This window comes from Adiantum capillus-veneris, chromosome 5 (genome assembly GCF_014529385.1).
Source record: "Adiantum capillus-veneris isolate H3 chromosome 5, ASM1452938v2, whole genome shotgun sequence".
Taxonomy (NCBI): domain Eukaryota; kingdom Viridiplantae; phylum Streptophyta; class Polypodiopsida; order Polypodiales; family Pteridaceae; genus Adiantum; species Adiantum capillus-veneris.
Genome location: NC_140935.1, coordinates 21,743,942 through 21,860,423, shown reverse-complemented (window position 1 = coordinate 21,860,423; position 116,482 = coordinate 21,743,942). Strand labels below are relative to the sequence as shown.

Sequence of the window (116,482 nt, the reverse complement as noted above, 5' to 3'; positions counted from 1 at the left end):
AACTCGGTGGTCCCCATGGCTCTCTAAAGAAGGAAGCATCCTTTTGAATCCATTTTGGAGAGAAATTGTCAGAAAGATCAACAACAAAGGACTCGGACAACTGCCCAATTTTGGGATTGCAACAGCAAGAGGTGGAAAGGAACACACCAACTAGCTACCTAGTTCTACCTCATTGGGACTGAAAGACTACTAGTCAATAGAGTTGTTGAAGAGCTTGACAACTAATGTATGTGTGTGTGTGAGTCCAAGTTCGAGAGGAAAGCCTTGGGATGTGTTGGGGTATAAAGCCCAATGTGGTCGCCCAGGTAAGTGGGCGGGCCGCCAGGTATGTACACATGTTCTTTTGTAAAAACCTAATAAGAAATCACTATGCTCTACACATTACAGTAGAGCGAGTTCACCATATCGTCGTGCTCTTCTTCTCGCACTCTCTCTCGCGTCGCACTTTCGCTCGTACTCCTTCAACTGGTATCAGAGCTCAGATCGAGGCTCAGGGCAGCACTGCAGGAGGCTAGAGTCACCAGTTCATATTGGAGTGAAATTCGACAGGCGAAGACACGGCCCCAAATCCTGTGGGGAAGCTCGAAGGGCTTGGTGTTCTCAGAATTTCATTCTGAGGTCATCTCGGCCACCGTTCGGCTTCGACAAAGGTCTGCGCAGGCCATTTTCGACTACGTGGCCTCGACGGGTGCATATCCGACTCTGCAAATTTGGGGTTTTTCGGCCTACGACTGTATGTGCTGAGGATATCGACACTCCCAGAGTGTTGATTTGTGGCTGTCTACACATCGAAGGACGGCTCACAGTTCTTGGAGGCGTATCACATACGACACGGACGCATCTACACACAGACTGTAGGCGACATCCACTAGTTCATCAGGTAGCTTGTGTTTGCTGCTTGATATTCCAGATTTCATCCTGACATTGCAGGTACTTCCACATGGGATGTATTGTCAGAGATGATGTATGTCTGTTGAGGGTTTGCTGGCTGTGAGTCACGCAGCAAACAACCGCCGCAGCGGTTACAGCATATAGTGGGAAATTTGTGGATGTATTACTTTGTGGGAAGTCTATGTACTGTCAGATTTACTGCAGCCTTTGTTGAGGATCGAGTGAGGTTTTATTGAGCTGGGGGATTCTCGAATGTTGAGATCCTTTCGGTGATACAGGTCTTGGAGCGATCCCTCAAGCACCCTTAGATAGGCAGCTAGGATGTATTGAAGATGAGTTAGACAATTGGATTGCATCTTTGCTTTACAGTCGTTGAGGCATTGTCGCAGTCTATGCTTACAGGATAGTGACAGGACAGTCAGAGACAGTACAGGTGCAGGACAGGTTTACCCGCAGCTTACAGTGTCACAGAGACAGTGTTTTTTGGTCTGTTTTTAGTACACCAGAGCCATTTTACAAAGGAGACTCTGCCAAAATTTCTGCAAAATCTGAAGCTTTTTTGGTTCATTTGACAGGTTGATATTGGTTCAGAGGTCAGTTTACAGGGGAAACTCTGCCGAATTTTTCCCAGAAAAGTAAACTACTGTGAAGCGTAGCTATGGCTGGATCACAGGACACTGCTCTTTACAATATCAAGAAGCTGGATGGAACCAATTTCCCATTGTGGAAGAAGCAGATTTGGCACGTGTTGGTACAAAAGAAGCAGATAAAACCTATAAAGCTCAAGGGGATAAAACCACAAGATATGGACGAAGATGAATGGAGCGAAATGGATGAATTGAAACTTTCTACCATTATGCTGACTTTGGCAGAAGCGTTTACTTCAATGTAGCAAACGAGATGTCGGCTTATCAAGCATGGTTAAATCTGAGTGATCTTTATGAGAAGCAGAGTGCAGCTTCACAGGTATACTGGCTTAAGAAGCTTGTTGACTTGAAGATGAAAGAAGGGACACCTATGTCCAATCATCTGAATGAATTCAACACAATCTATAGTCAGTTGTCAGCTCAAGGTGTCAAGTTTGATGAACCTGTTAGAGCTATGTTCTTGTTGATCACATTGCCGAAAAGTTGGGACACTTTTCGCACAACTTTGAGTAATTCTGCACCTCCAGATGGTTTGAACATAGCAGGTGTAGAAGGAAGTCTGCTTACTGAAGAAACCAATAGAAAGACAATGGACAAAGGCAAAGGAACAGCCTTAGTTGTCAGGGGAAGGACCAAAGAAAATTACAAAGGTGGAAAGAGGAATCAGTCTCGTAGCAAGTCCTGCAGTGCTAAAGGCAAGAGTGACATAGAATGCTACCATTGTGGCAAGAAGGGTCACATGAAAAGAGACTGCAGAGAATGGAAAGCAGAAAAAGGCAAAGAGAAAGTTGAAGACCATAGTGAGAAGAACAAGTCCTCAGTGAAGATTCAAGAAATAAATGTGACAAACATTGTTGCAGAGGATGACAGTCTAGTGTCAGGAGACATCTACTTCTTGAAGAATACAATGGACTCAGCTCTTCTTACAGCATCTGATGGAAATGCACCGAGTGACTGGATTATAGACTCAGGGGCATCACTTCATGTGTCTCCAAAGAAGGAGTGGTTTACCTCTTATGTGACCACTAAAGATCATGTTCGGCTAGGCAATGGGCAGACATGTGAGATCTTAGGTGTTGGAGATGTTCAATTGAAGTTTCAGAATGGCTCTTCTTTCACGCTGAAGAATGTGAGACATGTTCCCGCAATTACAAAGAGCTTGATCAGCACAGGTTTACTTGATGATGTTGGCTACGTCACCACTTTTGGACAGAATATGTGGAAGATATCCAAGGGTTCTATGACAGTAGCACATGGGGTAAAGTCTGGAGGACTTTACATGATTTATGTATCAAATGTATCTAAAAATGTAATCAATGTAACCGAGCAGTCGAACGTTTCTTTGTGGCATAGCCGGTTAGGACATATGTCCAAGAAGGGAATGGAAATCTTGTCTTGTTCTGGTTATTTGCCTGGCTTTTCATTTAATGATTTTGAATTCTGTGAACATTGTCTGTATGGTAAGCAAACACAGCAGCCACATAAGCATAGAAGCAGTAGAAGAGATACACAGTTGGCACTTGTTCATAGTGATTTGTGTGGACCTATGCCTAACCTATATCTACGGGGAGTTTCTTACTTTATGACATTTATAGATGATTACGCGAGGAAAGTATGGGTTTAATTTCTCAAGCACAAGGTTGAAGCGTTTAGTATTTTCAAAACGTTTGTGACACTTGTGGAGAATCAGAGTGGCAAGAAGCTTAAATGCTTACGCACTGACAATGGTGGAGAGTATGTTTCAAAGGCCTTTCAGGACTTTTGTGAGTCAAAAGGTATAAAACGTGAACTTACTGCTCCTTACAATCCTCCTCAAAATGGTGTTGCTGAGAGGATGAATAGGACCATACAAGAGAAGGTCAGAAAAATGTTGTCTAATGCACAGCTGCCAAATGGGTTTTGGGCTGAAGCTGTATCAACAGTTGTTCATCTTGTAAATAGATCTCCTAGCAAGGTTTTGCAGAAGGATTCAGTGCCACAGATGGTATGGTCAGGCAAAATGCCCTCATACAAACATCTCAGAGTCTTTGGCTGTGAGGCATATACTCACGTTCCAAAGGAATTTAGGAACAAACTTGAGCCAAAGAGTAGAAAGTGCATCTTTCTAGGCTATGGTAATTCTGGTGAGATGGGGTACAGACTTTGGGATCCCGAATCCAGAAAGGTTGTCCGCAGCAATGATGTTCACTTTAATGAATCCAAATATCATTCTAAACCAGAGAGGTTTGAGGAGATTAAAAGAGTTGTCTTCCAAGAAGATGGACATGCACTTGCAAGACAAAATGTCAGGGCTCAAGAGGAGCAAGGACAGGATAGAGTGGAACCACAGGTTGTGGCTGAGCCTGAGCCACCTATTGTGCGTAGATCTGGACGTGTCACGGGACCTCCTGATAGGTTTCTTCCATCTATGAACTATGTCATGTTGACTGATTGCAATGAGCCTTCATGTTACAAGGAAGCAGTGCAAATGAAGGACTCCAGGAATTGGCAATTGGCCATGCAGTCAGAGATGACAGCTCTGCATAAAAACCAGACATGGAAGCTAGTTAAATTACCACGGGGCAAAAAGGCTCTACCTTGTAAATGGGTTTACAGGTATAAGATCACCGCTCATGATAGTCAGCCAAAGTACAAAGCAAGGCTTGTTGCCAAGGGCTTTAAGCAAGAATAAGGCATTGACTTTGATGAAGTCTTCTCTCCGGTGGTCAAGATGACTACATTGAGATGCTTTCTTGCATTGGTTGCCATATTAGATTTGGTGTTGCACCAAATGGATGTCAAGACAGCGTTCTTGCATGGTGATTTAGATGTGGAAATTTACATGCAGCGGCCAAAAGGGTTTGTTGAGAAAGGCAAGGAAGATTGGGTATGCCAGTTGTTAAAGAGTCTTTATGGCTTAAAACAATCACCGAGGGCATGGTACCATAAATTCCACAAGTTTATGCTTTCTCAAGGCTACAAACGTAGTGAGTTCGATCACTGTCTATATACAAAGAAGGCTCAGGATGGCAGTTGGCTGATCCTTATTTTGTATGTGGATGACATGTTGATTGCTGGCAAGCACTTGGAAGAAATTTCAGCTTTGAAGTCAAAGATGGCAAAATCGTTTGACATGATCAAAGACATGGGTGAGGCAAGTCATATACTTGGTATGCGCATTGAGAGAGACAGATCAAAGAAGTTGATTTGGTTATCTCAAACAGAGTATATTGACAAGATTTTGCAACGTTTCAATATGGAGAAGGGAAAGGCATTGAGTGTTCCATTGCCACCATATGTGAAACTTAGCAAACAAGATTGTCCTGTGTCTAAGGAAGAACAGGCTGAAATGGATAAGATTCCATATTCTTCTGCAGTGGGTAGTTTGATGTATGCAATGATTGCTACTCGCCCAGACATTCCATTGCCACCATATGTGAAACTTAGCAAACAAGATTGTCCTGTGTCTGAGGAAGAACAGGCTGAAATGGATAAGATTCCATATGCGTCTGCAGTGGGTAGTTTGATGTATGCAATGATTGCTACTCGCCCAGACATTGCATTTGCAGTGGGAGTAGTAAGTCGATACATGTCAAACCCAGGCAAAAAACATTGGGAGGCAGTGAAAGGAATATTGAGATACCTGAAAGCTACAAAGAGTATGCGTATATGCTATGGGAGTCAGGAGCTAAGTGTAAAGGGTTTTACAGACTCAGATTATGCAGGTGACTTAGACAACCGAAGGTCTACGTCAGGGTATGTCTTTACATTGGCTGGTGGAGCAGTATCATGGCGTTCTAGATTACAAGATTGTGTTACTCAGTGTACTACAGAGGCTGAATATGTTGCAGCATCAGAGGCATGCAAAGAATCAATTTGGCTTAATCGACTAGTAACAGATTTGGGAATCAAAGAAGAGATGCCTGTGTTATATTGTGATAGTCAAAGTGCTATACAATTGGCTCGCAATCCAGTTTATCACTGAAAGACAAAGCATGTGGATGTGAAGTATCATTTCATCAGGGAAATGCTCGAGGATAATCAACTTCAGCTTGTCAAAGTTCACACCACAGAAAATCCTGCTGATCTACTTACAAAAGGACTTCCCTCAGAGAGCTTTGAGCACTTTCGCAAGCAGTTAGGAGTAGGGTAGTACATCACTTCTCTACATCTCTTGTATATTAGCTTGTATAGTAGCTTCTCTCACACTTAAAGTACCACATTGGACTTTAAGTGGGAGGTTGTTGGGGTATAAAGCCCAATGTGGTCGCCCAGGTAAGTGGGCGGGCCGCCAGGTATGTACACATGTTCTTTTGTAAAAACCTAATAAGAACTCACTATGCTCTACACATTACAGTAGAGCAAGTTCACCATATCGTCGTGCTCTTCTTCTCGCACTCTCTCTCGCGTCGCACTTCCGCTCCTACTCCTTCAGGATGCCCCAAGAGCAACCACTTCTCGAAACCGCAAAGCAAGGATGTCTACCATACTTTAATGATCTCGATTGATTAGTCTCCCCCCTTAACAAACAATGGGGAAGGAAATGGCACTGACCAGAGTAAAGGTGGGTGGCAATAGCAAATTACATCTAGAATCCACGATGACTGTAATGGAATTATCCTTTTAACTTGAGTTGGAGCGGAAAGTAAATAACATATTGAGCATTTCCTTGAGTATTCTTTAGTGTGTAGATGTATAGTGATAAAGAAAGTGCTTGGATAGAGAGAGAGCAACACTTAACACGTTACTTCATTAACATGGCATGATCAATACTTGTAAAAGAGAGTGAGAGTTTAGAGAAATTGACACCAATAGAGGACCGGATTAGTTGGAGCCGGTCCCCCCTCCAATAGGCATTTGTATTATAGATTCTTCCATGATGGAAGACTTATTTACAATACAACTATTTGTGTTCCTTGAGACCTTCTTGACGAGATGAAGATGGTAAGCTTCACTCACCAAGCATTAGCATAACTACAACAATAAACCTGATTAGCATGAACTTGAAAAATACCCAGCCTCAATCCCAAGACCTCAAACACCATGAAAGGTGGGTGAGGAGAGCTAGCAGGGAGTGAGGAAGAAGAGAGAAGTAGAAGTAGCTCTGCTAGAAAGAAATAACCCCTTGCACATAATCACTCATAGCTCTTGTAGCATAGCTTAGCATAGAGTTAATGGAGATTAGAGAGATTGATAAGCAAGCATAAGCATTCTCTTATGTGGATTTTCATCTATAGCCAAGAGCTTGTGGTAGTAGGCACTCAACTTCTCAAGCTTGGAGAAGGAGGTGGAATCCTTGCTTCACAAGAGTGTGTGAAGGGAAGAATGAAGGAGAGAGAGCTCGTGGGAGGCTCAAATGAGAGAGAGAGAGAGAGAGAGAGAGAGAGAGAGCTAGCTAGGTCGACCCCCTTTCCTAGAGTTCCTTTGAAGTTGATTGGGCCATGTAGCCCTCTAGCCAATGAGAGCTGGTCTCCCTTTGGGGCAAGGTGTGTAGCCTCTTGACAAGTGTCCTTCTTTCCCTTTGTGAGGCTAAGCTAGCACCCCCCTTACTTAAGCACAGCCCCTGCTTAAGCACAACCCCTACTTGCTTGAGTAGTGTGTCTCTACACTTGACAAGTGGCCCCTTTCCTTTCATAAGGGTATGGGTCCTTGGTGAGGTGATCACTTACTATCTACCTCCCCCCTTTGTAGGGCTCGCCCCCTCTTTAGTAGCAAGTACTTTGAACTTGGTAAGCAGGCAGCCCCCCTGCTTAAGCACAGCCCTAGCTTAAGCAGGCTACCCCCTTGCCTGCTTGGACTTTAGTGACTAAAGTGTAAAATTTTAAAGACTATGTTTTAAAGCTTTTAACACTTACCTTTGGAGGCTTTAATGAAGACAACCCTAAGGTCTTTTGCTCCATTAGTTAACCTTTCTCTTTGATAGACCTTTTCTCATATGGGCCCCTTTACCATTGGCCCCGTGCTTAAATAGATCTATAAGAACATCTATATCTTAACCCTTGTTCCCGTTTATTCTCCCACATTAAATGATCAGTTTAATATGAGAAAATCATTTGGGTTGGTCAGATATTAGATTTTATGACATTACCTCTCTCTTGAAATCATAGTCGTCCAGGACTATGAGGTAGAAGAGATAAATCCTTAGTCATTAGTCAATTTTACTTAGCGGGTAGAGGATCCTTTTTTACCCTACGACATCTTTCCAAGATGGATGACTAATCCATTTGGTACTTGGGAGACGTAGCTGCCGCAAGCATGTCTGCTCTTTAGTCCATTTCATTCTCCCAAAGTAGAGTGACAAATTCTACTTGGTGTTTGAGAGACGTCGTCATCACAAACATGATTCTAAGCATGCATACTAATTAAATTTGTGCACAATTAAAAATAGGACTAGTCTTATAAGACAAAAACATGAGTCATTTAAAAGAAATTTGTACATTTGCTTACTCTAATGTAGCATTGTAAGCATTGACAAGGTTCATACTATCCTTAAGTTGTACTCCTTGCATCCATCTAGCATCTTCAAAAGGATAATTTTTGAACTTAATAAGATACCGTCGGATAATCTTACCATGTCGTAGTACCTTGTCTTCATGCCGAAGGACAACTTCGGGTCGTAGCACCTCTTCTTGGTCTTCAACTTCGGGAGGGTCTTCAATGATTGGTTCAGTTGGTGGCTCTCCTTTGTAGGGCTTAAGTAGGCTTACATGAAAGGCATTGTGTATGAGCCAATGGTTGGGCAATTTGAGTTGATAAGCCGTCTCATTGATGGGCTTCAAGATTTGGAAAGGACCATAGTATCTTTTTTCTAGTTTAGCATAATACTTTTGATGGCCTGTAGGATTTTTGCCCGTCGTTTGCCTTAATCGAGCCTTAGGAAACTTGAGTAAGACCCAATATTTTTTTTGAACATTAAGAATCTTATGTGCTTATCAGCAACAGCTTTTTGCCTTTGTTGAGAGATGGAGATAGCCTCCCTAATCTTTTGAAAAGATTCTTGTAGGTCGCGGCTATACTCATCGGCGGCGAAGATCTTCCCATGTACTTTGAGTAGCAAGGGACTTTTAGGTCTTCCCTCAATGATCTCAAAAGGTGCTTTTCTCGTAGAAGTATGTACAGTATTATTGTAAGCATACTCTACAAGAGGTAAGTACTTTTTCCATTGTGAGCGTTGATCTACTTCGGTAACATAAGTTTTGAGTAGATCGAGTATCGTAAGATTGGCTATCTCACTTTGGCCATCCGTTTGTGGGTAATTGGCCGAAGAGAAATTCAATCTTGTTCCTAGATTTTCAAAGAGACCTTTCCAGAAATTACTGGTCATTCTAGGATCTCTATCTGAGACGATGGATGTGGGTAATCCATGGTGCTTGAAAATTTGAGATATGAAGAGAGTTTCCATTTGATGTCCCTTAATAGTCTTTTTGACAGGAATAAAATGTGCTTGCTTGCTAAACTTGTCGACTATTGTCCATATTCCGGTATTCCCATGGATAGACTTGGGTAATCCAAAGATGAAATCCATGGATATACTCTCCCATGGTGAATTTGGAATAGGCAATGGCTAGAGTAATCCAGGTTGCTTCCCTCTATCATACTTGGTCTTTTGGCATACTACACATTTTGATACATACTCTTGTATGTCCACTTTCATGGTAGGCCAATAGAAGTACGTCTCTACTCCTCGGAGAGTAGGTTGAATACCTCTATGCCCCGCATATGGAGGAGCATGGGATTCATACATAACTTTCTCACGAAGGGAATGGGTAACACATAGCCTATTGCGTGGAGAAGATAACCATCCTGCAAGGTGAATGGTTCCTCTTTCTTCCCCAAAGCAAGGGCTGACATTATGTCTCTAAAGTCAGGGTCAGTAGCATACTCATCTATCATAGAGGATAGATCATTGTGAGTAGCTATAGACACCGCATTAACTTTGGGTCGTCGTGAAAGTGCATCGGCCACTTGATTGTGCTTACCAGCTATGTGAGCAATATGGAAATTAAATTGCGAAAGAAAATTTTCCCACCTCATTTGTTTGTCGGAAAGCTTGGTTTGCGTCATGAAATACTTGAGACTTTGGTGGTCGGTTCGTAGGATAAATGGAGTCCCCAATAGATAGTGCTTCCATGTGTCTAGGGCATGTAGAACTACTAAAAGCTCTTTCTCATAAATGCCCAAGACTCGTTCATCAGTATTGAGTCTTCGGCTCTCATATGCTATGGTATGCCCTTCTTGAAGCAAAACTGCTCCAAGGCAATCTCCACAAGCATCACATTGGACCTCAAATGGCTTTGAGAGATCCGGAAGCACGAGGACTGGTTGGGAAGTAAGCTTCTCTTTGAGATTTTCAAAAGCATTTTGCTCCTTAGCAGTCCATACAAACTTAACGTTCTTCTTAGTTAAGTCGTGTAGTGGTCCTGCTACTTGAGAGAATTTTGCTATGAAGAGTCTATAGTATGCGCACATACCAACAAAGCTTCTTAGCTCATGTAGATATCTTAGGTTAGGCCATGCTTTTATTACCTCTAACTTTGATGGATCCATTTGGATACCATCTTTAGAGATAATATGACCTAGGTATTGAATCTCTTGAAGGAAGAATTCGCTTTTCTTTTGGTTGAGAAAAAGCTTGTTCTCCCTCAATGCTTGAAAAATCACTTGGAGATGTTGCTTATGTTCCTCCAAAGACTTGGAGTAGATGATAATATCATCAAAGAACACTCCAATGAATTTGCGGTATGGTCTAAAAATTTTCTCCATCAAACGATTGAACGTAGCTAGTGCATTAGTCAAGCCAAAAGGCATGACTAGATATTCATAAAGACCAAACGTTGTGTGAAACGCGGTCTTTAAGATATCTTCATCCATTATCCTTATTTGATGATAGCCACTCTTAAGGTCAATCCTACTGAAGTAGGTAGAGCCTTGTAGCTTATCAAATAGATCTTCTATCCGAGGTACGGAAAATCTGTTTTTGATAGTGATATGGTTTAGTGCTTGATAGTCCACACACATACGGTATGTACCATCTTTCTTTTGCACTAAAGGACTTGAGAACAAAAGGGAGAGGAACTAGGCCTCACCATCCGTTTGTCTACCAGCTCTTGTACTTGCCTCATGATCTCCTCTTGTTGAGCTTGTGAGACTCGATAAGGAGGCTTGTTAGGTGGTGAGCTTCCAGGAAGGAGCTCAATACGATGGTCATCATCCCCTCGTTTTGGAGGTAAGTCCATAGGGATATCATCGATGAACACATCTTGGAATCCTTTTAGAAAATTAGACAAGTCTAACTCTTCTTGATTCCTACCATTTACATTTGATGAAACATTAGTATCTTTTAGAGACTCTTTGACAAAAATCATGTACGCAAAAACTGAGCTCTTCATTGACTTATCAAAAGCAAGAGTATTTACAAGTGGGGAATAGTGCGACCACGCTCACTAGCATCTATATACATGGTCTTTCCCCTGTAGGTGAAGTAGATTTTCCTTTCAGGGAACTTCATGTTGGCAGCCATGCGATCAAACCATGGTGCCCCTAGGATAACATCCTCATGTTGGAGAGGAGAGATGAAGAAGTCTTCTTTGTTGACATAGCTTTGGACACGAAGCCTCAACTTCCCAATCAAGGGAGTAACGGAGGCTTGTTGTCCCTTGAAAGCTGCATCAGTCACTACTATATCTCCCATCTCAAAAGCTTGAATGCCCAACTTGGTGGCCAACTCTATTGATATGAAGTTGAGAGTAGAGCCAAGGTCAAACAAGATAAAGACATCATGCTCTCTTACCTTTCCCCAAGCATAGGAAAGTGATGATCCTTTACAATGAGCGTCCTCTTTTGGAGCTTCGATGGTAGAAGACCTAGGAGTTTCATTGCGAGCATTCTTCTTGGGGCAAGAAAGATAGCCATGTCCTTGCTCCCCACACTTGAAACACTTATGGTCCTTGCAAAAAGCTTCAAGCTCTTCAGGAGAGAGTTTGTTTTTACCTTTGTAAACTCCCTTCTCCTTGGACCGATTGTTGTTGTTGTTGTTGGAATTGACTTGGGAAGTATTTTGAACATTGGTTTTCCCCTTTGCATCATTTTTGTCTTTGTTTTCCATGGGCTTGACATTACATCTAGCCCCTTGATGGAAATTGATACGTGAAGCAACCATGGTGTGATGGATTACTTTGCTAATGGTACCAGGCCGTTGAGAGTTGATGTATTCGGCCATCTCTTCAGGTAATCCCGCAAAGAATTGCTGCCTTTGCTCGACAACGTCTATCTTTTGAAAGACAGTAGCCTTGAGATGTAAATCCCAAAACTTGTCTACATATTTGTGGATAGACTCATGGGAGAGGAGCTTCAAGCTGCGCCATTCGGTAAGCACTTTGTCCTTTGCATCGCTTGCAAGGAATTGCTTCATGATGGAAACTCGTAGAGTTTTCCATGTCTTTGGGGCTTCACCATTTCCACGAAGGCTAGCCCACCATTGACGAGCTGATTTTTGGAAGTGCATAGCTACATGGCGTAGCTTGGAGGACTCTGTGAAGCCCTCATCTCCAAAGGCCGCATCAAATTGCTGGATGAAGGCCAACACTTTGTCGGTAGCATCGAAGGTTCCATCATAGGTGAGAAAAGAGATACTCTTTCCTCCCTCCTTGAACTTCTTTAGCTTTTGTGACCTTCTCCATGCAGGAAATGATTTGCGATGTCCTCCCCTCTTGTATTCTCTAGGAGAATAGCCATAACTTTCATCGGAAGAGAAGGAAGGTGAAGAAGAAGAAGAAGAGGATGACCTCTTCCTAACATAGCAGAGTTGCCAAGGGCTAGCTCCTTTCGGACTTCTTATGGCTCAATAATGGTAAAGCCGTAGGCAAGTCTAAAAAGACTCCATTATTAAGTCCAAAGCTCCCGAGGTGTGCACCATCCCCCACATAGTGGGCTCAACAAAACCGATAATAGATCCCAGTTCCACTTACCCTATTATAATTAACAACATCAACCATTTATAGGCTACTTAAGGACCTCTCTTGAAAAATGCTTAGCCTCAATCCCAAGACCTCGAACACCATGAAAGGTGAGGAGAGCTAGCAGGGAGTGAGGAAGAAGAGAGAAGTAGAAGTAGCTCTACTAGAAAGAAATAACCCCTTGCACATAATCACTCATAGCTCTTATAGCATAGCTTAGCATAGAGTTAATGGAGATTAGAGAGATTGATAAGCAAGCATAAGCATTCTCTTGTGTGGATTTGCATCCATAGCCAAGAGCTTGTGGTAGTAGGCACTCAACTTCTCAAGCTTGGAGAAGGAGGTGGAATCCTTGCTTCACAAGAGTGTGTGAAGGGAAGAATGAAGGAGAGAGAGCTCGTGGGAGGCTCAAATGAGAGAGAGAGAGAGAGAGAGAGAGAGCTAGGTCGACCCCCTTTCCTAGAGTTCCTTTGAAGTTGATTGGGCCATGTAGCCCTCTAGCCAATGAGAGCTGGGCTCCCTTTGGGGCAAGGTGTGTAGCCTCTTGACAAGTGTCCTTCTTTCCCTTTGTGAGGCTAAGCTAGCACCCCCCTTACTTAAGCACAGCCCCTGTTTAAGCACAACCCCTACTTGCTTGAGTAGTGTGTCTCTACACTTGACAAGTGGCCCCTTTCCTTTCATAAGGGTATGGGTCCTTGGTGAGGTGATCACTTACTATCTACCTCCCCCCTTTGTAGGGCTCGCCCCCTCTTTAGTAGCAAGTACTTTGAACTTGGTAAGCAGGCAGCCCCCCTGCTTAAGCACAGCCCTAGCTTAAGCAGGCTACCCCCTTGCCTGCTTGGACTTTAGTGACTAAAGTGTAAAATTTTAAAGACTATGTCTTAAAGCTTTTAACACTTACCTTTGGAGGCTTTAATGAAGACAACCCTAAGGTCTTTTGCTCCATTAGTGAACCTTTCTCTTTGATAGACCTTTTCTCATATGGGCCCCTTTACCATTGGCCCCGTGCTTAAATAGATCTATAAGAACATCTATATCTTAACCCTTGTTCCCATTTATTCTCCCACATTAAATGATCAGTTTAATATGAGAAAATCATTTGGGTTGGTCAGATATTAGATTTTATGACAATGACATCGGCCATGAAGATCTTTTGTGGAAGGTATTATGGGGAGCTTTTTCGACAGGAGTAAAGATTCAAGCCAAAGGTATTGTCTTTGATAGTTGTTTGGGATGCAAAATGGCTACTAAGGGCACCTCCCTCACTTGTGGGCCAAAGCATGTATAGGTGATACCAAAAAGGGGTGTCTTGGACAGTCCTTTGGTAGCACTTTATAGGCCACATCTTCATGTGTTATATGTAAAATAAACTAGCATGTTATATATCAATGGATAGATTTTTTCATGTAAAATCTAAATCTATAAAGTCCGACAAGTTTTGATTTTATTTTATTTTTTGAAAATTTTACCGGTCCCCACCTTTTTAAAAGGGTACCACCAAAAAGTGCAAAAAGTGGTACCATCAATACATGCTTTTATCCTTGTTCAAGGAGTGACCAACTACAGGTGGTGTGGCAGAGAAGATCTACAAATGGGGGTAGACACACAAGGTCACAAACCTCCCCTTTAACACAATAGTATGGTATGGAACACAAACTATCCCCCAGTCCACAAGGTGGGATTCACAAATCCTCCCCTACATGCAAATGAGAGTGGGTCGCACAGATTTGAGTCCATATGAGGAAATTATGGCCAAAAATGCATTTTTTGGGCTAAAATACGGACATGCAAAAACCTATTTCTGCTATATTTCCACATTGTGGGTTGAATAACCATAGAAAAATGGTCCCAAATCTTAGCAAAATCAGCTCCTAAATGAGCTAACACAAGCTAAATATCTCAGCTCTACAATCCAATACATGCCTGCAAATTTCTAGCTCCAATTCATGTGGTAAGCACGCACCAATGCACTCCAATGTGTGTGCAATCAAAGGACAACACTCTGGCTGAATAATCTTCTCTCTGAACACTCGATTGCTCCAGTGAAACACAGCTAGTGTTGTTAGATTTTATATAGATAGAGCCAGAGCAGGTCTTATCCTTAGAGGCACACGCATAGATGATAGACCACACAATACATAGATGTCTCTAGGATTTGCATCATGCAGGCTCTAGCATGGATTTGCATGGTTTTTCTATCACTAGATCCAATATGGTTGCATGTAGATCGAGTGAGTGAGCTAGTGGACATAGGGTGAGAAAGTCTCTCACCTATTTCTTGTACATACTAGTACTATTTAGCTACTTATCGGCACATTTTCCTCTAAGTGTGAGTATGTTAGGGTAAGGGCAATGTGTGTATTGCCTCGAGGAAAAACGTCCCCAATGCTTGGCCACCCACTGACTTACTAACCACTAATCTTATTCTTTCTACATAAAAGAATAAGGGGTCTCACTTATTGAGTAGTGAGTACTCCACCCACACAAAATCTATCACTCTACACTCATTGCACGTGCATGTGCACCTACACCACATAGCTTCCACATTGGCATGCTCTTTAGATACAAGAGAGAGGGGATAGGAATGAGGAGTGTGCACAAACAAGGGGTGGGTAAGGTCTAGGGGAGGGTGGGGGTGAGGAAAAGGTAGGGTCCAGGGGAAGAGAGTAAGGGCAAGGGAGGGGTGGTACTTCCTGCAATGGTCCTTCCATAGCTTCATGCATGGTAGTACTTCCTTGAGCAATGGCACTTCCATAGCTTTCTGCATGGTAGTGCTTCCGTGAGCAATGGCCTACGATTATTCTTGGATACTACATTGTGAGATGGAAACTAGATCTAGATGATATGATTTGAATTTCCATCCTATATTACTCTATGTCTCTTCTCCTATCTTGTCCAATGTTCTCAAAAAATAGAATTGGTGTCCCTCCGCATATTCAACCCCACATACAAATTTGAGAGACAAAAACGTAATTCACACCCTCACAAGTTTAGATTCAAAAAGAGAGTCATGATTACACTACATTCTCATTGAGCAACCATGAAGTTAATACTTAGAAGGGGGAAATTTTCCTAGCCATAAATAAGCCACCCCCTGGCTTTCATACATGGCCAATTATCTAATGTGCCAAATTTATGCATATTCCCTCAAAATAGGCTATTCTTGGCCATTTTAATGCCCTTGTTGGTTAAAAAATGATTTTCTTTTAGTATAAAAGAGCCAAACAACATGGAAAAACTCCCAATTTTTGTGGAAAGTTTCCACTTCTAAATTGAGAAAACATGCAACGGTTCCATATTGAGGGCCAATACTCCCCATATATGTACGTGACAACAACCCTAATAGCTGCTTTCACACATATCACACTATGTACATTGTAGCTTTTATTCCATGCATCAAAAAATATAAAAAGTGAGGTGATTATTTTATTTCCCATTGTGTGCATGCCAATTCATCACAATAGCACGACACAAGATTGTTCATGAGTTACCCTCTGAGTGTACATGCCAGGACATGACATCGTTCTTGAACTACCCTCTTGGTGTACAAGTCACGACATGACACCATTCATGAGATACCCTCTAGATCACTTCATGAGAAGTATAGGGATTTTCTAGCAGACGTAAATCCTGCAACACTCACTCATGCAGCAGTTGTAAGGACCATGCACTACTACAATTTGGTTAAGGATGTCAACGTTGGTGAGATGTTAGTACCCTAGAGAGTCCCCAACCCATTCTCCTTACCACATGGTTACAAAAAAAATCAATACTTTTTTATCAAGGAAACTTATATAGCAACTACCTAAATCAAATTATGGGACGTGCTTTGATCCAAATGTAAGACAAATGTTTCACGCGTTTGCAAAGTCTATGCAGCAACACTAAGATGCAATCGGGAGGGAAGTATCTACCACAATTGCTTTGCATTCAATAGTGAAAAAATGGATCAACAAAAGGGAAATATTTCTCTATGTACTTGTGGCATTTATGTAAAGGAAATGGAGCTAAATAGGTGCCTACATCTAACATGCTAGCTAGTTTTGAGCTTGTTGTGGTTCCAAAAATTAGAGAACATGTAATGGAGATAAGGAGGGACTATGGGAAAGATTGGGAATCATTTTCAAACTTTTCAAAGTGAATGCTTCATGAAAGATTTCACATACATTAAAAAGAGGAATGGGTTACTCACCCGAAAGAAGGATTCTCTCTAATAGAGTTACCTAGGGAGTTTGAGCAGCAATATGCTCCATTTAAATTATCAATTCATTAGCAAAAACAAAACATGGTACCTTGAATGCTGATAAGGCTAAACTATTTTTATCAACCACAGGTAAAGACCATCAATAGAAGTTGGAGTTACTTTTGAAATATTTTTATAAGCTACGAGTAAAGACCTTCAAGATAATTGGAGCTACTTTTGGAAGACAAGAACATGGAACAAGGTCATTATGAAGAAAGGATCAAAGCTTGTCGAATATATTTTGATGAGGTTGATGGGTTGTGACCCTATGTAGTGGCATCAAGCGGGAAAGGAAAGGTGACTAAAGAACTACTACATCAAGCTAGCCATTATGTACACCACACAATAGGATGGGATGATCCAGTGGACTCCTTGTCTGTGTGTGCACATCTTGCCAAATGTCAAAATAATGAAGCAATTGTAGGAGAGAAGCATTAGCATAAAAATGGGATGAAGGACCCCCAAAGAGGGTTACTAGAACTGGGATCCAGGACCCTTTCTTGAGGCTTCACCGTAGATGCCTCCTCCTCCTGAGTTTCCTATAGAGGAAGCATCTACAAAAGAGGAGAAAGACCTGGCCAAGGAAAAATCAAAAGGCCCTACTTACATGTTACAATCCAACATTGAAGTTGATACAAACTTAAAGAAGGTATTGGACGAAAGGATTTTGAGCAGTAAGGTCAAGTTTACTTTGGGTAAACTTCTTAGCATAGTTAAGCAAGAGTTCCATGAGAAGACCATAGTTATCATAGAAAGAAAGAGGTAAACTCTAGTAGAGTCTCTTCCTCCACAATCACAAGGTAAAGGGAAAACATTAAAGACACAAGGGATACGTGTAGAAAAGAATGAATATGATGGCAGTGTGGTAGGATGCTACTAATCTTGGAAGAGAAAAGCATGTTAGATTTGTTGATGATGATGAAGAAGATGATGCGGCACACAAAAACCACAAATCTAAGAGCTATAGCTAAAAGTTTGGAGCCATATGTGGTATTGATAGATCTTGGCTCTGAAATCAATCTTATGTCCAAAAGTCTTTACATGAAGGGGAAGTGGCCACATAAAGGAAAGTTTGAGGTCTCTTTTTTTCATTTTAACATTTAGAGAGAGATTGCTCCAAGCCAATGAGGGAAGGGCTTCCATTATAGAATCTACTTTTTGGAAATTGCTTTTGATTAATTAAAATGAATTTTCTTTGAGCCACAATTTGAGGTAACTTTTAAGTACATGGTCCTTTTACCTTAACAAGGTCTCTTTCACTGACCCAAAAGATTTTTTGAATCTTCTCATAACCTTCTTTTCCCTCCTTTCCCACCCTCTTCATCTCACCTCCTCTTTCCTCCTCTTCTTATTGTCCTCTCTACACATCCATCTGCTTTGCATCCTATTCATTCAAGCAATGGAGTCCACCCGATCTTAACACCCTAGCACATCCATTGAAACCATTACCACTTATGCCACATTAAGTGAGCACAATCAATGGATCCCAATATCCATAACCAAGGGTAGTTGTATTATAATGCAACAGAGCAAGAGAAGAAAAGCCTCATCCAAAAACCCATTCTTATCATGTTGAAAAGGAAGAGTGAAAGACTTCCAGCTTAATGGAGCCAAGAAGACAGTGCAAGAAGTTTTGGTGAAGCATGTTTACATGCATATGGAGCTTCACCTTCAACCCAAAAGCTCAAATCTTCATCTGCACAAAACTAACTGTAAGTGGTTCATATGTACACACTTCTCTTCTTGTTTATGGTTCTCTTCTTGTTTATTGTACTATGCCACATAGCTAAGTATAAGTGGAATGTAGATTATTTCCACTTCGCTTTGGTTGATTTCTATAATTTTTGAGCTTTTTATATACTATGCTCATTACATACTTGTACCCCCCAAGCATAGAGGAATGGCAACTAGTGGAGTGTGTCATAGATTTTTTAGATGTATGGAATGGATCCATTGGTGAAGAGCTTTGAAAAGGGAGAACTCGTGTGTCTCTAGTAGAAAAAGGGATATTTTTTTATGATCATTTTTATGTCCCACCAAAATCTATGAAGGATTGGTACATTGCTACCAAGATTGACCTGCTTAGTTTTAGAAGTGGAAAGTGGCCACTACCAAGCTCAGTAACAAGTGAAAGCTCTAGGTGCAAGATCCTTTATGAGATCCAAAAATGTCTAGAGGCCAATATTGCAAGAAAGTAGAGCAGAGTTTCAATTTTTATGCCTATCTTGTATTTGTGGATTTCTTTGCGAAGATTAACGTGAAAGTGTCTAGAACAATGATGTCAATTAAGTGCTTAGATAATGAAGAAGTATTAGAATTTGTGGATGAAAGTTAGAGTCAAAAAATAGTGAATAGGGTCCTTTGCAGAGTGCAATATGGCTCCATTACCTATAAATACATGTTCCATACCCAAAACTTCTTCGTTTGATTTTTTCTTAGTTGATGGTATCATGTTGGGGGGAGGGGGGGGGAGGGGCGGGGGACTTGGTCCCTAAAACATGGATGATTATAATGAGAACCCCATTCATGACATTGATGTATAGATCAACAATGAACACTTGACAACATTGAAGATAAAAACCAAGTGCACATTGTACCAAGTGAGGCAAGACTTACACAATGAGGAGATATATTTACCTACAACTTCTGCTTTTTCCATAGCTGGAAAGAAGGTATGTAGATAATAGTTTCTTTTTTTATGGAAATATTTGTTTGAGACATATTCTTACTTTTCCTATTTTTCAATATGGATTGCAGGTTCGAAGGAGGATTGAGAAGAAATTTATATGCCAAGAAGTGACAGAAGGGATAGTACATCTTCACTGATGATATTGTGTTGATTTCTGACTTCCAAGAGAGGATGCAGTATCATTTAGATGCTTTGTACACGTTTGCTCATGATAGTAGATTGTTTATTAACCTAGGGAAAACCAAGGTTATGGTGTTTAACACCACACCACAGTGGATCAAGAGGTCAACACCCACATTTACATATGGCCAGGAGATGATCAAGTATACAGATGCATACACCTATCTTGGGGTAGTCTTCAGTGGACCGGTGTTTTCATTGAGGAGAGCAGCAAAGACTAGACAAACGAGAGCTTATGCAGCCTTGGGAGGGTTGGAGAGGATGTGTTCACATGTGCAATTTTAAAACCTCAAATAAAGCTCTGGCTTTTTAATACTCTAGTGGCTTCAACTATGCTTTACGGAGCTTAGATATGGGAGCCCTCAGTGGACTACCCGGTGGCACATCTAGTAGCATTGATGGATGGAGATGTATGGAGAGGCCTTTAGTCTCTATGATTTCTCGGATGATTCGAACTAAGGCCTTAGTGCCACATGATATTATTCGAGCTGAGCTATTTGCTCCCCCTCTCATGGTTGAGGCACTTACTAGATCAGTATCCTTCATGCACAGTTTATGGGATCTCCCCAAAGATGGATATGCTCGGCTAGCCCTTGAGTCCCCCCGACAGCTAGCGCTAGAAGGGATACAACATGTCGATATGGGTAGATGACATCATGGTTTCAACATGGATAGACTGCCTCCCTTCTAGTACTCCTTGGATGCACCTTTAATATCTCTCACATATGGACAGAGATCACTACACTCATACGTCAGGATCTGATTCAACTATATACCAGGAGCACATGGATACAACCAACACAGGAGTTGGGCACCAAGATGGCTTTCTATAGAGAGTATCTTCTCCAACGCACTGAGGATGGATATGTGATCATACCTACATATATGAACACTCATTTATCCCATGGGATACAATGTTCTATTGGTCAGATGTGCACATCATCACATCAATTAGAGATGAGATTGGAAAATTTAGGAGAGTAGCAGCAGAGGCCAAGATTTTCCAGTTGTGTCCTATAGAGCCAGAGATAGAGTTACATCACATATGTGATTGTTCGATATTCTATGAGATATGAGGCTACTTTCATTGTCTATTCAAAGAGGGCTTTGATCCACTGGCTAGAGTCATGAGAGATTAGGATCAGAGATGCCTCGGTTTGTTTTTGCTAGAGCTGCGCAGACACAAGGAGAGTCTCTTGAGGAGATCAAGCAATGGGAGACATTCACAGAGGGAGATCACTCGCTTCTTTAGAGCAAAGACTTGGCAGTCAGATGAGCAAGCTCCACACCAAACTTTACAACCCACGTATACCAAAGGTATATTAGTTGACAGAGCCATTGAGCTCCAGAGAGCTAGATGCCCACATCTATGTGGGCGACCATGACATCAATGGAGGATCCATCATAGGATCAGGACTATCCTAGCATGCCATGGGACGACTATTTACAAAGGTGGACATTAATGATGCTCTTCAATGACCGATGCAATACATTCTCGGACAACGCCGGATGTCGGGCATACTCGAACATTGATGATGATTTTATTTTTTACTTCATTTTTTTGTACCCAGACATTGTATTAGATCGAGAAGATTGTATTAGCTTGGTCTCATATGTCATTTTGGCCTTTTGAAGACGTTTGATATTTTATTCTCTCTCTCTCTCTCTCTCTCTCTCTCTCTCTCTCTCTCTCTCTCTCTCTCTCTCTCTCTCTCTCTCTCTCTCTCTCTCTCTCTCTCTCCCTCCCTCTCTCTCTCTCTCTCTCTCCCCATTGGGTGATTCGTTCTGGATACACTTTTACTTTGGAGACTGATTATGTCTACATATATGGTATATACATACGATTATGCACAGAGGATCTGTGGAGACCTCTATAGGAGCTCACTTGTATATTGACAAAGGCACTAAAGGATGCAACAGCATAGGCATACCCACACACTGAGCTTGGGTAGCGACGACATTCTAGGAGCATACCCCAGAATAGCTCGTATGAAAAGGAATGCAAAGAGACGAGAGCCCGACTTCAAGGAGAGGTGTTTCTAGGAGTCATCACTCACAGGCACTCACATATTGCTTCTTAGCGCTTACTGCACACAAAAGAAGAGGGTGTTTCTAGCTCAATTAGAGCAGGATGTATACTAGCTATTTTTGAGCTAGGACTCAGGCGAGGCATGGTGACTCTTCCATGGGCATTCTCCCCCACCAGCCATCACTTTTACGGAGGTATGGGATCCGTATGCATCATCTCTCTACACAACCTCGGGGCAGCCATCTCTTTCGGATCCACAAGAGCCATGCCCACACATGTGATTTTTTACCGCGTTGAGATGGCAAAGAAGTCCAATGATAGGATGAATACCAAGATAGCATATGATCACGATGGGCTAGTAGCATAGCATTTTATACATGCCAAAGATCTGCTTGCAAAGCTTCTAACAGTGATGTTCAACCTTGCCATGTGTGAGGGCCTACTTGATACTTGGAGTTTCTCTACTATCGTACCTATCTTCAAGTTGGGGGACCGTTACGAACTACCACACTATCATGATTGGACACACATTAACACGGTTGTACGCATCCATCCTTGAGCAGCAGTTGAGTAGATAGGCAGAGAGAGGGTATACGGGCAATAGGACAGGCGGGTTTCGGGGGAGGTTTCTCTACTCTTGATCATATTCTAACACTCAAAACCATTATTGAGGAGGGGGGATCACATGGGAGACGGCTCTATTGTTGCTTTGTGGATTTTCGCAAAGCCTTCGATACAGTACCCAGAGCTAAATTGATGCGCAGACTCCAAGAGATGGGGGTACTCAGAGAGTTGATTTGGGGGATCAAGGATCTATATAGGTCACTGGTGGGGCATGTACGCACTCAAGAGGGGATTTTTAATTTGGTTCACTCCACTATCAAGGTGAAACAAGGCTGCCCGTTGTCTCCTACACTATTCGATATGTATGTAGATGAGGTTTTTGACATTGAGAGAGAAGGTGATAGAGGAGCATAGTTGGCAAGGACATGGATCCCACTATTGTTAGATGCTTATGATATTGTGTTGATTTCTAACTCCCGAGAGGGAATACAGCGTCATAGTTGGCAAGGACATGGATCCCACTATTGTTAGATGCTTATGATATTGTGTTGATTTCTAACTCCCGAGAGGGAATACAGCGTCACGTAGATGCTTTGTACACATTTGCTCATGATAGTGGATTGTCTGTCAACCTGGGGAAAACCAAGGTTATGGTGTTTAACACCATGCCACAATGGGTCACGAGGTCAGCACCAACATTTACATATGGCCAGAAGACTCTGGAGTATACAAATGCATACACCTACATAGGGTAGTTTTCAATGAACTGATGTTTTCTTTGAGGAGAGCAGCAAAGACTAGACTGACGAGAGCTTACGCACTTGGGAGGATTGGAGAGGATATGTTCGCAGATTTATTATCAGGAACCTCAAACAAAGCTCTAGCCTTTTGACACTCTAGTGGCTTCAGCTATGCTTTACAGAGTTCAAATTTGGGGATCCTCAGTGAACCATCATGGCAGATCTGGTAGCACTGTGGATGGAGATGTATGGAGAGACCTTTAGTCTCCATGATCTCTCGGATGATTGAGCTAAGGCCTCAGTGCCACATGAGATTATTCGAGCCGAGATAGCTGCCCCCTCTCGTGGTAGAGGCACTTACTAGGTCAATATCCTTCATGCACACTTTATGGGACCCCCCCAAAGATAGATATGCTCGGCTAGCCCTTGAGTCATCCCGACAGCTAGCACTATAGGGGGGATACATGGTGGTATGGGGCAAATGACATCATGTTTTAGTTACATGTTTTCACCATGGATAGAATGCCTCCATTTTCACCCTCCCTATCTCTCACACAAACAAAGATCACTAGACTTGTACGTCAGGATCTGATTCAGCTAGATACCAAGAGCACATGGATACAACCGACAAAGGAGTTGGACACGAAGATGGCTTTCTATAGTAAGCACCTTCTCCAACTCACAGAAGACAAATATGTGATCAAACCTACCTATATGGACACTCATTATCCCATGGGATACGATGTGCTATTGGTCATATGTGCACATCACCACATCAATTAGAGATTGAGACTGGCAGATTCATGAGGGTACCAACAGAGGCTAGGATTTTCCAGTTGTCACATAGAGCCAGAGACAATTACATCACAGTTGTCATTGTCCGGTGTTGTCTATTCAGAGAGAGCTTTGGACTGTTGGCTAGAGTCATGAGATATCAGGATATCAGAGATGCCTGGGTTGTTTTTGCTAGAGCTACACAGACACAAGGAGTCTCTTGAGGAGATCAAGCAATGGGAGACATTCACAAAGGGAGATCACTGACTTCTTTAGAGCAAGGATTCAGCAATCAAATGAGCAAGCTTCACAATAGACCTTAGTGCCCACATATACCAAAGGTATATTAGTTGACAGAGGCACTAGCTTGGGAGAGCTAGACGCCCACATCTACGAGAACGACCACATCATCGACAGAGGCTCCATCAATGGGTCGAGATTATTCTAGCACGACATTGAAGGCGTCCAGTACAACTATTTACAAAGGCAGACATTGACGCTCTTCAGTGACCAATGCATTACTCTCTCGGATAGCACCCGATGTCGGGCATTGATGATGATGATTATAATGTTTCACTTTATCTCACTTCATTTTATTTTGTACCCAGACACTATTAAATCCAACCAGATTGTATCAGTTTGGTCTCATTGCTCATTTTGGCCGGTTGGAGATGTTTAATATAACATTTCATTTCATTTTCTCTCTCTCTCTCTCTCTCTCTCTCTCTCTCTCTCTCTCTCTCTCTCTCTCTCTCACACACACACACACACACACACACACACACAGAGCACTAGACATTTGGCATTCTTGAGTCACTCTACTCAAGCTTAGCAATTTTAGCTAGCATTGAGCAATCATGCAAATCGCCTTCTAGTCACTAGAGTCCAAAGTCATGCGAGGTGCAAAGCCTTTTCAATTGTTTTATTTTATTGATAGTTAATTTGACCCCCTACAGTTTAAATCGGAGATAAATGCATGTACCACCAAGCTGATGCGTCAAATTTTGAACTAAAAGTGAAGAGTTATAAAACTGAGGGGTTCCCAAAGTCTATCGCACAATTGGCCTCCTTACCCTAGTGTCTAGATTGGCTAACTTAGGAGGCCAACTAGGAAGTAAAAGAGAATTGAAGTCAATAGGTATATATTACATTTTCACTACTTTGTTGATTACTAATCTTAGCAAATTGAAGTTAAAGCTACAAAGTAAGTTACAACTTGTGTACAAAGATATTTGCTATAAACTTGGCACATCTTTGAAGGTACTTTTTAATTCAAGTGTAACCTTCAAGAACATGAGAAAGCTATTTGTAATGCAATGGATTAAATGGGAGATTCAATGAACTTATTAGATGCCAAAGATGACTGAAAGCACTGTCAAGTCTTGGAATTGGAGATACAATGTGCTTGATGGGCTTATAAGACTACATTCAAGTCAAATATTGGTTTCTATGTCACTTGGTTTTTGGCAAAGAGGCTTTGCTTCCATTTTAAAAAGGGAAGTACTAGTCATGATACTCTACTGCTAGTGCATGAAGAAGAGTGTCAAGATACACTCGAAGGCTTTTGTATCTGTCCACAATTCGATAGAGTGCACACCCTTCAACATCATGAGCAAGGATAGTAAAGATCAAAGAGATGATATAGTTCTATTATGATAACAAGCTTGATAATACTTATGAAAAGAAGTTGGAACTAAATGGCATGGATTCCAACTAGTACTTTATCAGTACTTGATAAAGCACATGTGAATGGCTACAAGTCGATTAAGTATTTTACAAGAATGATGACTATGATTGAAGAAATCTAAGATGTAGTTGGCCATGAAGAAATGAAAATTCTTCAATCTGGTTTATAGTTTCTCCTTCCTATTGTTATCGAGAATGACCTAGCAAGCCTTGTTTGTACTAAACTATGCTAAGCGTATTTTAGACAACCTTGTGTTGGTAAAGTTGTAGACATGTACAATGCTGTGGACTCCACAAAAGTGTGTTTTTTCGGCAATGTTATGGTAGAAACTACTTACGAGCAATAACATTTAAGGAAGATCAAGGGAACTTGAAAATAAATTCAAATAGATGTGCTATTAAATTGTGGATTTCGAAAGGTGATTTGTGAAGGAACCTCCCTTGATTATAAGTGCATTGGTTGGCATGAGCCGTAGATTAATGCCATCGGATCAGGGGGCGAAGGATCACAGCCATCAAAATAGCTACATTAGAATATCTGCGTGCAGCCAACTAAATGCCACCACCTCAATCCACAACATATCCTTGCACCTCAGCCCATGGAATATATTTGCACTACTTTCCAACCACTGAATGCCATCTCAGCTCTTGTTAGGTATCCACCAACACATTGCAACCAACCAACCTCCCCCATGTCACAGTATGAAAGGCCTCCAGCAATCACAACCAACCAACCTCCCCCATGTCACAGTAAGAAAAGGCCTCCAGCAATCACAACCCTCCAACTCAGCACTCGATAACCGCTGCAAAGCGCACTGGCTGGCCCCCTTCTCCCACATCTGCATCAGACGGGAATGGCCATGTAGTGACCCCTCATTTGCGTGTCCATTGCAGTGGCATTACAATGCAGAAATTTAACCTGCAGGTAACTGATAGCAGCCACAACAGCTGCTGCTAGAATCCTTACCTTGGGAGGGGCCGTAAGCATGCAAAACCTCAGCAGACAATATACCCTCAGCCTGTGACACATCAGCACCAGGAAAGAAAAACTACCCGTGTCAGCAGCCATAAACTTGCAAGCCGACTGTCATACGTCCACCAGCCGCCACAGCAGCAGCTGTAATGCTGCAACCTTACAGTCATGCAGCCAGAATGAGCCACCTAAGCACTTGTAAAACTGCAGTAGTGCATTATACTGTCACCCTCATGAACGCAGTCACTGTTGCCTTCCCTCCGACTCTTTTGACGGGAGAGAATGGTCCTACATGGACCACCACCTGGAATGCAGCTCACGCAAGGGTCCCAGCTGTGCCAGTCACCATGTGATTGCTGCATTACAACCATTTCCTAGCCCGTAAAATGGGCTCCCAGATTGGCTCCATGGTCCCAAACTGGTAGCCCATTTTACAGGAAAGGTCACTGCATGACCGCCTACTCCATCATGCAAAGCTTCCATTTCCACACCATCACCTTAAAGTGGATTTGCGCAAAAGACAAACATTACTTTGAGGATCCAACATGCATATCGGTCAACTGAGGCACTCTAGAAACTGTCAAAATATGCCCCTGGTCAGTGACTCCTGCCTCGCTGTCAGTCTGTCCTGTCCAAAAGGTGAGAGTCGTTGACTGCAAACAATAGCCCTATCAAATTCCACATTGGGAGTGGTGACTCCCTACGTCCCACGATTGCACTTGATAGGTGTACTTTTATACACACTGCAACCTTTCAAATAGCAAAAATATGGCATGCCTTTTCTTTTGCAAGGATATCAATGGCTTGTAGATGCTTTCACAACGTCCCTGCACCACCTAATACCCTCGTGAGATTGTGTCTTGTAGCAAGGTTTTATGTCCCAAACGTGGCATCAATGGACAATCCCCAAAAATGTGTTTTTGCATGCATGATTGCATCAAGAGAAAACTTGTGGCAGCTTCTTGTATGAAGATGAAGCGAAACATGCCTTTCCTTTTGCAAGGATATCAATGGCTTGTAGATGCTTTCACAACGTCCCTGCACCACCTAATACCCTCGTGAGATTGTGTCTTGTAGCAACGTTTTATGTCCCAAACGTGGCATCAATGGACAATCCCCAAAAATGTGTTTTTGCATTCATGATTGCATCAAGAGAAAACTTGTGGCAGCTTCTTGTATGAAGATGAAGCGAAACATGCCTTTCCTTTTGCAAGGATATCAATGGCTTGTAGATGCTTTCACAACGTCCCTGCACCACCTAATACCCTCGTGAGATTGTGTCTTGTAGCAACGTTTTATGTCCCAAACGTGGCATCAATGGACAATCCCCAAAAATGTGTTTTTGCATGCATGATTGCATCAAGAGAAAACTTGTGGCAGCTTCTTGTATGAAGATGAAGCGAAACATGCTTTTCCTTTTGCAAGGATATCAATGGCTTGTAGATGCTTTCACAACGTCCCTGCACCACCTAATACCCTCGTGAGATTGTGTCTTGTAGCAACGTTTTATGTCCCACACGTGGCATCAATGGCATCAGTGGCAGCTTCTTGTATGAAGATGAAGCGAAACGTGTACACGAACTTCTTGTTTCTCATACACCAACCCTCCAGAACATTAAAGACATAATTTTAATTTGGCATCTTAAGCTGTTAAGAAGCTTCTTGTTTCTCCAGCAGATTATCTCCTTGTGCAACTCCCAACATTATTTTTGACAATGTCTCCAGTTTTGCATCCTTCGTAAGCTTTGCAGCTTTAAGAGATGCTTCAAACTCTTTGATTGCCTCCTCATACCTATAGCATGATCAAGGTAGGTAGTTGTCTTAGTCTCATCCATAACCATCAAAATATACGTTATTTGTAGGTTCTCTCCCAGACCATAGACTCATTACTACATAAATATACGGCCACAAACATATTCACAGGAATATAACAAGTGTTCACTAAAACAAAAGGAAGTTTGTTCTGTTCTATGTGTATGTGCTGCATTCATATGAGAAGAAAAGTTACAATGGTTTAGTGCACGTCTAGGAAAGAGCACCAGAACTTCTATTCTCAAGTTTCTTACCATTTTCGTTGAGAAGCAATACTCCCAAGAATATAATGGGCCCTTCCTTGCCCATGAACATCTTTTAAAGCATTACAAATTTGTAAATATCTGCAGATTTTTAAACAGAGCACAAGCACTTTATATAGTCACACATGTCCAAATGCACATGCCTGCACTCAACTACTTACCTATACACGATTGTAAAGCAATGTGCATAATACGCATTGCATATAGTGCAAAGATATACGCGTACACGTTTACAACTGCATGTACTAGAGTATTCATCCATGATTACTTATCCCATGAAAGATTGCATACGTGTGCATGCATGATTGCCACAATCGACCATCGCTAGAGTAGATGACATATCTGCATGTGCACACACTATGGTATCACGAACGATCACTCATTCGCTACGTATTCATGCATGCTCATAATTGCATGTGCCTGCAAGACTGCACAAAAACATAATTACAGGCATAATATTGCATGCATGATCAGCAAATATGCAACAGTGTTATCCAAACACCCAATGTGTCCGCATGCAGACAAGCACAAAGCAAATGATCTCAAAATACGATCAAACGATTTGCTTGCTTATGCATGACATTTTGTTTAATGAAGGTGACCTAACACATCTGAAAAATGTGAGAATACTTACTTGACAATGCAAGCCTTCGCAGTAACCCATTCCTTCTGTCTAAAAAGAGTAAATCCTAAATTTCCAACAGACACTCCTTGACGATCTGGTCTCTCCGTGAGGGTTGCATACTTTAATGCATTCTAATGATTCAGATAAAAGAAATCATTCAGACTTTGTTACAATGGAATTCATAACTAGTAAAAATCATTGAATGAGAAGCTTAGACTACTCTGATCGCGTTTTTAGGATAATATTTTCTAGACTGACAAGCCTTCAAATTTGTCAACAAAAGCAAAAGTGTCAATAGTGAAAATTGCACCAATCACGGACATGGTCCTATTCTACAACTCAAAAACAAACCAAAAAAATCAAACCAAACAAACAAAAAGCATTAATCTGGAAATAAACGCTGTCCAATAATTGAATCTGAAAAGTAAAGATGTAGGTGAGATATGATTCTTAATACTACCAGTGTCCATGATGTGAACCAAAGGTACCCAAAAGAATCCCTCGTAACTAAAGTCTGTATGTACGTTAACACACTACTTGTTTTTTTAGAAACCCATCATTATGTAACCACATAGGGTACCATGTTCCCTTAGTAAGATGAATTTTACACGCAGATGTACAGAGTCATATTTATGTCCAAAATAAGTTTAAGCTCGATTCTCAAATTTGTGTCAAATTCCTTCTGGTGATAATCTATTTTTTTATGAGTTCTATAACAAGAATAGGCAGGGAAAAACTGATCATGACCACTAAAAACTTGGATAATGTCATCTATTTCAAAGAATCCACATTGTATGAAGTTGCAGAGAAAAGCTCTATTCTGCAAGCGATTTTCAGAGTCTCGTATGTAATACATGTAACAATTTCTTACACACAAAACGGTAGAGTACAAACCTGGTGTGAGATAGCAGCATCTGTCCACTTCCCCATGTTAGCATACAATAAGCCAAGGTTTGTATGAGCTACAAATTTTCCATCATAGTTGGCGATCTCTGCATGCAGCTTGTGATACTCCTCTGCCTTCTCATACTACACAAAAGCTCAAACCCTATGTTAGATGATGATTTTCTTTTGCGTTGAAACGTTTCACTAATAGCAGAACCCATACTAATACTAAATCTAAATTAAAATGAATCCCAGGTGCTTTTCTGGAAATTTATCCTTGGTCATTTCAGATAGAAAAAGATAAAATCAGTATTTGCTAATTTCCCCAATCAATTCCCAAACAGTGCCTCTGAAATGGTTGAAGCGGTTCAAAATCCAGCCTTGCTGCAACTCACATAAACACCTTCAGAGCACAATGGAGGTGAAGGGGGATAAAAGGCAGAAGACCAAAAGAGATGCAATAGCAAGAGCTTTTTCTCTCAGATTTAAATTTGTCCGTGACTGGTTGACATACATGTCTAACTACCTAGATAAATCCAGGAAAAGACCCAATTTCATTGATAATTGAAGTGTAAGTTATAGTCTGATGGTATCCCCAAGACAGTGAAACTACCCACATTTTTTTATTAACACAACTATCCTGCCATTAGTCAAAGAAAAACACCAATATGTTACACACATCCTACCTTCTACATTTGCAACTTTAATTGAACCAATGACAGCTTGCACACCTGGATTTCTGCCTCGCTTGATATTTCTAGAGTGTCTGCAAGCTTGAGATCCTGTTCTTCTTGAAGGGAGCATGCTATGAAATTATATGCAATTGCTTCCCCTTCTTTGTCCCCATTTTTTATACAAAGTATGAGATACTCCTTGTAGCTCTCAATAGCCTTTGTGAACTCCTACAAAAATAACACAATGTCATAGTTTGATCAAAAATTTTACGTAGATGATGAGTTTTGTACATCTTAGCATGCCGAACCAGCCGTGCCTTGCATTCCTTGACATCACACATGCACAATTTCTTCTTTGGTATTACTTTTATTACTCACACAAGCACGCGCACACTTTTGCTTTCTTAGATGGAACTAAGCTTATAATGATTACAATATCGAGCAAGATGTAGCCACCCAAAATGGGACACACACTCAAGTATGCACTCGCACACACAAGCATACATTATACAACAGCCTGCGTACAGAGTTTCTGCCATGGCTATGGAGAAGGAAGACAGACTCAGCAATAAGGAAGCCTGCATTGAAAAACTGCCATAGAACTGCTATGGAGCTGCTGCTCTTTTTTCTTTATGCAAATGTAACAAGTGTCATTTGTAAATAACAGCATTAATAGCACTAACTAGACAAACATTATCATGCATGCCTTAGTTATTTTCTGAACCTGAGCATTATCATGGATGATTCCCTTACAAAGTAGCATCCTTGCCTCCTCCTTATCTAAGCGAGCATCCTTCTGCCTTCTCAGTGACTCCACAAGCATACTGTAGTCTGCAAGCTTGCCCCTCGTTGAGCCTGCCTGATCAAAATTGGCACAAGAATTATGTCTTTTTTACTACTTGAGCTTTTAATGCAAGCTCTCTTGACGTATGAAATTTTCAAAAACTTGCAACGTCCAATTGAATATAAGAAGAGTGGTTGTCTTGATTGCAAGAATTTTTTTACAAAATATCTTTTATTATTCTCATGGACTCCCTACCATGGCCACCTTTTTCTATATCCTTTTGCTGATCCTCTGGAGAGATCCTTGGAGAAGCACGGACATCATAGGGCAAGGCTACCCTCAAAAGATGGCAAATGGGCTTACATACTTCCTTCTCTGTTGAATTATCCAAAAACATCTGTAAGTTAAGTATGCCAAAACATAAAAAATTTCTACTTGACCTTGTGTGGATTAATAGCTTGAAAACATTCAAAATTAGTAAATCGATTATCTATAAAAGATTCCATTAAGTCTTTTACATCCCTAGTCATTTGAAACAAAACTGCATGATTCCTCCTTGAAGGGAATCTGTCAAAAAGAGTGTGTTCGTGAGTATGAGCATGGGCCTCGGGTATTTGTGCGCGCGAGCGCATCACCTGGTTGGGACCGTCTCACTATGGAGTTTTTCATGGATGTTGGGATGATCTCAAGGTTCCTTTGCTTGAGTCGTTAATCAATATTCTCCAATCACGTAGCCTCCCATAATTGCTTTTTGGGCAGCAATTTCAATAAACCTTCTTCTCAAGAATTATGAAGCTTTCTATTTTGCCAACATTGATTAATGAATGAATTCTTTTGTGGGGTTTGATTTTCAAGATTAAGTCTTTGAGATGTCTTATCCTTGTTAGTTTAAAGTTGAGTACTGCTTTAACTTTATTGCTTATGCATTTTCTAAAAGCGTTTTTTAGTGAATAATAGTTTGTTTTATCTAGTTTTGTTTAGTTGCAAATAAAGAGATTTAGTTCCCCCCCTTGTTTTCTTACGTCCCTTGCTTTTGTATTTTTGTGAGTGTTTTATCCCCTCTTTTAATTCATGTTCAGACTATTCTGACCTTACAAAGGTCCTATTTCGCTTGTGCGAGTTGTTTACAAATTGGTGACAAAAATATTAGTTAATCGACTTAAAGATCACCTTCATTCAAGTTTTCATTTTGCTCAATATGGTTTTGTACCTAGATGTCAGATTTTGGACAATATTGCAAATGTGTACATGGGGATTGAATATGCAAAATACGTTAGGCAAGATCTGTTGATCATGGGAGTTGGCATTGCTAAGGCCTTCGATACTATCCATTGGGACTTTATTGCGCCTACCATGACAAGGCTAGGTTTTAAACTTAGTGATGTTATCTTTTGGGTTTTATGAAGGTGGAACAACGCAATGCATTCATAGTTTGGAACTTTCAAAGTCTTTGAGCTTGGGATGCTCAATGCATCATGGTTGCCCGCTTAGTGCATTGCTTTATGCCATTGCAACACATCCTATGTTGTTATACATGGATAAACCCTTCAGACACTACTATGTACAAAAACAACAAAATTAGGTACCCTACACAACTATCATGCATGCGTACAGACATCTGGCACACACCACTTCAATATACACCGCTTTTGTATACTTTTTACAAGCATGCTTTATTTACATCCATGAGGTCCAAAAGCATTAAAAAACATCCATGAAAACATGTCACAACGTGGCAATTGTACGGCTATTGATGTGGCTTGCTTTTCAAAGAAGAGACTAGGCGTCAATCATAGCTACTACTTTTGGTTATGTAAGGTGCAACGGAAGTGATTGTTGATAGTGCTCATCATGAGTGCTCCGAACTGTGCTCAAGGGTTCCTTTTACTTACGAAAGGGAGAGCCTTCCGTTCTTCTTAGAGAGAGAATGCAAGTGCAATGATCACAAACAAAGTGGATGCTACTGTAAATGAGAGTGTTGAGAATGAGAGAGAGAGAGAGAGAGAGAAAGAAAGAAAGAAAGATTTTTAACGTCTATGTCAAGCCGAAATCGGCCTATGAGACAAATCAAATGTACATGGTGTGTATCCGTCTATCGGAAAGACAAATGAAACAAAACTGATACAAAACTGAACTGAATGTAGGTAGTGGAGTATCTGAGGAGGGATGGAGCTCTATCTCTAGGGGTATATGCATGTCTATATGCTCAAGGTAGTATAATCATGAGAATGCATCAAGCTATCTAGCTCCATCCTGTACTAATGGGGGGATGTAAGATGTGGTACATGGGCGGGTCTGGTGCCAAGGCTACCCGGATGAAAGCTGTCGGGTCGGCCCTCATCTGAGCCACTCGCTCCTCAGTGGCACGGCGAGAGAGAGAGAGAGAGAGAGAGAGAGAGAGAGAGAGAGAGAGAAATGAAATAAAATGAAATGTTATATTAACATCTTCAAAAGGCCAGAATGACCTATGAGACCAAACTGATACAAAAGTGGTGAATCTGTTACAATGTCTGGGTACCTTAGTACTAAAGTACTAAGTGTGAGTGTAAAAATACATGTGAAAAACTAAATACAAAGTATTAAATAAACTTCTTAGGAGTATTCTGGGTGTCTGGCTAGAATGCTTCTAATCCTTTGTTGTAGTCTCCTCCGGTAAAGTGTGCTTCTGCATCTTGGTCGTGGTCGTCTCGATTTCCTAAGCTCAATCGCTCTGTCAATTAGGGTGCCTTTGGTATGAATGTGGGTACTCCTTTGTGCTGGCTGCTGGCCTCTTGCTTCTCCTTCCACTCCTGCTTCTCTCGATCCGAAGAAATCTGTGATCTGCCTCTGAGGCTGTAGTGCTCTTTGTCTTCTCATTAGATTATCCCTGTGCCGATGTAGTTCCAATAGGTACAGGCCTAAGCATCTTTGATCTTGGTATTGCATGATTCTATCTAGAGGTCCAAAGCCTTCTTTAAATAGGCAATGGAAACGCCCACGTATCTCATAGTATAGTGTGCAGTGGCATATGTAGTGCAATTCTGTCTCCGGCTCCATTCCGCATAACTTGCAAATTCTGCTCTCAGGTGGGATTCCCCTAAATCTGCCAAATTCAATTTCCAACTGGTGTGAGGATGTAGGAATCTGACCAATAGCACATCTCAAACCATGAGACACGTGGGTATCCATGTAGCTCAGGCGAATCACAAATCCATCTTCAGATAGTTGTAGGAAGTTTTCTTTGTAGTCGGCCATCTTCGTGCCCAATTCTTGTGTAGGGTCTACCCATGTCCTCTTAGTATCCAACTGTATAAGATCCTGTCGGATAATTTTATTAATCTCCGTTCGTGTAATTGCCAGTGATGGAGCCTCAAGAGAGTATTGGAAGGGGGGTAATCTTTCCATACTGAACCCGTGTCTCTGAAACCACGAGGACAGTTGCGCATACCAGCATGATGTATCCCCTTTCATTGCTAATTGTCAAGAGGATTCGAGGGCCAGTCTAGTATATCGGCAATTATTTGTATCCCACAAACCATGTATAAAGGACACTGATCTGGTAAGAGCTTCAATTTCTATCGGAGGGGCAGCTAGTTCCGCTCGGGTAATTGCGTGTGGTACGGAGGCCTTGGCTCTAATCATTTGGGAAATCATAGATACCAAAGGTCTCTCCATTGACTTCCAGTTATCCTGATCCACAGATGGTCCCCAAATCTGGACCCCATAAAGCATAGCCGAAGCCACCACAGTATCAAAGAGCCAAAGTTTTGTTCGTGGTTCCTAAAACTGCACTTGTGAACACATCCTCTCCAACCCTCCCAAGGCCGCAGAGGCTCTGGATAATCTAGCATCCGCTGCTTTCTTGAGAGTAAACTTCAGTCCTGCAAATACCACACCAAGGTATGTGTCTGCATTTGTGTACTCTACTGTATCCTGGCCATATACAAATGTAGGTGCCGATCTCCTAACCCACTGCGGTGTGGTGTTAAACACCATAACTTTGGTTTTACCCAAGTTTACCGACAGTCCACTGTCCTCCGCGAATTTATGTAATGCATCTAGCTGCCTCTGCATTCCAGCTGGTGATTCTGCTATCAATACAATATCATCTGCATACAACAACAAAGGGATCCATGACCCTGCAAGCTGAGCACCTCTGTCTATCAATGTAATCTGATACCTCATCTATGTACATACCAAATAAAGTAGGGGACAGTGGGCATCCCTGCTTTACTCCAACGGTGGAATGAACAATGTCGGAATCCCCTTCTGGAGTATGTACATAACCAGTTATTACTGACCCGTATAAGGCCATGATCCCCCCAATAATCTCTTTGGGGACCCCTAACTCTTGCATCCTGCACATCAATCTGGCCCTTGGTACTGTATCAAAAGCTTTCCAAAAATCCACAAAGCAACAATACATCCTTCTCCCGTTTACTCTTCCTTCCTCAATAATGGCTCTGAGCGTAAGAACATGATCTAAAGTGGAATAACCCCTTTTGAATCCAACTTGTCCTGTTGCCCTTATGCCCTCATTCTCTACCCATCTACTCAATTTTTGTTCAAGAATGGATGCGTACAGTCGGGTCAATGTGTGACCTACCATAATGGTACGGTAGTTCTCGGGTATCATAGGATCCCCTTACTTGAAAATAGGTACGATAGTAGATAATTTCCAAGATTCAGGTAATCCTTTTCACATGACCTGATTAAACAGACGAGCAAGGATTTCTGAAAGTAGGTCCCTGGCATGGATCAGATGTTCTGCTAGTAAACCATCATGATCATATGCTCTTCTTGTCTTCATCTTATCAATGGCTTTTTTCACCATTTCTGTAGTAAAGAAAGTACTAGTAGCAGGGCATGGCTCTAGCTGATCTGGTAATGGAGGCTGTCCAGATACCATATATAATGATGTTACATATTGACCCCAAATCTCAGGAGAAGTAATCGTCGGAGGCGGTGAGTGCTGTGAAATAAGCGCCAGGCCTCATGTGAGTCCCGACTCAAGAAGAGCTGATATAAATCCTTCTCCAATTTGGCTAAAAATGCCCTTTTCTTGCTAAGAGAGAGAGAGAGAGAGAGAAAGAAAGAAAGATTTTTAACGTCTATGTCAGGCCGAAATCGGCCTATGAGACAAATCAAATGTACATGGTGTGTATGTCATCCGTCTATCGGAAAGACAAATGAAACAAAACTGATACAAAACTGAACTGAATGTAGGTAGTGGAGTATCTGAGGAGGGATGGAGCTCTATCTCTAGGGGTATATGCATGTCTATATGCTCAAGGTAGTACAATCATGAGAATGCATCAAGCTATCTAGCTCCATCCTGTACTAATGGGGGGATGTAAGATGTGGTACATGGGCGGGTCTGGTGCCAAGGCTACCCGGATGAAAGCTGTCGGGTCGGCCCTCATCTGAGCCACTCGCTCCTCAGTGGCACGGCGCTCCCGGGCTCGGATCTCCTCGATCTGTCGGTGGTGGGAGCTCGCGCCCCTGTAGCCTGTGACTCGTGGTCGTCGTCTAGCTCGGCTCACCTCCGCCTGTGGGAGTGTCACTCCCCTCTGAGTGTCTGGTGAGGGAGGGGCGGCAATCCTCTGAAAGAAGTCTGTGAGCTGCGACTGTCTCCCCTCTGTCTGTGTAGCTGTGTGTGGCTGTAGTAGTGTGTCCCGATGGCTCTGTATCTCTAGTAAGAAACGTCCGAGCTGTCTCTGATCTCGAGAGTCCATGATCTCTCGGAGAGTGGGCTGTCCTCTGAATAAGGCATCATACCTGCCTCTGATCTCACTGTATGCTCTGCATCTACATACAAAGTGCTCCTCACTCTCCACCTCCTCTGTGCAGGCTCTGCAGACTCGCTCCTCCCTGGGAACACCAGTATGTCTCCCGATCTCAATCTCTAACCTGTGTGAAGCCACTCTCAACTGACCAATCGCCACCCGTGAGCTATGTGGCATATATGTGTCCATGTAGCGTGGTCTCTGTATGAACCCCCCAGACAATATGGTGAGAAACTGGTCTCTGTAATCTCACATCCTCGTCCCCAAGCCAGGTGACTCCCAGACTCTCCTAGTGTATAGCTGCCACAGATCCTGTCTCAATACCAAGTTCCTCTCACTGCGAGAGAGGTGAACATATGGTGAGTGGGGGTCGTACTGGAATGGTGGTAGGCTCTCCATGTCAAGACCGTGTCCCTCAAACCATGCTCTGACCTGTGAGTACCATGCTCTCTCATGCCCACTCTCTGATAGCTGTATAGCTGCCTCAAATGCTCTACGAGTAAGTCTGTCAGGAGGTAGCTCTCTCATCCTCTAGATGAAGCAGACTGTCTGGAATAGTGCCTCTACAACCATAGGTGGTGTGGCGAGCTCCGCTCTAATAATGTCATGTGGCACTGTCTTCTTGCTGCGGAGCAAGCGTGAGATCATACATACCTGTGGCCTCTCAAGCTGTGTCCACTGGTCAACTGTCAATCCTGGTGCCCATACTGCCGCCGAGTACATCAAGGCCGGGGTGACTTAAGGAGTCGAAAAGCCACCCCTTCGTGCAGGGCTCCTGAAAGTGTGCCTGGTGGCATCTCCGCTCTAGCATGGCCAGATCTGCATATCCTCGGGTGAGCCTGTCAGCAGCAGCCTGCCTCATAGTGAAGGGTCCTGGTAGGCTGGTGAATGTGATGCCAAGGTAGACATAGGAGGTGACTACATCAACCTGTCCTCCTGCTGCTGTGAAGGTGGCAACGCTCCTCACTGCACTGGATGTGTGAAAGATCATAACCTTGGTTTTGCCAAGGTTCACAGTCAACCCCCTGTGTGTGCTGAATTCGTCCAAGGCCTCAAGATGGCGTTGCAAGCCCTCGGGTGACTCTGAAATCAACACAATATCATCAGCATATAACATGATGTGGACCGGAGTACCTGCCAAGTCGCTCCCCTCTCCTCCTGCTCGCAGTATGTAGTCGGAGATCTCGTCGATGTAGAGCCCAAAGAGTGTCGGGGAGAGTGGGCATCCTTGCTTAACACCAATGGTGCTAGCAATGGTCTCTGAAAAACCGCCTGGGCAACGAACTCGACCCGTCACCCTCTCGTAGAGAGCATATATGGCCCAAATCATCTCTGTTGGTACCCCAATGCTGTGAAGGCGCTGGAAGAGTCTCTCGCGTGGGACTGTGTCAAAGGCCTTGCGGAAATCCACAAAGCAGCAGTAAAGCCTCTTCTTCCGCGCCTTTGCCCCATCAATGAGGCAGCGCAGAACGAAGATGTGATCAGTGGTGGAGAAAGCTCGTCTGAAACCTGCCTGGCCTGGAGCTCGTAAACCCTCGATCTCTGCGTAGCAGCTGAGCTGTGCCTCAAGTACTGCTCCATATAGGTCCCCCTCTCTATGGCGAGAGAGGTCTATGCTATAGATTGCACAAATCTGGTACAAAGGTCTAGATGTTGTGGTACTTGATGATGACTATGTCGACGACGATGGAGACTATGACGATGACGACGATGGTGTCATCATCAAGTCCGAGATCTGCGACGATGGCGACGAAGGTGTTGTCGTCAAGATAGGGATCTACGATGATGATGATGAAGGTGTCATCGTCAAGATAGGGACTACGATGTCGACGACGACGATGGTGTCGATGATGACGGCATCAAGGCTGAAAACTGAGAACGCTAGATGCTCTGCTATTGATCTGCTACTGTGGCGGCATTGCGGGGCTGATCTGCAACCCCCTTGTCGTGCAAGGGCTGAAATGCAAAAACGCTAGGCTGATCTGGCTGAACTCTGAAAACGCTAGGCTGGTTTGGTGCTAGATGGGGAATCTGGCGAGGATCTGCAACCAGGTGGAAGCGGGTTCTCGCGAGGCTAAGGCTGAGAATCGTAACGCTGGTGGTAATGGCTGAAAACGCTGATCTTCTTCTTCTTGCGATGTCGACGACGACGATGGTGTCGATGATGACGGCGTCGAGGCTGAAAACTGAGAATACTAAATGCTCTGCTATGGATCTACTACTATGGCCGCACTGTGGGGCCGATCTGCAACCGCTGTGTCGTGCAAGGGCTGAAATGCAAAAACGCTAGGCTGATTTGGCTGAACTCTGAAAACGCTAGGCTGGTCTAGTGCTAGATGGGGAATCTAGCAAGGATCTGTAACCAGGTGGAAGCGGGTACTCGCGAGGCTGAAAACTGAAACGCTGGTGGTAATGGCTGAAAACGCTGATCTTCTTCTTCTTGAGAAAACACTAGGGCTCCTGCTGAGGTGTTGCCTGACTATTGGGTGCCTGCATCCTTGTGTCCCTGCTTCTTTTTCTTCTACTGAGTGCCCAATGGGTTTCATTTATAGGAATTATATGCTGGGTAGGGCAAGCTTCCCAACAAACTTACAAAAAAGAATTCCAAAAGTCACTTTTAATAAGACTTATAAGAGGTGGTTCACGCAGTAAAATGCCTACATGATGAAATGATTGTTCTTGTGCAAGAGAGGGTATGCAAGTGTGACTGACCTGGACATGCACGTCCTGCTAGAGGCTCACAAAGTGCCAGGCTCAGTCCTACACTAAGACTGATGCTAGACTATGGCAGAAGCATGTCCACATGGCGCAAGTGAAGTGCGCACGTGACACGTTAGCGCCAACTTTTTGAATCAATTGCTTTTCAAACCAATGCCTCAACGGTTGTACTTTGTGATTTATTAAATAAAAAGGACGCCAGAATTTGGGGCAAGTGCTTCAAGGAGAGTGGAATTCCGCCACTTCGTGTCGCAACTACTATTTGTTTTCAAGTTGAGGTGCTAAAAATTTTAGTTGTGTTTGTGTGTTGTTGTGTCAGTGCCAAGCCGGTTACAATAATCATAGATCTTCAATCAATTCTTCTTCTACAGAGTATCCAACACGATATTATGCAACACACTCCATGGATTCTGCTAGAGAATCTGATCAAGAACAATATTTTGTCCCTCCTACAATTTTGTGGGATGAAGAACCCAACGGCATGCAACCACATGAGGATAAAAGAGGAAAATACAATTTCTACCTAAAACCTAAGATATTCAAATGGAAAACTGTTGTTGCGGTCTACCAAAGGGAATCCACCGATACTCTCCAAATCAAAAATCTGTTAGCATTGAGCAACTTATGAATCATGCTATGGACAATTTCTCTATGATATCGCGATCTTTGACTTATGCTAGGCAACAAGCCAATGTCCAAAGGTGCAAAGAAAGACGCTTCAAAAGGAAACAAGAAAGCCAAGAAGTTCGTGTAGAAAAAGAAATCCACAACCCCTCTCAAGCAAAAGGCAAAATATCAAAAGCAAGGAAAGTGCTTCGGGTGTGGTGAAGTGGGGCATGTCTTCACAAAGTGCGCTAAGAAAGAGGCTCATGCCGATTGTTTCTCAGAGCCTAGCAAGTTACCGCCTGAAAGACCAAAGGATCACACCATAGCACCGATCCCTAGCAATGCTCCTCAAACTGACCCCTCTAAGAGTGAGGTGAGTTCAACAGGAAGAAATCGTGAGCCAGTACACGACCTCTTGAAGAAGAGTTTGATCCAACACAATACCCCAACTTCTTTGGATGTGCACGAATATTTGGTGATGGCTTTTGGCCTCACAAGAGCTCTTGCGATGTTCAACAGGATGATGGATAGGATCTTTCGAGACCATAGATAATTTGTAATCCCTTTCAGCGAAGGATAGAACGGAAACACAAAGAGAATTGCAATCTATACACTTGGCAATGCTTTTAGTACTTCATAACAACTTGACTAACTCTGTGTGTGTGTGTGTGTGTGTGTGTGTGTGTGTGTGTGTGTGTGTGTGTGTGTGTGTGTGTGTGTGTGTGTGTGTGTGTGTGTGTGAGAGAGAAATGAAATGAAATGATATATTAACGTCTACAAAAGGCCAAAATGACCTATGAGACCAAACCGATTACAATGGTGAGTCTAGTACCAAGTCTGGGTACAAACAAAGAAAACTACAAACTAGAAACTGAGATAGGAGTGCTACCCACTCCTATGTGTGGCTGGTAAGCTGAGCAATGAAATAATGCCACAAGGGTACAAAGTGGGGATAAGTGTCACCATGATACAATATAGCAGTAACATGAAGCCTATCCTGATCGACACTCTGGGTGTCGTGCTAGAATCCTGTGGATCCTCTACCGCAATCTCCGTCGGTGCTGCGTGGCTCCCCTCCTCAACTGTGGTCGTCTCGATCTCCCCAAATCTATAGCTCGATCAATGAGAGTACCATTGGTGTGTGTATGGGTGGGAGCCGAGCCCTGTGGGGGTGGTGGTCCCTCTGCCTCTGTGGTGCTCGGATTGAAGAAATCTGAGATGCGTCTTTGGGACTGTCTCTGCCTATGTCCTCTCAATAGAGAGTCTCTATGTCTCTGTATCTCAAGTAGAAATAATCTGAGACATCTCTGATCCTGATATCTCATGACTCTATCTAACGAGTCAAAACCATCTCTGAATAAATAGTGAAAGCGTCCCCGTATCTCATAGCAGACTGTGCAATGACATATGTAGTGAAACTCTGTATCTGGCTCTACGTGGCATAACTGACATATCCTACTGTCTGCCGGTATGCCTCTGAATCTACCTGTCTCAATCCCAAGCTGGTGTGAATATGTGCGTATCTGGCCAATGGCACATCGTAACCTATGAGATAGATGTGTGTCCATGTAGCTAGGCCATGTGACAAATCCGTCTGTCGTGAGTTGGAGAAGATGCTCTCCATAGAAAGCCCTCTTCGTACCCAACTCCGGTGATCGCTCTATCCATGTCCTCCTAGTATCAAGCTGGATAAGATCCTGCCGAATGAGTCTAGTAATCTCCATCCGTGTAAGAGCCAAAGATGGTGCATCAAGAGAATACTGGAAAGGGGGCAGTATGTCCATGCTGAAACCATGCCTCTGAAACCATGAGCTCATTTGTGCATACCAACATGAAGTATCTCCCTGTAATGCCAGTTGTCTGGAGAGAGAGAGAGAGAGAGAGAGAGAGAGAGAGAGAGAGAATCCACGTGAGAGACAAATAGTGGCAAAGTTTCACCCCCAAACAACAATTGCCCCAAAAGACTTGCGTCCCTTTCGCACTTAAAAACATCCAACTTTTTTCAAAAAATCTCCTCAAAACCCATCTATATTCTTGTGTTTGCATCTTTACACGTATTCCTTTTTCCAATTTGGATTTCCTCCTAAACCAATGGAATATTCCATATCCGATGCTCCCATTACCCAACATGTGGCGCATCAGGAATAGCCACTTCCCGATCTCTTCCACCGAACTAACAGTACAACTCCTTCGTGATGCTTAATGTCACCCATCGTATGTCACATCAAAGTTGTCTGTTCTTGATGGCCTCTATCAATTCTAGTAAATCTACAGTTCCTAACTTTTACAATTCAAGTGTACACATTTAAATATCCTAATTTCAATAAATAGAAATTACTCAAAAAATAAAGAAAATAGTCCATTTAGCAACATCCCTCTGGCTTCTAAACAGTTGTCCTCAACTGTAGTACTTTTACTTATCCTTCCAGAATCTCGAGATTAGATGCTAATTCCTGCTTGGTCATCCACTGAGCGTTTATAGTTTTACCAAATACTTTCATGTAATCTTTCCGGACTTTAGTGGCCGCTCCAAATGATGAATGATCCGCTCTCGTTAAAGTGTTTCTTCCATTTCCTCAACCTCAAAAGGTTCCTCAGCAATAGGCTGACTTGGAGGCGGTCCCACATATGGCCTGAGTAAACTAACATGGAAAGCATTATGGATCCTCCAATTAGGCAGTAGCTCTAATTGGAATGTCACATCATTCACTTTGTCAATTATTTTATATCCACTTCCCATACAACTCCTTCGCGATGCTAAGTGTCACCCATCATATGACACATCAGAGTTGTCTATTCATGATGGCTAACTATCAATTCCAGTAGATCTACAGTTCCTAACTTTTATAGTTCAAATGTACACATTTAAATATCCTAACTTCAATAAATAGAAATTACTCAAAAAATATATAAATAGTCCATTTAGCAATTGAATGAAGGGCTGAAAACGCAGATGATAATAGGGCCGATGATGGACAGCAATGGGAGCACTCGATGCGGCAAGGGAATAGCCAAGAAGAGGCTCAATGGGCTACTAAAGTACCAAACCGTGTCTGGATGGTTGGTGCTTGCAGATCTTGTGCACCTCCGATGAGAAAGGGGCTAAAAACTGAAAATGCTGGCTGATCTGCTGCCAAAAACGCTAGGGCTGATCTTGGAGCAAAAACGCCAAGGCTGGTCTCCATCTAACGCTCCTCAATCTGCTGCAAGTGCTGGTCTGTTGCTCCCTTTATAGGGGGCTTTTTAAACTTCTTAAGACTTAGGTAAGGCAAAACCTCTGTCAAATTCTTATAAAATAAATCAATAAAATGATTTATTAATAAGTTTGACCAAGGTTCAGTTTCACGATGAAATTGCACATCTACCCACCCAAGAATCCGATTGACAAGGGGGATGGCATGTTGGATTTCTCTAACTAAAACTACATGCACATCATGCCAAATGCCCACCGTAGTGTAACAACATCTATCAAAACGCTTGTACAATCCATTTATGCAAGAGGGTTCCAAAACTGGAAAACCTAATCTAATGGACTCGTCCAGACATGTCGGTCCTTCGAATAGGCTCACAAAATTGCCGGTACTAATCCTCCCAGGATTCTAGACACTCCTATCTAAATTGGCTCTGGAAGTCAATGAAGTAGGTCCACATGACACACAAAGCCATGTGCACGTGACAGGTATAGAGCGAGGAGACAGTTTCAAGGTACTTTGTCACAAACTAATGACGTGGCAGTATGGACAACTGATGACGTGGCAATTCGGACAATATTTAAAGGATCCCCAGTACGCAATATTTTTGACCCGGCACCTGATTGATGAGATGCATTCCCGATGGCGTACGGCCATCAATTCACCATTAAAGTCCGCATTGAAGAAACCACCTTCCCCACGGATGTACACTGAAGATGAACTTGATGATGTGATCGAATGACGAGTCAACCAAATATTGAAGACCATAAAGCATTCAAAGAAACGTAGCAAGGGAACACATTACCCTGATTATTTGGGTCGACCGTCTTTTTTTGCAAATGCATGAAAAGCAAAGAAGCGTGTACGCTTCGAGGGTGTGTCCAGTTCATCCTCATCCTCTTCTAACAGTTGCACAGCTCTTCCTTTTATGATTCCAATGATGAGAACAGAAATGGCAAGAAACGACGAAAGAAGCAGAGACATGGAAAGGACAAGAAGAAGGTTAAGAAAAGCAGATCTCACCAAAGATCTCAGTAATTTTCTGACAGTTCTGAGGAGGACTCATCCTACTCATCCTCTTCTGAGAGTTCGGACTCTGATGACCAGATGTTTTATTCTAAGAGGAAGCACTTTTATAGAGTCAATCAATACAACTTTTCTCGAAGATAAGAGCGAGAAGACCAAAGAATTCAAGGAAGGTGGACAAGCAATAAAATTTGATACCTTTTCAAATTTTCGAGATGCGGACAAGGCTCTCACTTTTATTCAACAGTTTGACATAGTTTTTCAGGTTTTTGAAATGTGGACAAGGCTCTCGCTTTTATTCAACAGTTTGACATAGCTTTTTCTGGAGGATGCTATTCAGAGCACTCCAAGATTAGAAGGGCAGCATCCTATTTGAAAAGAAACGCACAGACATGGTGGTCCACTCTTCTGTTACGAAAAGAAACACCGACATGTGGCTAAAGTTCAAGAGACTTTTTAATTTCTTGTGGCTCACTGAGCAGTACGAACGTGATGTGATCACTGCTTGGAATCATCTTCGGATGACCAAGGGAGATACTTTGGATCTTTATTGTGAGACATTTTAAGATGTTTTTCTCCCTGTCTCATCTTCTAAAAAGATCAGTTTTAAGCAGCAAATCGAGCGATTTTGCTGTGGACTTCCCAAAGAGATTTAAGATTACTGCTTATTACAAAAATCTGAGTCCATACAGCAACTGATGGGACATGCTAAGTAAGGGTTGCTATGCATTCAGGTAACTTGACTTATCCAACAGAACAACTTTCGACGAATGATAACAAAAGAAGAGGAAAGAAAGATGCACGTCCCCGACTGACAGAGGAACAGAAAGACGAATACCTCAAAACGGGGAAGTGCTTTGATTGTGGCGAACAAGGACATATATCTGCGCAGTGCCCCAAAAAGGCACAAGAATGAGAACGAGCGACAGACTGAAATAGAACTAGGCAAGGAGATACTCACTCCAAAACAGATACTGGATAAGAAAAATGAAAGAGATACTAATGTGCTAACGATATTCTGCTTTATGACTTTATGAATGAACAATTTTGAAATAGGAATTTTCGAAGATAACTCTGATTTATGTATGAAATTGATGTTTTTGGAGGTCTGGTTATTTGTGTACGGATAACAGGTGAAATCGAGAATGAGATCATGACGAATTTACATATGGATGCAATTGAGAGCAATGACAACTCAAGAATGAACCCAATCATGATTCAAGACAAGAATTATACATTTTGAATGATTATGATGACTAATGATGAATGATTGAATGAGATGATTGGATATTGTGGTAAGCGCATCAAGAGTTCTTGAGGGATGAGATGACTACACGGCGATAAAATGATTAGACTGAATGATTGAAACACTCTGTTCAGTATGAATTCAACGTGTGATTGATAAACTGGAATTCTCGGAAATGAATCTGCTTTTGAACACACTCATGAGATTGTGTTTGAGTGCACGATTGAAAGACGAAATGACTGCAACATTTTGGTCTTGAGTCTATGGACATGATCGCAAGAAGAATTAGTTAATCCGACATCAGTGAGGTTTGGGTTCGATGTTAATCTAGATGCGATTGCTAAACATGTTGCCAAGAATCATGGTCCTAGATCTGGATAGATTTTTATGTGATATGATCTAAATGTGATGTGAACATTCAGTGACTATCGTCTTTGTGCAAGTGCTAGATTTGTGTAGTCTAGTGCGCCGGTACTTAGAGCCAGTGTCTACTGAACTGGTTTATGGCTTATGTCTGATTTTATAGGCCTAATCGAGGGCAATTACAGTTCTTTCAAGAGGGGGGTATGTCACAAACTAATGACGTGGTAGTACAGACAAACCCGAAAATTGTGTTGACATGTTGACGTGGACTGCCATACGAATTTTCAAATTTCAGTTAAAAGCGCTGGCATATTGATGTGGCAGCCATACGCATTTCCGCAATTCATGCTAGTTGCTTTTGGGCCAAGGAGCTTTTGAGTTTGCAACTTTTCATGTAATAGCTTTTGAGTTCGAAGACCGAGGGCCTATAAATATAAACCCAAGGCCACTTAATCTCTCAAACCGGTGACGAGCAACTAAGCAGAAAGGACCCTCGGTCTTTGTAATTTGATCAATCATTAATCATTAATATAAAAATAAATACCGAAAAGGGCACCAAATTTTGGGGCCAATACATGTGGGCATGGAACTACGTCGAGCTATGTCGACTCTGTTTTAAGTTGTGATAAAATTTGTGGGTGTTTCTCGTGTGTTGGCCAGATTTCCAACCTGGGGTGTCCAAGTAAAATTTGTTAAGTGTCATGTGTCGTTCCAAATTTCCGACTTGGGATGTCCAAGTCTGTAACATACTCTCAAACAAGGCTTTTTTATGCCAAAGACAATGTTGTGTGTGACGCGTGGTCCAAGGCGTAATATGTTGACGGAGTGTCACAATCCTCCTTCCGTTGGGCACACAAGCATAGAGCCGACACTTAAGGGTGTTGAGAGATATGTCTATTGGCCCAACTCAAGTAGGATGTGAATGAGTTTGTGCGTACTTGTTTAGTATGTCAAAAAGTGAAGTATGATAAGCACAAAGTGATAGGACTCCAACAACCTTTACCGATAGGCTTATGGTCATTCTCATGACGGTTTGTGGGCTTCCCCATTTTCTCCAGACGTTTTGACTACATACACCTCAGATCCTATCGGGCAGGACACTTGCAGGCCTATTGGCCCTCCTTTCACGACAAGGAGTTGTTTTTTACACTCAGTTTGGGACCTTCATGCAGTATTTTAACCCTGTATTGGCGGAGTACAACAGTTTGCTACACTGCTCATGACGGCACTTTACCATGGAGATCTCTCAGAGGTTGGGACACCCCACACTGTTGCTACACTCATGGGATATCTTTCAGTGGACATCGCAACAGACATCTTCATCCTTTGCCTCACATCTTCGGCTTCATGCAGTTTGTTCAGCATCATGTGCTCAGAGAGGGTGTTAGATTTACACCACTTTGCTGCTTCACATAGGTCTACGGCATACTTGTACGGCTAATATGTCTCCGGGCTGGCCATCATGCATAGGTTGCACCTTTTGTCCGGCCACCCAAGTTTGGGGTGGCCGTTCACCTTTGGCACTCATATATATGGGGCCAGGGGGTACCCATCTTGTATCATCTGGCATTTGTATCCCACGTTGGCTCTCTCTGATAGAGTAGCCTTTTTTCTGCTATAGGTCAATGGGGTGCTGATCGCCCACTTTCCCACACAGGTGTTGTGTCAGGTGTTGTGTTCTCTCTCTCTCTCTCTCTCTCTCTCTCTCTCTCTCTCTCTCTCTCTCTCCCCCCCCCCCCTAGATGATGACATTTGGGAGTTTTCTAGGGATGGTGATATCATTCTCCTAGGGGACTTCAATGCCCGAACGGGGAACTCGCAGACAATCTTCTACGACACTTCAGATGAGATGCTTAGAGAGCTGAATGTGGGTGAATTGGGGCTTGACAGATGCTCAGATGACAGAGAAAAAACGGAGTATGGGAGATACCTCATGGAAATGACGACTACACATGGATTAGCCATACTTAATGGCTTTCGGCGACTTCCTGGAGTAGCCGGTTTCACATGCTTTCCACATAGACATGGGGCCAGTACAGTGGATCATGTTATGACACAACCGAGCTTTATCCCCTGCATTCAAGATTTCACAATGGGAGCCAGGCCAGTGGGCATAGCACTAGACCATGCTCTCTTGACACTATCCGTTAAATTTCAGTATAGTACAACCAAGACATCAGGAGGCAAGTCACACACCCGCTATACATTTACTCCAGAGACTGATTTCGTTTATTCAGAGGAGATCTCGCACCGTCTATTGGAAGGCACAGCTGGCACAAATGGTACAAGCCTCTCAGTGGAGGAGTGCACCACGCTACTGACTGAGACATTGCACGGGGCTGCATCAGTGGCATACCCACACTCAGCCGGGCAAGAGACGACATTCTAGGAGCATGCCCCAGAATAGTTGGTATGATGAAGAATGCAAAGAGATGAGAGACCAGCTTCAAAGGGATCTTCTATTAGGAGTCATCACTTACAGACAGTCTCGGATTGCTTTCCGACGCCTCGTGCGACGGAAGAAGCGAGCTTACCTAGCCCAAATGGAGCGAGACTTGTATCAGATGTTCTTGAGTAGGGACTCAGGAGAGGCATGGCGTCTCTTCCATGAGCACTCCCCTCCCCCAATGATTACTTCACCTGAGGTGTGGGGCCAATATGCGGCATCATTATATACGGTTCCTGGACAGGAACCCCTTCCAGACCCTACCAAGCCTTGCCCAGCTACGAGCACTTTCTTTACACCTGAGATGGTACAAAGGGCCATTGACAGAATGAAGACCGGGAAGGCATATGATCATGACGGTCTAGTATCGGAGCACTTTATACATGCCAGGGATATGCTGATGGAGGTTCTCGCAGTGTTGTTCAATCGTGCCATGTGTGAGGGATTACCTGAGACTTGGAGATTGTCTAATATTGTGCCCATCTTCAAGGCTGGTGACCCTACAGAGCCCGGGAACTACCGCACTATCATGGTTGGACACACATTGGCGCGGTTGTATGCATCCATCCTGGAGCAACACTTGAGTAATTGGGCAGAGGGCGAGGGGGTACGAGCAAAGGGTCAAGCCGGCTTCATGAGGGGTTTCTCCACTCTTGATCATATTCTGACACTCAGGGCCATCATTGAGGAGGGCAGAGCACATGGGAGACGAATATATTGTAGCTTTGTGGACTTTCGTAAAGCATTTGACATGGTACCAAGAGCTCGATTGATGCGCAGACTACAAGAGATGGGGGTGCCCATAGAGGTGATTTGGGAGATTATGGCCTTGTACAGATCAGTGATGGGACGGGTACGCACCCCGGAAGGGGTATCTGATTTAGTTCACTCTACCATTGGAGTGAAACAGGGCTGCCCATTGTCTCCTACTCTATTTGGTATGTATGTTGATGAGGTGTCTGATTACATCGATAGAGAGGGTGACAGAGGTGCACAGCTAGCAAGGACGTGGATCCCATTGTTGCTATATGCTGATGATATTGTGCTGATATCTGACTCACCAGAAGGTATGCAACGACAGTTGGATGCACTACGCAATTTTGCAGAGGATAGTGGATTGTGTGTTAACCTAGGTAAAACCAAGGTTATGGTGTTTAACACCACACCGCAATGGGTCAGGAGATCAGTACCCACTTTCAAGTATGGTCAAGAGATTGTGGAGTATACAGATGCATACACTTACCTGGGGGTAGTCTTTACTAGGCCGAGATTTTCCTTGAGAAGAGCAGCAGAGACTAGACTAACTAGAGCTGGTGCGGCTCTGGGAGGAATGGAGAGGATGTGTTCACAGGTTCAGTTCCAGGAACCTAGGACAAAGTTATGGCTCTTTGATACTTTGGTTGCCTCTACTATGTTATATGGGGTGCAAGTTTGGGGACCTTCTATAGGCCAGGATGGGTGGAGGCGTATAGAGAAGCCCCTAGTATCTATGATCTCTCGGCTGATTAGAGCCAAGGTTTCTGTACCGCATGATATCATTCGAGCGGAATTAGCTGCCCCCCCTATGGAGATTGAGGCGCTCACAAGATCAGTCTCCTTTGTACATAGTCTGTGGGATACTACCAGAGACAGATATGCCAGGGTGGCTCTAGAGTCTTCCAGACAATTAGCTCTTAACAGGGATACATCATGCTGGTATGCTCAGATGACATCATGGTTTCAGACACATGGTTTCACCATGGACAGGTTGCCTCCTTTTCAATACTCTCTTCAGGCACCCTTGAGGTCTCTGACACGGGTAGAGATTAATAGACTCATCCGTCAGGATTTGATCCAGTTGGACACGAGGAGGACATGGATAGAGTCGTTACAAGAGTTGGGCACAAAGATGGCTTTCTATAGAGAGCATCTTCTCCACCTCACGGGGGATGGGTTTGTAATCGACCTAGCTATATGGACACGCATCTTTCGCATGGTTTGCGTTGTGCCATTGGCCAGATACGCACGTCCTCACATCAGCTCGAGATTGAGACTGGCAGATTCAGAGGGACACCAGCAAATAACAGAATATGCCGCTTATGCCATCTAGAGCCAGAGACAAAAGTACATTACATATGTCATTGCACAGTGTACTATGAGATACGAGGCCGTTTTCACTGTCTATTTAGAGAAGGTTTTGGGCCTCTATCTAGGGTCATGAGTTATGAGGATCAAAGATGTCTTTGGCTTTATCTACTTGAGTTACACAAGCATAGAGAAACCTTACTGAGGAGAGGTGAAGAGAGACATCCCCAGAGACAGATCACAGATTTCTTTACACTAGATACTGTACACCCAGAAGAACAGACAAAGGAGCAACCAGCCACGGTGGAGAGGTCTACCCGCACTACTGGCATTCTCATAGACCGAGCATTGGAGCTAGGGAGATCTAGACGACCCCGAGGGAGGAGAGGAGCTACACAATTTCGACGGAGGCTATGGCAAAAGATTCAAGCCATACTCTTTCGTCGTCCAGAGTGCAGATGAAGATGGATCTCTACTCCCCTCCCATATTGTCTTCACATTGTATTGCTTAGTTTAGGATCCCGCAGTATTTATATTTTGTTATCCTAGTTTAATTTATTTTGTTAATCTGACTTTGTATCAGATACACCGCATTGTAACTTTCTGGTCTCATGGGTCACGTTGGCCTTTTGAAGACGTTAATATAACATTTCATTTCTCTCTCTCTCTCTCTCTCTCTCTCTCTCTCTCTCTCTCTCTCTCTCTCTCTCTCTCTCTCTCTCTCTCTCTCTCTCTCTGTGGAAGGGGTATCTAATTTAGTTCACTCTCTATTGGGGTGAAACAGGGCTGCCCATTGTCTCCTACTCTATTTGGTATGTATGTTGATGAGGTGTCTGATTACATTGACAGAGAGGGTGACAGAGGTGCCCAGTTGGCAGGGACGTGGATCCCATTGTTGTTATATGTTGATGATATTGTGTTGATATCTGACTCACCAGAGGGTATGCAGCGACATTTGGATGCACTACACAGTTTTTCAGAGGATAGTGGATTGTGTGTAAACCTTGGTAAAACCAAGGTTATGGTGTTTTAACACCACACCACAGTGGATCAGGAAATCAGCACCTACTTTCACATATGGTCAGGAGATTGTGGAATATACAGATGCGTACACTTACCTGGGGGCAATCTTCATTGGGCCGAGATTTTCTTTGAGAAGAGCAGCAGAGACTAGACTGACTAGAGCTTATGCGGCTTTGGGAGGACTAGAGAGGATGTGTTTGAAGGTTCAGTTTCAGGAACCTAGGACAAAGCTATGGCTCTTTGATACTTTGGTTGCATCTACTATGCTATATGGGGTGCAGGTTTGGGGACCTTCTGTAGGCCAGGATGGCTGGAGACGTATGGAGAGGCCCTTGGTATCTATGATCTCTCGGCTGATTAGAGCCAAGGCGTCTGTACCACATGATATCATTCGAGCGGAGTTAGCTTCCCTCTCTATGGAGATTGAGGCGCTTACCAGACCAGTCTCCTTTGTACACAGCCTATGGGATACTACTAGAGACAGATATGCCAGGCTGGCCCTAGAGTCCTCCAGACAGCTAGCTCTACAGGGGGATACATCATGCTGGTATGCACAGATGACATCATGGTTCCAGACACATGGCTTCACCATGGACAAGCTGCCTCCTTTTCAATACTCTCTACAAGCACCCTTGATGTCTCTGACACGGGTGGAGATTACTAGAGTCATTCGTCAGGATCTGATCCAGCTGGACACGAGGAGGACATGGATAGAGCCGGTACAGGAGTTGGGCACGAAGATGGCTTTCTATAGAGAGCATCTTCTCCACCTCACGGGGGATGGGTTTGTGATTCGACCTAGCTATATGGACACGCATCTTTGTCATGGTTTGCATTGTGCCATTGGCCAGATACGCACGTCCTCACATCAGCTCGAGATTGAGACTGGCAAATCCAGAGGGACACCAGCAGATAGCAGGATATGCCGCTTATGCCATCTAGAGCCAGAGACAGAGGTACATTACTTATGTCATTGCACAGTGTACTATGAGATACGAGGCCGTTCTCATTGTTTATTCAGAGAAGGTTTTGGGCCTCTAGCTGGGGTCATGAGTTATGAGGATCAGAGATGTCTTTGGGCTATATCTACTTGAGTTACATAGGCATAGAGAAACTTTACTGAGGAGAGCTAAAGAGAGACAACCCCAAAGACAAATCACAGATTTCTTTACACTTACACCCAGAAGAACAGACAGAGGAGCAGCCAACAGTGCAGAGGTCTGTCCGCACTACTGGCATTCTCATAGACCGAGCATTGAGCTAGGGAGATCTAGACGACCCCGATGGAGAAGAGGAGCTACACAGTTTCGAAGGAGGCTACAGCAAAGGATTCGAGCCATACTTTTTCATCGTCCAGAGTGCAAATGAAGATGAATCTCTATGAAGATGGATCTCTACTTCCCTCCCATATTGTCTACACATTGTATTGCTTAGTTCACACATTTCACGCTTTCACCTTTCACACCTATCAGCTTAGTTTAGGATTCTGCAGTATTTATATTTGGTTATCCTAGTTTAATTTATTTTGTTATCTGACTTTGTATCAGATACACCGCATTGTAACTTTCTGGTCTCATAGGTCACTTTGGGCTTTTGAAGACGTTAATATAATATAACATATATAACATTCTCTCTCTCTCTCTCTCTCTCTCTCTCTCTCTCTCTCTCTCTCTCTCTCTCTCTCTCTCTCTCTCTCTCTCTCTCTCTCTCTCTCTCTCACACACACACACTAGAGAAGGTAAAAGTGTTCAAAGTAGACCCACCATCCTTTTGGACGTCTTAGGTTGAGGTGGGGGGCTGCTGTTTTGATAATAAGGATGATAGCCATAGTTGTGCTAGTATGGGTAATTTGGCAGTGATGGAGGTGGATCCACTAGTAAAGGCGGTGCAAGTGTAGGTCATGCAACCATCTAGAAAAACACGCCTAAGTGGAATAGAGGTGGATTCTCTTGAATTATAAGTTGAAGGTTTATAATTGTTGGAATTGTTACATGAGTGGAGGAATCATGGAAATTCTTGAAAATTTTGTAAATGTTGGTAAATTGCCTCATGGGTGCTTGAAAAGCAATCCTTGTAATTCGTTGACGAGGAACTTTGTGTATACTTTTGATTTCATTTTTGTCTAGTTGTAAATCTATAGAAGAGATAGGATTGGTTTGCTTGGTGAAAAAGCAAACCGCTGAGCTCCGATACCACTATAACCGGCGGGCACCATGTGCCGATAGGAAAATCACCCAAACATATTGTATACAAACGGAAATAGACAGAATTACTTCACACTCAAACACTAGAAGATGACACTGAAGAGATGAAGTTCCGCATGGCCCTCAGACATGTGTCCCTCATAATTCATTAGATTTATACCACTCTGTTGCTTCACACAGGTCTAGGTCACTTCCTTGCACGGCTAGTGTCTCCGGGCTGGCCACCCATAGCATAGGTTGTACCCTGTCCGGCCGCCCGATTTTGGGGCCGCCCGCCCACTTGAGTTGGGTGCCACGAGTCTTCATGCTCTGGTAGTCATGGGGGGTTGATAGCCCCCTTTCCCCATCTCTGGTGTTTGTGTCACATGACACATCCAACCCTATGTGTCCGTGGACAAGCTACAGCATGACAAGGGTTCAGTCAATCCAGTCAGTCTAGCTTAGGAAGTGTTCTGGCGCTTTTGCGAGTCTGTTCGCACACCGTGCATGCCCAAGCACTTAGAGTAGATGCATATCCTCTGGTTGCACACCGCATGATCATCAGCATTACCATCGGAATCCAACAGAATCCATCAAGAGCATTTTCCAGTGCATTAAACCTATTTTTCCTATTTTTGACATTTTTCACTTATTATTTTGAGTGACTTTTGTTGGGAACTGAGTAGGGCAAATTGGGTAAGATAATATATAAGCAAACCCTAGGCTAGCACTATTTGGCAGAAGAGCAAGGAGAACACAGGCCACAGGCAGCACGTTCCCCCTCTCTCTCTCAAGCAAGACCTTTCCCCCTTGGTGGCGATTTCCTCCAAGCAAGACCACCATCTCCTTGGCGTTTTTCAGCAAAGCCTCATGGCCATAAGCTCCAGCACCCTAGCGTTTTCCGCGTCAGCCTCATCGCCAGCACAATAGCGTTTTCAGCATCCAACCATCATCGCCACAGATTCAGCATGCTAGCGTTTTTCAGCCTGCATATTCAGCCCTAAACCAGCGTTTTGGACAGCCGTTTTCAGCCTAAACCCAGCGTTTTGAAGGAGCCTAAAACCAGCTTTTCCAGCGTTTTTGGGACAGCAGATTTCAGCCTTCTAGCGTTTTTGGACAGCAGAGCAAGCCCATCAGTTTTCAGCCACCGAGTCGGTCTCGTCATCCACGTCATCGACATCGACATAGCCCTAGACTTGCATCAGTTCTCATACATCCACTTTGTACTAGTTTGTGCAATCAATAGTAGACTACTCTCACCAACGAGAGTGGGGCCTTCGGAGGAGGGTTTTACAACGTCTCTGGTGTCGTATTCTCTTCTCTCTCTATCTCTCAGTCTCATACACTTTCATGCATAGTGTCCATTCACTTTTGTTATGTTCATTGCACTCTCTCATTAAGAAAGGAAGGCTCTCCCTTCCATAAGAAAAAGGAACCTTGAGCACAGTTCGGAGCACTCATCTTGAGCAAAGTTCATCATTCATTCCGCTGCACCTTACAGTTTGTATCTACTCTCTCTCTCTCTCTCTCTCTCTCTCTCTCTCTCTCTCTCTCTCTCTCTCTCGTACACGCGCACTCACATCCCTAATTGTATTTGTTTATTATATTTGCAAACAATCAAGTTGCAATTGTTATGTGTGTGAGACAACTTACATGATTTGATGACAATTGATCTTGTTGGCCATTATTTAATAAGCGCTAGGCCCAAAAGCAGCTTACAATTTATTTGCTATATAGAACTGGTGCTAAAAAGCATCCTTTTAAAAATAATGCTAACTAGATGCATTTACTGAATTAATTGACGCCTCCCCAAAAAGCAATCCTAACGTAGAAACATGTCATGTCAGCAGATTTAGTACGGAATGCCACATCATCATTTGTCTATACCAACGCGCAATTTCTACAGCGTTTCCTACCGAATTGTGACGTAGACTACGAGAGTCCATATTGTAGAGAGGGTGATAGTCTTTTGCTTGGACACATCGGCTCTACCCTACTCCTATCTGCCATGACTATGCCACGTCGTCCTTTTATGACAGACAACTCTTATGACATGCCAATTGTACCAGCTTTGTAGGGTAGCCTTTCAAGAGCTTCTTTTTTTCCATTCTAGCTAGGGATTTTGATAGGATGCTAATTTATTATGCGGCACTTTTGAGATGAGATATCACCATCCGTTGTACCTTGTTTGGGTTCACTGGCCATGTTGGCAGTTAAGAGACATAAACATGTCTTTCTAAGAGCCTAGTAGGAGGATGTTCAAAGCATCTTTTTGGTGCGGCTCTCAAGGAAAGAAAATGTACCTTGATCAAGGCCTCACATTTGCATGGTTGGAACACGAGAAGACTGACATGCCAAAGGTATAGAGGGAGGGGAAATATGCGCATACATATATGGTAGGTCGGTCATTACAGAGCCTCGACCATGACGACAGTACACTGCTTATGAGACACACTGAATGTTAGTATCATTTTGGATGCTGGGTATTTGAGGATGGCCTTTGGTATGCCTGACACAATAGACGTAGGCACACCATGGATTCGAAAGATGTGTGAGACAAACAACTTTGCCAAATGATCGGCCTTGATTGTCTTTTTCACTGGTACAAAATGAGCTTGAGTGTTGAATCTATCCACAATAGTCCACATACCATCTGATGCTTGGGAAGATCATGGATGAAGTTCATTGCTATACTCTCCTATGGTCGATCTAAAATCAATGCATGAACCTGCAACCCAGTGTGGCCAAGTGGCTAATGAAAAATTTCATGAAGGCCAGATGTAGCAATCTACGCATTCTCCGAAACAAGGAAAGCCAGACTAAGCGATCTGCATTGTAGAAGCTACCGTAAGCTATAGCAATCACCAATAGACCACATGGACCACCACCGAATGGTGTCCTGTCAGTAGGTAGGGTAATCCAAGATGAGGGGAAAGCCAGACTCAACAAACTGCACTGTGAAGGGCCTCTAAGAAGAGGTGTGGTCAAACCGAGCTGTCTGCATCGTGATCATCCTGTATAAAGAAGGGAAGTCAGACTGAGCAATCTGTGCTGTGAAGAATCTCTGAGAAGAGGAAAGGCAAGACCAATTTGTTTGCGCCGTCTTGCTTGTATCTCCTGCCTCGAATCCTCCGGTGTCAACCAAAAGAAAGTCCGCGCCAACAACGCCACCAAACCGAATACCACCCCCCATAAATAACCACAAGGGTCCGGGCCATGAGTAAAAACAACACTTTTCAATCATTCAATACTCCCCCCGCAAATAACCACAGCCATGAGTATGAACAAGCATTCTCAAACATCATTTCTCACTACTCCACCCGGGAGTAAAATCACGAATCATTGAAACTAGTATTAAAACCAGAGTCAAACAATTCAAATCGGCACCAAAACAGGTTCAAAACAGATACCATCCATTTCAGACAAATTCCAACAAGATCACCAAACAAGTTCTCAAACAGATTTCAAACTTAAAAAGCAACCTCAACATCAGTCGAGCTCGAAAAGTCGATTGACTTTCCATCCTGAAACCTGCACCAAAAAATTAGGGTTAGGTTCACTCCATAAGGTCGTAGCCGAGCACAGCATGGTTCATCAACTCTTGGACAGACAGTGTTCTTCGGCAACGATGGTAGTCCCAAGATAGCAATCGCATTGGACCTCCAAGGTCATATGCTCGTGAAGAGACACCTACTGAGAGATGTCGAAAAATTTCGAGTTATAATCTGCTAGGGTTTCCCTGGCAAGCATTTCAGGACACCCCACTCTGCCACAAGTTGCACTCCGAAGGAAGATGTCAGAAACCATATAACTTCGGGCAAAAAAATTCTATAAAGCTTGCCAAGTCCTTGGAGTGAGCGGCTTGGTAGCTATATAGACTTCCACCATTGCATGACACTACATCTGAGAAAAACAGTAGCTCGAAACAAATCTTGGATCCTTCTCTTGCAAGTGATCTTTATGGCTTATGCCATGTAAGACATGAGCGATGAAGACGGTACACGATGAAGTAAGGGTGGAAGTGGCTAATAAGTCCGGGGTCGGAGCACGAAACTAAAATTTCCAACGAACTTTGGAAGTGCGATCTTGCTCTGTCTGCTCTTTGGTAGGACCGGTATGCTTTCAGAAAAGCACACGCCTGATGCTCTAATACCACTGTCACAAGACGGGGACCACGGGCCAATAGAAAAGAACAGACTGAACAGACTTTTAGCACTTCAATAACAATTGAATTGAAAGAGAGAGACGACACGCGACACGGAGTGGCGGAATTCCATCCCAGAGAGTATTGACCCCAAACCTCGACGCCCCTTTCGGTATTTCTTTATATTGCATCAACTCAGTAAGAGCCGGTACTCTAGACTCTGCACCTTCTCCAGGAAGCATGCCAGAGAATGAGCCCATGGCCTCATATTTAAAGGCCCTAGGCCCCAAAAGCAGTTTTACATAAAAAGCCTTCAAACTCAAAAGCTTCTGGTCCAAAAGCAATGCCCAAAAGCTGCCAGAGTAATTTATGGAATCCGTATAGCCTGCCACGTTAGCATGTCAGGGCAAAACGGAGAAATCTGTACGGCCTGCCGCGTCAACACTGTCAGCGTGATTTCCAGAGCGTCCGTACTACTGCCACATCATCAACTATGTGTGTGTGGGTGGGTTCTGCTTTATTTTAATTCCTTCATTGGGCCCCATCGGACGGGGTCCCCATAAGTTGGTAGGACTTCTTCTTCTGTTACTTGTTCTTCTTAGGGTTTAGGCCCCTCGGCCAGGATCTACAAGTTGGTTCCATTCTTCAGGGCTTTGACACGTCAACAGTTTGTGACAATAACCGTGCTGACTAGAGCAGAGTAGGACAGAGAAGAAGACTACCACCCTAACCACAGTATGGACTCCCATAATCTGCACTGCAACTTACAGCGCAGCAGGTGGAAATTGCAGACTGGTACAGACAGATGATGCCGTGGCATTCCATATCAAATCTGCTGATGTTTGGATTTTTCTGCGCTAGGATTGCTTTTTGGAAAGGCTTCGGTTACTTTGAGAGAAGCTTTCTGTCACCTAACACATCCAACCCGATGTGTCCGTGGACAAGCTACAGCATGATCAAGGTTCAATCAGTCCAGTCAGTCTAGATTAGAAGTGATCTGGCACTTTTGTGAGTCTATTCGTAGACCGTGCATGCCCAATCACTTAGGGTAGATGCATATCCTCTGGTTGCACACAGCATGATCATAAGCATTCCCATCAGAACCCTTCAGGGGAATTTTCCAATGCATTTAACCTATTTTCCCTATTATTGACATTTTTCACTTATTATTTTTAAGTGACTTTTGTTGGAAAGTAGGTAGGGCAAATTGAGTAAGTTTGTATATAAGCAAACCTAGACTAGCACTAAATGGCAGAAGAGGCAGTAGGAGCTCCACGCTCAACAGGCAACTTCTCAGCAGAACCCATCAGAAGGCCTAATGTTTTGCAGATTGCAGGACCTAGTGTTTTTCCCATCAAGATCAGCCAACGATTTGCTTTGCAGATTCCGGCGACAGCAAGACCACGAGCCTAGCGTTTTGATCCCATAATTTCACCGCCAGAAGCTCCAGCACCTAGCGTTTTTGGAGACCTAGCACCTAGCATTTTCTCTCAGCTAGCGTTTTTGCAACAAGTAGTCACCGCAGCAAAGCTGCAACACATCAGCGTTTTCAGCCATTGCCATCGCCACAAAACCCCCATGCCTAGCGTTTTTGGTCATAGCAGATTCAGCCCCTAAAGAGTAGCAGATTCAGCCCCAAGAAGCCTCAGTTTTCAGCCCTAAAACCTGCAGATTTTCAGCGACAAGGATCATCAGGAAACAGCCCCAAAATCAGCGTTTTTGGACTTGCAACAGATTTCAGCCCATAGCGTTTTTGGACAGCAGATAAAAGGTTGCAGATTTCAGCCCTTAGGTCGGTCTCGCCATCACCGTCGTTATCGCCGACATAGCCTAGACTTGCATCAATCACATGCATTCAGTTTGTACCGGTTTGTGCAATCATAAGTAGACCACTCTCGCCGACGAGAGTGGGGCCTTCGGAGGAGGGTTCTACGTCTCTGGTGTCGTATCTCTCTTCTCTCTCTATCTCTCAGTCTCATACACTTGCACGCACAGTGTCCATTCACTTTGTTGTGATCATAGCATTCTCTCATTAAGAACAGAAGGCTGTACCTTCCATAAGAACAAAAAAAGGAACCTTGAGCACAGTTCGGGGCACTCATCTTGAGCAAAGCGCAAACATTCATTCTGCTGCACCTAACACTTTCAATTGGCATTAATATAAGAGATGCTCCTTAGCACCAGTTGTATGTAGCAAATAATCATTAAGTTCCTTTTGGGCCTAATAATACTAGTGCCTATAAAACAATGGCCCAGGGCCTCAGTAATCGATTGGTCTCGCATACACAAGAACTGTAACACGACAGTTCGTAAATATAATCTAGAAATACCGTCAGGAGCGACTATTCGGGGCCAACACTCTTTGAGGGAACTCCACCTCTTCCATGTCGTCTTCAAGTGTTGGTGTGTGAAGGAACTATATATGTTTTCTTTTTGTATACAGTAGGTTTCGGTGAACGTGGTGCCAGCCGGTTACATGTCTCTGGCCAGCCAGGTATCTCCATCAGTGGGTGCCTTGATAGATGGAGGCCGCCTTGATAGATGGAGGCCACTAAGTTGCTGTGCATAGCTCCTCCAATGGCGGACAGTGACGGCTCAAATCTGCTGATGGTGAGGAAGCTGTAAATGCGGTCCTTGTGGTCACATACATCTCACTCTGCAAATGGTAATGGCCCTTTTCAAAATTACTCCTCTAGAGGGGTGTCGATCACAGGCTAGATCCACGTCCGGAGAAGTTGAGGCTGCTGAAACTGCAGCACTGAAATGTCTGTGAGGATTCTCTGCGCTTTGGACTCTCCTGTCTATCAAGAGTCTTTCTCTATGACACCTAAGCTTAAGTTAAAAGAAATAAAGCACCTCTGGTCCTCAAGATTGAAGAGCCTCATTTCGTTAGTCTCTTTCGAATTATGCCGGAAGTTCGTGTCATGACAAAAGAATACCTGAAGCTGCAACTTTTCTCTCAGCTGCATCCTCCATTGTCCTTGTGCGAATGCCAGAAACTAAGTTATGTAACAGAATTGGTTTTGCAGATCTTCCGCCAGCATGGCTGAATTCTTCATGCCTGTGTAATAAACATAACGACTTTACCCCCTTCTTCCGAAATTTTGCAAGGCAAATATCTTCGAGCATGGTCATTGAGGTGCATACTTCTATAATGGTTATAGCACTACCCTGTGTTACCTCTGTTCAAATTTCTCAAGTGCTTTCAGAAAAAAATTATGTGTTACCTCTGTTACCTCATTCCCCTAATCCAAATTGAAATTTACCAACCATTGTTGTCAAAAATGTCTTACAACAGTACCAACAAAATGCATTTTGACCTTTAAAATTTAGCAAGGCTTTTTACAATTTAAAAAATGTGATATGTATTCAAAAACCAAATCATCTGAACAAAATTTGTAATGTTTTCCTTTTGAGATGTGTACAAGATGGAATCAAGCATTTTACATTCTGCAGGTCAGCATCAATGAAGTTACCAAGAGGGTGAAGAGGAAATAAAAGCAGTTGATACCCAAGCAACAGATATGTCCATGTTCATGAAACAGAAATGGGGTGAGAAACACCACCTCACAAGTGTGCTTTTGGATGTAGAGGGAGCTTAGTAGAGGAAAAAAGAGAGAGACTGCCTCTATATTATTTACATAAAGAGGGCCCAACTTTTGATAGTTGTGTACTCTTTATTTGTATGTTCGTGCACTTTTTGACTATTTATCTTAAGCAACTAACCTTAGAAGCTTAGATATAGAGGCCCCAGACACCGACCTATCCTCAATTTGCTAGCGTTAAACTCTGTTTCTGGAAATCGAATGCTCTGTATTATAAAGTACAATATGTTTCTGGAGCTGCCAAAAAGCGAGGCCCAAGAGACTGAAGAATTGCTGACCAGGTGAAGATGGACACCTCACCTCACAGTAAAATGAAGGCCAACCATCACTCCGACACTCCAAACTCTTCTTCTTATACGGCTGTGAGCTGCAGAGAAGAGCCTAAGGAGTTGAGCTGTACGCATACCACACAATGTGTGAATAAGTTCAAAGCACGCACTGCATGAAAGGGGAGGGAGGCCTGACGGGGGAACGAAGCCATAGGAGGCCAGTTGAGGATATGAACAGTGGTAGCAAAGGCCTTGGCCAACGAAGACTTGGGCAGATCCCGATGCTCAAGCACCATGGTCCTATTTTTCCGCTCCACTGCTGAGGGTGATCCAGTATTCGCGGTCCGAGCGATACTATACAAAAGCGTTGGAGGTAAACCACCCTCCACCCTTGTCTGCCTGAATAGTGCATACTTGTTTGCTTAACTTGCACACCTCGTGCACGGACATAAGATAAATACCCAACTGTGGAACATTAAGTACGTTGGAGGAATGCATCGCCCCCTCTGCCATCTGGGATCAGCTCCGTAGTGCCCTCGCTCCGTAAATAGGAATCACCACTTTGTCGCCAATAAAGACGGAACCACGGTGTCACTGCTTGTTGCAAAAGAGATCCTTCGAAGGCCCCATGTGTAGTGAACAAAGATCCAATCTCAAGAGTCTCTAAGTGCAAGAACAATCTCAACCTCTGATGTCGCAAGAGAATCGTCTCCAGATGCACAAAGGCTGGGGCCTTGGCTACATGGTTGCAGCCATTCCACCAAAATTATTGAAATGATGCTCAGCTTTCAAAGCTTCCGTCGTCTTCTTCGTCTTCTTCCTTTTATTCTTTGCCTTCTACTTCCCTTTGGAAGAGAAACCTGTCCTGGCTTTGGAGCCCGCCTGACTTCCTCCCAGCATTGAAAGGCTCCTCCTAGTCCAATATTATTAGGACTATATCCTCCCAAGTAATGGTGTTCAATGGCAATAAGAGAAGAATAGAATCCGTTTAACAAAGAGCTATTGAGCCAAAAGATAAATAGCCATGTCCCTTGAAGTGAACATCTTTCCCATGTGAAGTATCTCCGTCTGAAGCTCCTACATCTTGTTGATATGTTCAGTCGCTCTGAGTACGGGAGAGCAAACTCCGTGTACTGACTTCTCTCGATCACTTGCAGATTCTCCGCCAGAAGGGCTCCTTGCTACTAGTGCTGGAAAATCTGAGAAGCTGAGAGAGAGCATGTGTTGCTTTTATAGGCACCCGCACCCGGCAGGAATAACCGGTGCGGTGCTGGCCAGAATAGAGGCAAGAAGGGTCGAAAACAGACTTGGACGCGCTCGCTTACTGCTGCTGCCCCCCCCCCCCCCCCCCCCCCCGCTGCCCCTGCGCTGCCTCCACTCCCGCCTACCCCAGCGCGCTGCCCCCCCCATTCCCGCCGCTCCTGTGCGCTGCCCCACAGCCACCCGCTGCCCCCCTCTTGGTATCGCACTGCCCCGCGGGCCACCTGCTGCCTGCCTGCGCGTTGCCTTACTCCCCCCCCCCTTATCCCGCTTGCGCTCCCACACAGTATCCAGCTGCTCCACCACACCACCCCTCCCCCCTCTTTTTTTTCTGCATATTGGCTCGTGTAGCATTTGTCCTGTTGAGCAAGTGCTCGGCGCTCGTCTGCAGACCTTCTCCTCCGCTCGTCCGTTTCGCCACAGCAGTAGACACAAATGGAGGCTCCAGCTCCGCCCCAGAGGGACTCGCCCGAAGCCCCCTCGCCCGACCCCGATGAGCCCACCATCCGACTTGCTCTTTCGCCGACAGAGCAAGCGAGCCTTGCCGCAGAGGCAGAGCGATTGCAGGCCACTTCTATCATCTGCAAGATTCTCGACACCCGACCTAGCAGAGGAGAGCTGCGTGACCTTCTCCACGCCCGCCTTCTCGCAGAGGTGGGCAAGATCCTAGACGTGCAGATACTCGGACGAGGCTACTACCAGATCGAGTTTGAGACCTCCGAGATGGCGTCCAAGGTCATCGCCATGAGTCCACTGACCATCCGAGCAGCACGTGCCCACTTTCGACAGTGGAGACATGGTTTCGACCCTGCTTCGGATGTTCTAGTAGAGGAGGCAGACATCCCCATCTCAGTCTGCTTTCCAGGTTTGCGGAGGGAGTACTTACCACTTCTATCCAGGATCGGCTCGGCCATTGGGACTGTCTTGGAGACACCTCGTACGGCAGCATCAGTAGCTGCCAAGGCGGCTGGCATTCCCTCAGTTCGAGTTTTGGTCAGAGACACTCACACACTCCCGAAGGTTATTCTTTTGCCTTGGGTGAGTGGGGGTTGGTTTAGACAGAGTGTGGAGTATTCGGGCCTCCCGAACCAGTGCTTCATTTGTCGACAGATGGGCCATCTAGCGAAGGCCTGTCCACGGAGAAGGCCTCGACCTACACCACAGCCTCAGCCCCAGCCTGCCAGGGCTGGCCCGCAACCACAGACAGAGACACAGCGCACACATGCAGAGCCACCCTCCGAGCCTGGGACTCCAACGGAGGAGGGATGTCAGCAGGCCCGTGGTAGACAACGACAGGGGCCACAGCGTCAGCCTGGCACTCAGAGTGGCCCTCAAGTGCCTACTCAACAGCAGTGGGTTCCCACGGGGAACCACTTTGGTCCTCTTGAGCAGGAGGAGGTCCCTGCTCCAACCCCCACCCCAGCTTCACCCTCGACAGCCTCTCCCCCTCCCAAAGTTCCCCCCCTCTTCCTCATCCCTCCCCCCCCCCCGCCTTTTGCTCCCGCCGCCTCTTCACCTCGCCCCTCTATCTCTGTCGCCCCCTCCCGCCCCTCTTCTCCACCGCTTCCCCCAGCTCCTTCTCCCCCCCCTCCTACTCCAGTTCCACAGTCGACCCAGGGGACAGGGCCTTCTCCGGCGGCTAGGAGATCTCTTGGCAGCGCCTTTGCCACGAGTCGCCTAGCAAGAGAGGGTCAGCCTTTCTTACGGCCCCCTCTACAGGTACAGACATCTTCCCTTGCAACTATCCCTCGTGGTCTGACGAGCATTGACATCCGGCGCCGCTGGGACTTCTTAGACTACGGCTTCACTCGTTTTCTCGACGATCCCTCAGCAGACCATGAGGCAGCCTGCTTCAGGGTCCATGCTCTGTTCCTTGCCGCTAGGGGGACAGAGGCCTTGGACTCAGCAGTTGGTTTCTCCTTCCCCCTTTTGGCAGGGCCCAGCCAAAGTGGACTCTTGACTCAGTGTTGGGATGGTTGCATATACAGGTCCTAGAGTTCTCTCACCACATGGGAGAACTAGGAGTTACAGACATGCTACAGACTTTGTGGCCATTGGCCAAGTTTGCGGTGACACCCCCAGACTCAACAGGATGTAGGCACATTGTGGTTTACTTCTTTGTTGATACACAGTGTTTGCCTTGCTATATATACATTCATGAGGACTCCTGGACAGAGGAGGTTGCTTTACCCACGGCTCGCTCTGCTTGGGCTTGGGCTAGGCACTCATTGCAGTCACGCCTATCTAGAGGACGCTCGGATGCGGATTACTCCCCATCCAAGCCAGCCTCAAAGATAGCCTGTCTAGCTGCTGCGACAGGCATCTGTTCTCTCTCGCTCCCCATGAGGATTGTCTCATGGAACGTGCAGGGACTAGGTGGGCCCCAGTTTCAATGTCAGCGGGGCCGATTGCGTCAGGAGCTTCAACGTTGCCTTGTGGGAGGAGAGATTGATCTCCTTATGCTTCAGGAGCACCATCTGTGTGAGAGCCGCATTCGGCGATGTGGTCAGCTTTTGCGTGGACGATATGATACTTTTTGGTCAGCTGCTTTTGGACCTGGAGGCATCCAGGGTGGGGTATGTATGACTATTACGGACTCATTGCAGCAGGCCATTGTGGGCAGAGGGATTATTGTGCCAGGTAGGGCTCAGTGGATTACTATGCAAGTTCAGGGTGGCCTAGTGGGTTTCCTGAACATCTATGCGCCCAATGTGGCGAGTGCTCGCGTAGAGTTTTGGTCACATTCGTCAAGCATCATGTTCACCAGTTTGCGCATCAAATGCACCTGATTCACAGGGGTGGCATTCTCATAAGTGGCCTTCAACTTATGCCAAATTGCATGTGTACTGTCCAAGCCCTTTATGTCCACCAGAATGTCATCAGTCACAGCCATTTTGATGTAGGCCTTTGCCCTTTTGTTGAGCTTGGCCCAATCCTCATCCAGCATATCCTCAGGCTTTACAACCAAAAGGGCATCCTCACAATCCTTGAGGAACAAAATCCCTTGCATCCTGTCATGCCATAGGTCGAAACCTGTACCGTCAAATCGCTTGATTTCCATCAAGCTCTTGGCATCAGACGACGAGGAAGTAGAGGCCATTTGCACGGATAAAAATGCAACAGAAAGTGTCTACACAAAATCTGAAATTTCCAGTGATCATAATGTACCGCACGTTGCATACAATGTGCTGAAAATTTCAGCAATTAACAAGTATCCCCAATGCGTACTTGCATAAACCCACAAAAGGCGTACATAAACCTCAATTTGTGTACATAAAAACAGTCCAATTCTGAATTTTTTGCAAATTCACTGTTTTGGCACATCAATTTGCATCAAATGGACCTGTTTTGAGTTGGAAAAGCAAGGGGCATTGACGGGAATCGATTTAGAACACCTGCGTTTTGCTGTTTTGACCTGTAATTTTCTGGTTTTTACCTGTTGTGACCTAATTTCAGCCTGTTTTAGGCTGTTTTGGGAACCCTAATCACCCTAGGTGACACCGACAGCAAGGGGCTTCGCGATGAAAGCGGAAATTTGACGCGAGAGAAGCCTTTTGCCTGTTGTCCAGCCACCTGTGCAAAGCTTCTGAAACCCTAATCTGGCTCTGATACCAATTGATGAGCGCGCGGCGGTGTGTGCAAGTGATAGAGCGCGCGAAGATGTGCAGGCATTGAGGCTTTAAGCGGAGGCACTGTGCTGTAGAAGGGAAGCGCTAGCAGAACGAAGAGGGAGAGAGAGAGAGCTTACGTTTTTGGGAAAAACTCAATAATTGAGTTTTGGGTTTTCCCACTTTTATTATAAGTGACCTTTAAAAAATGTGTCCAGGTTCCTGGACAAAGGATAAAAATGTACAAAAAAGGGGTTATTTAGGCCTTTAACCCAACACAGCCAACGTTTTTAGACAGTATGACTTCAGCGATTCCAGTAGCAGATCAGCACCGTCGTCCTCGGCATAGCAGTACTTAGATTCATTGCAGATTTCAACCCCTTAGCATTCCCACCGTCTCGTCGTCCTCCTCATCTCGTCGACATCGTCGGCAAGTCCAAAGTATTGTAGAGATTTGTGCAATCAATAGCATAGACCACTCTCGCCATCGAGAGTGGCGCCCTTGGAGGAGGGTTTGACAACTTCCCGGTGTCGTATTCTCTTCTGTTGTTTGTGTCCATTGCACCCTCTCATTAAAGAACGAAAGGCTCTCCCTTCCCTAAGTAAAAGGAACCTTGAGCACAGTTCGGAGCACTCATCTTGAGCAAAGTTCAACATTCACTTCCGCTGCACCTTACACACAGATAACATACATCCCCAATCCGAGAGACAAACAGCATAACACTTCAATCCAAGAGCAAAAACAACGCTCTAATCCAAGAGCAAAATCTTCGTCTTCGTCAAAGCTTTGTCTTCAACTGCCTCATGGTCTTTGTCTATGTATCCATGTCGTCTCCTTGAATGAGTGCTTGTCACAAATGGGTGACGTGGCATGACATGGCCCTGGACACAATTACAGTTGGGCAACGGAGCGCACACACACACTACCCGGCTGGTAGACATTCCCCGAAAAGCGCTGACATGCTGACGTGGCATACCGTACGGACTTCCGTGATTTGGACGCAAAACGTGACAGCAAGCTGACGAGGCATGGCTGTACAGAAATCTGCTTTTTATGCAAGCTGAATTCTACGCAAGAAAAATGAGAAGCTTTTGGGATTAGTTGCTTTATTTTAAGTGGCTTTTAAAATTGACAGCTTTTGGGGCTCTGCTTTTGGGCATCCCTTGTAACCTTTAAATACGTGGTTAGGCCCTCACTTCTCAAAGCATTTGGACGAAGAGTCTGAGAGTGAGAACCCTCCCGCTCTCTTGTACTTTGAACCCGGCTAGTAGACATTCCCGGAAAAAGCGCTGACATGCTGACGTGGCATACCGTACTGACTTCCATGATTTGGGCGCAAAACGTGACAGCAAGCTGACGAGGCATGGCTGTACAGAAATCTGCTTTTTACGCAAGCTGAATTCTACGCAAGAAAAATTGAGAAGCTATTGGGATTAGTTGCTTTATTTTAAGTGGCTTTTAAAATTGACAGCTTTTGGGCATCCCTTGTAACCTTTAAATACGTGGTTAGGCCCTCACTTCTCAAAGCATTTGGATGAAGAGTATGAGAGTGAAAACCCTCCCGCTCTCTTGTACTTTGAACACAAATTAATACAAAAAGAAATACCGAAAGGGGGGCCAGGCTTTGGGGCCAATATCTATAGGCACGGAACTCCGCCAAGCCATGTCGAATATTCGTGAACTGTGAACTGTTTTGAAGTGAATCTTTGCAGTGTCGCGGTAGAATCTTGACTTGGAGTGTCCAAGTTTGTTATAGTGGTATCAGAGCGTGGCCGATTTCTCTTCTACCGGGAAATCCAATCCTTTTCTCGTGGCACTTATGGATTCCTGTCACAAACTGATGACGTGGCTGGCCAGTGACATGTGGCAGAACCTCCGAAAATTGCGCCGACAGGTTGAAGTGGAGCACGAACCGAATCAAATGAATGAAAGTACAAAACTTTGACGCACTTGGGGCAAAGTGAAAGATCAGGAAGCCCTCATTTTCTTGGATGGAGGAGCCAAGGCCAACTTCTTGAATTGGCGGCTCGACTTGGAATTACGCCCGACAGGCTAAGGCCATAGGTGGAGGCAGTTCTAGCGGCACCCGGACGGGATGTTGCCATTACCCCAATCATTGGCAAACTTCGTTTGCAATGTCAAGGGTAGTTAGGATATGAAAACCTCTACGTAATGCCCTTAGGAAGGTTGTGACGTCCTCCTCGAAATCCCTTGGTACCACAAGAACAACGCCGTGGCTGATTATCGGGCTGAGAAAGCGACTTTGACAAATGAAGGGCAGAGAGATTGTATTTGATAAAATTCAGTTTCTTTACTCGATTTTTTGGAGAGAACTGAATGATGATTGCAGGTCGAACATGTTTTGACCTCGAAAAAGAACACCTGGATTTTCTCCACACTCATGTCGATTGCTTTTCTGAGGACCTGCTAGGCGAGTTGCCACCATCTCGTCCTAAGGATCACACTATTGATATGTTACCTGGAAGCACACCACCGATCGGCCATCTTATCATGTTAGCCGAAACCAGAATGAAGAGATTGTAAACCAAGTGAAAGACCTCTTGGAAAAGGGTCTTATCTAGCCGAGTACTTCACACTATTGCTCTTCGGTGTTGTTGGTTTTAAAGAAAGACGGATCTTAGAAATGTGCATTGATTACAGAGCTCTCAATAAAATCACCATCAAGAACAGATTTTCGATTCCGAGGATCGATGATATTCTTGACCGACTACAGAGATCTTCTTGTTTCAGCAGGATTGATTTGAAAAGCGGATATCATTAGATCAGAATCACGCCAGGAGATGTCTACAAGACAGCTTTTTGGACGAGCTTCGGTTTATATGAATTTTTGGTGATGCGCCTTCCCAATGCTCCAGCGACTTTCAATCGAATGATGGATAGGATTTTCAGAGAGTACAGAAGCAGCAACTTCTTGTCACAGAAGCAGCTATCGAAAAAGCAGATGCGGTGGGCGAATATCTTGTCACAATTTCACTTCCAGATTGTCCATGTACAAGAACAGAAGAACTTGGTGGCGGATGCTTTGTCCCGGAAGCCGTTGGTTCTGGCTATTTCCGTGATACACCATAAAAGCTTCGAGGATATGGTCAATCAATATGCCACACATATAGATTTTGCAAATATATTCAGTCGAATACAGAATGAGGAGCTGGTATGTCACGTGACACATCCAACCCTATGTGTCTGTGGACAAGCTACAGCATGACCAGGGTTCAATTCAATCAAGTCAGTCTAGAATAAAAAGTGATCTGCCACTTTTGTGAGTCTGTTCGCAGACAGTGCATGTCCAGACACTTAGATTAGATGCATATCCTCTGGTTGCACACAGCATGACCATCAGATTCCAATCAGATCCCATCAGTAGCATTTTTACGATGCATAGACCTATTTTCCCTATTTTGGACATTTTTCACTTATTATTTTTAAGTGACTTTTGTTGGAAAGTAGGTAGGGCAATTTTGCTAAGTTTATATAAGTAGAAACCTAGCACTAGCACTTTCTGGCAGAAGAGGCAACAAGAGCACTCGCTCAACAGGCAACTTCTCAGCAGAACCCCCAAGAACCCTAGCGTTTTTGCTCCTTGGCAGATGGGCTAGCTTTTTGGACAAAACCTCAGATCAGCCAGCGTTTTTGCTTTGACAACAGCCTGGCGACAGCAAGAAGCAACAGACTCCCCAACGTTAGCAGATTCTCCACAGCAAGACCAATTTCAGTCCTAGCGTTTTTGCATCTGCAAGACACTTCAGCATTTTTGCATCTCTTCGCAACGGAATCCCACAAGTATCAGCGTTTCGAGTTTTCAGCATTTAGAACCCGTAGAAGAACCCACAAACCTCGCAGATCTCACCTTCCCGCAGAAGATCCTTGCCGCACGGTCAGATCCCGTGAAGTTTGCAGTTTCAGCCTAGAAAACGTAGATTTCAGCATCTGCGTATTCAACGCGTCGTCGTCGCATCGTCGCCATCGACATTGTCATTGTCATAGAGTCAGAATTCAGCAGATAAAGATTTGCAGATTTCAGTCCTTAGCATTTTCAGATTCAGCCCATCTCGTCGTCATCGACATCGTCGGCAAGTCCAAGCATTATAGAGATTTGTGCCATCATAAGTAGACCGCTCTCGCCATAGAGAGTGGGGCCCTTCGAAGGAGGGTTTGACAACATTCTGGTGTCGTATTCTCTTCTCTCTCTATCTCTCAGTCTCAGCACCTTCACTCACAGTGTCCATTCACTTTGTTTGTGTCCATTGCATTCTCTCATTAAAGAACGGAAGGCTCTCCCTTCCATAAGTAAAAGGAACCTTGAGCACAATTTGGAGTACTCATCTTGAGCAAAGTTCAACATTCATTTCCGTTGCACCTTACATTGGTATCAAAGCTTTGGTAGTGTTCTGTATCACTCAAGAACCACAAGAACCCAAGTCCTCTTGGGGGTGTCGATTCCTAATCGTGTTTTTGAAGAGTGACAGGAAACCGGGAAAGAAGGGTTTGTCCAGCCTCCCCTTGTGCCTCTTTTCACTCATTGAGAGCGGACCGTGCACTTAGCAGCCAGCCAATCAACGTGAGGCGGGAAAAAGCTCGGTGTGAACGCAAGGCCACTAAGGGGTGCGCCCGCAGGGAAGAAAATAGCTTGGGTGAAGAGAAGATCTTTCTCTAACACAGACTGCAAGTGAAAGAAGAACCTCAAGAACTCAAGAACTCAAGAACCTCAAGAACCCAAGACCCGCAAGAACCTGAAGAACTCAAGACCCCCAAGAACCCAAGTTCCTTGTGAACTTAAGAACCTAAGACCACACGACCCCACAAGAACCCACGACTTCAATAGATGGTCATCACTCGAAGCGGAATGGATACTTCACATGGAGTTGATGAGCATGAAAGTGGCGAAGAAGAATTTTCCCCACCAGGAGGTTTTTCCGACCCTCCCTCTTCCCCATCTACGCCAAGGATTGCACTAACTCCTATGGAGGCTTTCGACAAGATGATGTTGGACACGAAGTTAAAGCGCGAAGCAAGAGAAGCAGAAAGAATGGCAGCCATAGAATGTAAATACACAGAAAGAATGGAAGCCATAGATCGTGAGCACAAAGAAAGAGAAGCAAAATTTGATCGCGAGAACAAAGCAGGAAAAGCAATAGAGCATTTGAACGCAGAGTCTGAGAGTGAGAACTCTCCCACTCTCTTGTACTTTGAAGTTTGAACACAGTTTAATACAAAAAGAAATACCGAAAGGGCCGCCAGTCTTTGCGGCCAATATCTCTAGGCACGGAACTCCGCCACGGGCCGTGTCGAATCAATTATGAACTGTGAATTGTTTTGAAGTGAACCTCTGCTGTGTCGCGGTAGAATCTTGACTTGGAGTGTCCAAGTTTGTTACAGTGCTTCTTTCCTCCCTTTTGTTGTGCAATCAGGCATTTTATTGAAAAATAAATGCAATGCAAAAATACTGATGTAAAAGTGCTAATGCGGATGCTAATGATGGTGTCCCCGACTTTCCCTCCCCTCGAAGTGAACCTTTGAATTTCCCCATGGTGCCTTGGAGCGGTCTTTGCACTCGGAGACTCGCCAAGGCCAGTGTTTGGATTCCATACAATAGCACAATTATCCTCCTTAATGATGGATGTAGTGACATACATTGCAAGAAATTGTGCTTGAGTGCAAGATTTTTCAGTTTTAATGTGCTCTTTAAAATTTCCCTTCAATGTGAAGTACCTCTTCACTCGAGGTGAAGTCACTCTTCACATAAACTTTTGGTTGATGATCTTAGGACTTGCCTTGTTGAAGCTTTGAAGTTTGATGGCTTCAGCTTTACTACAAGTGGGAACTTGTCCTTAGGGGAGTGTGAGCCAACCTTGAGATAGGAGGCCCTTGGGACATGGGAATGAGGGCTTGGTTAGGAGGCAGGGTTTTAGCAAGAGGGAGCTCTTGATTGTGGGGGCAATCCTTGCTTTGGAGACTTGTGGTGTCACGGGATCAGGGGCTTATGGAGCGGGCAGTAGGCAACCCTTCGACTAAGCGCGTGCAAGGTTTCGGTAGACACCTTGCGGGCTTCCAAAAAAAACGTTATGCATGTGAGTCTCCGGTTGCGGACCCGCCTGGGACATTAAGCCCAATTGAGTGGAATTTTCGCGTCCGTCCGCTCTCCCCTAGAATAGGCAACCCAAATCGAGCATGGGACCACGTCCACCCTCGAATTAGATTCAATGCATCAAGCCACAAGGCCACAAGGCCTCTTGTGTTAGGAAAGCAGAAAATAGCAAATTAGAAACTCAACTTAGCAGGGCTCCCCACACACACACACACACACACACACACACACACACACACGCACACATGCACGCACACCTAATAATAGGTAAAATTGAGGATGGTGATTGGAGGTGCTCACGGGCTCAGAATTCAGAGTTTGAAGGCTCTATAGAAAGCATGCGATGAGCACTTCGAGATTATGTGGGTGATGCAAGAAGAAAATGAGTTAGATGAAATTAATTGAAGAGGCGAACTATGCAAAAATCGACACAAAAAAGCAATCTAAATGCAAATGTTAATTAAGGCAAACACTAATTTGCTACTAATCACGAGTTTCTCTCATGGATGAGGATAGTGGCTCACAATGAACGTGCCCAAAGTCCATGAGATTCGCAATGCGATTGTGTATCTTTTTGCTGCTAATACTTAATAAAAAACAAGAGAAATCAAGTGTGTAATTACAAAATTTAATTAGAGAATGCTAATCACTAACACACAAATGCATTAGCTAGCAAACCATGTAGCTCTGATACCACTTGATGGGAATGAGATCGTGCTAGCTAGGGTGGATAAAAGACAAACATCGTGCACACAAGTGAGTGTGTCGACTAGATTATCACTCAAGCAAATTAGGTTCCAAGATCAATTAACTTGGACTCATAAACACGAACTTGAGTAGTTGCTAAGCCATCACAAGCTCACCATTAACAAGAGAGACGTAATGCAAAATGGAATGGGTTTGTTTATTCATGAAATGAGCTTTAAGTAGCTCTACAGCCTTGCACCAATACATGTGGGATAATTCCACCTATTCTATCCTTGACTCGAACTCTACTGACTCTAGGACAAAGCTCACAATTTCTTCCGTTTCCTCGACCTCAAGAGGTTCCTCAGCAATAAGCTCACTTGGAGGCGGTCCCACATATGGCTGGAGTAAACTAAAATGGAAAGCATTGTGGATCTTCCAATTAGATGGTAGATCTAATCGGTCCCACACATGGCTGGAGTAAACTAAAATGGAAAGCATTGTGGATCTTCCAATTAGATGGTAGATCTAATCGGATCGTCACATCGTTCACTTATTCAAATATCTTAAACGACCCATAATAACAATTGGAAAGTTTTATCACTTTCCCTTTATGAGTGGCTTGTTTCTTTAGTCTCGCCTTCTCAAACTTGAGTAAGACCAATTGACCCACCGTTAAATCCAGATTCCTTCTATATGAGTGTCCGCAGCTTTCTTATGTTTTTCTTAAGAGCACAAGATTGCTCTCTTAACTTGTCCGTACGCCGCGTCCAAATCCCAGACAAACTCATCCGTTATCCTTAGTCAAAAGGATCAGTGGAAGCAAAGACTTACCATAAAGAATCTCAAAGGGTGCCTTCCCCATAGACGAATGTTCGGTATTGTTATACGCGTACTCGACAAGGGGCAAATACTTCTCCCAGTCAGACTGTCTGTCCGACAAATAGAATTTCAACATATCCAATATTGTGGAATTGGCAATCTCACTCTGCCCAATCCATTTAAGGATGATATGCAAAAGAAAAACTTAACTTTGTGCCAAGTTTATCAAACAAAGCACGCCAAAAAAATTATGTCATGCGAGGATCTCGATCACTCACAATAGACTGTACACAAAATTGCTAGAGAGACTAAATATAAAATTAATCCAAGAAATTAAAAGAACTATAGAATTAGCTAGTGGAAATAAAAATCTCACAAAAGGCCTAATTGAAAATCTATCTTTTTCTTTGAATGGTCAAAATCATAAAAGCAATTTTTATGTCATACACATGGGTGTGCATGACTTAATTATTGGCATGTCCTGGATGATTGAAAATCACGTCTTGATTGATTGTGAAGAAAGAAAAATTTCTTTTAAATCTTCTAATGGAAGTAGTCACACTATTAAGGGGGAGGAAAGAAATTGTAAGTCCATATTGATTTCAGCCATGAAGCTAATAAGGGGACTGAGACAAGGTTGTGAGACCTTCTTAATCTTCACAAAATGGAAGGGCTCCTTGCTACTAGCGTTGGCTAATCTGAGAAGCTGAGAGAGCGTGTGTTGCGGGAGACTAAAAAAGCAACACACGCTCTCTCTCAGCTTCTCAGATTTGCCAACGCTAGTAGCAAGGAGCCCTTCCGACGGAGAATCTGCAAGTGATCGAGAGAAGCCAGTACACGCAGTTCACTTTCCCGTACTCAGAGTGACATGTTCTCTCATGGTTGTCTGCTTGTCATCAAAGGTCCTCAACTACACCTCCCAAGCAACCCGTTTCATGGGAGACACTCAATCATATAAGGAAGCAAGTTGATCTCAAATTATCTTAGCAACCTTGTCACAATCTGGCAACGTGAAGATCAACCTATCAGCAAAAGCAAATCTGATCATCTTATTGAAGCCGGCCGAGCGGCCTAAAACCCTTTACTGAAGACTAAGGGGTTAGGATTAAAATCATAACCCTTCCAACTTGCATATCAATGGCCGAGGGGCCTAAACCCTAAAAAGAGCCAACAAAAGACACCCAACCGCAGGAGGAAGATTGTATGGACAGTCCCAAAAATTCTGATGTTGCAATACGGATTTCCCTGACTTTTACTGGAAGCTTTTGGAGAGCCAGATTTTGGTCCTGAAGCTTTTAGAAGCACTGCTTTTCATGTAACTGCTTTTGGGAGAGGCAAAGGGCCTTTAAATGTGTGCAAGGCTCTCACTTTGGCATTCCACCTTGCGGGGAAGCAGAGCACAATCCCAGAACTTGTACCTTGCTAGAGCAATATAAAGAAATACCGAAAGGGGCGCCAAGGTTTGGGACCAGTATCATCTAGGAGTGGAACTCCGCCACTCCGAGTCTCTTATGTGGATTCTCTCTCGCTCTTTTAGTTCAGTTATTTTGAAGTGCTAAAAGTATGTTCCAATCTATTCTTTCCAGTTGGCACATGGTGCCCTCCCGTTACAGACCTTAATCAGTTGGATGTGACATATAACCCATGGCGTAATATTGGGGATAATGAAGGACCGAACCAATCATTGACGTGCCCCCACAGTTCCCTCCCGCTAGATCCTTTGGCTTCTTGAAGTCGCTACTGAGACAAAGCCTCGAGCTCGTGGGAGTCGAAGACTGCAATCATCGTTACTCCCATTCAATTGCCAAATCCATAGGAGGGAACGTAAGTCCAACCATTTCCAACACAACACAATGGGCTCAAACACAATGCATAGGTTTAGCAAGTTGCCATTCGTAACCATTTGCAAAGCATGTAACATCGCCCTACAGAGGAAGAATCATGAACAATCCACTTTAATTCCTTTGCAATTTTTCAGTCCAGTGAATAAAAAAGATCATATTCAACGCCCTTTTTCATTGATAAAAAGCTGCCTCCAATGATGAGCAACAAAGCATTTGCGAATTATGACGAGGGTAAGGCAGTCTTGGACCACCCCTGAGAATGCTACACCGATCATAAGGGATGAATACAGCTAAATAGCTGCGACCACGCGAAAATGTTGTTTTTTGACGAGATAAAGCCATGTCAATAAGAAACACCTCAAGGGCACACAAGTTGCGGTAAGGTACAAGATTAATGTCGAAAAAATTAATCTAACAAACAACGTAAAAGAACAACCACAGACTAACATTCTCAGGAATGCCTTAGCAGTAGAGAGATTCTCTTTTTAAGAGTTCTAAAGGTAAGGCAAGCATAAGGGACATGGAAAGCATAGTCTACCCTTCTAAAATCCATACCTACCAGTAAACTACACAGATGCCATTAAATCGCTTCAGTGGGAGGGAATGTCACGTCCAGACAAGCGCACATATGTCAATGGGGCATTCTTTGAAGAACGTCCAACTTGAACATAATACTGGGTAGGTGTTTCCTGACAATTAGCTTTGCACACATAACTTAATTGCTGAATGGCATACATATAGATCAGCATGAAACAAAAGTACTAAGATCTCTGAGTTTACCAGAGAGTCAAACGCTTAGATTTGGCATTCAGTTTCTTGCCAATTGAAGACGTTGATCGTCTACTTCCTGCTTTGAACGAAACGCAATATTCTGTTAAAACTAAATACTAAAGCATTACCTCAGTAACTAACATCCTCACAATTCTTGAGTAAAATTCAACAAACACACATAATTACAATAGATACGAGGTCAAAGTCTCTTGATTCCAAGGCTAATGTACTAGATTACAATTTCTTGAGTAAAATTCAACAAAGGCACATAATTACAATAGATACGAAGTTGAAGGCCTTGATTGGGTAATTTACTAGATTTTGTGCAAACAGTAGATAAAAATTGCATGTGATGCTGAAGATAGCAATACATCAACTGTTGGCATGCCTGCAAGGAGAGCTTCTAACCAGAACAACATACTAATTACTTGAAAAGAAGTTACCCTCAAGACAGCATGTCTGAGAGCTTATATGCTTGAACATCTTACTAGCCCAAATTATTTTAAATGAAGTTACCTTCAAGGCGGCCAATTAGTGGCTTGATCTCCAACGATATCCAGTTGCAAAGTTTTTTCTCAGCTTCAGAAGGTTCCCTCTGCTTCTCATCGTGCTCTAAGCTCTGTTTCAGCATTTCAGAACTTCCATTAACTGCAATGATGAGGCCAGATCTGGAGAAATAATGCATAAAAATCTGAAACCCTAGAGGCTTGGAAGAGCAAAAGCAGCAAACCAAGTGCTCAAGTTGATGGCATAATAGTGAAATTATGATACAGCTAAGATGATCACCTTCACATATGTCACCACGAATATAGGACATTCATTTTTTAAATGTGGAATCACACTCCTAAAGGGATGGTAAGATCAAGGTAGGACAGAAACATCATAATGATTTAAGAGATGCACAACAAAGTGAGACTCTTTCAAGTTGAGATCCAAGAAAATAAAATTTTCTCCCTTTCGTTGAACATCGCTTGAAGGAAGTATAAGAGGTTGTGCCCTTCATTTTCCATAGGCAAGCTGAGTGTTAAAAAAGGGCCAAAATGGACTATGAGACAAATATGAGCCCAATAATCATCATGTCCCTGCGGACATCAAATAGCTGAAAAATACAAGCTTACCTATCATTGAATGACTAAACAAGCACGCATTCTGAGATGAGTGGATCCCGACTCTCATGCAAGGCTAATTTGTGTAAAATTCTTTGAGAGAGACTCGCTTAATTTTCATTGAAGCTACAATTCACAATGTACTTTCACTTGAAGTAGTGGCTCTCATGGCATACCTTGATAATTCCATATCTAGGCTTTGGAGGTGTGTAATTCTCTTGTTCCTTAAGAATTCTAAGTTTCTCTTCAAGGGAGGGCTCCAACTCACGCTCAACTTCTTTCAGGGGCAATCTGATGGTTGTAATGCTGAACTTCTTCTCGTGAAGAAGATGGGAATTAGGCGTTGCAGGCCCTCTCCATGAAGAAGGTATTGGAAAGCTTTCATCCACACCTTTCTTGTTGCATGAAGCTTTCTCCACATTCTCATTGTTAGTCTTTTCAGATTGCTTAAGGTTTTGCAAGGGAAGCCTTAGTGATCTCTTGTCGGGCTTCTTAACTTCCCTGAGAGGGAATATCTTTTTCGAGTGTTTTTGAGGACTGAAGGCCTTCGGAGGGGCTCCCAACAAAGGGTCTCCTAGATCCACTTTCATCCATTTCTCAGGGGCTTCTCCAAAGGGAAAGGTTGTGCTCTGTTCTGAAGTCTTCACCACAGAGTGGTTTGCTTTCAAAAGCCACCACATGGCTTTCCAATCTTTACCTGACCAGATTCTGCTTGTAGCCCTAGCACCTGCAGTTATCGCACCTCATCTACAAGTCTAAGACTGGTCATCATATCCGAATAAGCATTTTCGGGTTCTCCTTTTCAATGTCTGCAGTGCAAAAGAGTCCATCACACAACCATTGTCTTGAGAGCAGGTTGATTCAAATAAAAAATCAAACACTCTGCTCTGTCGCAATCGAGCTTTGATAGTTACCGATGGTTAATCCGCTCATTCTGCTACCGAAATTCGGCTCCATTGAAGCTCGACAGTCTCTGCAAGGGCAAGCCATGAATGGATGAGACCTGCGCCTGCCGCCCCATCCATGAGCCCGGCTGCGCATTGCTAGCTCTCGAGTACTTTCCTTGCATGCATTGGACGCGACATGCGACTTTTCGCGCGCTTTGCAATCTTTGGCATTTCAAAGGTCGTGACGAACGCGACACCTCAGAACTTAGAGAAGTGGGCGTGGATCGAGAGCGTCCATTTGATGGGCGAGCGGGCACTAGAGTTGCTGCGGGCCTTGGCAGCGCTATTTGATACGGGGACTGGGGCTCCAAGGCGGCGGTAATTCAAGCTCACAGATCTCAAGGCGAGGGAACGGTGCAAAAAAAGTCAACGGCCAGTGGTGGTCTGAGTTTCGAATCCACCACCTCGTGGATGGGAGCTCGATGAGTTAACCACACAGGCGCGTGTAATTTGTTGAAACCTATGCGAATTCATATTATTATAAAGTTGATTTTGTTTATCCCCTTGCCATGTCCTTGTTTACTTTTTGTGTCCATGTTTACTTTTCGTGACCTTGTTTACTTTTTCGCATCCGACATCTGCGCACGCCTTTGGTTTTGTGCCCAAACTTCTCCGTCGTTGATCCCACCGCTCTAGGCCTATTAATTCCTTCATTCGATCATCAACAATAGCTTAATTGGTTGCATTCATTAGGCATATAGGATGCATATTAGGTTATGCAAATCTAGTCCTAAAGCATCATTAGTGCTTGGGCAAGTACATTATGTGCCACTACCCTTCATTAATGTTTGTTTCTTGAGAAGATTAGTCATCAACTAGTGCTTTATTTTCTACTTAATCTCCCTTTGGAGTGGCATTCTCATCAAAGCACTCCATTTCGATTTTTGATTTGCGGATTACGGTCTCTCTACTGCTATAGTCGATCGTCCATATTTTCTTTCGAATTCTCGCGACAGTGGCTTCGAGGAAAGCACCACACATAGTGTGTGACTTGCTTTTAGCCCGCAAGAGCCACTCAACATCTCGATTCTTTGTAACAAATTTCAATTTAAGACAAGCAAACAGTAGCTCCACACGTAGCAGCTCAATCAAGTGGCTAGTTGCGCCAATACAGATCGGCCCTCCTCTTCTTGGCTCTCTATTTTCACCCTCGTAGTGCTAGGAACTGTCTTCACAAGGGCTTTTATTCCTCGTAATACTTGCTTCTGGTATCCATCCCTCGCTTGCACTTCTCACACACACACACACACACACACACACACACACACACACACAAATGCGGATGGGGGATCCACTGCATCTCGTTGTAGAAAAGTCAACGATCTCCAGCACCAACACCAATCAAACATTGCAGTGTTGCCATGTCATCATCTACCCCATTTTGTCACGCCCGTCTGACCATGCAATCTCGCTCCCATGAGCTCAAATTGCTCTGACCATGCACGGGGTTAATGTGTGTGTGACCACTAATCCCTTTCATCAGTTCTCTCTTCTTCCTAATCTAGATGGCCTCTTATGATTTCCCCACTCTTTCCCACCTCATTGTTATCACACACTCACCCATGTGTGATGCTTCCATGCCTTAGCCTGGTCGCTATCATTTTTTAATTGACATTTTTGTTGATTCAAAAATTGGAGCTATGATACAAAGGAGCGAACACCTATTGTGAAGAGTGGCTTCACCCAAGTGCTTCACATAAAAAGGAATATGCTATGTCCCTCTCTCGCATATGTGACATAATTAAGCTAGTTCCATTAAGGAGATTCCTTATGAGCAAAAAGAAAGTGCTTGGTTGGAGTCTATAATGAGAAACAACATAGCTAGCATGCAAAATAACTTGAAAAAGAGTGAGAGATTAAGACCGACAACAATTGAGGACCGAATTTACTTGGAGCTGGTTCCCCCTCCAAAAGGACTTTGTATTATAACTTCTCACATTGAGAGAGACTTGTTTACAATACGATTTTTGTTTTATTCAAAGCCCAATTGATGCCATGAAAATGGAAAGATTCATGCACCAAAATTACATTTGGTAGGGCCTCAATCCCAAGACCTCAAATACCTTCAAAGGTGGAGACAGCTAGCGTAGTAATGGAGATGGAGAAGAAGATGAGCATGCTTGTAAGCCTGGCACTTGCTCGGATTTGCATTCCATGGTCAAGTGTTGTTGGCGTAGTCTTCTCCACTTCTCTTTGCCTTGAGAAGGTGTCATCACCTTGTTAGAATGAACTTCATTGAGGTGCAAGAGAGAGAGACCTATCGAGCCCGCCTTCTTGGGCATGCTTGAAGCTATTGGACATGCTTGAACCTCAATGAACTTCATTGAGGTGCAAGAGAGAGAGACCTATCAAGCCCCCCTTCTTGGGCACTTGAAGCTATTGGACCTTACTGTGGGCTAGCCAACGAATGGCTCGCTTCATTTCAAGCCAGAGGGTTAGCATTGTGACAAGTCTCCTTCGTTCCCTCTTTCAAAAGAGAGCTTAATTATTTAATTAAATAAATCTAAATTGTCATTGGTCTCAAGGTAGGCTATCCAATGAGATTTAGGCTTGCTCGTGGGCTCACCCCAGTTGCATCGCTGGAAACAGATCTGATGTTGTTTTGCCAAGTGGGTTTTGCCCCTGAAGTCATTGCCATAATATGGTATCGATGACCTTCCCTGCATTTGGCTATACCCTTTCGTGATATGGGCATCCATTCAATGCCTCTGTGTGTCCCATAAGAGAGGCTTGAAGACATTGCCGAGCACAACCTTGTGTGAGGCAATGTGTGTGTGTGCGTTAGTGTGTGGGTGTGGGTGTGGGTGTGTGTGTGACCTCTAATTGTCCGGCTCGCTAATTAAAGGTGCATCATTGTGTGTGTATGTGCGTAGTACTCAAGGAAGCGTGCTCTTAGTCACGTGCTTAAAGCCTTAACAGGAACTGTGTGTGTACATAGCAAAATTACACAAGTACCAACTTCAGGTTGGTGCTCTTTGCTGCTCTTTCTGCGCGCGAGAGGTCTCTCTCTCTCTCTCAATGCTTCTCTATTAGACTCTCTCTCTCTCCCGCTCTAAATGCTTCTCTGTTATAAGTTATCAAGGCAGCACTTTTTCGGTGCACTCCCTTACAACAATCCCATCGACTATCCGCGTGTAATTTCTTCTCTTGGTGGCCTCCCCTTTACCTCCTCATCCAAACACTTTGAACCTTATACAGCACAGCACAGCACAAGCTTTGACAGCATAAAAGTTTGATAGTAGGCTACCAAGATTCCATGCACAAGCACGCAAGTGACACAACATCAAGTTTTTTGGAAACCCTAGCGAGCTCTTCGAGCTTGCAAGAAGAATGTAGGCGGTGCCCTACGGAAATGTTGTAGATTTGTCCAATACCCCAAAAATTTCAAAGCTATCCCGGCTTGAATTTTGACAGGCACCCTCTTGCCCTTCAAATTTCCCCTCAACCTCAGCAAGTTTTTCGGGCTTATGGTCATCCCTCCTTTCGAGCTTATGGTCATCCCTCCTTGCGGTGTTACTCGGGCTTATGGTCATCCCTCCTTTCGAGAAGTGTTGTTGCAAAAAATGTGGCAAGGTTATCTACAAGCATGGACCATGTCATTTTCTCTCACTATGGTTATCAATAATAAAGATGCGATGGATCCAAACCGAGCATATCTCTTTGCTGTGGAGCTTTATTCTGTTTAGCCAATTGGGATTCTTGGATTATGCAATCATACTGAGTCCCGCCTATCCAAAGGCTTAAAACGTTTGCAAGTAGTGCAGTGTGTCTAAACTCCACTTTTGGGCCTAGAACCTGCTTCAAGAATGATGTACAGATGTAGTACCTAATGGTTTTCTTTCACAGTTATTGAGTATTTCCTCTCACCGAGACGGTGAGCGGTCTTGTGGCGGGCAACCTATAGCAGGCTATAGTGTCACTTTCACAGGACACAGTTGGTCTAGGCTGTTTCACACTGGACGGACCCTCTAGGCTGGGAGTGACACGTGGCAGTGCAGTACCGACGGTGGCCTAGTGGACATCGTGGCCAGGTCACCACATGGCTGACATTTATGAGCCGTTGGTGGCCCTTTATGGTGTTACATATGAGTAGTCGTTTTGGGCAGTTGTCTTATCTTGTATGTAGTGGTCTAGAGTGAGGGGGTCTTTACACAGAGCACATCTTCACCATCCCTGCACATCTGAGCCTCGACACCCCATTGTACTTGTGAGTCCTGGCCTGGAGTTGAGTGCGCTGCCACGCCAGAGTCCGTATCAGTCTTTGAGATAGTCTAGTCATATGTTATGTTATACTGTTGTGTCTTTGTGAGCTCTGTTGACGTCTACTGTTCCTTTTTGTTCAGTCTGTTTGAGAGAGATTCAGTCTGTTTGAGTGAGATTGTTGCGCACATTGCACTGAGGACCACCCACTGTAGAGAGAACAACACATTATTCGCGCTACAACTAGGAGCATTGGAAGACTTAGGAATCCAAATTTCTTGATGACCTTTGTATCTCCTTTGTTGACTTTGCTTCGTCTAGGTCTTGTTGAGTTCTTGAGATCGTCATGCAGGTCTGGTGTAGTTTCAGTTGGCTTGTGGTTGACTGGTGGCCAAATCTTTGTATAACCTGTGTAGAATCCTTGTCCAAGAGGAAGATTCTTTAAGATCCGTCTTTGTTCATTATCCTCTTGAGAGTTGTGGTATACTTTAGCATCTTTTGATGTTGTTATGTTGCTTCTTAGGTATCCTAGGATATTGTCAAAGTTGATACCTTATGGGCCTTCTTTCTTGGGAGGGACTTGACGTTACTTCATATGCCTTTACCTGCAATTTCGGTATCCATATTTGTCTGTTACCTCTATAGTACTCCTATTCCTTTAAGCTCGATTGTGATGCTATCTATCCCATGTGTTTGTTTTTCTGTGTTGGTTTCCTATCTTTAATCCAAATCGGATCATTGACTTTGACTAAATTGCTCTAAACAAACACTTGCTTTACTTTCTTTTGATTTCTTGAGTACTTGGGCTGATATATCTTTGCTTTTATGGGTGTCTCCTTAAAGGTTTCAATTGGGTCATCAATTGACTTGAAGTTTTGAAAGCTTGACTTGCTAGAAGTATCTGATCCACGGGTTCTTTGATGTAGAGGCATATGATGTCACACCTTTCGTGCTAGTCGGTGGAAGGTTCACTTTGGCTTTACCTTTGTCTGCAAAATTTATCATTGATTCTTGTGACTTTTGCAACTCTGAATCTAGCATTAATGGTATTTGTATTTGTTGCTTGCTAACACTTGAGAAAGAGAGTATCAACATTGTATCTTCTCTGTAGGCCTTGTGTTGGTCTAAGCATTGATGTCCAAGGATGACATTGATAGCCGTTTTTTGGCCATTCGAAATTGTCATAGTGAGCTACTTCACCCTATCAAATCACTCAAACACTGTGGTTATCTTCACCCTTTCACTGTACATAGGTGTGTGTGAGTTAGGGGACTTTTCTTATATCTTCTTAAAAAACCCTCAATTAGCTAGTCACTAGGCTAGTTGAGCCAAAAAAATAAAAATTAAAAAAACAAAAAGTATATTATGGCGTTTTTTGTGTGTAAATATTTCATTGTATATATGGCCTAAATATAGGGATTTTTAGAATTATTTTGATATTTTCTTAAAATATTTATACCTAGATGTGTGTTTTATTAAACCTATGTACACCTTCTTTCGTCCTCTTGCACCATAAGTATATTTTTTGTCAAAGTGCACATACTCTAACCTCATATTTTTCTTTTATACAAATCACCCCCACATTTTCACCTTCACCCTTGGGAAAACAAAAATTTGATTTCTACTTTCTTAGTGACGTTTATTATATTATTTTCATTTACTTGCATACCTTTTCCTCTTTCACCCAAAATAATACAATAGAGGGATCATATCATATGATTCCAATATCTTTTTTCATATCCATAATTCTTCCATATTTTTTCTTATTATATACTCATTATTCTAACACCATGTGCTCATTGAGCTAAAATCCATGAATAGTTCATACACTAGTCCCACCATATATATTTCTTATTTTATCAATAATCCTCCTCCATGCATGTGTAAAGGGAACTTGGATGCTTTGTATCATGATATGACAAAAGAGGGGCTCACTCTTGGTTGCATTGTGCAAATTCAACAAAGGAGGGGACCACTAAAAGACTTCTGCAGGCATAAAAAACAGGCTTTTTGGTGAGATTTTTGGCACCCATCTCTGTTTGGAATTTGAAAAAGTGGTCAACAAAGAAAATGTAATCCATAAGCTGAATAATCACCTCAATTTTTTTCATGATTTTTTAAGCTACCACCAGTGAGATAGATTTTTTTGAGTGGACCTAAGTCTGCCCACTTTTCTCACAAAGTAACCCATAGTCTTCTTTCACCTCCTTTCTCATTTCCACACACACACTCATTCCTCTCAATATCTCACTCAAACCTGCACCTTTCATGGTTTATCTCACCTTCTTCACCAGTAACCTCCCCTCTTACTCACATAGCTCTCATATGAGCTCTCCATGTACATACACCATCTCTATGCCTCTCTTTATTTCAACAACGTATGGTGTTCATGTTTGGTGCCCAAAGAGTAGGAGAAATACTTGCATCACCAAACCTTGTCATCCTGCCTCTTGTTGATTATTATAGATCATTTGATGTGCATATTTTTATTTTGTTATAGAACAGATTGCCATTTAGAAAACATTATTGTGTAGATCTTTTTAAGAAAAAAGAATTGTGCGTCACTTTGAAATCAATTCAATGGAAAGCCAACGCAAAATGTCTGGATATCCTCTTTTCTTTGGAGAGCCTAGAGAGGATGCAGAATAATATTTAGCAAATTTCAAGATGTCTTACCGTATCAAAAGGATATTAACTGATCAAGAACGTGTAGAAATGTTTGAGGTGGTCCTTAGGAAGGATGCTAACACTTGGGTTGACTCTTTGCCTGAGGAAGTTAAGGGGAATTACACGGAAGTTGTCAATCATTTCAAGAACTACTTCTTTTATCCCCAAAACACTCAAAAATTATGGCAAGACATTGTTTCTCATAAGCAAAAAGACTTAGATGACTACTACTTGTACAAGCAAGAGTTTCTACGTCTTTGGGCTCTATGGATACGAAATGTTTCTAATCTTGGTGATGGTTCAGAATTTCTAAAGAAGGAGAGATTCATAGCCGGACTCTTTCCTGACCTTAAGGTAAAAGTTGAGGCGGGTGCACCTGCTACCTTTGATGCAACAGAAACTAGGGCTGCTGAGAAGTATAGGAAACTCAAGTGCCTAAGGAGAGAGGTTCAAATAGAAGGTATTAGACCCAAAGGTAAGTCACAAGCATCAACATCTAGGGAGCTTCCGAAGGTAACGGCTGAAATGATTGAGAAGTTAAATGAATCTTTAAGCAGCCTGTCAATTCACCTTGCACAAGTTGTAGGTCCAAAGGGACAAGCAAAGAAGCCAGAAGAAAGAGAGCCACGACCTAGGAGAGTCTTGCAATGTTTGGAATTGCGGAGAGTCTCGACATGGGATGTATAATTGTCCTTGGCCCCGTGGGGAGCCAAGGAGACCTAACTTGAATTACTCAGTGATGAATGAAGGTGAAGGAACTGGTCAACAACCAAGGCTTCTACAAAGACCAAATGGACCAAGACCACCTCCACAAGGGGTCAAAGGAGTTACACCTTTGCCAGGTCCAAATGTGCATGTGGTAGAGGTGACAACTTTAAATGAGGTTGACATGGAAGCAAATGGCATTAAGCGTGGCCGAGGAAAAGGTAAATAGAAAGAAGGAGTCACATCACAGAGTGACCATGGATGAGGCAATAAGACAAAGGAGACCAAGGAAGCTAAGAGGACTCGACGTCGTATCAATTTCCAAGACTTCCCTCTTGGACATGGTATGGCTCCATACAACTTGTTGGAAGACATGAGAGGTAAGGGTCCTGATATCTCATGGCCTCAATTTCTTGCATTATGCCCACGAGTTAGGAGAGATTTAACGAAAGCAATTAGCACTAGGAGAAAGATAAAAGAGAGTGTGCATGTTGTAAAAATTGCACAAGCTGAAATGAATGAAATTGCACATGTGCTAGATTGCTACATCAAAGGAAGATTGATCAAGAAAGGTTTAGTGGATGGGGGTGCACAAATTTGCATCATGACAGAGGGACTCATGCAAAGACTAGGCATGCACATCCATGAAACACCTGAAATAAAGTGAAAATGGCAAACAATAGCAAGGTTATGTGCGTAGGCATTTGCAAAAATGTTTTTGTGGAGGCCTTTGACATTAAGAAGGCAGTGGATTTCTATGTTATGTCTACCAAAGGAAATGGTTACCCATTTATCCTAGGAAGACCATGGCTAATGAAAATGCGAGCTTTGCAGGATTGGCAGAGTGGAAAACTAATTTGTAGGAATGACAAACATAAGAAGGTTGTCTTTGACATGAAGGAGCAACGCCATGAGGAGCTCCATGAAGAATCATCTCAAAGTGAGATGGAAGAAGAATGGACCAATAACACTTTAGAAGAAGAAAGTAGCAGCAGCATTACTGAAGAGGAGTCTTCCATTGAAGTCATGGGGGTAAGGTTTAATCCAACCAACCAAGAGACCTCTTGTCAAGGTTTGGAAGAGGTAGGTACTCAAGAGAACCAAAATGTGGAAGATGAAGGAATGTTAGAAGGTATGTTGTCTACAACACTTACAAAGGACGAAAGAGAGGAGTTCAAATGTGTGTTAAGGAAATTTCCTAGGCTTTTTGCTAAAGACTACACCGATGTGCGTGGAGTAGATGTTGTTCAACACAAGATTGAGCAGTGAAGCCAAAGGCCACACCTAAGGCTCAAAAGCTACGAAGGCTAGGAGTCATCAAGGAGCAGGCTTTACTCAAGGAAGTAAGAAAGCTTCTAGCAGCAAGTTTCATTTATCCAGTGGAGAATTCAGAGTGGGTCTCTCCCGTTGTTGTCACTCCCAAGAAAAATGGCAAGTGGAGGGTGTGTGTGGATTATCGTCCACTCAATGAGGCAACAAAAAGGGATCACTTTCCCTTTCCATTTCAAGATGAGATACTAAATGAGGTAGCTGGTCATGAGAAGTACATTGTGTGTGATGGCTACTCGGGTTACTTTCAAATCGGTATCGCATTGGAAGATCAATTGAAAACAACCTTCATCACTCCTTGGGGTTGTTATGCTTTTAGAGTCATGCCATTTGGCCTGACAAATGCTCCTGTAACTTTCCAACGCTTCATGAACATGGTGTTTCAAGCATTCTTTGGAAAGTCTATTAGGGTTTTTATTGATGATTTTTGCATTTATAGCTCAAAATCATTGCATCTACAAAAGGTAGAAGAAGGTTTTAAAAGACTTTACGACGTGGGAGGTCAGCTCAACCCCGAAAAATGTCACATAGGTGAGGATGAAGTGATTTTGCTCGGACACAAGGTTTCCTATAAAGGCATTGAGGTGGATCCTTCAAAGACAAAGGCTCTTGATGAGCTCCGATCACCCAAGAATTTGAAAGAGGTCATAAGTTGACACAACAAGTAGAATTTGCATGATCTGATGAGCTTGAATAATATTTTTGTAACATCGAGGTCATTTTGTCAGAGCTACCAACACTCATGCCTCCTTGTTGGGAGTACACATTCTTTGTTAGCTCTAGTGTTGGGAAAGAAACGATTGGTGCTGTTTTGCTACAACAAGATCCCCATAGTACCAGGATGCGACCCATCTACTTTGCTAGTAGGGTCATGAATGCTTTGGAGAGAGGCTACACGGAGGCAGAACTTATGATGCGTTCTCTCATCTTTGCGGTGAGAAAGTTTAGATCCTACTTGCTACCAAAACCTTTTGTAATCCTCACTGCAGAAAATTTGTTTCCTTGGATGTCATCTCAAATGAATCTTAGTACTAGGATCTCAAAGTGGATTATGGAGTTGCAAGAGTTCCAATACTCTTTCAAGGTAGAAGATAGTGTGCGTGCACAATTGGTAGGTATTCTCACTTATGGAGTACACGAGAAGGAGATTAAGGTGCCTGGAGTAAAGATCCTACCATTGCCACTACCAAAAATTATTCCTAATGCCTTTACGTTGTTCTTTGATGGAGCTTTTCGACAAGCCACAGGAAAAGCAGGGGGAGGGCTAGTGTTGCTCAACCCAAGTGGAGAGGTGGCCATGAAAGAGAAGGTCAATCTACCAGGTTCAACTAGCAACCAATGAAGCAGAATATGACACACTACTTCATGGTTTAAAGATATGCATTGGCCAAGGTATACAATGTCTCATGGTAAAGGGGGATGCACTTCTCATTGAGTAGATTTTAGGCATTTGGGCATGCAGAATCAAAGCTTAAAGACAAAATTTTATGCCATTCGTAGGTTATTTAATTAGTTTGAAGAGGTGCAACTATAACATATCCCTAGGAAACTAAATGAAGATGCAGATACTTGCACAATTAGCAGTTACATGTGTTGAGAAAGAAGTGCAAGTCATTATGATGGCAACAACGGTCAAGCAACGGTCCTAGAAGGATCCCTCTATCAAAGAGGGAAGGATCAAGTGTGCAGAAGAGTACCAACTATCGAGGAAATTCCAACCATTCTAAAAGGTTTGCATGAAGAGGCATGTGGTGGTCATTTTGCCCAAGAGTTAACTGTGAAGAAGATTTTGCTTGCGGGGTATGTTTGGCCAAGTCTGCATGTGGATGTCCAACATTGGTGTAAAAGGTAAATGAGAATAGAAGATTGCTTTATGGTCCAAGGCAAATCGTGCTTTCAAATGGACCCTTTGAAAAGTGGGACATTGATGCTATGGGTCCTTTGCCTAGGACAAAAAACGGTAAACTCTACATTCTAGTGGTTGTAGACTATATGATTAGGTGGGTGGAAGCACAAAGTGTGGCAAAGGTAAATGAGAAGACAGTGAGAAAATTTGTCTACACTCACATTTACTGTAGAAAGCACACCTTTGGAGATTGTTTCTAATAATGGTCCAGGGTTTTGGGGTGAAACATGAAAAGGTGGTCAAAAAGTAGTGTCTTTGACACTACCTTGTGCACATATGGGACACTCAACTAAATGTTCAAAAACAAAATGTACATAGTGTGCCACGTATGAGGAGAAAGCTCTTGATGAGAAGAATGTACACATGTAATCTCGAATAATTTTTAATCTTTTTCAAGAATATTTTACCATATGACCATTTTTCTTGAAAGTACTTGAAAGGTAGAAAATAATGACCACCATTTCATGCTTTTGTCTTTAGAGAGGGCTTGCTCATAGAAGTCTGTGAAGAACTTCACATTCTACATTGTCACAGTACACCCTACTATCCCTAGTCAAATGATTTGGTAGAAAAGGCTAATGGTGTCATTGCAGGCATCATTAGAAAGATGGTGAAAAACAAGACAAAGTTGTAGGATGACTTCTTGGATGGTGCCTTGTGGGCGTATCGAACCACATATAGGGAAGCCACGGAGTTCACACCATTTCACTTGGACTATAGCAAAAGGCTTTGCAGCCTATCGAGCTCAACATGATCAAGAGGTATGGATGGATCGACTTCTTACACTAGTGGAGGTTGAGTGGAAAAGAGAAGCAGTCTATGAGTGCTACAAGAGGAAAGCTACACAAGCAAAGGAGAAGCTTGACAAGAATTTGAAGGACAGAGATATCAATGAAGGAGATCTTGTGCTAAGGTATGACAATCGACTTGATAATCGTTTTGATGCCAAGTTTGAAACTAAATGGCAGGGACCATACATAGTCAAGAAGGCTTTCAACTCAAGTTACTATCAGCTTATGGATTTGAATGGGAAAGAACACTCCAGAAAGGTAAACGGGTATCGCTTGAAGCTCTATTTGAGTCACCTTCTACCAAAGGATCTACCAAAGATCTGTAAAAAGCTAACTATCTCATGTAAGTATTGTTCCATGAAGCATGAATGTAGCTCCAGCCAAAATGCTAAGGGGCCAAACAATGAAGATCTTGTCAAGGAGCTACCTCACCCTATCAAATTCATTCAAACACTATGGTTATCTTCACCCTTTCACTGTACATAGGCGTGTGTGAGTTAGGGGACTTTTCCCGTATCTTCTTTAAAAACCCTCAATTAGCTAGTCACTAAGCTAGTTGAGCCAAAAAAATAAAATTTTAAAAAAAGAGTATATTATGGCTTTTTTGTGTGTAAATATTTCATTGTATATATGACCTAAATATAGAGATTTTTAAAATTATTTTGATATTTTATTTAAATATTTATATCTAGGTGTGTGTTTTATTAAACCTATGTACACCTTCTTTCATCCTCTTGCACCATAAGTATATTTTTTGTCAAAGTGTACATACTCTAACCTCATATTTTTCTTTTATACAAATCACCCCCACATTTTTACCTTCACCCTCGGGAAAACAAAAAATGATTTCTACTTTCTTAGTCACGTTTATTATATTATTTTCATTTACTTACATACCTTTTCCTCTTTCACCCAAAATAATACAAAAGAGGGATCATATCATATAATTTCAATATCTTTTTTCATATTCATAATTCTTCCATATTGTTTCTTATTAGATACTCATTATTCTAACACCATGTGCTCATTGAGCTAAAATCCATGAATAGTCCATACACTAGTCCCACTATATATATTTCTTATTTCATCAATAATCTTCCTCCATGCATGTGTAAAGGGAACTTGGATACTTTGTATCATGATATGACAAAGGAAGGACTCACTCTTGGATGCATTGTGTAAATTCAACAAAGAAGGGGACCACTAAAAGACTTTTGGAGGCATTAAAAACAGGCTTTTTGGTGAGATTTTTGGCACCCATCTCCGTTTGGAATTTGAAGAACTGGTCAACAAAGAAAATGTAGCCCATAAGCTGAATAATCACCTCAAATTTTTGCATGATTTTTGAAGCTACCACGAGTGAGATATGATTTTTTGTAGTGGACCCCAGTCTGTCCACTTTTCTCACAAAGTAACCCATAGTCTTTTCTCACCTCCTTTCTCACTTCCACACACACACTCATTCCTCTCAATCCCTCACTCAAACCTGCACCTTTCATGGTTTCTCTCACCTTCTTCACCAGTAACCTCCCCTCTTACTCACATAGCTCTCATGTGAGCTCTCCATGTACATACACCATCTCTATGCCTCTCTCTATTACTTCCAAAGTACAATTCCATCTTACCCCTCTATACCCATCTTACTCACATAGCTCTCATATGAGCTCTCCATGTACATACACCATCTCTATGCCTCTCTTTATTACTTCCAAAGTACAATTTCATCTTACCCCTCTATACCCCTCTTTATATACATAAAATTCAGCATATAAACCATGCTTAACCTCTGCAAATTGGGAGATATCATCAACCAAATTGCCATTTTCATCGCGATAATCAACCTTGACGGTGGGGCATAAAGAAGAGAAGAAGAAGAGGAGGATCAATAGTCATTTTGATAACCTAACAAGTAAGTCCAAAACTTCTTCAAGCTTCACCATCACAAGGATTTCCTAACTTAATTCAACCATCTTACTTCAACCATCCACCTCATTCTACCCATTGTAAATATAACATTAACTTTCTAGTGATTACTAACGCTAACCACTAACATACTAACACAAAATAGCTATTGACCTAAGCATAAAAGACACCTCACCTCAAGACATGTGCATAGTAACTCTCTCTCTCTCTCTCTCTCTCTCTCTCTCTCTCTCTCTCTCTCTCCTTCCTTAAAAACTCTACTTTCACCTTATCTACCACTCTTTTGAGCCCACATCCATGGCTGAAGCAGACAAAGAAGGCCCGCAATGTTTTGATATTAAGAAAAAATCATAATCCTGATTTGTTAGCTTGTAAATTAGGATTTCCAATCATCTTAATGAGGGGTCTCCAACCTGTAAATAGGCCCCTCTCCTTCTTGTAAAACAACCTCCAATATCTCCCATAGCACCCCAACACTCTATGCATGAGGAGAGACTTATGTGTAGAAACCACTTTGTGAGCTACACTTTTGCTCCTCCATCATCAATAAATTGAGGTTTGGTGCATCAAAGGCGTGATTCGACGTTCAAATCTCCGTCCTTTCATTTATGCAATATGGTTTGGTGAATTCAAGGTGACTTGTGTATTTTGAGTTTCTATTAGTTGATCTTGTTTTAGAAAGTGTTTTAGTGCGTTTTCATTGCCAATTTTGTGTCCATTGTAAGAGGGTATTGTGGTGACAGGTCTCCCACACCCTAAGATAGTGTGTGTGTGTTGGCAATGTTTAGCATTCACTAAGCATTGAGTGAGTTTTGTACAAGCTCTACGATAGCATCATAACGAACCATCTCCATTTTCAAGTCACAAATAAGGTATTACGCAAGATCCATTCCTCTCTCTCTTCCCTTTGCTCTAGCTCTCTCTGTTCCATTTTGTGTGTGTCTTGGCGTGAGGTTGCTTGTGTGTGTTTTGTGGCGCATCTTCTTGGTTGAAACAAAATCTCTCTTGGTCCTAGTTCACATACTATAACTAGGTGGTGCCCCTATCTTGTTTGGTTGGTTGTGGGTTTGTTGTTATGTTTGTGCTTGTGGTTGTCCTAGCCCCAATTGAGCAGCACGGGAGCCTTGAGGATTGTTTAGAGGTCAACTCTCTTGTTGCCCGCTCCGGACCGCCTCAACATCTACAAGCATTTCTTTTGAAGGCATTATTTGAAACTTTACCTGCTCTTCATACTTTTGGATGCTAAGAATAACAATCATGTCTTTTTGACCTGTATGCATACCTAACATTGTTTTGTTTGTTTGCATGGAGTGAGTTGGAGGATCCTTTGGATGTTCTCTGCAATCATATTTCACTCTACTTCTGTATCCAATAGGGCATTGCATCTGAGACTTGCTCCATTTACACTACTGAGGACTACAACTATTCTCATTGGAGGTGCTCTTGAAGATCTATGTCCTACTTTTATCATGGTCTCATCTTGATCTAAATGTGTCTCTATGGAGGGTGGCTTGAGACTCTGTTTTCCAATCTGACTCTCATCAGCTGATTTAGCTGGCAATGTTTGATCTTTGGACTTCTTATTGCTTCCTGGGTGTCTCATCTTCTTTACTTCTTGTCTTGGTGCATTCTCTAATCTTCAATAGCTTTCGTGGTTGCTCTTTTCTCTGTTTGATCTGCACTTCTTGATGTGTGATCTCCTCTAAGCTCTTCTGAGGTTATGTCTGATGGACATGAATCATCTTCAATAAGGTCTACTTTTATATCAGTCTCCATTTTAACTATGCTTGAGGACTTTGTGCTATTGTCCACGAGTCACCTGTCTTGGTCTTCATTCTTTGTTGTCTATGATGACTCTGTCATGTTTGAGCTCAGTATCTCTAACATCTTATGGGCCATTGGCATTCCCACTATGATGTTATCTGTGGTATACTCAATTATGCAGAAAATCTCAAATCTAGGGTAGATGTAAATAATCGTAATTATTTACTTATGAGACTTTTTAGAAATTTTGTTGCCAAGATGATGATACAAACATGTAAAGCAACTCAACTTAAGCTCCTTAGCAAAAGTTTCACAAAGTTGGGATAAACCCTCCTTAATGTGTCAACAAGTTTGTGTCCATAGTCTGTCTTTACAAAACTAGCCAATTTTCACTTTAAAGATCCAAATTTTACCAAATTTGATGTGAGTGTTTAATACAACATAATAAAACATTTGTATACTTGGTTGACCAAAAATACTTAAAATTGGACAAAAGAAAATAATCGCGATGTCTGAGAAATTTATGTTTGTGAGTTGAGCCGGGTCAGCACCGGGCTGCTTACTGTGGGAAACGATGAAAGAAAGATGCACATCTAGAGAGATTATAGCACAAAAGAACACCTTGTACACCTTGAATTGAATTACTTAATGAACTAAAATCTGAATATACAAAAACAACTTGTTCGCAGTAACGAACAAGTGCTCTTGAGCCTGCCGAGACTATGAGCGAAAGTGCAAATGCCAAATCTATATGGCCTCGATGCCTTCCCTTGCTCTTCCCGACTACCTTCACGGGCGCAAGCTACGCCTCCTTTGGTGGTTTGGCCGTTATTGAATTCTCACACCTCTTGTATCTTTGGAGCGGCTCCAAATCCTACCCGCCGTTCTGCTTGATGATGCTTCTCTTCCCAAGAGCATCTCCTACCTGTATTTAGGCTCGTCTCGGCAACCTACTGCTCACCGCTCACTTGCTAGCGAGTCCACCTTGGCCTTGCTTTGCTACTCTACTTGTCTCTAGAAACCGCTCATCGGTCTTGCCCTACTCGCAGTCATGCTACAACACTCGGTCCACATTGGTAAGCTCAATGTGCACCTGCTCGTGCTATAAATTTCGAGCGCTCCTCCCGCGTGGTAGGAGGGCGCCCGTTGCCACCTTAGCATGCTTGCCAGCATGGCTGGCTTGCCTGCGAAAAGCTGCGCCGAATGCAATGCTATAATTTACTGTACTGCCACAAGGGCTTAGTCATAGATCGATGTTGCAGGCGCTGCTTCGTACGAAAGGCCAGGATGCCGACAATGTCCAACACACACAGAGAGAGAGAGAGAGAGAGAGAGAGAGAGAGAGAGAGAGAGAGAGAGAGAGAGAGAGAGAGAGAGAGAGAGAGAGAGAGAGAGAGAGAGAGAGAGAGTCTGCGGGTCTAGGCTTGGAATCTGGACCCTGCATGGAGTCTGTGTGTGTGTGTGTGTGTGTGTGTGTGTGTGTGTGTGTGAGAGAGAGAGAGAGAGAGAGAGAGAGAGAGAGAGAGAGAGAGAGTATCGTAGAGTCTTGCCCTTATTTTCTTTAGTTAGGAAAACCATTTCGGCGAGCCTTAGTAAGACCTCAACTTGTTTCATAAGGGAAAATTATCAAAATACCTCTCTAATTTGAGGAAATTCTCAAAATACTCCAAAATTCCCAACATACCCTCAATTTTGTCATAGATTCCCAAAATGCCCTTCAAATTTTCCAAAATTCCCAAACTAGGCCTTGTTGTGAAATTAAATTTCTCCAAAGAGTAAAAAATTTATAGCTTTTCATAAGAAGACTCATTGTCTATCAGTACAAGATGCTAAATCTAGAATTTGAGTTGATTATATAATATATTGTAGGCTTTGGAGATGAATTGCTTCATTATCTTAAGACATAATTATCCTTTTTTGCGATCAAAGCACCCTGGAACCTACCTAATCTTGATCGCCTGGAGCTGCTTGCGGCCTTCAAATTCACTACCAATAAGTACGGCCTTAATAATGTTCCTCTTTTTCCTTGTTAAAGTGAGAGCAAATTGACTTCCTCTTCATCGGTACTCAAAAAAAACCTAGGAAAATGTGCTGAAAATGTGCTTCTAACATGGTCCTCCATAACTCTAGACAACTATAGTAACTCCCACATGGTCCTTCAAAGCTCCATACCTTGCAAGAGCATTGACAGAAGCAATTGAATATGGCATCTTTTGTTAATATATGAAAAGCCGTTTGATGTGGAATACTGCAAGGTCAATGCTACATACTCGTAAAAGTTAAATGGGTGTAGGATGTTGATGAGATGGATTTGGAAAAAAGACTCTTAAGATCAAGCTACTAGAAGTTGCGATAGATGTGCTCACTTTGCATCCAAAGCGATAACAAATATCAATGAATTGTTACTTAATTTCCAAAGAATAGGGAACTAATTTTTTTTAATTTTTATTTTCCCTAGCGATGGAACCCTAGTGATGGAACCCTAGCCTGTCTCACTGCCTTCGTCAAGGCGGCGGCCCTCTTCAGGCCCCATGCAGAATGTCTTCTCCCACTATCCCACCTCATCACACTCCTGGCGCAAGGCCCCGCAATATTTGGGCCACGGGCACTCTCCCCCATCACACACTCGTGGGCAATAACTGCTAGATACTGCATGGCGGTGGTCTCATAGACTGCGACCCAAGCACATTCGCCCCGCATAACCCCCTAGCTGCAGCGCTACTAAACGGAATAGACCACCATAGCCCGCTGCTCGGAAGTGCAGAGAAGCTCGAGGCTGCTAGACTCCTGTGCCATGATTTCGGCTTCTTCTCCCAACCAACAGCTCTCCCTCAGCATGCAGGTGGATCTTCGGATCCTCCTGAGGGCCCTGCCGCTACAACCTCCAATGGTCATGCCGTGAGCACTCAACAAGGAGGAGGCAATCAGACTTCTGCTGGAGGCAACCAATCGCATGGAGCCGGTAAGCCCTATGTCTTACTACCTACTATTGAGGTTAGGAAAACCCAAAGTGATCTAGAGAACAGGGCATTGATAGGACTTCTTGCCAGCCCTCGCCCACCTGCCGACGTTGTGCGAGGGTGAATTCGTAATCATGGGGGGCTATAGGGGCTGAAGTGGAGACCATTCAGGCCTTACCCAGGAACCAGTATGTCTTCGTCTTTAAGAATGCGGATATGGAATTTCGAGTATTGAGCACTGGGCAGTGGTTACTTAGGACGACCCCCCTCTGTCTGTTTAAGTGGAATAAGGACTATAAAGCTGAAAGCGACTCACTCAACCACTTCCCCGTCTGGGTCGAGTTCCCAAACCTTCCCCTCCATTACCACAAACACCTCAGGGTTATAGGGGCTCAATTACGCAAGGTATTAGGAGGCAGACCGAGAGGGGATTATATCCCTGCATGGCACCCTCAGGCCCTCATTGAGATGGACATCTTAGTCGACCTGCCACAATCGATGCTCATTGCATTGGACGATGGAGAATGCTTCGAACAACCCCTAAGCTATAAGTCCCTGCCTAACGCTTGCTTTCACTGCAGAGTGAAAGGTCACTTCGTTAGGGAATGCCCTAAGAAAAATTCTAAGGCCGAACAAGCCCCCACAAATGCTAGCCCGCATAAGAGCGCTCCTCTTGCTCCCTCGAGTGCTCCTGCCCCCACTCCCCCTAAGTCAGAGAAAGTATCGACAAACAAAACTACTACAGACAAGAGCAAAACAAGAGGACCCAATAGATTCGCCCTGCTAGAAGCCCTGCCAGAGTGGGAAGAATCCAACGTGGCAGAATCCATTGAACCCGACTCGGAGGATGATGACGATGCGGACACTAGACTAGAAATTTAAGTCAACCAAGCAGACAAGATGAGTGACCCAACTCATAACAGGTCAAATTCTAGCAGCGACCCCAACAAAGAAAACGTAGCACCTATCCAGAAGGGCAAAGCAGAGGTAGGGCCTTCTCCAATGGAAGTCTAGAAGGATAACAAGAGGGGGCACAACTCGGTTTCCTAGCCCTCTCCTCGAGCTCAGACAAAAAATCGCAAGGAGAAACGGATTCCTGGATGAAAATAATCTCTTGGAACATTAAGGGTCTTTTTGACCCTCTCAAAGCCAAGAAAGTCAAAGGATGGATCAGAAACTTCCCTGTGGAGTCATTGGTCTGCAAGAAATAAAAACTGCTGGAGAAGAGCTCGCCCAAAGACTGAATGTCATCTCCAAAGATCACAATTGTTCATGCTCCTCTCATGACAAGGGATCTGGAGGCACTACCATTGGCGTACCTCTAACATGGAAAGTAAACATAGACAAATCAAGTAGAGGCACCTATTGGGTAGGGGTTGCTGTTGAGTCACCACTGCAATGTATGATTCTGTCTGTCTACGCAGGGGGGTCTGTCAGGAACAGAACCCAACTCTGGCAGCAACTCTCTACTCTAAATGAACCCACCATCCTCATAGGGGATTTCAGCATGGTGGAGAGTATAGAAGACCGATTTCCCCTCAGGGGTAATGTGATCAATGGAGCAGAAAGACATGAATGGAATCGACTCAAGGATCACCTCGACCTGTGGGATGTCGGCTCTCCTGGGGAATGCACTTGGCAGAATTACTCTAGAGGTACTAATGCTAGAAAAGCAAGGTTAGATAGATGCTACCTAAGCACTGCATTGGCCAGAAGCGTTAACAGAATAAAGGCCAAACCTAGGATCACTTCTTGCACCTCTGATCATTATCCTCTAGCACTACAAGAGGTTGTGTGCTCTTGTGACGCTGTTAGCGACGGAAATACACTGGGTTTTTATAACCCCCGGCGTCGCTAAAACCGTCACTACGAGCGTCGCTACGAGAGCGTCGCTATAGGCGTTGCTATGAGCGTCGCTATATAGCGACGCCTATAGCGACGCATATAGCGACGTTTACACAGAAGACTATAGCGACGCTCATAGCGACGCTACAGAGCCATAAATAGCGACGCTTATAGCGACGCCCGAGAGAATTTTTTTTTGGTGGCAGGGCATTGAATTCCTTGCCACCCATCAACCATATTGTACTTGATTCACTTTTTAAAAAAAGTGCAAGGGTAGATAATAGACCCAAAATAGTCACCCACAAGACGCATTGTTTGCAAAATTGACAATTGTACACATCATAGGCAAAATGAATTGATTGGCAAATGTAATAATGACAATTGTACAACATCATAGGCATAAAGAATTGATTGGCAAAAGGAACTGCGATGACAAATGTAATAATATACATGGTTCAAAAAGACGTATAAAATCCGTCTCATGATACATAAGCTATGAGAAACCCTAAACTAATGCTATCTAGCTACGGCTAAACTGACGTCGTCTAGTCAGACGTCTCATCGCGTCCAAGCGGCGTATCTGTCGGATTCTGCAAAAAAAGACAATAAGACAGCTTTCAGTAAGTATAAACATATAACGACATTTATAAAACAATACAAAAAATAAAAAAGAGTAAACCCTAATACTAACCATGCCACCGCGAGAACTGAGAATGTCCATCAGGGAGTTTAAGCCCTTTCTGCCTGCGTACTCGCGCTCGTACGGTGTGGGATCACGTCCTGTCATCGACCACTGTCAAAACATACAAAGATTTCATTATGTTAGAACTAAAAAACTCATAAACCCTAAACTATCGAACATAAAGAGCAATGTGAAAACACTTACAAAATCGGCCTCAAATGATGCCCATCCACCGCTCCCCAAGTGGTGCGAGCTCCCTGCCTCTACTCGCGCTCTGGCTGCATCCTTTTGTTGCTTCCACTTGTCGGGATTCTCGCGCGCTGCTTTCTTCGCATTCTTCCAATCTTCTTTGGCCAGCCAATCTGGCCTGTTCCACCCATTCTTGATTGCTTTTTGCACTTCAGAACGCTTGTGTTTGCAGTATTCGCGCATTCGAATCTTCATCAGGTCTTCATTGAAGCGTTGATCCCGTGTTGGAACGGGAAACTCATCATGAAGTATGCTGATGACTCTGTTTTTTAAATCACTTGGTACTTCACTCCATTTGTTTAGTATGTAGTGTCTAAACAGCTGAGAGCAAAGACCACGCATGCGCGAGATCACCTTCTTGCCGTCATCATCCATGATGATGCCGCCGCTGATGTCGACGGAGTAAGGCAAGCCCTCTGGCGGGTGACGCGTGAACCTGGGTGTCCCGGCAGGGGTCTCTAGCGGCGTGTCGATGGGGGTACGGACGTCAGGTGTCTCTACCGGCGTCTCGGCCCTGAAGCGAGGAGTGTCGAGTGGGGTGGCTCCTGGCGGAGTAGGTAGAGGTGTGTAGCTTCTAGGAACAGTCAGCCGTGCAAAACCTGGCGTAGATGGCGATGTTGTGGCTGGTGTGGGGGCGGGCAAAGAAGGGGAGGGTAAAGAGCCTCGTCGAACATGAGGCGGTGTGGAGGCATCGGTGGCGGAATCCCCACAACAACCGCCACCGCCACCACTAGAGCGCCGGTGTCTAGACGAGTGTGAAGCTCGTCTCGTCGACGCCGAAGCTTCGGAGCGCGTCGAATGCTCCGAAAGAGAGGGAGATGCGGATGGAGTAGGAACGCGCGATGATGCGCCAGAGCGATGACGCTCCACGTACCACTGTCTCTGCTGCGGTGACAAAGAAGAAAAAAACTCCTCATCATCTATACCTGCATTAAATACACGAATATTTAAACTTAATATTGAATGAATAGAGTAGACAATGACGCAAAGACCATTAAATACAATGACGTAATGACGCATATAAATACAATGACGCAATGAATTGAGTGATAGAAGAGGCAAGTCGAAAACTCAGAATTTTCAATCAAAAGATGTGAGCGCGAGTAGAAAAGAGCGTTATACACCATGGAAGGTACTTAGAGAGCCAGAGCTTTTACAACACGGAGCAAAATTGTTCAAATACAATATTTGTGGCTTTAAGAGATCTCTCTCTCATCCTCGCATAACTCAGCATAACTTCCTATATCTATATAGAGCTCTCCGTTTAAACACATATCCTCTGTTTCATTTTGTAGCTCCTCTGCATGCACCCCATATAGAGTAGTAGCATCTTGATGCTCGTCTGGCACCACCGCAGCGGCTTCTGATTGAGCATCTTCTCTGATCTCCTCCATTGATGTCGTTGTGATTGGCACATGGTAGCCTTCATACGTCCTTGCACTACGAGGGGCTACCTCTATGACGTACCACCAGTTTGATGTAGACTTTGTAGGATGAAATATTACCTGCCAGAGCCACATAACTTACATGAGAGCTTTCAAGCACATAACTTGTAAAAGGGGGATGTTAACTATTTACATACTTACTTGTTCACAATGCTCGGGTAGTACGAAAGTGTCTCTTAGGTCAGTCCATTTCTTAGTAGAATCCACCTCAAGAAAACCAGACTCTCCTCTACGCACAGTAGCCTTGCGACCCTCCATGATTATCTTGAACCATTGCACGTCGAACAAGTCGACAAAAAATCCTCTGTAATCGATCCTCAAAATCTCTTGCAGCGTGCCGAAGTAAGTGAGTTCCGCCACCACAGGATCTGCATCAGAGGAACGTCGTCGACTAGACTGTTCAAATTTTGCCATGATTCCACAATCTTGAGTAAAACGCTTTTTGTCGATTTGTTCCACCCTAAAATGTCGACCTTTACACCATGCTGCTGTGTATGACTTATACTACAACGAACAAAGATTATGAGTGGCCGTTCAAACGTTTATAAATAAAGTCACTTGCTAGTCGTACATTGCAAACTTACCTTGGTCGCGCAACCCCGAGAGTACTCCCACACTTCTTCAGTCACTTCGTCACCACATTATTGTGCGCTTTTCAATTGGTTGTGCAACCATTTTAAGCTCATGAAGGTTGGTAGGCTCTCCAGAACCGTTGGATAGTGCATCGGTGGTCGTCTTCCCCGTCTCCACTCGATTCGTGCCCTTTGTCGCTCTTGCTTTGCATCCTCATATTGTGAAATCCACTTTTGCATCACTGGATTGTGAAGCATGCAAAATCGGTTGATTTTAGCCTCTAGATCTTCTGTCATCTTCTTCTCAACACCGAGATTGCACATGACAATCCCAGATATGCGCTCATCATCTATGGTTCGCCATAGCGTGTCCCGGGATTTATCAAATCCGTCTAGCCACTCTCCAATGTACACTAGGGACTCTGATACCAACCAACCTTCTGCCATGCTACCCTCCGGACGTGCCTTTTGACGCACATATCCCTTAAGCGTTTTCATGAAACGCTCTAAGAAGAACATCCATCTGGAATGAACTGTGCTAGCTATTTCCACCTCATCAACTATGTGAACAAGAAGATGCACCTGAATGGTTAGCATTGTAGTAGGAAAATGTTTCTCAAACATGCACACAAGCTCCGCAGCATTTAGTTTGGCGAATGGTATGGAGTCTACGTTGATCTCCTTTTGTGAGATCCATTGCACCAGCTTTGCAAGTTTGTAGATTGTGTTACGGATGTCGAGAGACAAACATCCCTCAATGGCAACCGGTAAAATAAACTGTAAAGTATGTGCAGCAATGATATTAAAGTCCACATTTTATGCAATGATATTAAAGTCCACTATGAACGTACCTGACACATTTTATGCCACTCGTGTGACTTCAAACCGGTAAGCTTTCCTTCTTTAGTAAAACACGTTCGGAGCGAGTGCATTACGCCAGTGGGGGTCCGCAAAGATCGAATGGTCTCTTTTACTTTGCGTTCTTGGGCTCCTGTGAAAATCCATGGTGCTTTAGGGAGTTTGATCGATCCATCAGACGCTGTTTGCGGCCAATATTGCTCCATACGATCCACATTTCTAAGGTCAACTCTGGCTCCCAAAGTATCTTTCTTGCCGGTCAAATGGTCCCATAGTAGATTACCCACATTCTTGAATATGTGCATTGGATCGAGCAAGTGATTGATCATGAGTCGGGGCCAGTATGGTAACTCGTACCATAGAGATAGTCTCTTCATCCCTGGAGGCAATCCGTCATCGCACATCTCCTTCTGCTCTAACCATGCTTGTGCAGACATCCTTGGTGGCTCTCTTCCCAAAAAGCCGTCGCGTAACACATGATTCTCTGGAAGATACGCTTGATGACCTTCGTAGATTTGCTTCTTCAGTGAGGGTGCCCTACGTGCATTCAGTCTAGGTCCACATGTGACACATGCTCTGTATCCGCTTGTTTGAAGCCCTGCATGTATACACATGATAATAGATCAACTATGGGAAAAAACAAGATTTACAGTGTCTGAGTGAGGAGTGTCAATAGATCACCTGAGCATTCTGTTAGCCCGGGATAGTCATGCATGGTCCACATTAGAATGCCTCTGATCAAAGCATTCCGTCGTCCTGTGTGTCGGCTCATATCCACCACCTCTATGCCAATCCACAATTGTTGTAGCTCTTCCAATAGTGGACGAAGATACACATCCATATTCCCCACTTTATATCGCCCTGGCACAATCAAGCTTAGCCATAGGTGCCCCTTCTTCGTAGTCAACCACGGGGGAATGTTGTAGTTGACGATGACAACGGGCCATACACTGTAAGATGTTGATCTTTGACCAAATGGATTTACGCCATCCATAGCCAGGCCTAAGCGCAAATTTCGAGCTTCCCTGGCAAAATCCGACCATGTTCCATCTATATGTTTCCACGCTACGCAATCTGCAGGAATTCGTAGCACACCATCCGAAGATTTATTCTCCTCATGCCATGATGCTAGGGCGGCCATGGACTTACATTCGAAGAAATGCTTGATGCGAGGAAGCAGAGGGAAATGTCGCAAAACCTTTTGTGGAATTTTTGTCCCGTGGAGATCTACTCGATATCTTTCGGAATCACATTTCGGACACTTCTCCATGTCTATGTATTCCCCTCTGAAAAGAATGCAGTCATTAGGACAAGCGTGGATAGAATTGTAATCCATCCCCAAGTTTCGCAAAATCTTTCTTGCTTCATCTCGGGAATCTGGCATCACATTGTCAGCTGGTAGTATGTGCTCTTTCAGCAATCTACACAACATAAAAATATGATACAGTCGTGTAAAAATCTATCAGATCATTATACATTTAGAGTTCTATTAAAGTAAACTAATTGTAATAGATCACCTGAAAAGCGCTGTGACGCTAGTGTCACTCCATCCAAACTTTGCCTGCATGTTGAGAAGAACCAGGAGTGCTTTCAATCTAGACATACGTGCTCCATTATACAATGGCGTATCGGCTTCACTTTTCATATCATCATAGATAAGCCTTTCTGAATCCATCATCGTCTCGATCATTTCATCAATCTCGGGCTCAAACATTGCCTCGTTGGGAATGTGCTCTGCATGATCATCCCCCGAGCTGTCAGAGGCTACATCTTGTGGCCTCACATATGCTGCTTGACCAAAGCGCCCGTGAACACGTCTATTGGGTTGCAAGATTGCTGCTTGTTGGCTAGCGTCAGAGTCCGACGAGTTATAATTGGCAACAACTCGATCTATAATAGATGGATCGAACTCGCCAAATTCGCGAACGTGCTGCAAAGAAACACGTCTTGTCTGTCGCACAACATGCTTGCATTGATTACAAGGACATAAGACCCTCGTTGAGAGATAGGTGTTTCGGTTGGACGGTCCCACATCCTCGTCGCTACTCATAATGAGGATAAAAAACTTATAACCTGGACAACAAATTTAATATTCTATTGGCATTCTTCGTCTTATCTCTCTCTCTCTCTCTCTCTCTCTCTCTCTCTCTCTCTCTCTCTCTTTACCTCACATTCTCTAGTCATGTCCAATCCCCGCACACCTCGGTCTAGAGGTGCACGGAGATCAGAACCACCGGGTTATAATCTCGTCTTTATTGGTCAATACCTATATTTGTGGGTACAAGAAATCTACACACCCACGTCTACATGATACTGCATGTAGTGGACAAAACCCCTTTGCCTCTTCTCTAGCTGTAGCACTTCACTTCATCTTAACATCTTTTCACAGTAGATCTTTTCATTGTTCGTCTAACTCTAAACCCTAAACCGTAAGTAATTCTTGCGTGGACTCGATCTAACGTAAATAAGCGTAAATCTAAATAAACGTAAATCTAACTAAAAATAAAGCTAAATCTAATTTAACGTAAGTCTAATGACTAGAGGTTGTCTAGATGGTCATTGTGTCGGGGATGTAGTGACTCTTGCCGCCCTGAAGATCCACCTTCTTCCCTATCTTCTGAAGACATTTCACCAGTACTTTTGGATCGACGGAGCCCACCATGAGTGAAGGCAGCAATACCCTATATTCCATTGAGGGCTTTCTTCACCCGCTTCATGCAGGCATCGCAGGCTATGGAGACCTAAATCTAATATAATATAACGTAAATCTAAATCTAGCTTAAATAAACGTAAATCTAGTTAAAAATAAACCTAAATCTAATTTAATGTAAGTCTACATATAACCTAATCTTTAACGTCTTTTAAGATAGTTTCCTACGACGTTATAACTCTCTTCTTCTTGTGTGTGTGCGCGTGTGTGGATGTGTGTGCCAATAAAAAGAGATAAATGGTATAACCTTTCTATCACCCATGCCAAGTATGATAGATTGATTATGCCATTTCCCTCTTGAATAATAGGTCTTGAGTTCAACTCCTCGTCGGCTAGATCTTTAGGTCTTTTAATTTTAATTAGTTTCCTACGACGTTAAATTAGTTTCTCTCTCTTTCTCTCTCAATGTGTGTGCGTTTTTTTGGATCGTATGCATGTTTTCTCTCTCTTTTCCTCTCTCAATGTGTGCGTTTTTTGTTTATGCATGTTCTCTCTCTCTTTTCCTCTCTCAATGCGTGCGTTTTTTGTTTATGCATGCTCTCTCTCTCTTTTTCTCTCTAAATGTGTGTGTGCATTCTTTGTTTATGTATGTGTGTGTGCGTTTTTGTTTTTGTTTGTACTCTCTCTCTCTCTCTCTCTCTCTCTCTCTCTCTCTCTCTCAAAAACACTATGTGTGTGTGTGTATGTGTGTGTGTGAGAGAGAGAGAGAGGGAGAGAGAAAGAGGGGAAGGGAACATGAGAATGAGGAGAGGGAAGGAGCATACCTGGCTCTCCTTCCTCTCCTCGTGTGTGTGTGTGTGTGTGTGTGTGTAGAGAAGAAAGAGAGAGAGAGAGAGAGAGAGAGAGAGAGAGAGAGAGTGAGGGAGAGCGTTACCTGCTCCTTGCTTGAGGGCGTCGAAAAACTCAGATCTGAGATCTGAGTTTTTGGGCGCGCTCGGTTATTTTTTTACCCCAGCCGGCGTCGCTATGAGCGTCGCAAATTTACAAAGAAATTTGCGACGCTCATAGCGACGCCGTGAATTTTTTTTTTGAGCGTCGCTGTGTGAGCGTCGCTAATATGAATAGCCTCTTGTAGTGTAGTTATAACACTGGATGACAAATGTAAGAAAATTATGAATCACTGGTTTCGCACGGACCCTTCCCTGTTTCAATTGGAGGCAGTTAAAACCAGCATAAAGTTATTCTGGGTACAGGCATTCTCCAAGGGTCTCACCCCCTCCAAGGCATGGACAGTAGGTATAGATAACACTCACAAAGATCTGATAATGTTCAGAAAGAAAGTTGCAGAAATAAGAAGGAAACGCAAAGACCAAATCTATAGCGAATTGGCTGAGTTGGAATGCAGCAAAAGCCTGAACGTTGATACTCAGGACAAGATTGCTACACTTAGGCACCAACTAAGGGTTGAGGAGGATCTCACCCTCAAACATGCGGTAATTTTTTTTAGGGACTGGTGGGCACGCAAAGTTGACAAACCTACTAAAGAAATTTTCAATTTCTCAGAAAGAAACATAGTAGAGAGGCCATCCCATTGTTGGGGGGACAGAACGGCAAGGCCCTCAATGAAAGTGAGAATCTAGCTATTGTCAAGGACCACTTCTCCTCGCTTTTCAGTCCCAAGGAACCTCTGAGTGAAGAGGTTATCTCGACCCGAGCCACAATCAGACAGTCAAGAAAACAAGTGATCCCCCCTCACTTAGCAGTACAACTAGATTCAGGTATAACAGTAGGGGAAATTAAGAAAGCCATTGAGACCTTAAAGCCGAAGAAGACTCCAGGCCTTGATGGACTCCCGGCATAATTCTTCCATACCTTTAAGGAAGTACTTGCTCCCATACTTCTTAAAGTCTGGGAATAATCAGTTAAACATGGCGCCCTACTAGTACAGCTCAACACTGGAGTCATCAAACTTCTTCACAAGAAGGGGCCCAAGGAGATCATTGCAAACTAGTGACCTCTCACTATGCTAAATTCAACCTACAAAATATTCGCTGAAGCTGTTGCTATCAGGATATCCCCGGCCCTTGCTGATGGCTGTGCACAGAACAAAAAGGTTTCATCAAAGGCAGGAAAATCATGGAAGCAGTCATAGCATTGTGGGAAGGAATAGAGCACGTAGAAGACACTGGCCAAGACTTTGTCTTTGTCAAAGTCGATTTCGAAAAAGCATATGACAGACTGGAATGGACGTTCATACTCGACTGCTTAGCTATGATGGGATTTGGACCAGGAATAATCAGATTCGTAACGACACTGCTAGGAAATGCTCAGGCAAGAGTAGCAGCAAATAATGGCCTCTCGGAACCCTTCCCTCTCAGTCGATCGATTAGGCAAGGATGCCCCCTCGCCCCCCTACTCTTTGCCACTCATGTAGACTCTCTCAACTGGTTGGTCAAAACCAGAATGAAAGAAGGGATTCTCAAAGGAATACTGCTACCAGACGGCAAGCAACAATGCCTGTCTCAATTTGCTGACGACACCAATGGTCTGCTCAATAACGACGAACAGACACTCCAAAGCTTTTGGAAATGTCTGGAAATATTCTGCACAGCCTCTGGTTCTAAGATCAATCATGCTAAAACCGACATCAGGGCCTCCCTCTCTCCACTCCCTAGATGGATCACAGAGCAAGGATGCACAATCCTTCAAGATGGGGTCATCTTCAGACTACTAGGCATTCCGTTTGGATTTAAAATCTCCATGTCCCAAAGGTGGAAATGGGTCTTGGACCGCTTCTCCGTCAAATTAAATCAATGGAATGGGTTTCAGTCCAACATCGTAGGAAGAGCACTGGTCATCAAGCACTTTTTCTCTTACGTGCTTTTTTTCCTCTCCTGCTGGAGACCCCTGGACTCCCACTTAAAGGAAATAACCCGAACATGTAGAAATTTCCTTTGGTCGGGGGACCCACTGAGAAAAGGACTAGCTAAAGTAAGTTGCGATATTTGTTGCCTACCCAAGGCTCAAGGAGGTCTTGGACTCCCCAATTTCAGCAAATGGGCGGACAAGCTGGCAGTAAAACTCATCCTTAGGGCATTAGACAATCTTGAAGAGGAATGGGCAACACAGCTATTCAAAAATATCAGCAAGTTTTGAATTAAAGGCCACAAGGGGTTGCTCCCTCTACCCTGGATCTCCATATTCTTTGGCCCTCAGGAGATATCCCCTAGTGGTTCCCCCCTTCTCAGATCACTGTGGGGAGCTTGGAACAGATATAGAGAGCTTCTAAGAGTAAATTGGGATTCCAAACACAGCTACTACCTAAGAACCCACGAATCGTTGTGGTGGGCTATGCCTCCTATCCCCCCCCTCAGCCAGTCTCAGATTAGGACAGCCAAACAAATGTCTCTTTGATGGTCTGAGAGAACTTTTGAAAGAACTTGTCATTTCGGTCAGACCAAATGATCCAAAAGAACTCCCCATCAAGCCAAACAAAAGTATGAGAGAACTCTTTCATTGCTTTTCCCTGCAGGTTAACCAGCTAAAACTTGATCAATGCAGAGTTTATGAAGCAAGCTTCAAAGTGCTTACCGACTGCATGAGCTATTACAATAACGCTAACATAAACAAGCAACAAGAGGTTCTCCTTGATGGTTCCTACACACACCTGCAAAGGATGCTTGATGAATGCAGAATGGACGTTGAAAGGCTACGAAGGCTACACAGCAATGGGATACGTCTGGTCGCCCACATGCAGATTTTAGAAAACTTGACAGCTTAAATGCCCTGTATGCAGAATGGTGATGATGCCCCCCAATTTTTTGTAATTTCCTCTGAATGTAAATCGCTGCTATCGGAAGTAACATTTTGTAAAGCCCCACAATGTAATTTTGTTCTCTACTTAATATAATGCTCTCACGCCCTTTATGGAAAAAAAAAGGGAACTAATTCTTTAATTAGATTATTGGAAATCTTCAGTGTCTAGGGGTCTTGGCTACTATACAGTAGGAGATCTTGTTCCACCTGTTTGGTTTTGCGTAGCTATGACAATAATTGTTCTTGACTGCTCCATATTCACCAATGAGCTCACAAATAGAGCTAGTTGTGTTCAAAAATGATGAACGATTTCATTTGAAGAGCCCTCAATACTATCTTAGATCCTAGTTCTATCATCTTCTATTGAGGAGAACCAATATTCCGATGAAGAGTTGCAAAAAAATTGTTTTAAGAGATGTTTGCGCGGTCTTTTTTTTTTTTGGGGGGGGGGGGGGGGGGGGGGGGGGGGGGGCCATGGGAATGGCATAAACTGTCGCCAATAAGGGTTCAAGTCAAGTAGCCTATTGTAGGATTTTCACGAGGAGGATGGGATAATTTTACAATTGTGCATTAATTTTACGTTACGTTTTTTTAGTCTAAATATCCATAAACACTTCAAGTTTGAGCCTAAAACCACTACAATGCTTTCTTTGTTTGTTGAGAGAGGGGGAGGGAGAGAGAGTGAACGTGTGTATGTGTGTTCTTTTTCTTTTGGGGGGGGGGGGGGGGAGGACTGCTTGTGAATTTTTCAAAAATGATCTAAGTTCTAAGGTTAAATTTAAGGCTCAAAATTCAACTGCCTCCTTTAGACAGTTGCAATGACGGCGTGGCAGTACTGTACGAGCGCAAGGGAAGGCTGCAGCTTTTTGGCGACGACGAGCAGAGGCGAGTCAGGACTCAGGCGACATGTGTACTGTGCGCGTGCAAGACTGGTTGCAGCCTTTTTGCGACTAGTATATGTGACGTGCCACGGTGGGCTGGTTGCTATCCTGGCAGGGCATTACCTCCGCCACGCTAGAGGTAGTGCTGGAAATTGATCCTCAGCCCTACACGAGTCCTCCCTTGCCTTCTCTTGCGCTCCAAAAAACCCCCTCAGGCTCGCCTCTCCTCCTCTCAGCCCCACTGCTTGCTTTTCTGACGGCTCCTGCTCTTGCTGCGCGACGGCGGCCTCTGTAGATTTGACCAATGTAATCCATGTACAACGATCCTTATTGCATATGCACTAAATGGAAGCTTTGCGGGCTTGTGCAGGTTTCTGGTGGATAAACACTTGGATCCATCTTTTGCACTTCTATCTGCATCTCGTCTTTGAGCTTGTAATACCTAGCTCCACTAAAGTCTATGAACATCTGGGAATTCTCTGAATTTGGCTTTACTCTGATCAATAGGATTGTGGCTCCTGTGCTACTTTTTCCACTCATAAGATACCTATGCCCTAACCGAATCTATATACAAAACCTTATCTCCATTATAGCCACATAGATATAAAATTCGCTTTGTTGCAGTTGTGCATGTGTTGCTACTGCTACTAGTTAGCTTTGGTTCTCGTGCATTTGGACTCTCGGCTCGACTTGACTCCTAGTTGTCTTGGTCTCTAAGAACTATCTCTTAGCAGATCATGGTGTTGATTAACAGAATTACTCCTGCTCGAGTTTGACAAGACTACTTTTGCCAAAGTACTTTTGGCAGTTGATTGCTCTTAAACTCACAAGATTTTATTAACTTTAGCTCAAAACTGTCAGAATTGACAGCAACCTTTGAAATGATAAAAATCTGGGCTTTGAATAGCTTAATGTGCAATCCACTATGATTTGTGTCCCTGTTCGTCCAACTGGAAGCTCGGTTTGCAGTGCAATTACTTGCACTATCCAATCTCTGGCGTGCACAATCACTCTAGTTTCTTGACTAAATTGTGGCAACACCTTGTAAAACTGGGCTAGAACATTGATGATCTTGGCTCGAATGATTACCAACTGTTTCGTGTGCGCAGACTCAACTTTCAAGAATTAGGTCTCACCTTTGTGATCCAAATTTCACCAAACTTGATATGAGTAGTCTACTTGATGTGCTTAATCTTGTGGTATACTTAATTGTGCAAAAAATCTCAAATCTAGGATAGATGTAAATAATCGCAATTATTTACTGATGGGACTTTTTAGAAATTTTGTTGCCAAGATGATGATACAAACAGGTAAAGCAATTCAACTTAAGCTCCTTAGCAAAAGTTTCACAAAGTTTGGATAAACCCTCCTCAATGTGTCAACAAGTTTGTGTCCACAGTCTGCCTTTACAAAACTAGCCAATTTTCACTTTAAAGATCCCAATTTTGATGTGAGTGTTCAATACAACATGATAAAACATGTGGTATACTTGGTTGGCCCAAAATACTTAAAATTGAACAAAAGTAAATAATCGCGATGTTGGGGAAATTTATGTTCGTGAGTTGAGTTGGCACCGGGCTGCTTGCTGTGGGAAACGGTGAGAGAAAGATGCACATCTCAAGAGATTATAGCACAAAAGAACACCTTGTACACCTTGAATTGAATTACTTAATGAACTAAAATCTGAATATGAAAAAATAACTTGATCGCAATAGGCAACAAGTGCTCTTGAACCTGTCGAGACTATGAGCAGAATGCAAATGAAAAATCTGTATGGCCTCAATGCCTTCCCTTGCTCTCCTCGACTACGTTCACGAGCACAAGCTACACCTCCTTTGGTTCGGCCGTTATTGAACTCTCACACCTCTTGTATCTTTTCAACGACTCCAAATAGTACCCGCCGCTCTGCTTTATGATGCTTTTCTTTGCAAGAGCATCTCCTACCGGTATTTAGGCTCAACTCGCCGACCTACTGCTCACCGCTCACTTGCTAGCCAGTCCACCTCAACCTTGCTTTGCTACTCTACTAATCAGTAGAAACCGCTCATCGGTCTTGCCCTACTCGGAGTCATGCTGCAGCACTCGGTCTACATTGGTAAGCTCGATGATGCGCACCTGCTCGTGCTATGTTTGCAATCGACCCCCGCTTCTGTAGAAACTGCTCATTGCTCTTTCTATTCCCAAACTAACACAGACTGTTGCCGCCCTCAACTTTCTACGGCATCAACCTTCCTCGTTATTTTTTCCCTGCTCGGCGGCTCTCCCTTTACTTTCACTGTCATCATTTTTTTTTCTCCTATTGCTGAAAGACTCCTGCTCATGGGCGGCCCCTGCTGTTCCTCGCCGGTACTCCTCACCAAGTTGTTTCGACGATGACTCCATGTCTTGTCTGCATGCCCGTTGACGGCTTTCTCCGCTTGATTATCTCCCCCAACTCGTGCTCGTTATCCAGTTTCTAAATACACTACCAACAGGTATCTCCAAAAGCTGCATGCCAACGAAGGCCACACCCTACTGCAACAAGTCCTCGGGCCTCCCTGCCCAACTTCTCGTAGGTTGCATGAGCTTCCCCTACAGGCAGGTGTCCCTTGCATTCTCTTGCGCTCCAAAAAAACCCCTCAGGCTCGCCTCTCCTCCTCTCGGCCACTGCCGGCTTATCTAATGGCTCCGGTGTTAGGTTTTGCAAGCTCGTGGGAACACTGCTTATAGCATGCAGTGCAGGTTTAGTTACAGCTCAAGTCTTGCATGGAAAGTTTGGCTGTTTATATATTGTAAGGTTGTTTATACATTAATTATCAATCATAGCATGAGTTTTTAGCATACTGTGTCGAATTCTCCTTTCTCTCTCTCTCTCTCTCTCTCTCTCTCTCGTTCAATCTCGCTTCTGCACCTTCTTTCTCGCCATGGCTTGTTGCAGGTGGTATCCTCCATTGACGTGCCTCAACATCCGGCTGCTGCTGCGTACGCGGCCTTATCTCTCCCTTGTTGTTCGACGGCCTGCTTTTCTCTCATAGAAGCCACCTTGTCTCCTCCTACAAACCACCTCGCCAGTAATCTGGCTCTGAAGCTTTTTTCTCTGCAACTGCTCCTCCTCTCGCTCATCGGCGGCTACCCTCCTTCTCGTTGGCCACCTCCTGCAACTGCTCGCGCACTCCTCACTTTATCTGACGACGCCTTCTTCAAAGCCACATTTGAAGTCCGCTTTTTTTTTACTGGCCCCTTTTTATTTCCTGCTTAATTCCTATTAATTGGATGCTTTCCCCCAAGTGGCCATTCACACCTTTGTTTCAAGCAATCCTCCCAATACCATAAAAACAAAACTCCTTCTGCTTCCTAGGTATCCTGTAGTTGTGCCTCTAGAGGCTGCTATATCAAGAACTTAAGCTTTTGATATGGCAGCAAACTTGTCACAAAAAACTCCTTAATTGTATTAATGCCCATTGGAGCGTGCCTCTTTTCATCTTTAGACGTGACCATTCGTTATCGTTCATGAGTGCTTCATTTCTCTTTGATCGGCATGAGTGATATTGTCAGTCGAGGTAAAAGCCCATATCATAATCTTCACTCCAAAAATTTTCGGCATTGACAACTTAGCATATTTTTTATCATTTGGGTATACACACATGTTAAACACTTTAAACTAAGCCTCTAAGTCAAGTTTTACAAAATTTGAACAAGATTTATCAAGTCAAACTTAATTTCTCAACAAACAATATATATTTTAAATTTTTCTAAGTTTTTGGTCTGTTTTGTGATCCAAAATCTATGAGCCTTCACAAAAGATGTTTGTAATCATGCATAGAGTCTCTGGTATCAATCTTGATCAATTTGAGCCAAATGCAAATAATCACGATTATTTACTTTTGGCCTAAAATGAACAATTTTTTTGCAATTTTTTTAATAGTCAATCTTTTCATGACATATTTTAAGTCTTTGAGTCATGTCAAAACTTAATTTGGCCTTAGTTATCAAGAAAGTGTAAATAATCTGAGTTTTTGCCAATTCTTGAAAACTTACCTCAAATGCATCCTTATGCTTACCCACTGGTTCATACAACTTTTATGAGCACAATCTCCAGCCGATTTCAGTGCTTGATAGTCTTTTGATGTCGTTTCAAGCCGTCGACTTGAAATTCTGTAAGTTCACATAAACAACTTACAGATGATTCTTCTGGAGTGAGCGATGAATTGAGATCCCATCTTGGATTCTACTTACCCTACTTCTAGTAGATTGTACTTGCTAAGTACCTTGTAGGATTGTAGGATTTGGTTGGGATTTTGAGAATGATTGATGGATAAGACAAGTCTTAAGATCAATGCTGAAGACACCATAAAACAAGAAAACAAGTATTTGTGGACACCTTCCACAACCCAATTGCATCAGAACCTACTTAGGTCATTTGAGTGTAGCTTGAGTTAAACGCGAGTTGTCTGTTGTTTTCCAAGAGATTGACACCCTCTTGTAGCCTCCATGCACTAGTCGAGTCAGCTTCGTCCCATGGATTGACAATTATGTTCATGGTTCTCGCTATGTCTGCAATAAGATAAGAGTAAGGTTAGGAAACTCATTCACAATTGGCACCATTGTTGGGGATGAGTAGACCTAAACTAGGGAAAACAAGAGCATCTAGTGTAGTTGTCCTTTAATTCCTTTAGGATCACCTCGAGTTAAACTTTCTCTTTAAAATTGCATAGCTTAAGAGTGTCGTCTTTTGTTGTGTAGAGGTAGCTTGGGAGTATATAAGACCTAAGCACACATGCTTATGGTTTCAAATTTCACTTTCACTGAGTGGCAAAAAATGTGATTATTAACAGTACCGAGATTTTGACGTAGTCGTTTATGACCTCAAATGCATATAAATGCTTAGCAATGATGCTCCAATACCCCATCTATACTTATTTTGTGATTTTCTAGCTTAAATTCCTACTTATGATGAAATTAGGCTGCGGGTCGAGGACGTCAAATGCTACGATTTATCATAATATGTTTACGTCAATGTGTACAACTCTTACCTGTGGTCGCAATGTGACAACCGACAAGGGAGATAGAAGCAAGAGAAGGATAGAGGAGAGCATCGTAAGCTCACACTGTGTATTTCCTATCCAAAACTTAGGTCAAAGCTACAAAAAGTGGCTTATATACCTTAGCCAAGGTTTAAAATGTGTAATGTCCTAGCACCCAAGACCTTGAGGCTCCACAACTTACTATATCTGCAACCTAGGTACACTAACTGATCTATTCTTTACATCTTGGAACTCTTATTGAGCTACAATACATGGCGATTTTGGAAAAATGTGGAAAGTGTGTAACTCCAATCTTCACTGCTTCTTCATATGCATCTTTGATGTGCATTCATAAGGCTTCGATCTTTAGCAACTCCTGTTAACTGACATCGGCTCAGTTAATGGCAGCTTGCTGAAGGGTGATGGTACATTAAAAGCATTAGAGTACTTGTCTCCCATTTTGAAGGTTTGCACAATGTTGGAAGCCAACATCCACAGTTAGTTTTAAACAAAGTCTCATTATAATTCCAACATTGGAAACTAAGAAAACATCATGAGCTACTGCTTTGAAAGGAGCACATGCCTAGCTAGGTGGAGCTGGACAGGGAAGAAAGACAAAACTATGCATCGATTTAGCCTTTTTCTTTTTGTCCCTAATGACAATGAGGAAATCAAATATTTATAAGAGCATCTTGAGCATGAGGCTAAGTTGAAAGAAGAGGAACAATACATAAGCAGTGGTGATGTTAGACACTAGCAAAAGTGAATTCAAGAATCAAAGAGGGAAGAAGTCATAGAAGACATGAAGATGGATATTGCAATACATGATCGACTAATAATGGAGAACGGATAGGCATGATCAAGATGAGAGACGTAAGAAAAATGAAGAGACCATAACACAAAGGATGAAATTTGAGTACATAATGGATTGTGCAAAAAATTGAGGGGGTAGAGAGAGAGAGAGAGAGAGAGAGAGAGAGAGAGAGAGAGAGAGAGAGAGGTCCTTGGCTACTCCACTAGAGGGAGGGGCAACAATGGGCGG

General features: G+C 43.4%; 1 protein-coding gene across 1 annotated transcript; it reads right to left on the bottom strand.

Moving 5' to 3' along the window:
- Nucleotides 1-25,476: 25,476 nt before the first annotated feature.
- On the bottom strand, nucleotides 25,477-79,420 carry LOC147456989 (uncharacterized). The gene is made up of 12 exons (XM_086512042.1): nucleotides 79,162-79,420; nucleotides 78,424-79,056; nucleotides 77,658-77,760; nucleotides 77,151-77,217; nucleotides 61,108-61,229; nucleotides 31,649-31,768; nucleotides 31,334-31,464; nucleotides 30,667-30,837; nucleotides 29,945-30,079; nucleotides 29,060-29,181; nucleotides 28,417-28,506; nucleotides 25,477-28,142 (listed from the first exon to the last, which is right to left on the bottom strand). The coding sequence occupies exons 2-12, from the start codon at nucleotides 78,925-78,927 to the stop codon at nucleotides 28,001-28,003; spliced, it is 1,707 nt and encodes a 568-aa protein (XP_086368168.1). The 5' UTR covers nucleotides 78,928-79,056; nucleotides 79,162-79,420; the 3' UTR covers nucleotides 25,477-28,000.
- Nucleotides 79,421-116,482: the final 37,062 nt, after the last annotated feature.

Coding starts and splice junctions, on each gene's coding strand:
- LOC147456989 (XM_086512042.1), bottom strand. CDS start 78,927: ATGTGGTGGCTTTTGAAAGCAAACCACTCTGTGGTGAAGACTTCAGAA. Junction 31,465..31,648: donor TATAGAAAAAGGTGGCCATG/GTAGGGAGTCCA, acceptor TTGATCAGGCAG/GCTCAACGAGGGGCAAGCTT. Junction 28,507..29,059: donor GCGAAGGCTTGCATTGTCAA/GTAAGTATTCTC, acceptor AAAAATCTGCAG/ATATTTACAAATTTGTAATG.